This window comes from Chamaea fasciata, unplaced genomic scaffold (assembly GCF_029207755.1).
Source record: "Chamaea fasciata isolate MVZ Bird 193981 ecotype frontalis unplaced genomic scaffold, bChaFas1.0.hap1 SCAF_6, whole genome shotgun sequence".
In the NCBI taxonomy this organism is placed as follows: Eukaryota; Metazoa; Chordata; class Aves; order Passeriformes; family Sylviidae; genus Chamaea; species Chamaea fasciata.
In genome coordinates this window covers 49,699,734-49,843,912 of record NW_027094091.1, presented here as the reverse complement: position 1 = coordinate 49,843,912, position 144,179 = coordinate 49,699,734, and the positions used below count along the sequence as shown (strand labels likewise).

Sequence of the window (144,179 nt, the reverse complement as noted above, 5' to 3'; positions counted from 1 at the left end):
AGAAATTCAAGTGTTAATATCATCATAATAGCATGTGTGCAGAATATTCTGAGGAGAACTGCTGTGTTTGTCACATAGTTCACTTGCCATATGAGGACCTGCAATTTATTTGTGAGAAAAACTTACAATTCCAGTTAAATCTGGTTGTTAAGCACACATTAATCTGTGTTCTACTGTTCTCTATTATATCCACTTTAGTTTAAAGGTATAATTGCATTGACAAAGCATACAATAGCTTTAAAAATTTACAGTCCACACAGAGAAGACATTCCTACGTGGTTGAAACATAGTAATGAAATGGCAACTAAACTGACAAGTTTTTACTACATCCCAACCTGCCTCTCCCTCAAAGAATAAAAGAAACTATTCTAAAAACCTTTCAGAAATTTGTGTCTAAAAAATCCAGCCAAAATCTGCATGGAGAAAGGAAGTTGATTAAATTTACAAACCTTAGGCAAAAACTCTTTCAAAAGGCGAAAGAATCTGTGCTTGGCCAAAGCTTTTCTCCTCAAATCTTAATTATAGATGAATGTAGCAATCACATTATTGTTTCCTGCCTCTTTTCAGAAAACTTTTGTATAAGTGAAGATTACTAGTAGAAAGATTATTTCTAATAAGTCCCTCTTTATTCTTTACAGTAATGAATACAGCTCATTCATTTTTTTCTGTGTAGGAACCTTCTCTAAGTGTATCATTACTCATAATTTTCCTCTAAACTGGCTCTGATTGGCCTCCACATTTTGTATTTGAAATAAGCTAGAGGTGACATCATACTGTAGGTGGAGTTTGCTCTTTGCAGCAGCTCACAAGAATTATTCCACATCCATTGCAGCCCAAACTTCTTTGTACACATCCTAATACAGCATCTGGCCATTTTCCCTTTTTCACAACAATAACAATTTTTACATGCATAGAGCCTAAAGATTATTGTTCCTTGGCACTATTTAAAGTATTTGGAACAAAGCTACCAATAAACACATCTGTATTATGGAAAAAATGAGAAATTGGCAGCACTTCTCCAAGCTGGATGCATTTTTCATTTTACTGTAGCAGTAGCACTACCAACTGAAGGCTGGGTCTCCAGTCCTTTCCCTGAAATTATCCAAGAAAATATTACTTCGCATTTGCTGAGTGAAAGTTATTACAAGAAGTGTCTTTAAAAGCCTCATTTCCTTAAGGTAAAGTATCTTACTGATAGTAATACAAATGAAAAAAGACCCCAGTTCTATCAACTTTTCACCACAAAATGGGATGGTTTCACATTTTTTAATGTATCCAGGTGAATGCTTCACAGTTTTAGTTCAATTCTTCTTTTTTCTGAGATGGTATACGCTTTCTTCATGCTTCTTAGTAGGGAAACAGCCTACATATGCTTCTTAATTTATAAGCCATTTCATTAATTCCAAGGTGATAGTACTATATATTAAGCACATATTTAACAATACAAAAAATGGCTATAAATACATCAGGATCAACAAACTATTTACAGACTGATGCAATTCCTCACAAACACGTACATAACTCTCTCACTGCATAATAATTACTTTCTTGTAATGCAAAGGAATCAATTATACCACATAAAATACCAACATTAGTTATCTGTTGAAGTTTGATTTAGATTCTGTACACACACACCTTTTTTTTTTTTTTTTTGCCAAAGTCTACATGGAAATTCTCTAGCATAGCCAGGTTGAATGCCTCTATTCTCTCAACCCTTCACATAGTTTTAGCGTATATATTTTTAAAACTGCAAAATATACTAATGTACATGCATAAACCATTCTTTCAAAATTCAAAAGCTTTTTACTTTTTAAAAAAGTTTTTTTTGTATTGTAGATGTATCAGAGAAAGAATCTCTTGTCTGCTCTTTTTAAATACATCTGCTTTTTAAGATGTTATTGTGAGCACAGAGAGCTAAACAAAGTAAGAAAATTAATGGACAGAAGTCATTGTAAAGTGTTCTTTAGTTTGTGTTTGCCTGGTTTTATTATCCTTTCACTTTAAAACAAAATTGCAAGTCCATCCATAGTTTGAGAGATTTTTTTTTTCCAGCACTTTCAGCAAGACTGTTGTACCTCCCCAACTGTACTACTCCATTTTTCATCTGCTTTATCTAAAAGATATAACTTCTTCCCCCCCCCCCCTTCCTTAAGAAACCTTCAGGATTAGAGGAACAGGGGGACAGAAAGAAACAGTTCATAATGAAACAAAGTTATCATGCAAAGTTTTAGCTGGCAGAAATCACGTTCTAAAATCAGGGATATCCTTGTAAATTGCACTGCCTCCTTTTATTTTTTACTTGTTAAGACACTTTTAGAAATTTATTCATAAAAAAAATAAGGGGAAATTTTATATTGACCATATTAAAAAAAAAAATTAAAAATAAAAAAACCACACACACACACACACATCCCAACAACACCAAAAAACAGCACCTAAAACTCATTATACAGACATTACAGCAAAACTAAACACCGTAACCTCTGGAAATCCTAATTCATGCCCAGTTTAAAGAAAAAAGCAAATCCAAATATTTTAAGACATCAAAACCTCAATAAGGTAATTAGGGAAATCCTTGGGTTTTTTCTGATGGGACACTATGACAAATAGACATTTACAGCTGCACATTTAAACATTTGTGAATCTGAATTAGAATGAATTGAGGATTAAAATCACTGCAATTTGCAGCCTGGTCTTTAGAGGAAAAAATGGATATGACTTCAGGTTCAGCAGTCAATTCATCCTTTCTTGATAGTTTTTAACCTATTAGTCACTCTTAACCAAATTTAACTGAGAACTTGCAGACTTGTTGACATTAAATTAAAGTTTTGAGAAAAGGGCTATACTGCTCTGATTAATGGGCTGCACTGTAAGCTCAAGTCTTAGCATAAATCTGTGGATCTGCAGCAAAGTGCTATGAATGCCTTTAGAATACAAAAAGCCTCCATTAGCATGGAATATTTCCTGGGCACCAGCAAATCCAATCCCAAAGCTCAGGGTTAAGTTTGGTTCCAAGAATGAGGTTTCCAGTTCCTGCATTCAATCCCAGAGCACACGGTTGAGTTCAGCTAAGTGCTCCCATGACTATTTCCCACACACTCATTTGAACTGTGGGTCTCATTCCAGCTAAGGACAAAAAGCTGGTTTTTGCCTGGTCAGTTGTTCTTTCCATATCATGAAGAACTGAGATCTCTAAGATAATTACAACATATTGTTCATCAGCTTCAATTACTGGGATGTACTCATGGTTTTAATTCTCACTTAACATGTCTTTTCCTCATAATTTTTTTATAATAAATTTGTATGCCTTAGCACGTAACAGAACCTGAAAAGAATATTGTAATCAGACATTTTGTTTAATTTGAAAACATGAGGCAACATTTATTCATCAATTCTTTATTGAACTTTAAAGCAAGATAGGGAAAAAGAAACCACATTCTCTTCCTCTGCTAACATGCAGTAAAAGACATCTCATTTTTTATCAGTTCCTGCCTACAAAGACCAGTTTTCCCCTCCCTCCCAAATCTACCTACTTTTCTGCTTTGCTTCTTCCTTAGTAAAATGAGTTCTAGACTATCTCTCTGTATCCCTTTACATCATTCCTTGTTTTCCTCTCATGTCACAGCAGATTTACACACCCAAGGAAGACTGAAGTACTTTACTAGGAGTTAAAGAATGCTGCATAGAAGAGCCAAGAAGGTAAAATTGTACACTTAAATCCGTTAAAGCCTTTAGCTTGGCAAACATCTGATCAATGCTAAGAGAACAGCTGCCTCCCACCAGTGCTATTTTCCCACCTACATCACTGTTCAGTCCTTCAGTCTTTTTCTTTCAGTGAGACAAGGTAGTAAATTCTTCTTTATCACCTGAGAGTATTCCAAATAAGTAACCATGGTTTACAGTGTATATTCGAAAGACATCATTTGAGTTGTGAGTCATTCAGGAAGCGCGGGGTGGAGCTCCCTGCGTTGCTGAGTGGCCCATTGTAAGAGGTCTGTAGGGAGCGCGGCGAACAGGAATGGGCAAACAGGGGCGTGGCAGGTCTCTAGGGCATGGCCAAGGCAGTCTGCGCGGCAGTTCGCGCAGGCAGGGCAAGCAGGCAGGGTTGCTAGTCTCTTGCTGGCAAGGAGTACTGTGTGTTGTGCTGTTCGAGGTTTTTCTACTGGCTGTTTGGTCTTGCGGTTTCTGTTAGTAATGGTTTCAACACGGTCAAAAACTGCTGTTGGTATTAGCACATGTGACCAAGTGGAGCCCTCCAGAAAGGATGCGTCTGCACAGACCTATCCCTGCCCAGAGTGTTTGAGCTTATCAGTTGTTTCAGGGAATAATGTGAAGGAGGCGTGCCTGAGGTGTGAGCAAGTGGATGACCTTCTTTCACTGGTGGCTGAGCTTAGGGACAAAGTTGAAGGATTAAGGAGTATCAGGGAAAGTGAAAGGGAAATGGACTGGTGGAGTTCAGCCCTTCCATCTTTAAGGGATGCCCATCTGGACTCAGAGGATTTGTATACTCCTACTCCCAGGCAATAGAAGAGCACCCGGTAGATGAAGGGGAATGGAAAAGGGTTCCTGACCAGGGAGGTAATAGTAAAAACTTCTCCCAACCTCCATCTCCCAGCCAGGTGCCACTTCAGAATAGGTATGAGGCCCTGGCTCTAGAGAACCAGCTGGACGATTTAGAGGGACATTTTCTGCCCAGTGAGCCTCCCTATTTGGATTCATCTATAAGACGAACCTCCACCTCTAACATCAAGAAGAAAAGAAGGGTAATTGTAGTAGGAGACTCCCTTCTGAAGGGAACAGAGGGCCCCATATGTCACCCAGATCCATCCCACAGGGAAGTCTGCTGCCTCCCTAGGGCCTGGATAAAGGATATTACTAAGAGACTTCCTGGGTTGATTCAGCCCACTGATTATTACCCACTCCTGATACTCCAGGCTGGCAGTGATGAGATCGAAAAGAGGAGTGTCACGGCAATTAAAAGGGACTTTAGGGCATTGGGCCATGTGGTTGATAAGACAGGGACCCAGGTAGTGTTCTGCTCAGTCCCTCTGGTGGCAGAGAAAAATGATGGAAGAAATAGGAGAACTCACATCATTAACAAGTGGCTTAAAGGTTGGTGTCATTGACAAAAATTCGGATTCTTTGATCACAGCGCAACTTTCATGGCACCTGCTCTGTTGGAACCAGATGGGATACATCTCTCTGTTAAGAGTATGAGGTTCTTGGCTCAGGAGCTGACAGACCTCGTTGAGAGAGCTTTAAACTAGGTTTGAAGGGGGAAGGGGATGCAACTGATGCAACTGGGCTGCCTGGAAGCAGGGCCAAGGGTGCTAAGCCTGAGTTAGGGGTGAAATCATTAGCCCAGCTGAAGTGCATGTATACCAACGCACGCAGCATGGGAAACAAACAGGAAGAGCTGGAGGTCATGGTGCAACAGCAAAGCTATGATGTAGTCGGCATCACAGAAACGTGGTGGGATGACTCACATAGTTGGAGCACTGCACTCGATGGCTACAAGCTCTTCAGAAGAGACAGGAAAGGGAGAAGAGGTGGAGGAGTGGCCCTTTATATTAAGAAGGTTTTTGACTCCATAGATATTGAAACTAATGAAGATGGAGTTGAATGCCTATGGGTGAGAATTAAGGGGAGAGCCAACAAGGCTGACATCGTACTGGGACTCTGTTATCGCCCACCCAACCGGGAGGAAGAGGCGGACAACTTATTCTACAAGCAGCTGGAGACTGTTTCAGGATCATCAGCCCTTGCTCTTGTGGGTGACTTCAACCTGCCAGACATCTGCTGGGAACTTAATACAGCAGAAAAGAGACAGTCCAGGAAATTTTTGGAGTGCATGGATGATAACTTTTTGTCACAGCTGGTAGGTGAGCCCACCAGGGGAGAGACTATGTTAGATCTGTTGTTCACAAATAGAGATGGGCTGGTGGGAGATGTGGTGGTTGGAGGACGACTGGGACAGAGCGATCATGAAATTAGAGAGTTCTCAATACTTGGTGAAATCAGGAGGAAGATCAATAAGACTTTTACATTGGACTTCCAGAGGGCAAACTTTGGCCTTTTTAAAAGACTTATTCAGAGAGTTCCCTGGGAAGAAGCCCTTAAAAACAAAGGGGTTCAGGAAAGCTGGGTGTTCTTCAAAACAGAGTTTTTGAAGGCACAGGAACAGACTGTCCCTGTGTGCCGGAAGACCAGTCAACGAGGCAAACGCCCAGCCTGGATAAGCAAGGAGGTTTTGGATGAACTCAGGTATAAAAAGAGGATGTATTGTTTTTGGAAGGAGGGCCAGTTCCCTCGGGAAGCATTTAAAGGGGCTGCTAGAAAATGTAAGAAAAATATTAGGGAGGCCAAAGCTCAATTTGAACTCAAAATGGCGACTTCTGTAAAGGACAATAAGAAGTGTTTCTATAAATACATTAATGGTAAAAGGAAAGGTAAGGCTAACCTTTGCTCTCTGTTGGGATAAGGGTAACTGCTGATGAGAAGGCAGAGGTGCTTAATGCCTTCTTTGCCTCAGTTTTCAGTGGGAAGACAACTTGCCTACAGGACAACTGTCCTCCTGGGCTGGTAGATGGTGTCAGGGAACAGAATGATCCCCCCATTATCCAGGAGGAGACAGTCAGAGAACTGCTGAGATGCTTGGACACTCACAAATCTATGGGCCCAGATGGGATCCATCCCAGGGTTATGAGGGAGCTGGCAGATGAGCTTGCGAAGCCGCTCTCCATCATTTACAATCAGTCCTGGTGCACTGGTGAGGTCCCAGAAGATTGGAAACTGGCCAATGTGACACCCATTCACAAAAAGGGTGGGAAGGAGGATCCCAGTAATTATAGACCAGCCAGTCTGACCTCAGTACCTGGCAAGATAATGGAACAGTTTATACTGTGTCATCATGCAGCACCTACAGGATGGCCAGGGTATCAGGCCCAGCCAGCATGGGTTTAGGAGAGGTAGGTCATGGTTGACCAACCTGGTCTCCTCTTATGACCAGGTGACCCGCCTGGTGGATGCAGGAAGGGCTGTGGATGTTGTCTATTCGGACTTCAGCAAGGCTTTTGACACCGTGTCCTACAGTATACTCCTGGAAAAGCTGGCAGCCCCTAGTTTGGACAGGAGCACTCTTTGCTGGGTTAGGAGCTGGCCGGATGGCCGGGCCCAGAGAGTGGTGGTGAATGGTGCTGTATCCAGCTGGTGGCCTGTCACCACTGGTGTCCCTCAGGGGTCTGTGCTGGGACCAGCTCTGTTCAATATTTTCATTGATGACATGCATGAGGGTATCGAATCTTTCATTAGTAAATTTGCAGATGACACTAAGCTGGAAGCATGTGTCGACCACTTGGAAGACAGGATGGCGCTGCAGAGAGATCTGGATCGGTTGGGTCAATGGGCAGAGTCCAACAAAATGAAGTTTAATGAGTCCAAGTGTCAAGTCCTTCACTTTGGCCACAATGACCCCCTGCAGCGTTATAGGCTGGGGACGGTGTGTCTGGACAGTGCCCAGGAGGAAAGGGAGCTGGGGGTTCTGGTCAGCAGCCAGCTGAACATGAGCCAACAGTGTGCCCAGGTGGCCAAGAGGGCCAATGACATCCTGGCCTGTATCAGGAATGGTGTGGCCAGCAGAAGCAGGGAGGTCATTCTTCCCCTGTACTCGGCACTGGTGAGGCCACACCTTGAGTATTGTGTCCAGTTCTGGCCCCTCAGCTTAGGAAGGACGTTGAGATGCTTGAACATATCCTGAGAAGGGCAACAAAGTTGATGAAGGACTTGGAAAACAAGCCATATGAAGAACGACTGAGGGATCTGGGGTTGTTTAGCCTGGAGAAAAGGAGACTCAGAGGTGACCTTATCACTCTCTATAACTTCCTGAAGGGTGGTTGTAGACAGCTGGGGGTTGGTCTCTTTCTCCAGGCAGCAACTGACAGAACAAGAGGACACAGTCTCAAGTTGCGTCAAGGGAAATATAGGTTGGATATTAGGAAGAAGTTTTTCACAGAAAGAGTGATTAAATACTGGAATAGTCTGCCTGGGGAGGTGGTGGAGTCACCATCCCTGGATGTGTTTAAAAGGAAACTGGATGTGGCACTTGATATCATGACCTAGTTGAGGTGTTAGGGCTGGGTTGGACTCGATGATCTTGAAGGCCTCTTCCAACCTACACATTCTGTGAGTCTGTGATTCCAAGAGATCTCATCAGGCAGCTTTTGGGAGTTTATGCCATATTAATACAAGTACTTTCAGGATTCTCTGTAAGCCAATATAACAATCTTAGTTATATTAGCCTTCAGTTCCAAGGCTTGTGTGTCAGAAATAGTGATGTTTCCTCAGTTTTGCATCCACATACACAGGTTTTCAAAATTCACAAGTCCCAAAATTCACAAGACAAAGTTACTTGAATTTTAAGAACATTAACTTTATACAGGTGGAAAGTTATTTGCAAGTTTTTATCAAAACTATCAACATTTCAGTCCTTTGCACCAGTAATACTTGAAACCCTGTTGGTTACTTCTAGTGCTTAGCTTTCAAAAGCAATGCTTGGTGCTCTATCACTTCTCACTGTAAGCTGGTAGTATCTGTCCAACTTACTTTACAATTCCTTACAGTCACACTAGGTGAAAGTGGAAAAAACTGAGAATGACAATGACTAAAGTTTTATGCCCAAAACACATTTGGCAGAAGACATGGAAAACTCAGTCAAAAGAGAACATACAGGTGGATGTAGTGAAGTATTGATTTTTTAAAATTTTTTTCTAACTGCAATCACTAAAAATATAAATATATAAAGAAAATCTTATAATAAAGTACTTTTACGTAAGAAAAATAGTATAGAGAAGCTAAAGCAGTTGCCTGTAACTCAAGCCTTTCCCCTGCATGCATGCCTAAAGGCTCCAAAATTCTGCCAAGCAAGGTAAACCCTCTCCAATATTTCATTTGTTCAGTTTAAAACAAAGAAAAACAACAGCAGAGGCAATTTATTCTTGATGTATTTTTCATATCTATTTATCAAATCTTGATAAATTCCAAGAGGAATCACAAGTCATTTGATTACAATTTTGACATATTCCAAAAGTGTGTGAAAATACAGAATCACACAGTGGGTGAGGCTGGAAGGGACCACAGTGGGTGGGTGAGGTTGTGTCACCTGGTCCAACCTCCCTGTTCAAGCAGGGTCATCCCAGAGCACAGTGCACAGGATTGCATCCAGACAGTTCTTGGATAACCTGGAGACTCCACAACCCCTCTAGACAATCTGTTCCAGCCTCACCATTTCTAAACATGAAAAGCTTAGGCTGTTAAATTATTTCACAGGACTTACACCAAAGAAGGAAAGGAGGGGCAGGGAAAGAACCTTATGGATTTTCATTCTTAACTAGGTGGAGGATTTTTTCATTTTCAATATAAATTGCAGGGAGTTTTTTTTCATCCTCTTATAAAAGCCTTACACCTGGAATCTGGGTATAAATTAGTTTTCAAAGAGTAGGGAAAAGCTGAAGTGCCTTTGCCTCCTTTTCTCCCTGTAATTCTATTACTGTGGGATGAAGAGGTCATATTTTTTCTTGCCTCGTTTTTTCTTGCTGTTGACTTTTTCATAATGCAGTTTAGCTTCCCTTTAGAAAGTTAAAGGAAAGATTTATGGGTCTTCATTTCTAAATGCTTATCTAAATACATTTAGTGGAAGCTATTCTATTACAAACAGCTGCTCTTTGCAATAACTAATGAAAGCCAAGATTACTCACTAAAGGGAGGGGCCCCACAATATTGTTGTACAAATATGCAGTAAACCCAAAGATGGAACACAAGCCTTGTTCCAAAAATGGCAAAATCATGTAGTTATTATCACAAGATGATTCTAACAACCACTCAACGGAGAAAAATAAAGCTTAAAGAAAAGAAAGCATAAAATTTTTCAGCTGTTACACTAACAGGTGTCAAAAGCTTTAAGTGAGTTATGATTTTCTAACTCTAATTATGAGATTTAGCACTGTAATTAGCTAAAACAGGTCTAGCTACATCACAAATTTTTAAAACTCTCTTTATAGAAGCAATTCTCTAGAGAGCCCTTCTATTACTAATTTTAGGAAAAATCTTCAAAGGAAATCACTTTAAATACTCAAGTAGTTTTTATGACCACTTTGAATGACACTCAAATCTGGCCAAGACACTGGAAAGGATTTAAACCATGACAGATGCTTGCACAGCTAATGAAGACCAACCAGCCTACAGATAACTGAAACTGAAGTTTATTTTTAAAATTTCTTTTTCCAACTTCTAATGAATTTAGAGTTGCAGCCTGAAATCTTACCTCAAATCAGCTGCTTGGTTAAATATACCGATATAATAATCTTTCTTTTTAATTTTATTCATAAGTTCCATAGATCCAGGCCTCTGAAATACGTGTAGGAACTGCTAAGGCACAAAAATCAACATTTAATTAACATTACATTTTTTAAAAGCACCAACAAGGTGTAAAATCCTATCAAAGGAATAGACAATTCAGGCATTAAAGGTCAGAATCACACAAATGAAATCTAGCAATCCTTGGGATTTGTGCCAAAGTGCCATTTATAATAAACACAGGAGCACTGCTTACCTGCAAACACAACCAACACCAGGCAGCATATTGATCATTGTGCTGCTTAAAGCAAACAGCAGAGTCACTGAATGAGATTCTAAAATCTTGTTTGGGACAAGATGTTGTTTGTTTTCACACTAAATTCCCTTTTAGTTTGAGAACAGGATGAAAAATCTGAAACTGGACGCCTTTCTCTGTCATTGCTGCTTTAAAAGAAATTCAAGCTGGTCATTTATACTTGTAAGACACACAGAGGAGGAAGCAATGGTCATACACACATTTTCTAGTTTCTTAATGACCACTCATACAGCAGCAGAAATATATGGTCTGGAGTACCTTAATGAGCACCTCTACAGGAAGTTACAGACATAAATGAGATGCCTTCCTCTTAACACAAGGCAATAAGCTCAATGAGGAAAAATACTTCCTTACATCCTATTTAACAATGAGCCATTTGGCAGTCAAGAGAAGGGGCTAAATTAAGGATTAGTTAAATGAGGATTAATTTTACTATTTGCCTTCCCCACTTCTCTCAGGATCTTAAATTCCACCATCACTTTGACCTTCACATTCCTTAAGAATTTGTCCTTTTTTCATCAGTAACAAGCCCAGCAGGGCATCCCTCCCAGCTCTGACTCACTCAGGGATGTTTGACTCTGTCCCAGAGGGCTGAATGGCCAAGGGGCTCAGAAGAGCTGATTGATATTCAGGAACACTCTCCTCAGAGCACATTCTAATGTGCAAAAAGGCTATCAAGTGTGGCAGAAGACCAACATAGATGAGTCAAGAGCTCAAGTATGTTACTGAAAGATCATATTTTTTACAAGCCATCAAGTATAAAGTAAATTGGCTTTCAGTAAAGGAAACCTTTAAAAATGTGTTCACTGCTCTGAAACCACAGCAAAATTAATAACTATAAGGACTAGATTGCCAGTGAAATAAGGAGAAATGTCTGCACATATGAAAAGAAAGTCTTCATGAAGTATAAGAGCTCAGGAACAGCAACCGAGCCGGATTGCTGCAACCAAAAGGCTAAAAACCAGAAAACAATTAACATATATCAGTACAATGCTAATAAAACAAAAAAAAAAAATATCCCAATTTCATTCTAAAGAATAAACACCTAATTTTTGAATAAACAGATAAAGAAAATAAAATACCCTGGCTGATTATTATTTACTAAGTTACATTATATTGCCCAGACCTGGCTCATCTTGAGGTTTAAACTCACACCTTTTTCCACTAAAATGATTGAAATACATCCCTTATATTTCAGGGAAGAATAAGCAACAGAGAGAAACAGGAAGGAGAAACTTAATTTGTCAAAGAATTTTGCAGTTCCTTGGCCATGTTTGTGCCCTATCTACAAAGCACAGCTAAAACTATAAAAGCTGCCAGGCAAAATTATTGTATAAATATCACTTAGATGCTTGCAGTGCATTTTATTCATAGAACTGTTTGTTAGGGAATTTCTTTGCTAGTTATACCATAATTACAATATAAACTACACTCTAATTTTATTCCCTTCTGAAGCTCTTCGAGCAACTTTTCTCCCAATTTTCTCACTCACACATCTCCCACCCTCAACCCACCCTCAGTCTCAGTGTTCTGTGCAAACAAATAGCAATTGTTAAGCTAATAATTCTCTACTACTAACAAGTTTACTTCACTAACAGCATTGTAATGGGTACAGAGAACAGTAACTCCAGTTATTAGCTAAGAGGGCTTTGAGGATTTACAACTACAGTGGCTCTCCAGCAGGGAAGCAGCTTGTGATTCCAGACAGCTTATTTCACTTTAGAAACAAAGCTTTTAAAAAAAAATGTTCTCTTATTTAATCAAGTTAGATTTCTCATTTTAATTCCTGTTCAGAGCCACCTCTTAAGTCATACACATACCCTGAGCAGCGCAGATATGTCTCCCAGAAATGTAGTGCTGGTTGTCATAGGAAAGTCAGTACTGACTAATAATGTAGCTGCAAACTATATGGATCAGAATCCATAAAGATAGCAAGAGTAACAAAATTCAGGTTATCATTATCCACATCAAGCAGTCAGACCTCAGCACTGCAAACTTGCTCAATGGACCACTCAATTGTCCAATTACACTTTCTAGACATAGTTGCATTGTGGCATTTCAGCTGTCAAACACATCCAGCTGTGATCCATCCAACAGATGTTATGGAAGTTGGAGCAGCAGAAAAAATTCCTTTTTGTGTGAGGTATATAAAAAATTTACAAGTTTTATGTTTATGTAGAGTAATTTTGTTCTCTTACGTGCCTGTGTCATACTTTCCCCTCCCCCAGTTGGAACCTAAATTTCTGGTTTCTACATGAATACATTTAATAATAGTCATAGATTGGAAATAGCTGAAAAAAAATGCACTAAGCTGGATGGAACACATCTACCTTGAACTCACTACAAAGATCTGTACCAATATTTCCCTTTCCTTCACTATGAACTTTTTGGTTCCATGCTCAAATCTACAAATATATTTGAAATTTGGTGGCCTGTAGACAGAGTGTGTCGTTAAAGATCCGAAAACAACTAGTTCATCAAATACAACATATATCTAAAAATTCACCCACTAATGTTAAATCCATCAAAAACGATTCACAGTGAGTTTTAGGTGATTTCTAACAAATCTGATACATTGACTACAAAGAGAACATTCAGTTATATACTGGGAATAAGGGTGGTTGTCACAGAATATCATCTTTCTAGTATTGGGTGGGTGGGTGGGGGGGAACCCAAAACCACTTTGCTGTCAATAACAGAATATGCACCCAGGATCAGCATGCACATTTCTATAATTCAATAATTTTAGCATTGAAGTCAGTCCCGTTTCAGAAAAACAACTCAGTCATATTTTTCCTTCATTATTCAGGATCATGAAAATAACAGTTGGTGTCTTCCTCAATTTAGATTCCTTTTTTACAGATATATAGCATCTCTTTTTCCAGTGTATGCATTCTCACAACCTCACAATAACAAAAAAAAAAAACCCACAGGCTTACATATTTATTTCTTAACATGTCACCTTCTCCTTATAAGAAAGAAAACAGAAGAGAAAAAGAAAGAAAACCAAAAATAGTCTCCTTACTCATACAATTCCTCCTCCTATGCCATTTAAAGAAATTTAAGATGATCATTATTGTAAAGGAAGCATGATAGCTAAACTGAATTTTCAGACAAAAGGGTGACAGCACCATCAAGTGGTTCAGTGAGGCACTACCTATTACTGGTTTAATGCATGGTAAAACAAAACATACTGTTCAGCTATGTACAAAATGTTCTTTTTAGAACTAGTTTTAATTGTGACAAATTAGATCCTGTAGAAATATAATTTATTTTGAAGTCTGTAATAAGGATAAACATATTGAATTTTTTATATGGTTAATTCTGTGGAATTACTTATATTTGATTACAATACTAATAAAGGAAGAGCACAATATTATTATTAATGGAGCAGAACCTTTCTCATGGCAGGAAAAGTCTTGTACATTCTAAGCACTCTGGTGGGGGTCTCCAAGGGTTGGAGGGCCCTGATCTCCAGCACCTCCTCTATGACCAGGGAAAATGTTGGGCAGAGAGCAGCCTCACATCAGTTAGACCTCATTGCTCCAGCAGCTAAAAATGTGAAATGAACACCAACCTGAATCCCACCCAGAGGGGCATCAGCTCTTAAAGAAGAGAAGTCATTTGTGTGCCTAAAGGAATGAGATTAAATTACTAACAATAACCTGCAAAAATATACAGCCCTGCTATGGAGATTAAAAGGTGGAAATTGCCGTTTTAGTGTGAGATTTATCTATACACCCACTGTATCTGGACTTCCGGCTTCTGTCTTCTGGGGGCAGCACTTGAAAAGCAAATGAAGTTTACATAGAGCAAGAGTAGTACATTTGGAAACATATCTTAAATATGCATATCTCAATACCTATATTTAAGATATCTTTAACGCTTCTAATACATTAGTATCTGTTTCCATAATACTGAAAAGTATATATTTCCACAAGGTATAAAGCTTTCTGTGCTTTGCAAATCTAAATTTAAAAAGGGGGGGGGGGGGGGGGGGAAGCAGTCATTCTCTCATTTTATGCATATGCTGCTTTTTTGTGTATGTACCCTATTACAGAGCAGTAAACCTTACATGACTGAAAAAAGAATTGGAAATTATGAGCAATTTCAAATATCACAGCTGACTGCACTGAAGAATGAGGATTTTTCCTGAGTAAAAACTGAAATGCTAAACACTGGAAGTCACGTCTGCTTTTTAAACGCTAGTCACACTCTGCATTCTTAAGGAAATTTATTTATTTGAGTCCCCCACTAATTCAAATGAGCATGCTTCCAAATAAAAATACAGTGAAAGAAAACCTTGCCATGTAAATATGTCATCCAGTCAGATGACTGGCATTTCTAGCCATATTCTAACATCTATAGAAGAATGCTCAACACATTCTCACTCTACATTTACTCTACTTACTGCATAATTGAAAAAAATACTTTAAAAGGCATTTTTAACAGAAAGAGATAAACATCATTCGTATACTTAAGTCTATGTGTATAATTGAGTAACTTAAACTGAAATCTGAGCATGCTAGGAAGCCAGATATATTTACATACATACATATATATGTACACTCTATTATTTAACATTTAACTATTCAAAAGATCCTTGACACCTCACAATCTCTAGATTCATCAGTCCAAAGCCTCTATGATGTTTTATTAGGCATGATACAGAAACTGTGAGCAGTTTCAGAGTTAAGAAAGAAACAGGTAACACCAAATTAGATCATGTAATTTCTCAGTTTCGGTTTTGCACATAATGATGACTCAATTAAAGTAAAATTTTATGGTGTAGTAACTCAATTCCTGAAAGTAAAACAAAAAGAGTATATTGTTAAAAGATCTGCTTGAGGTAAGATGGCAGTTTGATCAGTTCTTTTTAAGTAGCACACAGTAAATCATATTTTTGCATATGCAATAATGTTCTTAACAAATAAAACGTCATCCAATTTAAATACATCAAATCACAAGATGGAATTTATGATAGAGTATTTTTTAAAATAATGACATCAAATTCTTTCTAAAGTCATTAAGGTTCTTCCCTCCACCTTGAAGACAGATATGATGTAATATGAAAATGTGAAGAACTAATGATAGTTCCCTGCAAATAATGTTCATAAATTGATAGAGTAATTATGTATGCATCTGGATTAAGAGAACATGTGACATCAGCTTCCAAAAGGACGAACATGACAAAAAACAGAAAATTGGTAAGATCGGTGATACTTTTAGTGACAAAACAGTTAATTAGCGCACTCATTTGTGCAAAACTCTGATCTAAAATGTTCAAGATAGTCCACTGTAAAACTCTTCTAAAGGTACATACATTACTTAATTTTAACTATGATGTTATAAGCATTTCTAAACTATATAAATGTAATTTTACTATTCATTTTAAATTGCCAAGAAGCATTCGTAAAGACTATCTTACTCTGTTCAGTGACACTAGTAGTGAAATACTCGTGATGATACTACATTGATACAGTACTAGTGATGTTACTACCAGTACAAGGATACCACAGTGAAAAAAATTTTACCATGATAAAGTGAAATTCAGTATCTAAGTATCCATAAGTGTATTTATATAAGTGAGTTATGGCCAACAGTAATGTCACAGTAATAAATTGAATCTCTAGTTATTAAAGCTCCTCAGTTTTAAAGATTGTCCAGTTCACTACACTTTTGTACACTCAAAAACAATAAAAGTGTTGTTTTACATATACAAATCCTTAAAATCTTCAGTAAAAACATTATAAATTGACTGTTACTTAACTTTCTAACCTGTACATTACTCAGGTAAAGTAACGTATCTGTAACGGAATTAAAAATCTTTCTAAAAAGTGACAAAGACTGAAGAATATATTGATGCACTTTTAATAACTGTAAATCATCCAGCTCTTTGTGCCAAGAAGTGTTGACAATACCAACTTCAAGGTCATTGTCAACTTGGTAAGTCATTAGCAAATAAAATATGGTTTAATTGGAGCAAACTCAGCAAGGAGCTGCATTATTTTAAGTGAACCTTGCAATATAACTTGAAGAAGAATTACTAATCGCCACTCCCGTTGACAATGAAATGGATGAAGAAGGTGCTTTGTAACTTTTTTTCTCTGACTTTCCCGTAATTAAATATGGAAATAGATTCTGTGAAGAATTAAAAGTCCCTGAGAGCATTAATTCAAGCACTAATGGACTGCCTTCCAGTGTTACAGCACACAGGTAGTGCCCAGCATGTCGCCAGCATTAGCCAATGTATCAGTGTCAGACTCCAGCAGCACCTTTTAGTTTCAATACCCAACCTTGTACAGCAGATTTAGGCTGATTATACATGCTGTTTTAAAAGGATGTGTTTTTCACATTCTCATATACTACCTGGAACTTTAAGTTTATTGATGAAACAGCTGGAGTAAGACCTGAGATACCATTGCCTGAAGATGTGTGCAGACGTATCACCGATACACAGTGATTATGTAGCCTTTACAGACACCTCAAAAACCTCTAAGCATAGCAATTGTCACTATTTCGGGTTTTAATGCTTCTTTTTATAAAATACCAGTCAAAATAACCTCATACGCATGTTGTTCATCTTTCCCAGCACAATATATCACAAACTCCCTAACACAATCACGCCATCGAGGGTTATAACACTCAAACTAAGGCAGTGCCTCTCAGCACAGACCTTTTACTGCTGCTGCTTTTTTCACACACTCCGTTTTCTCACATTATGCCACAATTATTCACTCTCTCCAGCTCTTCTTCCAAACCATATTTTATGGGCAAGCAGCTCTAGATCTGCAGAGCTCCCTGGTCCCAACCTCATACATCGGGTCCTTCCACATTTTCAAAGCAACTGCCAATCTTAGCAAAGCACAGAAATACTCCCATAAGAGCAAGTGAAAATGAACAGCTGGTTTGTTGGGGTTTTTTTAAACTAATTCTGCGATATTTATAGAGTGCATATGTTGTAACGCATATGTTTTACCTATTTAAAAACAGGAGTTCGGGTTTATTTTTTTCTAAGTGAAGGCTTTGCAGATATTTCTCTGTACCAGAGGGCCTAGCTCAGTAACACATGGCAAATTGTTTGCTCTTCCTTGGCATCGCAAGGAGGCACCAATCCACTAGAGCACTTCTGTATGTCCAGAGCTTAAAATATGTAAGCAGTCCTAGTGCAATCAAATGCAACAGCTAACTGTGTATTTAACTATTAACATCCAAGTGCTTTCCTGGACTTAGGCCTACATTTGTTTGACAGTAAAAATGTGCTTTGGGAATTCATGACTTACCAAAAATACGTATTCGCAGTAAGAAAAAAAGGAGCACTCAGGGACTTTTAGGTAGATTAGGCTTTGAAGGCACAATGAAGAATCTCTGGCATAAAAAGAATGGTTATGTAAAATAAAGGTATGGATTCAACAGTTTCAGATAGTGGCACTTCTCCAGGGAGAAGAAAGGGCCAAAACAGCTGCTGCAAGTGCTATAAAAACACTCAAAATAGTTTATGATCCACTTATGAACTTATTTATTGCATCTGCTTTTCATGTGGTTTCTTGTTGTCCTACTATATTTTAGCAGTAAAATTCCTTAAATTATTAAAGTTTACTTACTGCTTTTATTTAAGCAAATTTACAATAAACAAAACTATCAAATAGGGTGTCTTGCTTACAAGAAGGCACCATCAAAACCCCCAGAAAACAGAACTGGCTCCAGACTATTTGAAAGCTCTTTCTCTCCTTAGGATCATAACACACTACCTCTGTGTCTTCTGATACACTTGATGGCTATTATTGCTCATAAACATTTTCACAAAAAGTATTACCTGAGCCCATTGATTCTGTAATATTTTTTAAGAAAAACATGCAGATGCAGCATGTTTTCTGCTGATAAATATAACCCTGCAAAGTAGTCCTTGAAAATAATGAAAAATTATCTGATTCTAAGAGAAATAGGAAGATGACAAGACTCAGGCATGATTAGCTCTACCCACAGTAGAATCAGAAACACTAAGAAAAATAAAATATTTTATTAAAACCAACAGATACAGAACAAAAGGCTGAATATTTGAGTAGACTCCAATGAATCATTTCAATGTTTTCCCTTCTATCCTTAGTTAGGCCTCTTTAAAGTAAATCTTAAACTAGACCAGCATTTCTATCTGAAATCTGACTAAAAAAGGGCAATGAGTCTGAAATGCCAAAAAAAATTACATAATACACAACCAGAAACAAAGAGGAACTGAACAAGGAACAGAGGCATATCAAAACTGTGCAAAAGCATTTCTATAACTTATTCATAAAAAAGAAGAGTAGTTAGAGAATGGGCAATGACTGCTGAGATAATCTACAGTAAGGACTTAGAAAAGTAGTGACCCACTTAAACATTTTGGTCTGATTATGAGTCAGTTCCATAAATAGAAACTAATAATTAGCCTTGAAAGATGACCATCTTTCCCATGAAGGTGTTCATTATTTCCCTAGAAAGACAGAAACAAAACTCCTCTTTGTCCTCAAAAGTCTTACTCAAAAAAAAAAAAATTCATAACATAAATATTGTAGGTAAATTAAAATTTAAATCCTTAAAAAGCTTTATTATTATTTTATCATTTTATGTGGGATAACTACCTCAGAAGTAGCCAAACTTCTTTTAATACCACCATTCTAGAAAATAAAGCCACTGAAAGCTGTTGTGGTGAAACATTAAGATACCTTACAGTCTCTAGAAACACAGATCCAACAGAAGTTTCCTGCTGTTCTTACAGTGTTTTTCAGCTGCACTGTATGAATGTTGGACAATGTTTCTTCTATACCAATAGTAATACTTAGAAAATAATTTGTATTCGTACAGAACTCTCCACCAAAGAGTTCTGAAATTATTTTACACTCACATACACCAGAACTCAGAAGAAAATACTCCAGTTCTTAGATTTTTAACAGGGATGGAATGGTCAACTTTGCTGTTTTAATTCTCATGACAAGCTGTCTTTCAAAATCTTCAGTTAAATCTAGATTTCAACAAACTTTTTAAAATAAATTATGCAAAAGAAACACAAATTTGCAATAAAAAATTCAGTCGCACATTCTATGAGTTCCCTTTACATTTCATATCTCCCTTCCTAAAAGATGAAGCATACAGGTAGCTAAAATACTACCTGAAAGCATCCTAATCTAGAGATGGAAAGCTTACTGCAGACTGAAATTCTCATATTCCCACCCACATTTGCAGTATTCCCTTGTTTTAATCCCCAGGTCAACTGAGAACCTCAGAGCCACTCACCAACTCCCCCACCAGCAGGATCAGGGAGAGAATTGGAAAAGTGAGAAAACTCGTGGGTTGAGATGAAGACAGTTTGGTAGGGAGCGCAAACTTCAGGCACATGAGCAAAGCAAAACATGGAATTCATTCGCGGCTTCCCATGGGCAGGCAGGTGTTCAGCCATCCCGGGCAGAGCAGGCCCCATCCCACGTAACTGGGACTTGGGAAGACAAACGCCACCAGCCCAAACGTTCCCAGGCTGAATACACTGAGCATGATGCCACCTGGTGTGGGACAGCCCTTGGGTAGGGGTCAGCTCTCCCAGCTGTGTCCCTTCCCAGCTTCTTGTGCGCCTCCCAGACTCCTCTCTAGTGGTGAGTCAGAAAAGGCCTTGACATTGTGCAAGCTCTGCTCAGCAATAATGAGGATTTCTCTGATTATACATTTGATTACTCAAAAACTATTCATTTTGCTTATTCAGTGTTGAGGAAACACGATGCCTCGTATTTGGGCAACAGCATCTGCAGAAAATACAATTCTAACAAAAAAGTGGAATACAGGTCTTCGTGTGGCTCTGCTGCCCCCTAATGCATTTCTTGGAAGAATAATTACAGGGGAAAAGAGTAACCGAAAAGAAGGAAATCATTGTTCTCCTCTATATTCTGTTTAATTATGAACTGTAATCCACTGTATGCAATTATTGCTACTCAAGCACCCCCTTAGCATTTATGACAATCTACAGCTGACGTTGCTACTTCAGAATCATCTGTAATAAGGAACAGTGAACAGTAGCTATTGAGGGCTTTCAAAGGGACCCTTAATCTGTAATTTGAGAAGATGCGAGAGAAACACTAAAGAATGTGGTTTATTACAGTACTGTAAAAAATCTTACAACAGAATTTGAGAGTTATAACCCAGAGCTTACAGAATTTAAATCTGTCATGTCTCAGAATGGTTTTTTAAAGTGGAATTGCTAATCTGTGAAAGTTCTCATAATATGAGAATCTTTTTTTCCAGTGTAGATTTGACAGCAGACTTACAGCATACTAGCTCTAAAAGTGATTCAGCAATCTAAAAATTTTAAAACTTCGAAAATTAGCTTTTGCCACAGATTGATATAGACCTTCCAACTGCTCTATTAGCAGGAGTCACACAATCAAACCCCAACACCTTTTGAAAAAGACATTAATATATCACTACCACGACCTACAATGATACACTTTAACTAAAGATGAAAGCATCAAGAATTAAGAGGACATAAAGGTGTTAAACAGGCAAGAAATCACTGATAGGTTTTTGACTGTGATACTGACAACCCTGCAAGCAGATTTCTCTGCAAGATGCCTTAGATTTGGGATTTGTATTTTTAATATCAAAGTTTCCAGGCATTAGTGTAATGTCTGACACTTTTGAGAATAATAACAATTACCACAGTATATTAGCAACCTGAAAACACAACAGAACTATCAAAACTCATTACTTTATAAATCATTACTTTCCTAAAATAATCAAATTATGAAAAAATTTATTTAAATAATTCAAGAATGCCTATTATTCAACAGGTCTCACATTGAAATCTTACATGAAATGCCAGAACATCAAGAGTTTTTTGCAACAGCCCTCCTGTAGCTAAGAAAAGAGTATCGAAAGTCAACATACTGCAGGACTTTAAAAAAAGTATGAGAAAGAGATTTCATGTTTCATGTCTGTAATAATCTATTACTCCCTTTCTTATGAAGGGATTAAAGGGAGGAAAAAACTTCATTAATTAATGAGCTATTTGTTCTTTTTCCATTGTAATTTAAGGCTGAGGAGGATTCAGGAAAAAAGATGAAATATCTTCATTGCTCATCAATGTTTTTCATAGATTATGACTGATTCTATCGTAATGGCACAAAATTTAATGTAAACAGCTTTATCACTTATTCCCACTTGGGAATATGTATAGCAGTCAGCTTGTCCTAAAGGATCATACAGTAAGAAAACACATGAAATACACAACTGTAACATGGATTTTTCATTGCCACTTAGCTCCATGCTTCAGACAGTCTAATTCTTTCTCTAGTGGTATTGTTTTATGTATTTTGCAGCTGTGGGCACTGATATTACTTCAATCATGCTATGCTCTTGTTCTGTAATATTTATCCTGCATATTCAAGTTCCAAAAGCTGAATTTGCAATTTTCTTCTTGTCAGAAGAACTTAATTACGCATCTAAAATGGGTTCCATTTCAAGTTAAAAACATCACTCTTCTTTGAGAGTAATAAGAAGTACTGCCTGAGGCAAACAGCATCCCTGCTCAGCTCCCAGTAGCAAGAGACACTGTTCCATACATTTATCTTTGCTGGTAGCTAGAGAAAAAAAAAAAAAAAAAAGAGTCAAAAAGCCTCCATACAACACTTAGGGAAGACCAGACATCTGCACCACCCCTAGATCACTTAAAAGACAAGTAGATGTGGCACTTGGGGACATGGTTCAGTGGCGGACTTGGCAGTGTGGGGTTAGGGGTTGAACTCAGTGACCTTAAAGGTCTTTTCCAACATAAATGATTCTGGTTTTCCAGGAACAGGATTGCAATTGCAGCACTTTGTGGTGCAAGGATGAAAGAGAGAGAAGAACTTAAAATGCAACTCTTCCCACAGATTACTCAAGAGTCACATCCTCTTCTGATTTTTTTCACCTCATCCCCACTTCACGCTTCCCAGCCAGAATACTCCCAAGTCCACATGGTACCAACCTGGAACCTTCAGCCTTAAGACCTCACAAGATTTCCACGGGCATGTCAGGCTCCAAGGCAGGAGAGAAGAAAACATCATGCAGCAGCCAGAATTTCTGCTTTAGCCATTCTCTCCGATCTTTTCGCATAACTCTGCACCCTTTCGTTCTGAACATCTCACTGGAAAATTTCACAATAGCCCTTGGTTTTCGCATTAAGAAAAATATAAATCTTGAACAGTGACTTCCCTTCATCTGTTATATGGAACTCAATACTACATAAACTTCCATCCTGGCTGTAACTTTTTCAAAATGAGTAAACCTAATCTGTCTAATGAATCCTTTAAAAAATGTCCTTGCAGATCTGTGATCATCCTTGATATCCTTCTTTGTACATATTTAAATTTTAAGATACACTTTCAGAATACGGGTAAACAGAACTTCAGGTAACAATGATTCTGCAGGCAAATTATGGCATTTATACAAGGGCCTAATCTTTTACTGTTTGTTTTCCTTTCCTTTTCTAATACCCCTTAATAGTCTAGTTGCCTTTTCTTTTTACTGCTACTGTGCTTTGAGCTAGCATTTGTTTAGAACAAAAGTGTTAAAATTTTAAATTCTTGAGCAAAAATTAATTCAGTGTCACTAGTTTTAATGCAGAAAATCAAGATTGGATCCCAAGTGCATTTATCTGCACAAAATCTCACATACCATTTTATCACTCCATCATGCATTACCATGAAGCCTTTCTACGGCTCTTCGCAACTACATTTCATTTTTGCTACTTTGTACAAAGGAGTGTAGAGTGCAAACTTTATAACCTTGGTCATCCCCTTTTTCCAAATCACTTATGGGAATATTAAATATCAGTGAACCTAGAATAAACTCCTTGAGACTCCCTTACACAGTAAAATCAGGATTTTTTTTCTCATATTGTTCTCTATTTCATTGACAATTACTAAACCTTGATACACAAAACTTTAGTTCTGTTAAATTTCATTGGTAACACCAAAGTCTTCCTCAAAATGTTTATAGAATAGATTAATTAAATCAAATTTACTTCTTGTTTCTGTTAGAAAAATCTTCAAAAATGTGCGTCATGCACATTCTCATCTCTTCTCCTGTTATTAACTAAATTATAATAATTTGCATACCATAGTTACTCAAGTCAGTAGTTTCTTAAGAGAGATTCATGAAAACAATTTAGTTATAAGTTCTTTATTATATTGTTATTATTTTTAAGAGGTATGTGTAAAATAAAGTGGTAAAAACCTGTGTACCTTGGGAAGGTCTCCCTCAGCATCACTAGAATTCACCTCTCTTTCAGAGACAAGGATTTAACAAAATTAATGCACAATTTCTTTTTCTTTAGAAATTGTTCTCTTCTTAGTTCATTGAGCTGAAATGACGTTTTTAGCTACAGAAAAATCTGTAAATTCAGATAAGTAGCAAAAAATCATTTAGCAAATATGACATCAAAGCCATCAAAAACAACAAACAAAAAACTGATTTTTAAACATCAGATAACATTCACCTTCAGGGGCTACATTATAAGAATCTTACTACAGAAAAATAAAAGAAGAAACTAAAGGAAACAGGATACATGAGATTAATAATTGTAGCAAATGGTTCCTTCCTACATTTTTTCTATCGTTGGCCAACTTACTTGAAAGAAGAGGATATTCTAATCAAATCTGTTATAAGAGTGCTGATGACTGTTGCCACCCTAAGCACAAGGTTTTAAATTTTAAATCTCCAACTCCCCACTATTTTTTACCCCTGAAGTTGCAAGGAACTTAAACAGGTTAAACTGGGATCACTGTGATCACATACAGTACTGCAAGTAGAAAGTGTTAAATCCACCAAAATATTGAGAATTATTTTAAGATCAGATCTGTTTCTCTATGAATAAAGCAATTCCCAACTGTAAATTTATTTTCAGCTGAGATTTTGTTGTGCTCGTGCTACTATCTGGGGTAACAGTGAGAACTATTGCAGTAGTTTCAATGTATTTGTCACTTTATTTCTAAACAGCAGTAAAAATGAAAGATCAAGAGAAGAATATATTATTATAACAATTATCATTATTCAACAAGGCTAAATTATCACCTGGAATGATTTTTACTAATGGTTATAAATCATTATTATTATTATTACATGTGCTGTTTCCATGTTTGTTTCCCAAAAAGTCTGAAGTGACAAATGCTGACCACATTACATTTTCAGCTCCCACACCCCAGTGGCTGAGCTACATGGACACTTTAGGCCTGGACAGCGCTGATTTCCAGGCTGCTACAACGGCCTCAGTGTTTGCTCGCAAAATGCAGCCCCTCTCTTCAAACATGCCCTCTTTCTGTTGCACCCCAACTACTGCTAAATGAGCTGTTTCTTTGCACAAGGTCTGTCACTAAAGAGTACAGATTATTTCCTAAAGACACTTGATACCACACCCTGGAAGATCTTTTTGAACCATGGAGAAACATGGGAAGATAAACAGAGGAACACATTTTCTCCTTTGACACTAAATTCAAACTTGGAGGGACTTCATTCTGCATAGAATTGTTTTTCTGTACCATTAGGCTGGAGGTTTATCAAGAAAAAAAAAAAAAAAAAAAAAAAGGAAGCATACAAAGGTCAAAAATATTCACTGTCCTTCATCGGTACTAAGAGGTAGCATTTTTTGCCAAAGTTTTCAACAACAGATTTGTAGAAAAGACTGAAAAAGCGGCACACGAGCGCAGGAAAAGAAGTACTACAGAGGCTGCTATAGATGGCGCATTTGCCCAATTTTTCTCAGGCTACGTGGGTAAACTGAATTCTGCCCACAACTCCGTAGCAAATATGATGCAGCAGAAAGCTCTCCCCTTTACAGTATTTTCAGGGGGAAAAAAAAAAAAAAAATTATAAATAGTATCTTCATGCTACTGCAACTCCAAGCATAAACATATCCATACTGCACCCACAGGAAGACGTCACACTATCAACATCTGTTCCAGAATTACACACATTAAGGATCACTCTAAAAAGCTGCTACAAGTGGAAATCAATAATGAAAACTCTTCCCTCATAAGTGATATTCTTCCCGTTTAGGCGAAGTATTCATGATTTTTATTCAGGTTACATATGTGAAATGCTAATGGAGCTCTCACACAAAAAATAACTTGGATGCGGATCAGAGTTCAGCCACTGTGGGACTCTGACCCAGGACAGCCAGCCCCTGTGCCAGTAACTGCACTCAGGCTATGGAAGTCTCTGCTTCTCTCATCATTTCTGAAGGAGCCTTTGTGCAACAGAAACTGCAGACTTCTGCTCCTCTCTTTCTCTGGTATCGCCCTTATTTGAGTTTGATGTAGCCGTGTATATCTACCGAGGCTCAAAAGAAACTGCTGTGATATGAAAGTCTCATAAAGACAGTAAGCTAATTAAAATAGAAGCATTTTTTGTCTCCAGTGAAAATTTACACAATCCACACAGACATCCCCATAGAAAACTGATTTCATGGCATGAAACTAACAGATAAAAAGTTTGCCAAAATACCATAATAAAGAAATTAAAGTAGTTGTATTTTGGCTGGTTTACTTGAGAAGTTCCAGGCTTCAAATTCAGTATCAGACACAGAGCCATTAGACATGGAGGAAAGTCTCCTGGTTAAGAGTGTTTTATAAAACCTGTAGAAATAAAACCATGCAAATAGATATTTTTAAAATAACAACTTAAAAAATAAATCACTAAATACATTTAAATGAGGTGCACACTAAAACAAGTGTAAAAAGGTGCATTAGGAATGCTGCCTTACTATTCCTGATGCACCTAAGATCATGTAAACTCTGAATTTAATCTACTCTGAATTTCACTATACAAAGATGCTGGTTAAAGACAATGTAGCAGTGAGAGATGAGTACATTTAAAGTTAAAAAAAAAAAAAAAAAAGAAAAACAGGGAGGAGAAAGACAGGAAAAATGGCTTACTACAAAAAGAACTGTGATCAGGGAAGCTGAGGATCATCAAATCACCATGAGAATAAATTATAAGTGTTTTAAGACAATGCAGATGGAATAGTCCAGATTTCTAATCCTGAGCCAGATGTTTTTCTTTTTGTTGGGAATATTCCCAAGAGAAAAATTTCCTTACTCTAGCATTTCTTTCTACATCTTGCTGCAAATTTGGCATCTGTTTCATTTTTCAAGCTTGTCATGTGAAAATATCTAGCCATAGCTTTCCACCAGAATTCTTTCTGCAGCTCAGACCTCACTCTGCTCACATTATCTTCTTCCAATCTGCTGTGAGATTTTTTGATTCATTTTCTTTTCCCATTGCAGCTGAAACTAATGTAACCAACTGGGTTACTGAATAGATAAATTGCATGCATAGGGTTTGTCTGGAGAAAAGGAGATGCTGGTCTGGTTGAGGACAGGTCTAGTATAAAGACATACTTGTTCCAATTCTTTTCCCTAGTTCCAATACTGTCTTCTAATTTTTCATGCATCTTTTCTATTTATCTTTTTTTTTTACATACATTTCAGTTGCACCCAAAACGTCAAACTCGGGATTAAATTCTCCATGCAGTTAAGTACAGTTCATACACATGAAAAACACAAAGACTTCTGCAGATGGAGAAATGCCAATGCCATCACCAGAATAATTTTTAAAATAAGCAAGATGCTTTGATGAGTGCAGTTCCAGATTTGCACTTCATACTGCCAAAATATGTTACTAACATTTGCACAACATCTACATGCTGTGGAGGGTGTGAAAGATACCATGTTGTGTTATTTGCTGAAGCTGAATATTAAATTTCTAGAGTGGAGGAAAAAAGCTAAAAAAGTGGGATTTGGGGTTTCATTTGCTTATTTTAAAGGTTGTTTACCCAACTAATGATTCTGTGAAAGAGAAAGATGTTATAAACAAAAAGCATTATATTATATTACATTATATTATGGCTGTTGTTCAGGAGATGGTCTCAGTTTTCACACCATGTAATATAAACACATAAAATACTATAATTCTCTCCAAGGGGGTGGGTATTACATATAAATTGCTTTGGAGGTGCCTTTGACCCATTTGTATTTTCCATTAACACATGTAATGTGTGCATCTATATATCTATACCCTTTGTATTCAACCATGCATGTCAAAAAGAATTACTGGGGGTTTTGCTGTTCTTTTATCACATGAGCACTTCTAGAAATAAAAATCTATTACTATAAATCATGGAGTCTCTCATAAGGAGTACTGAAAATGGATTCATATTAGGAAGAAAAGAAATGCTTACTGGCATCCAAGACTGTCACAATCCCACTCTTCTCAAATGAAGCTGCTTAAACAGTATAATCTACACAGCTGGTTGAATTTAGGACATTCTATCATTTTCATCAGGAACCAGAAAAGCAAATACTGAAAATATAAATGTGTCACCAGAGAAACGTCATCTCACCTGTAAACTTTCCTTTGTTAATAAATTGGTGGGGGGTTTTTTTTCATCTAATAGGTGAGAAACTTCTCTTTGAAGTTAAGTTCCATAGTCTTACAAAATAGAGAAAATATATTAAAATGGTGGGGTTTAATAATCACTGTGTTCAGGATGCTGGAATTTTTCTGTATTATGTTAGAACCATAGTAATTCCAAAAGAAAAATAAAACTATTCTGGAAAATACAACTACTAATGAGTTTTATTAGGTTGAGTAAGACCCACTAAAGTATACCATGGAGACTACACAAACATGATATTGAAGGCTTTAGTAATGTTGAATAGTAGAGGGAGGAGGGGGAAGTCAGTCTTGTCTCATCCATAATGCCATGAGGTGCAAAGCAAGCACAATGAAATCAGTGCACAAATTCATACTCATAACTATGAATGAGATCAGGATCTAGCACCAGCAGTTACAGAGAACAGGTAACGGGATCCAAAGCCACTCCTGATTCAGATGCAGTCTGAAGTCTTAATAGAAGTCAGCCTCCCCTTGACAACTGCTCAGCAGCTGGTGGGAACAGAGAGCATAGTGTTCTTACTCCAGTTGCCAGTGAACAGCTGCCTGGCTTGGAAAAAAAGCAGCATCACACACTGTCAGCAAGACAAATCAGCAGACTCAGCAGTTCTGTCCTTATTTTGCAGTGGCTAAAGCCATGTGGCTGCAGTAAGCCTCACAACTGCCCTGAACTAACTAACCCTTCAAAAACTTCAGCGTCAGCCTTAGCTCAGGACCGTAGTGGTACTGTCATATAACTTCTGGTTGGCTTTAAGAGCAAGCAGTGCTTGTGCATGGCTGCCTGTAACACACCTTGTGGGTATATACGGTGCATGTCACCCCCGGACATCCCTTATCACCTTTCATCAAGAAATCAGTGAAGTAGAGTATTTTGTTCATTAAACCTTCTGCTAAATGGGCATCCATAAAATTCTGGACTAAATAAGTTAAAGAACTAAATAAATCTGTCTCCTGGGAAATCTTGAGCCTTTAATAAATCCAAAATGTGCCTTTTCCCAGTAACTTCTTACCACTGGAGAAACAAAAACCCGAGAGCAAGACAAGAGCCAGAAGGAAAATGACTCAAGCTTCCAGCTCCTCAGTGTTCTGGGCACGCAGAGGTATCGCTTCAGTGCCACCCAAGATCCCACCCACATTCAGAAGCAGCACGGATTGCTGAGCCTGAGCTTGGATGTCTGAGTTGCTGTTACATTCCCCAGCTGCAGGTTTGCTAGGCTGCAGCTTTCCTCAGGCTGTGTCTACAACTCACACCTTATGAAATCACTCACACCACCTCTATAAATTGCCACCAGTGCAGAATACCTGTGCTCAACACTCACATCACCCAGATGAAAACCATCACCCACACTTGAAAGCTGCAGGATACTTAGGATCACCTACTTCCAAAGGAAAAATTGGATTTAATCTCGGAACAGAAGCAAGCTGAATTCAATCTTTTTCACCAAGTCAAAAGACGAATGCAAAAGAGAACAAGACCTTCCCCTATTAAAATGCCATCAAACTCTACAGCACCACTAGAATTTATACTCGGATCAGTGTGTGTCCTGGACAATTAGAGTGATGTTTGTTCTCAGTCCTACACTTATTATTCTAATTTAGGAACTAAAAGGCTTATCCCTTCTCCCTTGTCTCATCAATGGCTTTCTGCAGCCCATGGCCTGTTTCCATGGTAACCATAAAGCCAGGTGGAAGGTACAGATGCCATATGGAAATGCACTTCCAGCAGCAGGCAGCAAGGGGTCAAGGTGAAAGGACTTCATGGATATATATTTCTCAAAGCCTTTAGAAGTTAGATCAACATGACAGCGGTGAAGGGAAAAGGAAAGGTCCAAAGCTAAGCAAAAAATGATTACAAGAGGAAAAAGAAGAAAAAATAATTGAAAACTAAGACCACTAAAGTGAAAAACTAATTGGAGTATAAGATGGAGAACTGTGACCCATCTCTAGGAGCAACACTTGTATCAGCAAAACCCAATATTTGTTCTTTGTTCTGCAAAGACACGCACATAACTGAAAAATGACTTGCACAATTGGGGTTTTGTTAGGTTCTTCCCCTCTACTTAGTGTTGGACATACTTTTATTTTTAAAAAAGTACTAGTTATTTTACAGAGAGGCTTTGACTAAAATCCCACTGCTAATACCCTTTGGGATATTTGATAGCATGCCAGCTGTATTGTGAGCTCAGAGGCAAGCAATGTAGGCATTTTACACGGCAGGCACTATAGGCTCTACAGCTGCATTCCATAACTTCCCCCTCTCTCCCCCCTAATACCCAAGCAGCACTTTAGGAGACTCTTTTCCCTGTGCATGAGCCCCCTTTCACCTCAATTGTAAATGAGCTTCTCATTCCCATTTGTGAAAGTATAGCACCAGTTGGTAATTCAGCTCTTAATTACAGGCCAAGTTACATCAGAAAATGCTTTTCTGGAAAAGTAACAGGAAAGAAACAGCAAGTCAGCAAAACTTGCGTGATCACTGTGGACAAGGGCTTGTGAGGCTCAAAAATCTTTCAGTGTGCTCCAGCTAGCAGCCATATGCACATCTAATGGTAAAAGAGTCTGTTAGAGCTGGCAGGAGAATAGAAACAGCATTAGGGTGAATCCAGTGGAATCGCAAAAGGCTGACTTTGTGCTTCTGAGCCCCTAGGTTTTGGCCTGCCTGCATTTATTTACTTCCATCCCTTTCCTTCCTCTGGAAAATAAAGTGTAAATCCTCCTTTTGTCTTTCAGTTTGAGTCAAGCCTCTCCCAGGCAAAACTCAATTCAGTATTAATAAATACAGAAATAAAAGTAATGCATTGTAGATCTAAGAGAACACTTGCAAAATAACATATGCTGTTATTCCACTAATATATGTACAAAAAAATATGTGGAAAGGAGGACACACCATATTAGCTCCTCTAAAAATGTAAATTTTTCAGGGAATGACAGACCTTAGCTAAGGTCTATATGTGCTGCTACAATACCTGCTTTGTAAACAATGATAAAGACACAGCAATGGCACAGAATTGAAGATCCAGCCTACATGCCTGAAGGTTACTGATGAGATTGGAAAGAAATATTTCTTTTGTTTGAAACACATTTATAAAGACAGTTCAAGTATAAAATTTGAGTAGTGACTGATAAGCCAAATCAGCACTTTACAGAAATAAAGGTCATTCTGAGAATACTAAGCAACATTGTGCACTTCTACTGTTTTACTTGGAAAAATATATTATATAAATGTTTCCTCTGACATGAGATTGAACTTTTACAAACATCTTCTGAATTACTGATGTTTTTTACAAAATGCAAATGTTTTGCCAGGTGGCTGACTTCATATGATAAAAACTTTTCTGGAAACTTCCAATTTTGATCTCAAATCGTATCTTTAACTGTTGCATTTGTTTCAGTTATTTAGTTTTCAGCAAATTCATGGATTTCTCAGACATCTTCAGAAACATATCCAACTTAGTTCCACTTCATTATATATATTTTTTAAAAACCACCAAACCCATAAAAACTTTTCAAATTCAAGAATAGAATAGAGCAATTTTAAACGTGGGGAGGAGATTAGTGTCCCAGAAATTGAATATGAATTGATGGTTAGTGCACTTTTTTCTGCTTTCTGGTTACCTTCTGTGCCTGACTTACCATGGACAACCACAGCTGCAGCTAGCCTGACCTGGAGTCTCTTTTCTTCTCCTCAAACTAAGTTTCCATTCCTTCCACATAAGCATTCACAACAGAGGATCCCAGGCAAAGACTTTTGAGGTTTTAGCCATCTTATTCAACAATGTGTTCTGACTGTCACTTCCATTTAGCTTTTAGGAAGGATGTCCATGCACTTGAATTCATCTTGAATGAAGTCCACAATTGCCTCTTAGTGCCTGCTCTGACATAATGCAGTTTCATCCCCTGCTTTCCAATTCTAGCTCACAACTAACTCAGTTTGCAGAGTACATTCTGCTTAGATTCACTGGACCTTTTGCCAGACCTCTGGAAATGGAAAGGTTAGTGTATAAACCATGTATATTGCATCACAATTCATCAAATGTTACTTACTGCTTGCCCTAAAACCACAGAAGCTGACAGGCACCCTCTCAGCAGTGTACAATGTCTGTGTTAATGATATCAACACGAACTTGCATGGGCAGTTTTAGCTGCTGAATTATCTCTCAAGTACCCAAAGGCTATTTCAGCTTTGACATTACACACAATGAATCAGTGAGTCCTCATACCCTGCAACACCTCCCAGCTTCCACCCCCACACGGCCCCTTCCTTCTCCAAATCACCAGAACAGATTAAGCTTCCAGCACTTCCCTGTGCAAGCTAGCACTACCATCTCATCAGAGAACTGAAAGCAGTCTTCAGCCTGCTCCCAAATGGAAACTGAACTCTAAGAGAAGGTGTTTTGCTGGGTTGGCATGCATTCAGCAGAACAATTATGGAATGAAAGCTCATACGTCTGGCTCTTTCCAAGCTAATTTCTTAGCATGTGCTTAAGCGGCATGTTACTTGGGGCTCTATGCTGCATCAAAGGCTTTACATATCAGGTGCAGTGCAGTGCAAAAGCCTGCAGTCACCTTAGACCCATCACTGCAACCAAGCTAATCAGGTCTTTTTAAAAATCTGATTTATAGGGAAGTCATATTTGTGCACCTTAGTTGCCTGGTGAGAGACCAGAGGAAACCTGGGCAAGGTTTCAAGCACTGGCTCTTGGCCAACTCTGCAACATTCTTTGGTCCCTACATTTCAACACTCAATACCTGAATTAGCCAGGGCTTTTTTTATTTGCAAAGATATGCTATTTCTTTGCTACTCTCAGAAGTTGAGAGCAGACTGCAAGAGATTATAGTCTGGCACACTGCTGACAGTTGAGCATGTCATCAATAGAAACAGTAGTTAACAGATTCGCATCCTTTTATTTCTCTGTTGACTTGAGGAAAGAGCTAGAATGGCTAACATTTTAATGTCTTTTTTTACCTACTTGGAATAAAATAATTGTAAATTAGAATCTCAAGTTTAATGAAGAATTTAAACAACAAAACACCCAAGGCAGCATTACAATATTTTTGACGCCTTATGGTAGAATTTCCAACTGTGTTATAAAATACTCTTCTAGCCCAGATATTAGAGAAAAGTGACTTTCAGACTTTCTGAAAGGCCATATCACATCAGTATTCATACAGACAAAACACTTCTTTTGTATTCTCACTAGAACTTGCTTTGTCTTATGCTGAGGTTCTTCGTCTTTAGCCTTAAATTCCAATGAACAAGAAATTGGCATGCTACCTATTTTGAATGCCTCATAGGGTTTTGGCTAGGTAAGGAGCAAATATCACTTCATACCTTTAACAGTTCAGATGAAGTTTCTTTTTTCTTTCTAGTTCTCAACTGTCTCTTGGCCAACAGTGACAGATGAGTGGTTCTAAGGTGCATATTACAAACTTGTTTGAGCTTTGGATAATGAGATTTCTTTTCCTGCAGGTAAACTCTACAACATCCTCAGAGGTGGGTCACTTAAGTTGTCTACCAAAATTCCACTTTTCGCCCATTACAGTAAAATAATCATCACAAGGAGTTCTCTCTTCAAAGATAAAGTCATTTAAACTGAGGCAATCCAAGTTCTTGGCTCTGTCTTCTGTACATAGGATATTTTCCCAGCCTGCTCTTATTTGACACCCTGCTTACGTAAGCCCTTTGGATACTCAGCACATCTTATGCAGAAGGCAGTCCGAAGCCTTTTTCTATGTTTGCAAGCTAATTATTTAGGTCCTGCACTACTTACAGCATCTTATCTCAGCATTTTCCAAGCTGACCGGCAGCTTCCATGTCTCCTTCATTTCCTGGACAACTTTCTGGGCCATGACAGCCAGGTCACTGAGCACCTCATCAATCTGTCTTGCTCTTACAGACAGAGAGCTCTGTGATTTGGCTTCCACATTCACTCAGACACTTTAAATTGCAGGATCAACAAAGTTTTTATCTCCCCTGACAAAGCACTGGAGGTATCCCAGAAGAGACTGGGAAAGAATATTTTAATTCATTTTTCAAAATCTCTAGTTTTCTGTGTCATTTCTTGGACTACTTTTAGCTTTTTTTTCCCTTCTTTCCCCTCTCCTCCTTTCAGTGCGTTCAGCACTGAAAGTTCTAACAGTTCCGTTTGGGCTTACTGGGAATATAACCTCAGTAACTTTCTTCCTGGAAACACTCTTACTTTGACACCAGCACACCAAAATTTAGCCTTCATCTAATGGAAAAAATTATAGGGTCTCTGTGTAGGCTGAACACCTTGGGTAGCCCTTTCATTGTTGCAGATGTTATGGCCCTTACAAATTACTGAAGAACAGGGACAGGGTTAGCAAGGCTCACTATTGTCCAGGTGGACAAGTCCATCTATCTGTCCAAAAACCTGGTTTTGTCTGTCACTAACATAGCACCCAAGCAGCAGGCTGGCTATGGAGGGCATCAGCATGCAAAGCCAGCAGCCCAAGGTTACTGGGATACAGCCACACTTTCTTTACCTGCCAATTCCCTCTCTGTTGGAGAATGTAGAAGTCATCCCATAAGCTCTGCATCGTGCCTAGGCTCTGATGCTGCTGCTAAGGCACCTGTAGGGCTGTCTCCTGTCTGGGACAAAGCAGAGACTGCTCATCTGCAGGGCACCATTTCTGTTTGGTGTCAAATAAATCTTAAATTCTGTAGCAGAATTTCTAAGAGAGTGAGGGCATGATTTATATCTAGATTGAGGTTTGAGCTACCCCAGCCCGGGCCCCAAATTTAGGCAGTTAAAAATTATGTTAAGGTGTGGACACAGGACAACGGGTTTTCTAGGTATTAGTAAGTATAGTTGTAGTGTGAATACTTTAGCCACCTTCAGAATAAGATAAACAATGTTCGTTTGCATTTTTTCCTTATGCTGTGTACCAATGAGAAAATACTTGTAACTGTAAACTATTGCAAAGTGTATATAAGCTGCCATTTTAGATAGAATAAATGGAGAACAGTTGCTCTGGTCCAGCTTCCCATATATTTTAAGGGGTTCCCTGCTTCAGAACCCCACCATCATAACCAAACAACATCAAACTAAGCATGCCCAGACAAAAAGAAGAATTGTACTAGTCAAACCTCTAAGCTGTTGTCTGGATCAGTGCCACAAGATATCAGACATCAGAAGGAACTAATTGAATTCTAATTGCTTATGATTCCTATAATGCTACAAATTCCAAAGCACTCAAAACCTGAGTACCTCACCTTTCTGATGCTGATAAATCAAGAGCTGTGTTGGCCAAATGCCATCTATTTGCAACAGCACAGGTTATACTCCACTTTTAATAGGGAGACCCCATTTTCCTGTAAAGGAAATTTGAATTTGTCTTTCCTGAACATGGGCAATCACAGTCATGTAGAGATCCTAAATAAAATCTAACCACTAAGAGACAGTTTACAGCTTGAATTTTCATGCTGGAAACTGATCAAGACATCAGTGAGATGCTAAAGAGGAGGCATTATTAAGGATCTGTACATTTGACAACCTAAGAGGAGATAAAGCCATGGATTAATGCACATGTCCCTCCTAACTCAAGTCTCTTAAGCCCCATGTTATCCACTGCAAAAGAAAAAAGCAGATCCTTGATTAGAGGCTAGACAGAAAGAAATGCAAAATGCAGCCCACATTTATTCCCTTGTTTCACCAAAGTAGAAAGACTGAAAAGACTAAAGTATTGGGTTTTTCCACTTTCTGCCGGTTTAACCCTTTGCTGGTCATGGATCAGGTTAATGCAAATAGGCTCATGAAGAACATCAAGTTGCATTTTGAAATAAATTTTTGTTGATGTTTATTTATACTTATTTGTCATTTCTGTCTTGTCCAGACAGATTTTGGTGCTGCTTTAACGAAGTACCAGATGCAGCAAAAGAGATACAAAAACACACATACAGAAGGATTCTATCTACACCAGGGCAACATCCAGTTCTAATGCCTGTAAACAAAATTAATGTTGGCAGAAAATTTACACTGAACTAGCAGATATTAAACTGGACTTGGTACTGACAAAACTGAACTGTTACACAACTCTTGAGCTTACAAGCACTGTTCCTATCAAAATACTTAATTTCAGCCATTCTTGTTCAAGTATTATGAAAATTGTCTCCATTATCATCAGTACTAGAGTGCTTGATATCTTTTAGATCCCTTTCCTGCTCAGTCTAAGATGCAGTAGTCAAAGCATTTCCCCAGTGTTGTCTGAGGGCTGTATTTATGCTCAGTCTGTGCCTAAAACCTCATGCCCAGTCCATTTAATTTCTCTGACAATCTCTCATGAGGCACAAGTCTGTGTTCCCTCACGATGCTCATTAGTATCCACTCCCACTTCAGCAGGTAGATCTCAGACTTCCAGGGTCTTTCACTTAAAAGGCTATTTTATTGACAACTATATACAAAGAAAAGGATTATTATGAATAAAAGATTAAAGGAAATCAGTGGCTATCGACCATCCAATAAAAGTAACAACAGCTATTGCCAGCAAAGAATTGTTGCGCAGGTCTGACCTAAATGACTACTTGAACCAAGTTTGAGAAAGAAAAGTGGCTTTGCATCCTAACACACAATTGATACAGTCAAACAAAACCTATTTTACTGACACACTGATGTCTGCATAAAGGTGACAGCTACTGATACATTTAAATGTATCTCTTCCTCATAAAATTCCTTCCACACTCAGGATTTTTTCAGTATGCCAGTTTTATATCTAAAGGAAAAAAAAATCGTATCTTTATTTACTAAACTCATAGCACCACACAATATTTGGATCTGCTCTTTAAAGGTTTGCATAAGATAAAATTTAAATGAAGCAATTAGAAAGACAAGGACAAACACCCTTTCCATCAGCTACAGAACACTTAACATTTTCCAAGGTTTAGTCATGCTTTGATAGCTATTCCGTCTCTCCACAGAAAAACAACATACTTTCTTCCAACAGATATATTTGCATCTCAATATATGTCCTTGGTAACAGCCAGTAAGACTTTAGTAGGTTTTTCTAAATGAAAAAATTCTCTTTATGTCTCATTGCATACTCTTGCATTTAAATGTATGTTAAGTAGTATAATATGTACAGCTCTGTCTCTGAATTGTAAATCATTTTTAAAAAATCATCTCACAGAGGACTGGTAAATTCAGATGCTGGAAGAGGTACTAATTCATATAGGAAGAATGACTCATCTTTTGTGAAAAATTATCTCAATGTATTCAGTCAGCACCAGCCTCATATCTGTCAGGCTTAGAGAATTTCTGGGAATCTAAAGAGCCTGACATTCCTGTCAGCTCCAACAACATGTACCCTTAATCAAGATACACACACATACATTGATGAGACATCATTCCTGTCAACTGATCTGAGGGTTTGCCTGCAAAGAGAAGCTATCCCAGAACTCAGAAGGGTGTGAATGTAGCCTGTCCACACCAGGAGCTTGCATTGAACTGGTATCCTGTGGCAGCTCTTTTATCCTTTTTTCCCTTTAACAAAGGACAAATATGAAAGCAATAAGTATTTTGCTGGTTTTTATCAACTTTGAGTCAAATTTGATGTCTTATTTATGTCCAGTTCTAGATTTTAATAGGGTACTTTATGTGCTACATTGGGGAAAAACACAGCACTTACGAAAAAAGAAAAAAAATTAAAATATGTTCAGATTAATTAATACTCAATAGATTCAGAACACAAACAGATACATTTAATTGAAATATATTACCCATGGTGTTAAAGATGCTTGCAGCACTACAGAAATCTCATGTTAAAATGAAAGACTAAGAAGTTTTACTGGGGATTACATGCAAAAAGTTTGCTGCATCTTTTTCTGAATATATAGGATAGGCCACAGACTCTAAGTATTTGCAAGGAGGTCATCCTTAAAACAGCTTGAGGACTAACTTCCTGTATGTCTTGTGAAACCATTTATTTTAGATTGTTTCAAATATAAATCATGTACAGAAAAAGAAAAAAAAGAGAAAAAAACAGCAGAACCACAACAATCCTTGTGCTTGCTTTCTGGAGTATTCTCCAATAAACTGAGAAGCGGAACATAAAAGATGGTAATTTGATAACCTGAATCTATAGGCCTGGATTTTCTTCCTCCAAAGAAAATTAAAAGGAGACAGGGCATTGCATACATCCCTCCTCGCCTGGATACTTCTGTGGTGCATGTTCACCCTAAAATAGAGGCAGACAGCATAAAATGCCTGGAACGCAGTCTGTCTGCTTGTCTGTCTTCATAATTACTTTCTTGCGCTATCTGTGATGAGATGCAAGTGACAGTCTCAGTTTCAATCTGGAATTTCACTTTAGAAAGCCCAAGCATGACAAGTTAATTCTGCTGTACAGAACGTCTGCTGAACACTTTGCAAACCCCTCAAAAATAACATCTTTGATGCGTGCCTTGGCAGGGCAGCCAGGCAGCAACCAAACCTCGCTAGCAGAATACAGTCAAGATCACCAAGAGTCCTACAACTGACCAAACACATACACAGGAATTACTTTGATAAGTTTTAGAAGGCAAAAAATTAGAACAATACGCGTTGGCCATCCTTCTTATCTTAATTTAGCTCTACACTACACAGTGAAATAGCATAAGTTCCCTACATATTCCAGGAGTTAAGAATAAGTTTTTTTTCTCAGACTTGTTTGTCACCACTTTGCTCATTTAACTCGCCTTAGAGAAATTTAAGCCTACATGATGAAAAATTAACACAGTTCTTATCCGACTGAACAAAACTACTATAATTCAGCAACTGCACCAAAGAGTAGGAAGTAAGATTAACTATTATTTTAACAACAAAACACAACCTCAAAGGCACAGTAGTCACAAAAAACCAAGATAGCAGGCGTACCATAATGCACGTAGCTGTCTGTATCATTATAGGGTTCCTCTCACTTAACAATTACAGGTTTCAATCTGCAGTAACTCTGTTTAAAGATCTGCTACAAGATCCAACAGCAAGTATTCAGCCCTCCCTGAGTACATTGGTTAAACCACTTAGGATCATACTGACCAGCTATACCTGGAGATTATTGTATTATGTATATATATATAAAACACCAAGCTTATTTCTGGTACATGGTTAAAGTTCAGAGTGGGGAAACAGTGGGAAGAAAAAGGATTTTGCAGTGGGGCAAGACAAAAGAGAAGGTAAGGGAATCTACAGGTGTTGACAAACTTACCAGAAGAAACAGTCCATAATTCAGTGTATCTATAATTTAAGTATAAAATATCAAGTTTAATTTATATACTTCTAGTTTCCTCCTAAGATTCTAAAAATCAATTAGCAACTTTAAGATGCCATGAATGATAAAAATAACTTAATAAAGCACCTTTTTTAAGACCAGTCATGGAGGTTTTATACACTACATGTTCGATTTCTACATTCAGGCTTTTCAAAGAATAAAAAGGGACTTTTTTTCTTGTTGTCCAAAAGCACCATATAAAGTGTAGCCTCAGTGTAAATAAAAGGTAACCTCTTCAAAATTACAATATAAACCAGCATGAAAGCAAGCTTAAGAAGCAAACTCCATTTTAATCTTAGGCACATCTTATCTATTCATATTATCTCCTTTGATTTAATTGGAATTGCATCTTTTTCACTGAAATAAGAACACTAGAAAGTGTGGTTAATTATACTTTGATTTTTCTATATTTTTATGGGGATGTCTTGTAAACACAAAAATCATGGCTACAAACATGGAAAAGATTAGAAAAGTTCATTCTCTTTCCAGAAAAGATAAATCTGAGTCAGTAAAAATGCATGGAAAGTTACAGTAGGTTATAAGGACTCTGTGAAGGGGTTATTTGAGCTCATTTTCAATATAGAAAACAATCATTTTTCACATCACTGGCCAATTAAATGAGTTCAAACAAACCTCTCATATCCTGAGGCAATGCAAATTTGCAAGTTGAAAAAAAAATAGCACTCAATCTTAGAAATCCAAAGTAGGAGATCAAAGGAAAACACATAACAATACCATAATGCAAATGAGGTTTTGCCTGGGAAATAAAAAGCTCTGCAAAAAAAGTCCACGACAGCAGAATTCCTAGAGCTCAGAGTTCTATAAAGCCAGTTAGCAGGGTTTGACTCATCTTCTTTGAGAACAAAAGCCTGACCCTGAGGAAAAGGGCTGGGCTGTCGGAATGGCAGTTTCAGCTCCCCAATGTTTGAAGCTTTGGAAATGCTTAACTTCCGCTAAAATATTATCTAAGGCTTTTTTGGTTCATTTTGAAGTGATTGTATCCTATTTGCCCTGCACAATAAGAACAACAACAAAAATCCATTAAAACAAGCAATCTCAGGAACAGTAGAATTTTTCAGTCAGAATAAAGACCTAGAGGTCCAAAAGCCTCCAAGGAACTGCAGTACATTATTCCCTTACTTTAGACTCTCTGACAACCATCTTAATAAACAACGCTTCTAATTTTGTAGAGTAAGGTATCAGGGGAAAGTGGATGAAATATTCCATTGAAACTCCGAGGCAGAAGTTACAGTTATTGAAGGCTCCAGTTATTTATGTTTGTTCCCTTCTGTAAAATTACCCAAGGACTTTCTACTTGCAAGCCTTCCAATTTATCAGGGTAATAAGCTATCACTATGCCATTCAGCCGCTATTGTTTGCTCTCCCTTCCAGATACTTTATGTAGATAAGACGTTTGCAATGCTGAATTTTGATAGCCTTGGATCCCGCAGGAGTCTGAGCCCATGCGGGCTCTAGGAGGCTCAGCTTAGATTTGGGTGAGCATTGATGTTGTCAGAATCACACACAGCTGCTTCAATCAAGGCTCAGGTCTCAATGTTAGCCCTAGAGGAGACACAGAGGTCACCTGGAGTCAGGCAAGCACAAAGAAGAGAAGAGGTTACCCTGCAAAACACGCAGCCCCTACAGTCTCTGCAGAGGAGGTGAACTAGGAAAACTACAATGTATACAAGACAGTACAAGGGGCCAGGTGGGTAGAAGAAAAGGGAACAAAAAGATGAGGTCATCTCTCTACACAGTGAGGTAGGCACAGCTCTCAAGCTATGCAATTTTAAGCCTTTTGGAACAGAGGAGTTCTCAGACCTACATCTCCATGTGATTTGCAGGTGAGATTTGCATACTTCACTTGAACGTACTTGTGAATTACACATCCAAGTCCACTCTTTTCACAGTATTGGCACAACACACAGGTGTACCCACAGGCCCAGCTCCAGCTACACCCTGAACTATTCCTGGCACATCATCAAGCAGCAGTGACTATAATGAACGACAACAGCAAAGACATGATAGCCTTATCTTTCTGGCAAGAGCTCTGAAAGCTGCAGAAACTCATCATCACTAATGCAAACCCGAGAACAGAGGGAAATATGCTTTCACTAAGCAGCAGTCTCACTGGGGCCTCCACTTACGATAACATTCACAGGAGCTTAGAAAACTTCCTCTAATGAAACAGTCAGTAAAGACTCATACAGGACAAATGCATCAAAATAAACAGAAAAGTAAATAGCCATTTTAACTACACTGGTTCATAACTTTTTTTTTCCTATTAATTTTTCATTTATTGTCTAGGCCTGTGGAAAAAATAGTTCTAGGGGCTGTTAATTAAGAGATCTTAAGCTAATTTAGAACTTAGGTAGTTACCAGATTCATACACAAAGAAAAAGGACATAACCTCAAACATAACATCAAAAAATTCTACATTCAGCAATGCAAAGCAGCAATTAAATTACTTGAAACCCCTTCTTTCACTTAAACATTCTTGCAGTTCTTGCCATCAAGAAGAGCAGCTCTAGTCAGCCCTGCAGCAAGACGTTTAAGACTTCAATGATAATTTTAAAAAGGCCTTTCAGTGTGTTGTTGAAAACAGTGGTTGTTTCAACTCCAGAGGTCCTTATAACTAAAAATACTAAGCTATGGGTACATATATGGGTGTCCCTGAACGCAGACTAAGATCAAATAAGAGACTTTTTTATACAGAAGCAATCAACAGGAAAACCACAGTACCATTTGAGGTGATTGGGAGCTCAGGGCTGCAACGCAGAGCTAGAAAAGCCAATAGCAGACAGCACTGGGAAACTGCCATTTCAATTAAAATTTTCTTTGTAAGGCTAAAACATAACACACCTCTTATAAAACTTGTGTTTTTAAATCTCCTTTATACGGTCTCCCTGACACCACCTCCCCTGCAGCGTCAGCGTGTCCCCTCGATGCGGGGGGCACTGCATTTCCTCTTACAGATTGCAGGTCCTGTGCTGCTGCAGCTCTCCTCATCATGCCAAAAACCATTCAGAGTGCACCGAGTCAGCACTGCTGACTCCTACCTCCCCCTTCTCCCCCGAGGGAAATCACTCCTAACCACAATCTCCACTGCCTGAAGATCAAGATACTTGGTAATTACCTTTGTTGCAACTTCCACCCCCACCTGCAGTGCTCCGGATAAAGTTTTCAGGCATGACAAGCACCTGCACGGTCTTGCAGGGTGTCACAATGCCTGACAGGCTAAATTAACACTGCTGGTGGGAAAAATATGCTATCAGAGATACACAGCACTAAATAGGGCAGCTTCAAATCAGCTCCAAGCTTTAAAATTAGAAAGCCTGATGAGTAAAACCAGTATATTAATACCTGTTATTAGGGCAAGGCTGTATCTAGCAGCTTTTAGAAATAAAGCCATGACTGTGAAGACAAATGTACCTGTACAATACATGGCCTACATCTATACTCTTGAAAGGTTGTCACAGCATTGCCCAGGAGTAGTCCCAAGCACACCTGTACAGTTCCTGGGAAACAAGGTCCAAGTTCCTTCACATGGAGTCAGAATACAAATCTGTCACAGACTCACATCTGTCCCACAATATTGTCCTCAGTAACAACAAGAACAATGAAACTTTCTAATCTTGCACCTTCTTACATCAACTTTAAGGCTTCTACACGAGTAACCCTAATGAGACTTTGGCCTACACCACCAATGAAAATAATTTTTAATGATTCAACAGTATGGATTTGAATTAACTGGAATTTAATTTTTTTTCTATTTTGTTTTGGCAGCTTATCTAGTAGACGATGAAGAAATGAATGGAAATTTTAAAGTTTCTGCATTTCTAATTGCACTGGCATTCACTACTGCCTATAATCTGATCATCTCTTAATGCTGTTATAGCCCGGATGTCTTCTAGATTAGCAGCTTTCCCTACATGTCAGAATACTACTGTTGACCACAAATCCTTTTCCATCTTGCTTTGTAAATGTCAGATTCTTTTACCCTCTTTACTACATTCTTTTCTCCTGATTCATCAGATCAACTTTCTCCCACAACTTGGAGTAAAATAGATAATAATCTTTTTTCTTGATCTCAAGTCTAAGTTTACACTTCAATTGTAAACTCTTCATGGTCTGTCTTACTCCCTGTCCCTTCATAGTCCAACTGCTGCATCAGCTATCAAGCCACTGTCATGTACTTGGAATCATCATCCATCAAACCCAGCCATCCTCACAGCCCTTTCAAGTCTCATCTTAAAGATTCTAGACTAAGCAACACCTCTTTCACATTCATCAGCAATCCTGATACCCTGTATTATCCTTCTGCTTGTTGTATTGAAATTTTCATCTTTCCAAGTAAGACAAAAGTCCCATGTATAACCTGAGGAACCTAGCAGCAACTGAACATGTTCCCAGACACATGATTTTTAACAATACCATTTTTGTATTTCTAGTCCCACTGGGGAAAGTAAGAATATTTTTTGACACCAGAATATCCTTATGTTTATTTTTTAACACGGACCAAACCTTAGAAGGGCAAACAAGAAGTGATAAATGTGTCTTAGTGAAGTTGGTTTAGCACATTTGAAAACTTTCGAGATGTCCTACTACTATATGCATATATGTAGATAATGCCCTTTTTGAGGAAAAGCAAACAGCATTAAGGAAGGAGAAACTGATACCAACATTTTGAGACATAAAGCCCTCTGTGGATGCAAATCTCATGAAATCTGCAGAATCAAACATCTAGATTTAACTTTTCAAGCAGTGACAGAGTGAAATGCTTCAACATCTTGAGAGTAGCTCTTGTGGGCATTTGAGAGTCTCAGAATTGCCTTTCTGAAATTCTCAGCCTCAGTGAACAGGCAAGCTTGCTAAGCACTTGCTAAAATATTCAGAGGAGATAATGGCCTCACTGCTCGCGTCTAGGTGAAGATCTTCCCTAATTCTAGTTTTGGAAGACACTGTCTTTCTTTAGAAATGCTACAGTTTATTCTTATTACTATAATGGTTGTGAGTTTATTGGTAATACAATTGTTGGTACATAGATTTCAACACTAAAAACAATTTCAAAATTCACAATCTGAGGCACTTGCCCAACCCCTCATGGAGACCAGCATCTTCACTGCCTAAAGCAGCACTTAACAGTTATAGCTCCATCATGCACATTTTACACACACACACACAAGTCCCCTCCTTTTACTGATACACATTAACCACTTTCACAAGCATAAGGTGCTTTCCCACCCCAACTTCTTCAGCAGTATGGTCTAAGGAAAAAAAAAAAAAAAAGAAACTTGAGAAAGAGCAGCTCAGGCCAGAGCTCAACATCTATCTGAAAATTCAGTCTTCTCAGATTTGCCCATCTGCATGATTTCAGCTATAGAAATGACAGATGTTATTGCAGGCTAAGTTTCTTGCGCTACCTCAAATACATTATGAATTTTGAGAACTTGCCCAGGAAAAATGACAACTGAAAAAGTTACTTCAATCACCAGGTTTTACCCAGAGTTGCCTGGTTGTAGAGGAGGCTCTATCACTGAGACCTAGAACAACCCAGAACAAACAAGATGCAACTAATTATTTACATTCTGGGATTCAGTCAAATATGACTTGCAGCAGCTCAAGGCATAGAAAGATGAAGAAAAAAAAAGAAAATGCACATAAAAACCAGAAACGAGGAAGGCATGCAGCTGCCATAAAATGCTGTCTTCAACAGGAATGTGAAGGCTGTAACATATTTGGGAAAATGACTAATTCTGTAGCATAGAAAAATGTAAGCCTAAGGATTTTGTCTGTGGTATTCAAAGTCATTATTTCAGGCTCCCACAAATGCAAAAAATCCTTTTTTTCCATTTATATGCAATTCATACTATTAAGATATCCCAGAAATAGCTATGTACAAACGCATATTTGTGCACATGGATATAGGCATACACATTAAACATATGCAAAGACAGGTAGGTAGGCAGACATATATATATTGAGTGAAAGTTATTTTAGTGAAATCTATAGCCAGTTTTACAGTTAAGGAACCACAAAACATACAGGATCCTTCACATAAAATACACTGAACAATTTTTGCTACCTTGAGACTTAGCCTGAATTCCTATACTAAGGAACCAAAAATGAAATAAACTCCAGAGTTCATATTTTATCTTCCGCGACTAAAGACAGGCTTTAAAAGGACACAGTCCAGGCAGTCAGATCTTCCTTTCTCCAGATTAACATTACCAATAATGTTGTGGGATAACAAAGCAAGTCACTACCTCAGAGTTGCAAATTCCTCTGAAGAGAATCATCTGATAAATACATTATTCACTTCCTAAATTCAGTCATCACATGTGGCAAAATTATTTCCTGACAGGGACAAAGCAAATGGAGTCAAAATAAAGAAAGAGCATCAAGGAAGGCCAAGCTCACCGAAATACAGTGCTGAAAAATGGCAAGAAGATTTAAATAAAAAAGGCTGGCATATAAATCTCTGCAACGTCTTATGTAAATTCTGAAAGCTTACTGATGTTATTAAAGCACTGCAGTATTTTGTCTGGCACTGAGGGATAGTGGGGTTTTTCTTGGACTTTTGAGAGTTTCGGCTATTTGGTTCTAGCAAAATACAGGCAGTAAACAACAGATCACTTGTTACCCATCAATTGTTGAATAGGCACGCTCATGACCATACAATCACAGACCAGAGTAACTTGCCTATACCACCATTTCCCATAGGAAGTATAAAGGTGATATTTCAAACCAGATTTTTTGTAACTCTACTCTAAAATGTGCTTTTCCTTGTATTGTAATCTTGTGGTTTAGGTATCACTAAGGGTTACGTAGCAGCATTATCTAACAACAATTTGCCATTATAATTGTTATTGCTCAGGTAGAATTCAAATTATGTTCACTGGTACTATCATGTCTAAAGTAGTTTTCACAAATTAGAAATTACTTACAAAGCTTACTTTAATTGCCTTAAATTAGAGAAATTAATGGAAACAGAGAAACAAATAAGGCATCATTATCCTAATGGAAGAGTATTATTTATGCCACACTAAAGAATATTTAAGTATAAAATGCTTCATACTACTAAAATAAAATTCAGCATAGCAAACTCTGCTGCAGATGTACTCCCTTCACTGAGTTTAGTCCAAAAACATTTATTTACAAATGAAGAAGTACTAAAGGTATACAATTTAAAATAAAGAGCACTGTATAATTGCTTTGTACATCTAAAAACCCCCAAATAAGCCTTTACATAACAACATTATTGTGTATTAACACTTACTCAGAAATAGCAGTGTGAACCAATAAAAGGGATTTTTCCAATTTATCTCACATGCCTCTGATTTAAGTGGGAAAACTATTAAAATAAGGAGATGATAACCCATATGATGAAGAATATACTTACAGAGAAACTGGAGTTATCCGCAGACAAACCCCATTTTTGGTGAATATTTTATCCCCTTTCGTTCTATAGCATTTAAATTTGCTGAGGGAAGTTAAGTTTTCACCAACCTTGAGGGGAAATATAAACTCCCCAGGACTCTTCTTCATCCTCTTCAACTTTTTGTCTCACAGCTGGGATGAATATCTTCTATAAGCACAACAACAGCAGAGGCTATTGGGCCAACAATTTAACCTAGAGGTTTCATAATTAGTCTGACTTTACTCACCTGAACCCTACTGGGATTTAGTCAGATCCAGCTGTGTGTCATCACTGAGGAACAGCAACCACCTACCAAAATTCTCCTACCCAAGACAGCTGCACACCTGGATGCTGGTTAGGTGAGATTTACAGTCAGGAGGCCAGCTGGCAAAACCACCTCCAGAGTGAAGGGAAAGGAAAATATTGGCAAAGCCCCTACCAATCTCACCTGGAAGCAAAGTCCTTCCCAAGCCCAGATCTTGTGACTAGGTCTTTCAAAGAGATATCAGACAGACAAAATAATCTTCGAACAGTTTTCCCCTCCAGCTGGTCTCCTATCTCTTCTTGAGGTTTGTAGAAAAACCATAACAAATACAAAACCATAGCAAGAAAACAAAGCCCAATACAACTGTCCAGTTAAATTTGGGGGCAAGGATGAAGAAATTCCTTTTTGAATATGCAGGAAATCTCTTTTAGCTCTAAAGCGTGAGTAAAGCCTACATCTACTGTAACTTCATGTGTTACAAATGTACTAAGTATCATATGCCATTTTTACTGCCCCCAATACATGGAGACTGGTCATTGAAAAAGCCCCAAATTTTTAGGCCAGAAAGGGTTACTGCAGTCTTGCAGCATGACACACAATACATACAAACTCATACCAATCTTTTTTTTCTTCAGACAGATTTAAGCTTTGTTTTTTGAAAGTTTGGCATTTAAAAACTAGTTAGTTTCTCAGATTTTGTTTTGCAGGATCAGCCATTCTTGTATCTAAATCGCACTCACAGATAGAAAGGGTGCCTTTGGTTGGGTACCGTTGGGTGCGGTTTGGTACCTTTTTCTAATTTCAAATTACCAGAAAGGCTTTATCATGAATACTTACACAGCAGATAAAGGAATGCGAACGAATTATCACAGAAGAAGTTACGGTGTTCACTTCTCAATCAATGACTGCTTTTATCCCATGGACCATGTGAGGCAGCTTACCTTCAGGAAGAAGGCTGCCAGCCAGTTGCCACTCATCCCTTGGCAACACTCTTTTCTCTGCACACTTTTATTGTCTCCCCATTCACACACCACAGGAAGGTTTCAAGAAGTAGCTTGTCCTATTTTCCACATTCAAGCTCACAGATAGCCCTGCAGCATTTTCACCTCTAGTTTTACAAGAACTGAGATTACTCAAGGTGCAAGGATTCAAAAGGCTGCCTGTGCCTCTAACGGGGGTAAAGTGCTACCCACACTTCTGCTTTCTTTGCCCTTCATTACTGAGCAAGTTTTGACAGCCCATTCCCATCAGATGATGTGACTTCCACTAAATTACAGTACCACATCGTATTTCCTTATGTATTTGAGTAACCCAGCACACTCCTGTTACTCGTGGCGCCTTCTAGCATTCGTACAGAGGCAATTTAAAATATATTCCTTACATGCACCTTTGTGCCAAATTAAATGATATAACGTATGTGAGAAGGTTTTCAAGGAGATGTGCTGAGAATTTGAAACTGGTGCAAGATCTGAGAAAGAAAATTCATGAAGTGGTTAGCACTGGAAGGTCATTTGGTCAAAGAAAATTTTCCATTTCCTTGCAGGACATCAGACACTGTCAATGTTTGTGAGTGCAGAGAAAGCACTTATTAATAACTTCCTAATTTCTGTAGTCTACAACTCAATTTTCACAGCTGTGTTAGAAACGCAGAAAAAAAGCAGTGATAAGCTATTCTAAAGGATATTTTTATGAATAAATTTTTCAGTCTTCCCCCACGGCTGAAATTAAACATCTTCTGAAATCCACAGAATACACTTGTACAGGTTCCTTCCCAATTTCTACTGCAAATTTCACCAGTAACTCAATACATTGCCTCTAATTGCCTGTTTTTCTCAAAAACCTGGGTTTTAATTAATTTTTTCCTTCATGAATATGTCAGAAGCACCCTAATTTCATTGTTTCTAATGAGATATTCTCACAGGTATCACTGGACCACATTTTGCAGGTGCTGATCACTTAAAAAAAAATCAGCACACTGATTTTGGATATTATTTTTATACATATGTAATCTCAGCCTAAGGGTCCAAAACTCTTCTATACAGTCTCTTGGGGATGGACCTTCCTTTCATGAAGATTCCTCTCCCTTTTGAGCTATTCCATGTGTTGGCATACATAAGGATCTTGCATTCAACTGTAAGAATGGCAGGACTTGATCTGGAGGGTTTTTTTAACAACACCCCTTTTTTCTGTTGTAATCTTGTGCCTAATTAAGGGATTGGCAAAAATCAAGTCATCAGCTTGTTTGGAGCTTTCTTTTTTCTGTTCTAGAATTAATAAGTATTCAGTCAAAAGAACAAAAGGTCTCCCTAGTTTTGCATGGTTCTTTTCGATCCACTGAAACTAATTACAATCAAAGACATTCTGTAGTCTCTTTCTGGCAGTATTTTTGAAAGCAGAACTCTTTAGAAGTCACTGCCCTCAAAATCCTTTCTTGGAGCAGGCAATGGTCCTACCTTTCTGGGTCTTGCAAAGGTATACGTGTGCATTTCAGTTAGGACGTGCACACGTACCTTTGTAAGTAAACTAGAGAAATCTGAGCATTTTACAGTTTCTCCAATTTATTCTAGGTGGGATTTATCCCACGTGAAATAATCTGTGGAATATGTCTTACATGATCACTCAAAGACAGATCAGTAAGAAAAGAACTTCACTGCTTTTTTCCCAGACAAGCAGAGGCGGCATTTGGGACATAGACATAAAGTCAACGCAAAATTTATTGCTCACTGAAAGAAATAAGGACGTAAAAACATAGGACAAAGATGAATTTCAGACAAGGTTTGAAAATAGAGGAAGGCAGAAAAAACCTACAGCTTTTCACCTTTTAGACTCTTCTAAGAAACCCTGTGTTTTTTTTAAAGTACTGAATTAGATAAACCCTGCAGTTAAAAACCCAACATGTTCTGGTTTGAATTTCCTGCAGTCTCAGTGCAATGAAAACAGTAACAAAACTGGTTGTGTTGCCTAGCATTATAAAACATACTAATTTTCAGCATCAGTTGATCATAAAATTACATATCTTCAGTGTCAAGTTCTGCATACTGGGACAGTGGTTAACCCTGCTGAATTCAACTACAAAATTCCGCTATCTCCTACGGAAAGAGGTGGTGAATTACAGGGCTACACAAAAGTAAATGGATAAACCCCAACGTGTTTAGTCTGTACTCTGCAGAAAGACTGATGAATTATTCTTTGCTTGTCACATCACACTGCCCTTTTACAGGCATGAAAGCTCCTGGGACGTGTTCCAGAGAGGAAATCCCTGGCAGCTGCTGACTGCTGTTGAGAGGGACTACTGGTGTCACTTGGGAAGCCACTGTGGGGGATGATTCAACTAAAACTTTTTTTTGCATCACTCATCAGAATTGTCCCTGGCCTATCCATTTTAACACAGCAAGTAAACCCCTCTTAACACGTTCTGTGGTCCTACTCTATTTAACCATACTTTAGGATTTACTCAGGCAAAACCATGAATACATAACCATGAGAAGATTTGGAAAATGTCACAAAAGCTACCCAATTCAACATCTCCTTCCCCCTCAAATGTTTCCCACTGAAAAGGCTATGAGGACTGTAACAGCAAACAGTTCCTCATTGTTCCAGACTCTAGATACTGAGCACTCGAGGGCAGAAAGGAATCGGGACCACTAAACACAGCCCTTCGTTTTATTGTTAAAAATGCCTTCCACGCAGAACTGCCTCGTGCCTTTCAGTTTCGGGTGTAAAACCTGTCCTGCTGGTTCAGCAAAACGTGCGGCACTTGGACATCACCCGCCGCTTCCTCCACTGATCCTTTTCCTCGCACAGACCACCTCAAAGAAACCCAAACCCTTATCCATCCAGCATAATCCCCGCCTTGGAAAAGGCTCCTCCTTTGAGTCCGTATCATTAAGCATGAACTTAAAAACGGTGAGCGCCGTGTTTAAACCACCCCACGTTCCGAGGAACAGCGCACAGCAACGGCGCTGCGGGGACGCGCGGGGCGCAGTACGGCGCGGCCGCTCTCCCTCCATCCCGGCAGCCGCCCCCAGGACCCGGCGGGCGGCCCCACCCCAGCCCCTGTAACAAAGGAGGCCCGAGGGGCGGCAGCCGGCGCTGTCAGCGGGCCCGCCCCGCCGCCGCCTCCTCCCCAGCCGGGGGCGCTGCCGCCGGCCCCGCGCCGCCTCCTCTCTCCCTGCGCGGCTCCCGCCCTTCCCCGGCGGCTCGGCTCGGCTCGGTGCGGCCGGGCGGGCGGGCTGTCGGGCGGGGTGTCTCCCGGCCGTGCCCGGATGTGCCGCCCTGACTCATAGCCCGCCGCACGCAGGCTCCGCGCCGCGCCCCGCTCCGCGCACACGCCTCCCGCGCCTCCCTCCGCGCCGGCGGAGAGGCGGCGGCTGCAGGAGCGGCAGCAGCAGCAGCAGCAGGAGGTGGAGGAGGCCGCGGCGGCGCCATGGGTAAGTCGCCCCAGCCCCGCGCTGTGCAGCCCCTGCCGCCGCCCCTCTGCCCCCGGAGGCCGCCGCTCGCTCGTCTCCGGCGGGCGGGAAGAGGTGGCTGGTGCAACTTTCCCATCGGCCGCCTCCCTCGCAGCGCCGGGGAGGAGGCTCGGGGCTCTGCCGAGCCCCCCCGGTTCCCCCGGCGCTGCCGCGGCCGCTGCCCGGCCCCTGCGGCGCAAAGTTTCCGCGGCTGCTGCTGCTGCGCTGCCGCCGCCCGCCGGCTGCGCCCAGCCCGGGGAGATCCCGCACGGTGCTCGCGGAGCCGGGGCTGCGTTCGGGGATTAGGGGAAAGATCAACTCCCCCGGGTGCCAAGGGGCGCTCAGAGCACGGAGTTATGTAAGGCACCCCCAGGACGCTTTCCCAGTTACTGTTTGCATAATGGGGATAAGTTGGGATAGTACGGTTAGATTGTTTTATAATCTCTGCTCATTGTTTGAGGAAGACAAGGGTCCTCGTCTTTCTCCGTCTTTTAGAGCGTTAATCGTGCCTAGAAATGCAGCCATGTTACCTCTCCCTTTTTTGTTAAGATTATAAATTAAGTAGTTTCACGCTGATTGACACTTGTATGGAGTGCCCAACAAATGCCACACGAGATCAGGAAGCACGGTATTTGGGTTTTCTTGACAGAGCTGCCGCTGAATTTCTTTTGCCTTCTCTACCTCTTCCTCTTGCACAAAGCTACAGCCCTTCCTGCATGAAACAGCCACCATAAAACGGATTTTCCAGAAATCTGGCTGTAATGTAGATCCTAGGGATGGGTAGGAGGTGCCCACGTTGAGCTGCCAAAGAGCCAGCCAGTCTGCCAAACGTGATGGTGGATCAAGGTTGCGCGTCCAGAGGGCAAGGAGCTGTGGTTCACAACCAGGCTAAGGAGGTGGCAGCTCCTGAATTCGGCTCGGGGATTTGACATCAGCATTTCCTGTGGCCTTAGGTATATCAGTAGTTTCTTTGCAGATCACATGCATCTTTCACTTTTAACTAGAAGTTTCCATGGAAGGAAGCTGTTGCTGTGCCTCTTTTTCTGGTTGTGAAATGAGGTTAAATACTTACTTAACTCCTTTAAAACACTGGAAAACCTTTGGAAAATTGCTCAAGCTAGAAGCTGCCAGGGTCAAACATGAGGAATAACTGTCAGATTTCATCAGAGTTAATTTAAACTCTAACAGTGTAGTGAGGATCTCTTTTTCATGAGGGTTGAAAAGGCAAAATACCAAAATTTAGTTTGCCTATGCTTCCTGCCTCCACAAAGACTATTAATCTCATCATTCTGGTCAAAGTCTAGCTATTTTGGCTTCCAAAAATAGTAACTTCAAGGCATCAGCTAAAACCTGCTCAGAAAAGCTGGTGCAGAATGAGCACATCAGTCCTTTTTCGAGGAAACTACACTTCAGTTGCAGGCAAGTTTGTAAACAGCTTGAGAATCTGCTAAAAAAAATCTTGCTGCAAAAGTAAGAGTAGTTATAATTATTTTCAGGAGGACTGAAATAACTTGCCTGTAGACTCTGTCAGCACCTGTCCATAATAGCCCAGAGAGATTGCTTGTGAAAATACTGAGGAAGGGTTTTTTGGGTTCTTTCTCTTCTTCACATACCTGTGTCTGATGCTACTGTCTCTAAAATCAAAGCAAACTGTTAGTAGCCTCTGCAGCAGCTCTTGTGAGTGGCAAAGATTGAAATCAGTTTCACCTTGGCTGACAACTGTAATGACTTTTCATGTTTAAGCTTATACAGTCAATGTAGTAGATTCCCTCATTCAGGTTATAGCTTTCTTTTTGGTAACACATACCATAAAAGCTGAAAATCCTTAGAATTAAATCAGGGATGAATTTGTTCTTCCCATGGCTTTTATATCCTCCCAGAAATCATGCTCAACAAACAAGTGTTTCTGGCAGAGAGCGCAGTGATGTCTTACATTTAAACATATGGTCTTTTCAGTATTTATGAAGGTTGGCGTAGTATTAACCGGTTTGTATACTAAAGATATAACATGGAAGCCCAAGCAGATATATTCTAAGTCAAATCAAAAGATTTCTGTAGTTAAAAATACTTGTTATGCATACATTGATCTGCCTTATCTTTACTGTATAGAAATATGTCTTCTGCTACACTGTTTCCATGTGTGTGCTCCTCTGAAGACATTACCATGGCAGTTGTCTTCTCCTGAAGGGTTGCTCTTTCCTCTCACTAACACAGGTTCTTTCCAAAATTGTAACTTCTGTTGCTTGCATTTATAGTTTTAAAGCTTGTCTGAGTTTGAACACTGTTCAGCTTCTGGCTTTGAGAGGTAGGTGGCCTTAAGTAGAGCTGGCAGTAGAGAACTTTCAATACTTCAGGTGACATGTGCACCACCGCTGCTTTATTTCTGTTGTCATGAGAACACTTCAAAGGCTTTTAGTTTTCAGTTACTAATGTAGTGCTTCAGTTTTAGAATGAACAGTCCCTTTTCTCAGTCAATTCTTGTTTTTAACCTCAAAAAACACAACTGTCAAATTTGTGCAATCACACCGTATTCCAAGAAAGTCTTTCAATTTTAGAACAGTGACCTATGGTGGTTATTGTAAGCAGACTGCAATTATTCCTCAGATGTAAATTAATGAAATAAAAATTAGGAACTCTGTTACAGTTTAACCACTCAGCAGTAATCCATTGAGCCCAAAAGATTGAAAAACATCATGTATGAGAGTTTGGATGCGGAATGCAAATAAAGGACACAGTTGTTTTCATGGCACTTATCACTTTGTTTGAAGTGTCAGTTACAGTCTGTAATAGTGAAAGCTCATAAAAATATTCTTCCATTTTGAGAGTCCTGGTCTTGTTAGCAGGAAATGGAAGGCAGCCTCTGCTCAGCCTTAGGTGTTTCGTTGGGCAACAAACTGCATAAGCAGCTTGTTAGGCTGTCTTTACAATACCTAGCATTAAAGGCTCAGTGACAAAATATGTAAGATTCCCAGTCTATAATGTAGATGGATTTGTTTTAGTACTGTCCATTTTGTTGTCAGAACAAAGATTTCTACTATTGCTCTTCTCCCAGATAGATACATTCAATTTTCTCTCCCACTTTCCTGGAAGAATTAGCATGTGCAACCAGCCTGGTGGTTGTGAAACACTGAATTCAAACTGAACCCCAGAGCAGGCTGTAACAAACCATTGCCTGTCTTCAGGATGGTGGCTCATGAAATAGAGAAGGCAGGAAGATGTAAAGCTTCAGGCATGACTATGTCCATTATTGCTTTGGGGTAGACGGAGTAGACCAACCCGCTTTTGATCAAAAAAATGCAATCAGTAGCTTCAGGTGAGACAAATGAAAATTAATGGGAAAAAGTCTTCCATCTTGAGCTGTTTTACTAGTTTTCTTACATGAAATTCAATTCTGACAAGAGTTACGTCTATTGCACAAAAAGATAATTTGTAATTCTTTTAAAGTTTTTGCTAAAACAATGAGACTTCTAACACAACCAGCATATTAGTTCTAGCCAGCCACAATACACCAGTTTAAGCCACTATAATGGGTTGTTAGCATTTTTTTAAAAATGAGGCAGCTTATGGTAAAATTCCTCCCTTTAAAACATAAACAGAGAAGAAACTGCTTTTAGACTGCATTTCTTGCTTCAGTAATGTTCATTGAAGTGTGCTTTTAAAGCAGCCAGGAAGGTTAGGTTACTTCTGACTGACCTCCCTCAGTGAGTAACTGTTCCTGTGATCAGGCGGTATTTGTGATCTTCTGTTACTATGTGAGACTGAAACCAACCAATTTTGTCTTTAGCTTCAGGTTAAAGGCTTCATTCACAAGTATGTTTCCTGAGAACAGAAGATTCAGAGTTAGTTTCAGAAGTTTGTGAGGAACGTCTGGCTCTCTGTAGCATCAAACTGAAAGAAGAAAGGGCAGAAGAACAGCTGAAACCTGAAGGAAACAAAAGCAGTAATAATGGAAATGACAAAGCTACCAAGACAATAATAGAAAGGAACAAAAATCCCTCAAGGGAAATGCATGAAGGGAGAGAAATACTAGAACTAAAGATGGATGAATTGAACAACAGAGAATAGAAATAGGAGGAAGAAGGGAGTTCTACTTTATATCCCTCCCCAAAATGTCAAGAAAATAGCCTGGATCATGTAAATAAAATCAGATAATTATTACTTTCCCTTTTTTCATAGTACCAACTGTATGCTGCTGACAGTCCTTGAGAAGACTCATTATAGTTTTCCATCTTTCTCAAGTAAAGCTGAATCATTTCTGGAAGTTCTCAGAAATTTATTTATTTATAAATATGTAAAACAAAAAAAAAGGGATTAGCATAAATAACTTTTTGTTCAAAATAAAGGGAAAATAATGTCATTACTGTTTGACAGGAGGGAAGGCTATGGAGATTCTTTGGTGGCATCTGTCAAGGCGGTTGGTTGTTATCCCTTCTTAACTCTGTCACAGGATGAAGTTCATGTTTTAGGATAACAAAGAGACATTAGATGGTGACCTAGTTACTTATGTAAGAGAAAACCCACTTTTCACTGCTGACTGGTCCACCTGGGTCTGTTCACATGCTGTGCTCGAGAAAGTGAGCATTCCTGCTGTCTTGATACTGTTGAAGGCATTACGGTTCAGATGCTAACTTGTTTGCAGATTAAAATAGATTAGGAACTACATCTAAGCTTCTGGAAATTAGGTGTCTTGAAATGTTAATACGTGTTCTCCAGCTAATGGAGAAGTTTTTCTAATGGCAGTTTGAATTTTAATTAGACAAGGAGCTTTTCCTACAAAGGGATTTTATAAGTAGCAGCTTTCACTGCAGCACCAATCTCCCAGGGTCTCTTTTTGTTAAGAATATTGTATAGAAAATTGTTTCTATTTACAGATTTTATTATAATGGCAACCAGATGAAATTTGTTGTGTTAGAGTAAAATGGTAGTTAAAAGCCATGTATTTCTCAATGTTGAAGTTCCTTTTAGTGCAAAAACGTAGCTGATGTATATTAGAATTTATGTGTGCTCCAGATATGCCTAATAGCATTTGTACACCCTCTGGAACAAGTGGCTGTGTTTCAAGGGGCCTCAAAGCTGTGCACAGAGCCTCACAACGTTTGTTCAGCCTGAGAACTGCACGGCTCTGGCTTCGGGAGCTTTGAAGTTGTGCAGAAACCCTGGTGATCTCATATGGTTCTTAAGCTATAGTTGAAGCAGATTACAAAGTTGGCAGATGCCCAGAAGAATTTGTCAAATCTATAAACTAGATAACTGCTGTTCATTTTATCTCCAGGTAGAGGACATAATTTAGTGCATGATGCTTTGGGACTTGCAAATAATTACAGCATGCCTTAACTGTACAAGTATAAGTGTGCACAGGCAAGGCATGAGTCTTAGAAATATCTCTGACCTGAAGCACTTTCAGATACAGCTCCACAAATTATGAGAAATGTCAGGGAAAAAAAAATATGCGTTTGTCTGAAGTAGTTGAAATTAACAGTATGCATAAATTGACAGCATGGATGCATGTATAAAGTTGTGTTAAACTTTGCAGTTTAAAATAAGTGAAATGCTTTCATGATTTCTATTTCTAGGTCAAATAAATGTATTATAAAAACCACATTTAAAAATCAGGGGAAATAAATTTTTTTTCAAAATCACACTCTTGCAAAGGAAATTTTTTAGTGATTCACTTAAACAGTAGGTCCCATTTCCTTCATGTTTAATAGCTCGTACAAACTTACTGCCTCCTAGTTGTGTACTATGGGAACATCTGAGGCATTTGTCAGTTCTGAGCTTTTGTCAAAACACTGAGCTATTCATTGTGTTAGTGATAACTCTGGGAAGTTCATGAAATTTAATCAGTGTTTGAATTCATCAGTCGGTTCCATCCAGTGATACTTACCAGCCTGACAGACACAATGATTTTGAAGACATACACAAAATTTATGTATAATTTAAATGTTTTGTTGACCTTTCCTATCAGTTGACTCAGGTTTGACAAGTCTTTTCAGTATCTGATTAAATCCTGTTAATCAAGTGCTTAAATTCACGTGGTGAATAGCAGCTTTTCTTTCAGATTTCCTGTCTATGCTCTGCAAATGTTTTTGGGAATAAGACTGGACAGAGAGATGGAGACTAAGAAGACTGGGATTGAAGGAGGAAAGCAGCTGAGCATTATAGGATGGATAATGTGATGAGGATTGAACAAAACCCCTTAGAAATTTGTCAGGGCTGCCAGTGAGCGTGTGGGGAGCAGACCTGTGCTTGGGAGACCTGGGGAGGTGACGGCTCAGCATCTCATGGTTGTCTTAATTTCCTTTATTTCCACTGTCAGCTGCCTGTATATTTATGGCCTTCATGATGTACCAGCATGGAGCATCAAGGCACAAAACCTGCAGTTGAAACCCCTGTCCTTATTGCCTTCTTTACCTTTTAGTAATTGCCTTTACCTCTAGAATACATCAGTCCAGAAAGAACACCATGTACAACCGAGTACTCACCTTTCTCTCATCCTGTCTTCTGTACATTGGAGGTCTGCACTTGGAAGAGAGCTCTTATACTCAGCACTTGACAAACTGTTCTACCCCTTTTGCCCTTAATTATACCTAGGGAACTAAAATTGTACTATATGGGTTAATTCTGTGAATGGAAGCTGAAAATGCTGCTAGCCTAGATCTTTTACATAAATATCAAAATCAGACAACATGAACATCTTTGAGCCTTTGTAATCTCTAGGGTGAGTGGAGTGTTTGGCTGGGGAGCTCTGCCTGTTGCTGAGGGTGCCTTGATCTCTAGCAGCTGGAAACTCCTCTTGGGAGCATGTTTAGAAATGCTTCCTGTCTTTGATGTTGGATATAACAGTCCAGTGACTATTTAGACTATTTTAACTTTCCTAGCCTTAAATGCAACCTTGCAAGTACATGCCACTATTTACAGGACCAGTAGCATACCTCTCCTTGCTTTAGCCTTGCTAAGTTCATTCCCATATCCCTTTCCTGTGGAGAAATCCCATCATGTTCACTGTCAACAGCACCCAGTACCCTGCAGGCAGAGCTTGAGTTCAGTACTGCCAAATAGCTACTTTTGCTACATGAAGGCTTTGGAACAATTCCTTAAATCAAAATGCTGTTTTATCTTGACAGCAGGAACAAAGCAGGGGAAGAGAAAAGGGTTTTAAAACCAAAGCAGGATTGTACACATCTTTCTTATCTAAATCTTCCCTGTCCACAGAATGTTTAACTTGCCCCTCCTGGGCTTTTGGAGGAACTAGCTGAAGTCAGTCTTCTGAGTCTGCTGTATTGGTGATAGCATCTTCTGTACCTGACCACTTCCTTCAGCAGTCCTTCAGTGTGCACTCTGGACATGACTGGATCGCTGGTCATGGTGGAACTCTGTTGTTTAAATACCTAAGACACTCTGCTTGGACTTCAGTGAGCAAGTTTAGAGAAAAAACAGTGAGTGAATGTGACCATCAAGAGGAGTGACAGCAGCAGTACAACAGATACGAGGCGTTTTCATACTTACTGTTCTCTCTTCTTTTCCTTCTCCCTCAAATGACTGGGAGCCACAATTTTTCCTCCTTCCACTTCCTTGCTTGTGTTGAACTGATTTTAGGATCAGGGCGTTGTTCTGTGGGAGGAAAAAAAGGACAATGAGAACAGAAAACCAGTCTGTGAACACATTTGTTGTAAAAATGTCTGGTACAATCAAATGAATTTAGAAATTGACTAATACGCTTCATACAAATTTGCTCTCATCCTCTAAAGGCTCTGTCAGGCTTTCTTACCCATTTCTCTGCGAAGCTCAGGGAGAATATATAGACGTGCTGGCTTCTGCCATATGGGATTACAGGAAAAGCAGGGAAGCATTGGTGATTGAGAGAAAGAGGAGGAACATGTATGTAAGGAATTGCTGGCAGGAATCAAGCAGGTTTGGGGGGCAAGAGGGTTGGCCCTCTTTTTTTGTTAAGCTTTTACAATGAAAATCCCATCACCCATTTACAGCAAGACAGTGCCTCAGTTGAATCAAAGATAGTAATCAGTACGTTTATGTGCCCAAAATACAGTGTACACTTTGCAGGCAAAGCCCACATATCTCTATCTGATGTTACAATGTATTTATTCAATTCTTTTCTAGTTTGCCTCATACTCTTTTTTTACTCTTCGTACTCTTTTCGCTGCTTTCCTGTTCCTTCAGACTTCTTTATTTTATTGCACAGTTTTCTACATTGTCTTTTTCCAGTTACCTATTCTTTTCCATCTTCCCTCCCACCTCACATTCTTTCCTCATCAGGTTCTTTTTTTATTAGTTAAATACATGGCAGCTTCTTTTACCATATATCCTTTTCACCATCTTTGTTACAGAAAGAATCGAAAAACTGGTGCTCAGTTTTGTAATTTCAAGAGCTTTGAAGTGTTGGATTTTGGTTTTGTTTTTGGAGGTTTTTTTATGTTCTTCTCTTTGGTTAAATATCAAGTTATTTACAACCAGCTTAAAAACATGCTTCAGTGCTGCCTGATGTACAATAGGTGACTATATATGAAAGAATGTATCTTGTAGGAAAGAAATTGTACAGAATTGAGCCCTATTTGTGTAAATCTATTTATACAGCATTCTTGTACCCCCACAAAGCCCACACTGAGCACCACTGAAGTCATTGGGCTCCTGCTTTTTTGACTTGGCTGTGCTACAGCTTAAACTCTCCTGTTTTGGTGGAAGCATGTAAAATGGCGTGGATCACTCCACCCTTCCATGGCATAGTAATATTGGCTCCCCAGTTTATGCAGCTGGGAGAGGAATGCAGACGTTGGACTAATTTTGACCATCAGAAGCACTTTTAACATGTCTTCTATTCCTAGATATGGCGCTATACTAATACATAGCCCCTGAAGGAACTTGGTAAATGAAGAAAGAGCTGTATTTGATGACAGAGAAAATGACTTGGTAAAGTTGATTTTTCTCTCAAATTGATGGAATTTTGTAGTTTATATAATTTGTTATATCAAAGAAGAAACCAATTTAACATCGAGATCATCATGTTAGAACATCCTCCTGTAAAAGGAACAGTAAGCACGGTGCCATAAGCTATTAATTTACATACACTGACCTTTGTTCTAACTTGTAGCAGCATAGAGAAAAAGGAAATACTGCATTTTCAGAATGAAATTCACTTTGTAGACCTTAGGTGATGGCTTTTGATGCTTTCTCACATTCCTAGAAATTGTTAGGAATTTCTCTTTGCAAGACTTTTACATGTTATGCTTCAAATCACACATACATTAGCCTGGACGCTTTCTTCTCTGAAGGCAAGAATGGTGGAAACAAACAAAAAGCAATTCAGTAGATTTCTTCAGAATGCAACTTCATCCCAGACGTGATCTGAAGTGTTTGCTTCTCTTTATGAAGGTCATAACATCTCCCTCTACAAAGAATCACAGTTCTTTTTCCTGCTGTTGAGAACAAGGTAGAATTTGAGACTTCTCAGGCAGCCTCTGGAAGAAACTGGTAGAGTTCTCTTGTGAACATAAAATTTGAGTTCAGTGCATGCACCCAGCTCAAAACAGATGGCTGGAGAGAGAAATGCCCTAGATAGTGCAGCACTTCAGTTAAGCAAGGGGTGGCCTGTTTAATGTTTTCTTTTTTTTTTTTTTTTCTTTAAATTGATATTAAATAGGCTTTCTGATAAAAAGCAACAGCTGTGGACTACTGGATTGTTTCTAGCCTACTTTTAGCTTTTCCACTTCTGGACAGTTTTCTGTACTTCAGTGATCACAACAGTGAGGTATCTCTTGGAAGTGAGCATACCTAGCAACTATTTAAACTGCTTTATTTCTAAAATCAGAAGTTGTTATCAACAATACAGGATAGTTGGCTGTACATAAAGAAATTACTAGATTTTTGAAAGCTGGTCAAGAGGCACATTTAAAAAATTACTTCATTTTGGCAGGTTTTTTGAAACACAAGACTTTTCTGCTTGACCCTTTCTATTTTAAAAAAATATATAGGTGAGCCTATTATGTTTTTCTTGTCACCAGAAGTTTATTTTTTACAATCCAAAATATGCTGAGGAGCCTGCTTTCAGATTAAGATTAGACTCTCTTTTGGCAGAGATGTAAATCTGAGATAAAGGAATACATATCAAACTTGAAAACTCATAAATTCTTGCAAGCTCCTGATTTTTAAATTTCTTTTAGCTCCCTGACTTCTTGCAAAAGCAGTTTTATAACAAAAAGGCCTCTTCTGAGTTTGGTCACAATTTGGAATAAAAATATTTATGTTTTAACAATATTTATTCTAACACTCACTTGTCAGTATCTCAAAGAACAACCAGAAAGGGGCTTTGATGTCCACTGTGGAGTTGTGTTTATGTAACAGATTCTGTACCACTCGGGCTTTGATCAGGTAGCATGTGTTGGACTTCAGTTACATTCTAACTTTCCAAGGCTCTATTCAAGTTTAGAAGCCCAGTTCTGCTTGTTTGGGTGAGCATACCATTCTGCTCTGTATCTGAGGAACTAATTGGTTCCCAGAATTCAGCATATTATCTAAATCTTTTCATTCTAGATGTTTCTGCTGCTTCATCTAATGTAATATAAGGCCGTCAGATAAAAAAATTGTGGTTGCTTTGACATGAGAGATCTGCATGCTCAACACAGCTATCAAGAGGCATTGAGGCATTAATTGAATGAAAGTAAAACTTATATTCAGTGCTGAGACATGACTTCTTTAAATTGAATACAGAAAACTCTGTCAGATAAATGACGGGTTTACATGTGTGTTGTAGGCTTAAGTGATGCTGTACTGCAATGCCTTAAATGACCTGGTTGCAGAGCATTTAGAAAAGGTAATCTGTTGTAACCAGCTTTGCTGCTGAAACCTCAGTGTAGTCAGATTATAGCCTCAGTTTCCCATTGCCCTGTATTATGCATAGAGACTGCAGATTTGATTTAAGATGGTATTTGGGCCCAAATTGTAGTTTTATATTCTGCTTGAGCATATATGACCATAGGATAATGGGTAAAGTGATGCATAATAAAATGATGCCCATAGTGCCTTCATATTTGAGATGATTTGTTGAAGTTTCATGTTTAAATAATCATCATGGTTTAGTAGAATTAATGGCTTTATGATCTACAGACAGAGGGTTTTTTTGCAGTGACTCACATCTGTGGAAGCCAGAAAAAGTTGCAGATGTTTAGTACAGTGGAGAATTTGCGGCACAGGAGAATTAGTTGTATTCTCAAATGACAAGTCAGTTCAGTGTATCATGTTGTCATATAAAGACAAGAAAATCTGACTTCTCGTGTTTGAGAGAAAATGTAGACATGCCAGCAAAGGGTGACAAACAGTTTCTGAAAAGATAAGAGAACTTAGCTCTGTCTTTAAAAAAAAACCTCCTCTGAAGAGGTATCTATAAACATTAATTCATCTAAATAACCTTTTAATTGCAAGAGTGAAGATATTGTTTAATTGTGTAAAAAGTGAGGCAGGTAAATAAAACCAAGCTTAAATTTAGCCCCCTCCCATTTGTTTCTTTTAAAAAGGGGGAACAACAAGACAAGACAGTGGATTGTAAAAAGTTGTCTTCCTTTCTACTCCCATTCTCATGCAGGATTTAAAGGTAACGTATTGCAAAAGGTTGTAATTGACTTAGATGGGGAAACGGAAATTAAGTGAAAACTAGATTTTTACCTTGAACTCTGAAATGTGAAAGTTAACAAGTAACATAACAAATGAAAGGCAGGCCATGCAAAAGAAATATTGGTTTGAAACATGAAAACATTGGCTCCTAAAATGTTGTTTTCTAGTGTGACATTGCATCATTAATAGATATTTCAAGGTGCAAAATATGTCACAATGACAGCTAGGGGTTAACCCGGCATTTTCAAAGGCCTGCTTTCAGACCAAAACTCCTTATTCACTACAATATAAAGTTTCTAGGTATTATTTCATTATATATGCATCACCTCCTAACAGTTAATAAGCTGTGAGGTTCCTAGCTGCTTGCTTTAATAGGAATGTGGAGAGTTAATATACTTTTGCAACTCTACTAGTAAACAGTTCACAAAATAGCCTCTGTGGTTCTTATGTTCCATTTGTGTCATGTGTACTGTCATCTCACAAATTCTGAGGGGTTTTTTTTAAACTCGAATTCACATTTTTAATGCATTCTTTTTCTCTTCAAAGATATAAATAATTAATAATCTTCCCTCAATATTAAAATTCTGTAACAGAAATCAAGCCTCATCCCAACTCCTTTTATTTTGCCTTTACAACTGAAAACGGCAGTGAAAGGGAGTCTTCAAAGTTGTGCTTAGACCATTCTGGAGTAATATGAAGGGCTTACCAAGTCGAGCTAATTTTACATCATAGTCACCAAGTTGCTTTTTCCTAGTAGTAAGACTTAGCTTGCATGGTATTTCACAATCACAGTCTATCTTCGTATATATGGGAGTTCAAGCAGTACCAAAACTGCATACACTGTTGAGTAAATATCATAATAAATGAATCATACTAAAAATCTCATACTAAAAATTAACATACCGTTAGCAAGTGAAATGAAATAATTTTAGATGTAAAAGGAGTACTTTTTACTTGTGTTTGAGACCTTTTCTTCATGAGCCCCAAACTGCTACCTGTTTTGTAGAGCAAGAGTACTTAACCTGTTTGGAAAGAAAAGGAAAAGATTTATTAAATGAAAGTTAGATGGCAGGAATAGTCAGATGAGGAATTTTCCCATCTGTGCTCTGCTAATTTTTAGAAGGACCAAGCAGTTACATTTGTGACACAGCAAGACTTAGGCATATATGCATATCCTACTTGGAGAGACTGGAGTAGAAAAAGTGAAAGTGTTTTGAGGTGAAATTTGAAACAGGCTCATGGAATTGTGGAAGAAATACAGAACCATAATTTGGAAGGATTTTGAGGCAGTTGAACCAGGTCAGCTATGACTTTGTGCAGCTACTGCTTGAAGCCTCTCTAGTTTTCTGTAACATGCCGGCAGGTAGTTCCAGGCTTCCCCCTTAACCTCCTCTTTGCCAGACTAAAGAGGCCCCCAAGCTCTTACACATCATGAGTTGTGGGAACATAACCATTTTGATAGTTATGCCCTGTTTTTCAGTGTGCTTGATCTGGAAGATACAGAACCAGACATAGAATTGTGGGAGACACAAACCCTTGCAGGCATCAAGCAGAGCCTCAATGTGCTGGTCGTGCTCCTAATGTAACCAGTGTACAGTTTCCTTTGTTTACTTTGAGAACATGCTGCTGCCTCATGTTTTACTTGGCATCCCCTGTAACCCCTGGGTCTTTACAGCAGTGTGTTCCCAGCCTGCACTGGTGCTTGGGGTTATTCTGCCATAGCTGCAGAACTTGACACTTACCCCTGTTGAACTTCAGGAGACTTCTGTTGATCCAGTCCCCAGGTTTCTGGACAGTGCCTCTGGACTCCTCTTTGGTGTGCCAGCTGTTCCTCCAAAGTCCGTGTTGTTTGCAAAGATTACAAATGTGTATCTGCCTTTAGGCTATAGTGGTTTCAAGCACAAACTGCATACTCAAAATCTGCTGTTCAGCCGGTCTGAATTGGGCTGGCAGATTTATGTTTGACTTCTTGATAATATGTAAAGCAATGATGAACCCTTCATAACAGTGACTCCAGGAAAATTAAAATTTACTTATTATCTAAAAAATATGAAAGCTATTTATTTATTAAGGATGGTTAAAGTCTGTATACTTGAAAAATTGCCTAGGAGTGTTAGTTGGTTACTACTGCAAGTAACTGTGCCTTTTACTGACCACAGTTATAAGTAAACACAAGTTACTGCAAGTGGATAGAGGATGGCAAACCTTCGACTGTACACGCCCGACAGACTTAATTTTGCAGAATCACACTGGGGATGAATGATGGATTATCAGGTGTAGTCTAAATAGGATTTCAACTCTTTCTGTGCTACATTACTTATTTAGCTGATGAGAAATGCATTCAGATTGACTTGCAGCAGCAATTAATTGAAAACCAATGGGTCCAGATGTCCCAGTCATTCTCACGAAAGCCCTACTGAGCTCCTGTCCTGTCTACATATTGTTGATCTTTTTGGATTTTAGTACAGCTTTCGGTGCTGTTTCTATAATTCTATGACATGACCATATTCCTTTCCAGCTAAGCAGGGGAGAGTTCATACCTTGAGCCTTCTCTGACGTGAAATATGACGAGCCAGAACAAGTACTTACAAGCTCTCTTGAATCCCATACTTTAGTCATGTCCACAGTCTGTCTGTGGTAAAAGTCTCTACCCAAATTAGGTTCATTTATTCCAACACATTGTGGTTTTACTTGTGTAATATTACTAATTTATTTTTTTAGCTTCAGTAATAAATTTTTGGCAACCTGGAGGAAAACAGAACTTTTCCAAGATAGATGAATCTCGCAAAGTTACTTGGTAGTATCTTCCCGCTTTTATCTTTCTACAGCACCTATGGTGTTGATCTGTAGGACTATCAAAAGTTCTGCTCAACTAGATCAGAGGATAGTTCCTTTTGACAGAGGCATTTAATACTTCTCTAGTGGGGCATAAAACTGGACTGTTTTGCAAGAGATTATCACAGAAGGCAAAATTCAGTATTAAAGGGTGGTGGTGACCAGATGTGTTTCTGTCATAGTAGAGACAGCCACGACACTCAGAGTGCTTCAGTAAAAACATCAGAAGGCTTCAAGCATCAGCACCTGGTTATCTAGAAGTCTTTCATACCTTTTCTCTTTAGTCTCCCATGGACAGCTCCACACAGCTCTGGTTCTTTCTCTCCTTCCTTTCCTTCTCTAGTTTTGACTTGCTCCTTCCTGTCCCCAACACGGCCACCTAACCTTGTCTGTCCTACATACAGCATCTTATCCTTTCTGTCTCTTCCATGGCCTCCTGTCCGTTCCTCCTCACAGCACAGCCAGCAGACTGCAGCTAACTCCCTACCAGCTAACTCGTGCTTTATCACACCCACAGCTGTGAAGGCAAGGCTGTTCCCACCCTTGGATAGTTAACACAGCTGCAATATATCGAAGGCAAGATTGCCTTCAGCACCGTCTTTATCTGTCTCCCCACAATCTGTCTCCCCACATGTTTCCTGGGATATTTTAGATTTTTAGCACTAGTAGTTTTTAGTTCCCTCTCTCTGGGCTTTCCTGTACCCATTTCTGTGAAGGAGTCTGGCTCCGGTTACACGTGAAAGTGCTGATGTAGAGTGGGGGAGTGCTTAGTCTGAGAAGGTCTGATACCTTGATGAGATACAGAAGGAGCTAAGCAAGTCCTTGTGCTGGATTTATAGCAGATTTCCAATTATCAGCAGTAACCAAACTACTATTCATTGTGCCCAGCTGGTTCAAAGGGACCTGAGGAAAAGGAAAGACTTCTTATATCTTGTCCTTATAGCCAAATTATCGATTTTCCTGATGAATACTGCTTTAGCGATCAGTTGCTTACTGCATTTATTAATGACATTCAACAACACTCCATATGATGCTTTTTATGTGTTAATAGAATGGATAGGAAGAATATTTCACCGAATAATGTTCTTTTAATTTCTTATTCTTATATGCAGCTTCTGGGAGTAATTAGGATATGGCCAGCAACAAAGCTGCTTTGCTCTGTGCCTGCTGATACAGAAACATCCTTTTCTTTTATTCATTTCATTAAAATATCAGCATATCTCCAGCAGTTAAAATTGACAACAGCTTTTGGTTTGTGCATAATCCACACATTTACTCCATGAAATGGCTCTAAGCTTTACCCTGTAAAGTGTGACAACTTCTGAACTATTGTTTTCTCTCCTTCCCCTTTCTTCCACTTCCGAAGGAATTATAATAGTGAACAAAAAGCTTCAGGAGAAAGAAAACAACCATAAAACTTACTAGAAGAGAGATTCTTTCCTCAACTATGGTCCCTTTGTGGCTGGCATCTGTGGGAGTTACATATGCTGAACTAGAGAAATTTCCGTGGCATAAACACTATAAACATAGTGTATAGAAAGGATTGTGCTGTTCCTTAATGTTGGTGCAAGATGCAAGTGGAGGATGGCCTAGAGCAGCACGTGGATGAAGTTTTTCAGACTACTGACATACCATTGCAAAGATTTTTAGTGCCTCTTGACTATTTACCAGTCCATAAATAAGTGTACTCAGTTATGCCAAAGGCTGCAACATCCTTGTTACATGCAGAAGCTGGTCAGGAATTGCCTCAAAGATCATGCTGGGTTTTGACTTCTGTTCTTTGTGTCTTCCTTCTGAAGTATCACTGCTTCTTTTTTTCCTGTTGGCAAAAGGACTGGCAGCTGATCAGTAGCTCAGTCCTCCTAAGAGTCTGTATAAAATAGATACCAGGAATATCCTGGAACACTGCAGTGGCAGTTTCTCTATAGACGCCTGGTTAGGGGCAGACTGCATTTTGCGTATGCTCTGAATTTTAGGTGCTGGTTTCCAATGTGGCATTCACATTGAGCCAAGAGTTCTGGCTGTGTAAATAAAAAGTGCTTGGAGAGTCCAGAATAGGATGAACTACCAAGCTCAGCAGGAAATCACCTTTAATTAATATGCATGCCATTTTCTGATCAGCATGATTTCTGCCTTAAGCCCAGGGCTTGAAATTATTTCTTAGAGCTGAATGCCTGCATGTTTTCTAAGGAAAGTTTGAAACCTTTTCCTTTTCAAATGCAAGAAGAGGTTCAAGTGGGTTACCAACTTTGCCTTCCTTGGGACAGGCACATGTTTGTGCAGGAAAGAGTTCCAAAAGTCCAGGCTTTTCATCTGCCTGAAACTGAAGCTGTACCCTCAAACTGACCAGGATATAAGACCCAATAGTGATATGTGTTTACAGTGTGTTAGATAAAGCGTATTTTTTAAAGGTGAAGGGTTTTAGTTCTAGCACTTTTTTCCTGTGACTAACTCATTCATTTTATGCAATGACTGTTTAATATAGAATTATAGAATTGGTTGGGTTGGAGGGGACATCAAAGGTCATCTAGTTCCAAGCCCTCTGCCATGGGCAGGGACACTTTTCACTAGAACAGGTTGCTCAAGCCCTATCCAGTATAAAATGTGTTTCAACAGAAGTAAGAGGTGTTTCAGTCCTCACATGAAAAATACAAAAATCTGATGTAAGTATGTTTTGGAGAAATTTTGTTTAAATCCTTTCAGGTAGAGGATAGAATTTGGTTTGTTTTCACGTTCACACTAATGTGCAAAAGGCCCTTTCACATTTTTGCCATGTGCTTTGTGTTAGATTCTTTCTCTCGAGAATTCCTCTGTTGCCTGTGTGTACAGGGCACGTTGGAAGCAGGACCTAGAAAAGCCATACCTCAGAGGTACCAATAAGAGTAGTATATGAATTTGGTTAATAAGCTGCCTGAGAGAACTAAGAGAGTTCTGGATTTGGGCCTAAGCTAAATGCAAAGGTAATATTTCTCCAGAATCTGGTGTCTAGTAAAAGAGTCCATGGGAGGTAGGCTTCCTACAGTCATCTCTGCATATAAACTTAATTTTTTTCCTCCCCTGTGATTTAAGGATCTCTCAAGATCTTCATGGTCATCAGAGGGATAAACATCTCTGAGTGGCATTCTTGTGTGTTGTCATCAGTCGGCATTCTTGATCTGAGGACGTAGCATGTGCAACTGTATCGAGCTGACACAGATCCTTACATCCCTTGTGAAATATATCCCAAGGACTTGTTTGTACTTCCGATCTGCCCTTCATCCTTGAGACCTGCAGACTGTGTGCAGAACCTGACCCTTTCAGGTTCTGTCATTATGACTCTTTGCCTAGTCTGAGAGATGGTTGTTAAGCAGTGAAAGCAAAGCACTCCTCCACTTTGCACGCAGTCAGATCCTGCTTGTGGGGGAAGCAAATGACTTGCAATTTAATCTAGTGTGTGGCATTTTGCAGAATTTTTTTGTCTTTAAAAGATCTATTTCTTTTAAAAAGAAATAGAAGTCCTGCTTGTCTTTTTTTATTGAGCTTCCTGTAAATATGAATCTCTTGGGAGCATTTCACTGGTTTTGGGATGTTGCCCAAACACAGTTGATTGAATGGGGGATTAATAGTTTAATTAAGAGTCCTGAGATTTAAGACATAGAAAGTAGCCCTTTCTTTTGGAGATTTTCCCCCCTGATTTGTGCGGGCAGATTTTCTCTCTTCAAAACCATATTTTCAGTGCATACCTATTGCATCATTTGACTCATTCAAATGTTCATCACAGTTTTTTGAAGTAATACTTGAGGACTGTAACAATCGGATTGTGATTTACCCAGCTGTGCCCATGTACTGTAATGTGCTGCCTCAGAACATCAGTATCATATTTACTGCATTGTCACTCTTGTACGAATTTTACTAAATAAAGCTCTTAAAGGCTGTGCAGAGGTTAATGATCACTTACAACCACAGCAGTCATGCAGAATACTAGTGAGTTTTGTGGAAATCTTTATTTAAAATAGGGTTATATTGGGCAGTTTGTGCACCATTTTAATTTGGCCATCTGATTCTGCAGTTTTATGTCAGTCTTACACAAAGACTCAGTTGAATCCTTTTCCTTTAGAGGATCTGAGCTGATCCTATCACTGCAGTGTTTTTATCGATGCTCTACATCCTATGCCTTCCTAGGTGAAAATAAGTAACTGTATTAATAGGCAACTATTTATCACTAGAGGGATTAACCACTGATGTCTGCTAATCTTAGTAATACCAGTTTAAAGCCATACATGATATCTATAAAAGCAAACTAAAGGCTCTAAAGTACATTTTGGCCCTAAAAGCTTATAGATGAATGATGCTGACAATGTAGCCTTCAATTTGAGATATGTGGGCACCACAGTCTGCCTACAAAGTGCATATTGTTGATTTCGGGCCATTTTAGTAACTTTTGCTAAACTGCTAAATTGAAGGATTAGTGGCATTTCACCAGCCAAGAAGCAGGGATTTCCAAAAGTGACTTAATTTTCTCTGTATCCTTCACTGACATTAGAGAATACTAAAAGCCTTTTTCTCCAAGGCATGAGAAGACTGTCACACATCTATTGGTCCTTCTGTGGTCAAAAGGAATTTTTTAATTACAGGTCTTAACAGTTGTGTGTTTAGATGGAAGGTGCATTTTTATTTGATAGTCTTTCCCTCTCAGATTTTCTCCTTGGGACAAAAATGCATTGATGAAATTAACATTAGGTAGGATTATACAGGCAAACAAGTACTTAAAACCATAAGAGTGTTTAATTGTAAGACATTTGTAAATAAAAGGATCTAGAAGCACTTATTAGATTTGCAACTAACCTGTTTCTAAGAAACTTTCACTGAAAACCTAACAATAACACAAATGGCAAGTCACTTCCATTAGGAACTTATTTGTACACACTCATCAAATTCAACCAGTGTATTTTCAGCGTTAAAAGCTTTCATGCATGGGTTTGTAATTATCATGCAGCTTGTAATTAAAAGTAGGGACTTTCTAGGTAATTTGGGGGAAAAATAAAACAAAATTAAGTGCAAATTTTGAAGTCCTCTGGGAACAGCATAAATCACCATTAAGACTTTGTATCTAAGGAATATGTACCTTTTGGAACATCACTGTGAAGTCCCCCAGTCTGACAAGATGCAGAGGCTGCATTCAGCCTTCTGCTGGGATAGAGAACTGGGAGAAAACTGTACGTTTCCATAAAAAGATAGCTGCGGGGATGACTGTAGTAGATCAGCTGATTTAGGATATGTGTCTTGTCAAGAAGGAAAATGGAACTTGCATGAGTGTTGTTGCATAACAGAATGCCTTATGTCTTTTTAATTAGGAACTGCTAAGCTAATTTAATTGCTACCTTTTAAATTTTGTTTTATTTTATATTTATATTTCTATGTTAAATGTAAAAGAATAGAATACAAAATGACCTTTATAAGTATATCAGGGTAAATACTTACTTTCCTTGCTGAGATTTCATTGAACTGTGTTGTGTGAGCCCCCAGGCTTTTCAATATCTGGTATCTGCTCTGTGCTGGACGTCAGAGAGGTTTCTCACAGAGCTGACATGCAAAGGGGACTCTTTCAGCACCAGACACTGTGGTAGCAGCTGCCACAGAGAAATTCAAGCTGGAAGCTGGACCAGGAGAAAATTGGTTGCTAGAGTGTTCTGATCAACCTTGAATTTAAAATGAGCTGCTTGAGGACCCAACAAACAAGACAGTCTCTTTGCCTGGAAAAGGACTGGAAAATTCAAGTTATTAACTTATAAAAATATAAGATCACAGGACCAGGTGTACAAAAGCAGATTCCATAAATTATTTATTTCAATTACATCTTCCTTTAAGGTGCCAAGATACCTTTAAAAATATAGCACTAAACAAAGCAAAAATATAGCACACAGAATATGTGTAGAAACATTATTGTGTTTTGTTACTGGATCTATAATAGTCTTACCTTAAATCTTCACAGCTTTTCCTAGATTAGTCTCTATTTGCCACTGCTCAGATCCATTTTGTTTTCTGTAGTAGATTGCTCTTTGGGTTCTAATCATATGTTATAGCTTTGAAGATTGGAGTAGCTAGTTTTAATTAACTCCAAAGTAAAGAACTGAAAGAGAATGTCAAAGCCAAGATCTTTCTACTCAGATCCTTTCCAAAACTTCATTTGGTTGAATTGCCCACAATTTAATTAAAACAACAGTAAAAATACTCTGTATTTTCATGGGTTTATTCCCTTTATTATCTCATTGTATGTCAGGACCTTAGAGTTTATGCAGATGTGTAAAACTACTCAGTTACCCATCGATAAATAGTGTCAGAATCAGACCCTTACCTATATAGCAAGTGCTTATCCAACAGAGATTTAAGATAGAAATTGGTTCCCTTAACTTACAGGTTTTATACTTGATTCAGTTAAAAGATGTTGAGGGATATGAAAGAGGAGAAAGTGTTCCTAGACCACTTCTTGTAACTGAAATAGCATTCTTCTCTGACTGGATTTCTTGCATCCCAGACAACTGATCCTCGAGCTGAGAGTGTGGTGGACTGGAGTGTTGTTTCATCTGTCCCTTTTGGCTCAGTATTATGCAGAAATGGATGACCAGCATTACCCCTGCAAGACTTGCAACATTTTGAATCCTCCCTGACAAGTTGGCTATTACAATGATTGTTGAAAGCAATAGACCAGGACAGACAAATTCACTGTTATGTGTTAATGATTTACACAGCCTCATCACATGGACTAATAGCTTCACACAAAAAATGAAGTCATTGATGGCATCACCTAATACAGCCTCCTGTGCCAAGCTGGGTGACTTTGAAGCTGATCAGATCACTCAGAAGATTTTTTTTTTTTTTTTAATGGAAGATGGGGTTTTTTTGGCCAACCAATTTTGATTTTCCAGTACAAATTTGAATATAAATTACAAAGTGAAATTTATTTTTCTGTATTAAATACACATCTTTTATCACGATGTTGAGAGAATAAATGTAGAACTGATTTTGGCACTAAAAGATATGCAGATAATATACACTGAGAATAGTCTCCATCTGCTGCTGAAGTCTCTCTCATTTCCCAGAGTGGTTCTTGGGGATTCCTTTCCCTTAGAAGATTTTTGTCAGTGAACATTTCTTTAACTTGCTGTCTACTGAGACTTCATCTCCCTGTCCCCTACTCCCATTCTGTTGGCTCTGAGCAGGTTGAGCAGATTCTTACTATGGTTGCAGTTTTAGAAAAACCAGGCAACAAGTTTTCACTTTCACTTTGTATTTGCCTAATAAGGAACTTGGAGCAGCAGTAGACTGAACAATCCTAAATGCTAGAAAAAAAATGTATAACCCAAGCAACACCCCAAAGCAAAACCTCAGCAGTTTACTTTCAAGGTTAGTGTTGAGATTGCATGTAAGTAAACTTGTTAGAACCTAGCCATCTGTATACTATTAGGTGCATATCTGACAAAAAAAAGGTAAATAAAAAAGCTGTCAAATGACTCTTGAACATTCAAACAGCTTAAAAGCTCTTTGTGTGGTAATGTTGGCACAGCTCCTAAGTGACCAGATGGAATTTTATTAACAGCCAACAGGACAAGGGCTGAGATTTTGTTTCTTAACTTACTATTTTTGAAATGCTTGTAGAGGATGTGTCAGAAAGCTTGATGTACTTTCATACTACGCAAAATTACACATATACCTTCCCTTAATGCAAAGATGAAGACTGCTTCGCAGGTTGTCATTTCTGTAAGGTAGATAAGAAGAGACTAATGAGGTATATGGTAATTTAGGTATCACTGCTCTTCAGTGAATATCGGAAAGGTGTTTTAATAGACACGATTTGTGGTCATGTTAAAAGCAGAACTTAGAAACAGGCTTTCTAATAAATAGACTTAAAGAATGAATTTTATTAAAAAGAACAAAAAATGACAAAGTATTAAAAGAGACTTGATTTCTGATATCAATAACCACTGATAATAGTGATGTCAAATTACCATGTAAGGATTCTGGTATACCTATTAAGACCATGTGAATTTATGTGACTCCTCTTTTTCTGGCATCATCATGGATTTATTTATTATCAGTAAGAAAGACCTGAAAACTGAGAATCTTCATTGTCTCCAGTAAACCACAGGATGACGATTAGTCCTGCAGGGAGTATCTGAGGAACCTGAGGTTGCTCAATCTGGAGAAAAGAATGCTAAGAGGAGACCACATCACTCTCTAAACTCCCTGAAAGGAGACTGTAGCAAGGTGGGTGTCGGCCTCTTCTCCCAAGTAACTAGGAAGAGAAAATGACCTCAAGTTGTGCTGGGGAGGCTCAGGTTGGATATTAGGAAAAATTTCTTTACTGAAAGGAGGAAAAGGCTCCCCAGAGATGTGGTAAAGTCACCATCCCTGGAAGTGTTCAAAAAATGAGTGCATGTGATGCTTTTCAATATGGTTTAGTGGGCATGGTGGTGTTCAGTCAATGATCTTGGAGGTCTTCTCCAGCCTTAAAAAGTCCGTGATTCTATGACCTTCAAACCAGACAGCTTAAAAGAAAAGAAACAGAATCTGTAACAATCTGTGGACTCATGGTTCACCCTATTCCTTTCAGGTGCTTCCTTTCCATATTTAAGGTTTTCAGGGAACTCATGATAGCTAGAAAAAGCTGTGTAGTGAGAGATTAGTATTTCATAACATCTGACAGAAGAGCACTGATGTGACATACAATTAGAGCAGGCAGTACTGACTTTGAACCTGAGTATCTTACCCAGACAAAACTGTCACTGTTTCTGGTGAAAGATTGCCTGAGGGCTTTATACAGAATCAAACCCTGATTTGTTCAGTAACTCAAGCTGGTATAAGTATAGTTATGACAGATACTGCACCGTGTACTTGTACACTTGATATGGACTTAATTGCAGAGGGTAGGCCAAAGAGCAGAACCGGAGCTTGTTGAAGTCAAAGAGAATTTTTCTTAGTTCTGGAACTTTGTATCCTCAGCTTTGTATTACCTGGTTTCTATTTGTTCGTTCGTTTGTTAATTTTTAGGCTCAGTAAGAAAGACAAGTAATTTTAACTTGTTTATTAAAAAAGCTAACAGTAGAGTAAGCTGGTTAAATTGATTAGAAATGTATACTTCAAGTCTAAATTGCTGTCCTGCATTATAACATCCTAAAGTCCACCCAGACTAACTTGTAGCATTACAGATGTGTTATTTTGTTGGTTAATAAGCCATATTTTGTACAGAACTTGGGAAAAGTACAGGTGATTGGCACTCTCATTAAATTATGCCACAAAAGAAATCAGTGTTCTAATATAGTAAGGGAAATAATTTAACAAAAAATTCAAAAGCTCTTCAGGAGAGTGGAAAATGTTTTCCTCTTATTTGTTCGTGTAATGTCGAGGTTGGCATTTGTAGTCAGCTAACTTGAGTCACGTTAGGATCAAGACTTTTAGAGTAGGAACAGTCAGAAAAGGTTAAACACACACAGTAGTGCAGGCAAAGATCATCTCAAAGAAAAGATAAAGCTGAACAAGCTTGATATGTTTCATTTTAAACGTGCTGTTTCTAGACTGTACTGTTTCAGTAGTTTAATTTTCTTCTGTTTTCTAGCACCTGTTCTCTGTTCTTGCTGTTGTGACTTGACAAAGTGACTCTTGCTTGCTAGATTAAAAGTGCTTCAGGTAGAAATCATCTGGAGGAGCAGAAAAGGAAAAGAAAGAAGACAAAAGAACATAATAAGCCACCTAAAATAAATCAAAAAAGAGCCAGTAGAGAGATGCAAGCCCTGCTGGCTGCATGTGTGTGTATGCGTATGCATAGATGCATGCAGACATGCAGCTTGTCTCTTCTATACTGCTCCATATGGTTATATGTAGTACAGCATTGTAGGGAATGATAGATTTGATTAGTATTAAGAATACTCATTTTTTGCCAAGATCCTGCTTCAGTCATTTACTGACTTCAGGAAGAGCTGTATTGTATTCCAACTGTCTGCTTTAGGCTGTCCATTTTAATTCGCTTGATGAGTTTTTGCTTTAGCATGAGCGAGAAATGGGTTTGGCCTATTGTCTGAAGTAAGAGTAGTCATTTAAGATACTATTTTGTTCCTGTTGTTTTTTCCCCCACTAAATTTTTTCATTCTATGCATAGGGTGGGCAGTAATCTGGAATAATCTGGTGGAGGAGACCTTCCCTTGCCTTTTATGTTGCAGTACTTTGAAACCATGTCATAACCTAAGGAGGGGTGGGCATGTATAGAGAAGCATTTACAGTTGAATATTCCCACAAAGAACTGGATCCCCTTCTGCCCCATGTGATACCTGACACTTTCTTGATACCTGCCCATGACATGCTGTGGTCTGCTTTATAGAAGTGCTGAGTGCAATCTGTAACTGCATCAGAAGACTCCTGAAGAGCCCAGAGTGTGCAGTAATTCTGGAACCTGAAAATCTCACGTTGAAAACCCACTTCCCACACCCTGAATTTCCAGTTCTCCCATTCACTTACACAGTGCATTGCTTCCCTCGTACTTTATAAATACCTTCTGAAAGCAAGCACATTCATAACCTTGAAGCATGATGACATAATGTAATGATAGTAACTTTATAATTGCCAGTGAGAATGGAAATGATCCTTCATCTTTTAGTAGTACCTGGTGAAAAAAAAAAAAAAAAGGAAGAACCACTTGCCAAGAAGGAGGATATGAAAAGACATTCAGCTGTTCTTTGACGGAACATTTGTCCTGAAAGAGAGAGGTGTCCCTTGGAAAAAACAGTATTCTTCATGCGTACATCTTGGCACACACTGTATTGTATGGTAAATATTTCACATGGTGAAATATATGTGGGTTGATTTAATTCTGGAACTTGGTGTGTTTAAAACCATTTTTGTAGTATGACTCAGTAAAGAGCAGGTACCTGGAGAAAAAAAAGCTATCCGAAAATACGATGTGAAAAAACAAATGCAGTCTTGTCAATTAAATTGTGATTCTTTATAAATTGGTAGCCATCTTGACAGTTTCTTAAACTACTGCTAGTAATAGAATACCAGAAAAGATCTTTCCATAAACTGAGAACCAAAGTATTTGAAATAATTACTTTTTCTATAATTAGCTGATTTTTAAATGAAATTTATCCACTACAGACTCCCTCTATCAGGCAATTTTCTATTAAATGAAGAAAATCTATTTCATTCTTCATCTAGGACTGGTTTTAAGCAAAATCTTTAGGGCTTTTTGTAAAGCAGTAGAGTCATGTTGATTCCACTGAATTTTGATCAGTTTCTTTAGACCTTAAGATAATTCCAGATCTGCAGTTTTCAATTGTGAAATACAAAGATACCTAAATCTGTACATTTTCCTAGGAAAGATTTTTTAATCTTCCAAGGTTTTGCAAAATCTTCTGAAATGTCATTCTTATAGTCTAGCCTTTGCAAGTCATGATTTAAGTAATAGAGGATCATTAATGTGCAGAAACCAATTACAGCAGCTACAGATCCACATGCCTTGGTATAGTGTAGATGTTTTTTTATATTAGAATCTATTGTTAGTCTGCGACTGCAGTAAAAATAATATGGGAAATTATTTTCAAAGACATCAAATGTCCTCCAAGGTGGAGGGGGGGACACAGGGAAAGCAAACAGAAAATTTGCATTGGCTACAGATTCCAAGTGTACTGACTGCTGGTTGACGCCACTTTTTTTTTCAGTTTCTATCCTGATTTTGAATACAGATTGACTAAGTAGCTGTTAATGTGTATAGGCTGATCTGATAATTACAAAAACTAATTAGGTAGCTTAGTGCTCAGGTGGCAGTGAGTCATGGTGTGTCAGTATTTTCAGGTAATAAAAATGAAGCCCCATGTCAGAAGAACAGATGCAGAAGCGAGTGGATAAATGAAAGAGTAACAAGTCTCTAAGACCAGATGGCATATATCTAAGATTCAGAAAGTGTTTAAGAATGAAGCAGCTGAACTGCTGTCAAAAATAGACACTCTCATTGAAATTAGTTACTATGCTAGAAAAGTAGAGCAAATGTACCTAAGTAAAAGACAGGTTGCAGAAGGAGCCCTGCAGTTAATGATCCATCATTATATCTCTGGAACTAGGAAATCTGTTGGGAAAAAAGCATTAACCCACCTCAATGAACAAGGTAGGACAGAAATAAACAGGGCTTCTGTTTTTAAAAAAAATGTTCTTTCCTGATTAAGATGTTGGTCTTGTCTGTCTGTACCAGGTCTTCTGGCATTACTAATCAAAAACTACTTCTTCACTGCTGTCCTCTGACAGCATAAAGGTACCTCCTGATTAGATGCCTGGTTTAAAAATCTCCTGGATGGGCTAGGAGCAAAGAGTTGTCTCTAATGATGGGTTTGGCAGAAGATATTGTACACTTGGGAGCGCTTGAGGGCACCTGCTACAAAGAAAGGAGGGGATGGAGTATTTTTTGGCAATGAGCTGAATGTGAGAACAAGATTCTCTGTCCTCAATAAGCTCTGTATTTGGAGTATTTTGAATGTCCATGTGAACATTTGTATGGGACTAGGTATCTTCTGAAGAATTACCCAAGAGGATGTGTCTCAGTTTATATAGGTTCAAAAAGGACTCATGCTGTACATTTCTGCAAGCTTATTCAATGTCCTGGGAGCTAAGGGGCTCTCATAACTTTGCACCAGTCTTCTGTTTTCTTTGGGGAAGTGGCATCTGGGGTCATTAAAGACCAAAGTTGTGCTACAGATCTCACCAGGTGCTGGGCTTTCTGCTGCAAAAATAATTCAGGCCAAATATATAAATCTCACCCAAACGCATTATGTGTCTGATCTTTGCATCAGGTTCTGAAATAATATCACATCAGACTACACTTTTCATCAAAAACAACTGTGGTGAGCCTGGGGTGGATTGTCTCTATGGGTTAGTTTGGACTGAAATTCTAGTAAGTTCAAGTCTGTGCAAGAAAATGAAGTAGTTTCTGCAGTCTCACCCATGTGCATGTACGCACTTACATTTTTAAGAGATTTATGCTATTATAACACAAGGAGACACATAAAATTGCATAGTTCCTCCTGCTCAGTTTGATGTCTCATTGTTTCCTGAGAGGCAGTGGAACAGACTTAAAAGGCTCTGAAATTGGTACAACCACCATACTGGGGAGACTGAGTTCTACCCGTAAGAGCCGAACTGCTCAAACTTTTTTTATCTGATCAGAATGTTTCAGTATGCCCCATTTCAATATCTATTAATTTTGAATTCCTTATCTGTTAAGTTGCATGTATAATGCAATAGTCTGTTTAATAACAACATGTCTACATCTACCAAGTGTCAATCAAAAGATACAGTCAATGTTAATGATAAGTTCAAAATCCTCATTTTGTAGAGAAAATATCTATACTGGATAAAATGTTATAAGATATATGAAAAACAAACAGTCCAGACAAAAGCTGACCATCTAAGTACTTAGCGAAGATGTTCTAAATAGTTTATTAACATCAGTCTTGGAATAGGTCTTTTCCTGTGAATTGGGTGAAGATGCTATGGACTCAGAGCAAAATTGGCAAGTTGGTTCTTACTCTCAGAAGCTACTAGAAAGACTATTGGATACCTTTTCAAACTTTTTGCAGTCTAACCAGCACTTCTGTGGCCCTGGCCCTAAACAAAGTTGATCAACTACACATTTTTACTAGATGAAAGAACAGTTCTTTTGTATAAAACAAGTCAGTGACTGCAAATAGGAATGAGTCACAGAAAAGCTCTTCGAAAAGGAGTACAGTGAAGTGAAATGGAATATTAAAACATTCACTAATGTTAGTTTCTGACTAAATCTCTCCATAAAAATGCCTGCACAAGAGATAGCAAAAGGTTGCGAGAAGTAGTAGTAATACTGTGCTACCAAAAAAAAAAAAAAAAAAGAAAAAAAAAAAGTGGGCAATCAAAGTATTTAAACTGCCTCATTTTTTACAAGTGTTTTGTGCAGGAGGAGTTACTGGGGAAAACAAAATGTAACCGTAGGTGGAATGGGCCAGACAGGTCTGACAGATCTTGGCAGACTCCACTTGCTAACTTATCAGTTTGTAACATTAGGATATTTAGGATTAAGGTGTGTGGGATTCAGAGCTTTTTGTCCAGATAAGGTAACTAATTTTTCTGAAAGCAATACAGTTAGCCAGATATGAAAGACTGCCTGTGCTTAGGGTCATCAACAAAACAGTTGACACTTTTGTTAAAGTTCAGTCTTCATGCCACACATATTCACAGTATGATACCACATTGTTGACCAACTGTACCCCAGGGAACATTACTAGCCAATTTTTACCTCTGCTGTCCTGATCTTGCACCCTTGGATCCTCCTAATGTGAGCTTCACATGACTTGCATTTTGACACAATGTACCAACTCACGTTTCTCTGATACTCAGCCAAAAAAATTCCTGATACTGCTTTTATTTGATGGGGTTTTTCTGCTGAGAATCTGATCAGCCTATGCAGCCACAAGCCTATTGGAAACAGCTTCTATAGAAGGGGAGGAGGAGACACAGAAGTAAGCAGGAGATGATCACAAGAAAACAACAGGGGTTTTGTACTTGAAAAAGAAGCATTTGCAGCTTCTTCCCTAAACAACGGGTTTAGGGCAGCTGTGAAACAGCAGGAGTCCGGAAGCCGTGTGTGATTATATGGTGAGAGCCCTCTGGAACATTGCAGCACTTCTCTCTGAATAGCCCTGTCAGTGTCATCTCGGATTATAAGGGTTTGTTCTTTTCAGGACAACAAAAGAAAAAAATAAAAAGATAACAAAACTTCTGAATCTATTGAAGATCTGTTTGCACAAATCCAAGATTCTTGGGTTTCAAAAGTAACTGTCTCTTTCAAGGTATCAACTCAGTGTAGAAAGGAGACAGACTAGGACAGAAAGAACTAAAGTAAATAAGTTCTTTCTTGAAGGATGGTTTCTTCCCTCGGTGCTCTTGGCCTCGTGACATTGTGTCAAGAGATCGGTTCTTTCTATAGTATTCCAATTACATTTTCTTCTTTAGTACAGAGTGATTAAGCTGCAAGAAGTTTAGAGTTGTAGGCTTGTTAGAAAATCAAGGATTATTGTAATTTTTTTTAGAACCACACATAATGCATATGCTTTCTAAATGAATCTCTAATGTTATGTTATTTTAAAAATACTCACAGCATCCAAGTATACCTAGTGGAAGGGCAATTTAGCACACAGTGCAACATGTTTCTTAAGATATTTTAAAAGTAGTATTCCCACAAGTACCATTGTCACAAGTGTCCATTGATAGTTGAAGTGTGTCTAAAGTTACAGTTGAATGTCCGTGTATGTCAGTGGAGTGTGCACATGCTTAGTACCATGAAAAATTGAGTTCTTTGTCCTAGGGAATGAAATATTTGGATAGTCACACTTGAACAATTTTGCCCAAAATGCATAATTTTGCTTATCATCTGTAATGGTGTAGTATTAAAATAGTGGACTTTCCCCAGAAAAACTTTACATGACACTGAGCAGTAAGGGGTGGTGGGAAAATAGACTGGGGAGACTTCTAACTCTATCTCTATTGCAGGTTCTGATGTGGCACGGAGTAAAAGAAATAACAAGTATTTTATATAAAGCACTCATCTCTGCACAGAAAAATGAAATAATAAGTGGATCTTGTGATTTATTGAGCACAAGTGAAGTAGAAGAGGCTGTGAGAAAGAAATAAAATCTGGGTGTGCTCTGTGACAATAGTCTGCAAAAACTGGTGTGGCGGTGAATTTCTTATCCTTGTGTTCTTTTCCAGGTTATAGGAGCCCTTGCTTTTCTATATATATAGAAACCTACTATATATAGTAGGTTGGGTCTTATTTAAATGTTGCTATAGCTCAAAACTAAATGTGTGAATTTACAAGGAGAGGAGATGCCTATAAGAAAGGAAGAGAATTAGTGCTATGTTAGCAGAAAACTGAAGAGAAGAATATAAGAAAGAGGCAGATGAGGAAGGTATAAGAGGAGGTAGAGTGCACACTGTTAAACTGTAGTACTGGTCATTGAGTACCCTACATCTGTGGTTTTTGACAAATTCTAGTGGCATATCCTGATTAATGTATTTAACCAATGAGACTTTGCAGTGTGTCAACTTTACTCTTGGCTAAATGTGATTCAAGAAAAGTGCTGCAGTAAGCCAGCTAGAGAGTAATGTGAGTATGAGGGGAAATAAAATTTAGGGTTTTTGTTTTTTTCCCTGATAGCTTGTTCCAGAAGGTGACAGCTCAGCGTGGTGAAGAGGTAGTAGGGAGGAAGGTTTTTAGTATCTTGAGGAGCCATAACCAAATGTGGTTGCCCAAAAGGCTTTTGCAGAGTTGCCAGCATACTGCTGGCTGTCTGCATTTAGGAATACTGACACTCTGGCCATAGTGTTGCTAAGAACGTGTTCATTACTGAATAGACAAAATAACTGCCTGGTCATAGAAACATATAAGCAATTTCATATATAAATGCTGAGCACTTCAAAAAGTTAGGTATCTCACCTTTATCTATATGGAATATTGAACTACAAAAGCATATGCTAATAAAAATTAGAAGTGGAACAAAAGCCACAGCTTTGGCTGAGAAGGGAAGCAGCTTCAGGAGTGAGATTCCACCCTCTTCATGGGATGCCTGCTGTGTCTCCACTCTTTTCCTTTGCACCATCCATACATAGGCAAGTGAAGAGGAGGCAAAGCACAGCTGGTGCCAGCTCACCTGTCAAGGAGGCTTCCTACGCTGGTGGGAAGCTCTAAGGCAGCACTGGCTGCTAGTCAGGCTCAGAAGATACCAGTGATGCATTGAAAAGAAACTGCACCTATGGCTGTGTCAAGCTTGGGTCAAGGCTCTTGATCAGCCACTGGGAACAAGAGACACTATTTAACAGTATTTGTTTTGAGTAACACTTTCTGCTTGCTGTCAGAGTTGGCATGGAAACTGAATCAGCACTCATTTTTAAAAGAATAGTCCATTCAGAGTGAGGTTAGTCATCAGTGGGCTTACCAGAGGCTCAGGCTGCAGCTGCCAGCACTTAAACCTTGCTCAAGAAGGGATAGAATCCTCAAAATGGTAACAGTCATACCACCCCAACCTTTACTGGGCAAATAGGTGTCTTTTGAGAATGATTTCATCTCTTTGCATTTGGGTGGTGGTGGGGTTTTTTTAAAGAGGGAAGAGTTAATAACCTGAAATCCACAACAGAACTTTCTTATTTCAAGAAATACGCCATCTGTTTTTATGGATCAGTGGAATTTAAAGAGTTAACACAATTCATATAAGCAATGATGCTTGTAACATTGTGGTGGTAAGTGGCATCATTCTTAAAAGGCTCTAAGCTTAGCACTAGGCATCTGTGAATAGTCAAGATGGAAGCCTACACAGCATGCAGAAATTGGCATTTTCAATTACTTTGCCTCTATTGATGAAGAAGATCAGGATATGCTTATTTCTCTTCTATTTTATTCCCACACACAAGGGAAGAAGCAAAGAAACGGCTGCTGGTTTTCTGTACTGGCAAAGCTGAGAAAATACTGATGGATAAACTGCTGTTCGATGGCATTTCATAAAGTGCCTGCTGTGACATCCTGTTCTCAGATGCAAAATGATAAATGTATATATAAATTTGAGAAGTCTAATTTCATCTATAACCTTTGACTCCTGGCTTTTTGTATCCTCAGAACACAGACCATGCATGTCTTCTTCATTGATACGGGAACTGTTTACTTTACACAAACTATTCACATTCAAGACTATAGTGCTGTTACCAAATTGTTGAGGACACTGATTTCTTTTTCCTTTGTGTTTATCAAGCAGATAATTTAAGTGAAGCCCTGAAAAAGCTGAAGATAACATCCACTGACAGCACAGCAGATAGCTTGGAGGGATGCTTGGACTGCCTGCTTCAAGCTCTGGCACAAAACAGTAAGTTGTATGGACCTTTAAAATTTTAAATCATACGAGATCAGTGAATTAAAATGTGGCAGAAAGATTGACTCAAGCAGTAGGCTGCTAGATTGTCTCTATTGAATTTTGGGAGTTTTTAACCCATAGGTCTGCAACATTCCAGTAGCAATGAAGACAGTGACCTGAATGTTTGGTACAGGTGTAGTCCATTCCTTTTTCCAAGATGAAGTAGAACACTTACTTTTTAAATTGATCATTCAGGAAAAAAAGGAACAGAGATGGAGAAATAAGCCTGATAAGATGTGGAAGAGGATAATGGAGCTGCTCGCTAATTCTGGTTGAAAGACCATAGTTTCCCATTTGTAATGCATTTCTCCTCACACTTCCGATCACAGATCTCTTAGGATATCCAAAGTTGGTCCGAGTTTGATACATAGTATGTAACAAAAATAACATCAGAATGGAACAAGATGTCATTTTCAACAAAAACTTTAGAATGCTTGTCCCCACTCCCAGTAAATAGAAAGGTAAGGTTAATGAGGATGACAGCTTATAAGACTTCTCTGAGTTTAACTTTCTTAGTGCTTCAGATTGTGGCAGAAAAAAAATACGTGTACAATTTCAGGTTGAAAAACTTCTCAGGATAGGTACAAGCCATGATTTAAAAAATTATTTTAAAAAAGAGTACTTTGGAAATATCGGTACACTCAAAAGTACAAGTTGTTAATAAGTCTTGGCTTTTTTCACATAATGGTGTTCTACAAATCAAAGCCTTTTGGATTAGTTGGTGTAAAATACTTGCTGAGGTTTTTCATGACTGAATATAGGCACCATCCAGATCAAGTGAAAAATAGATTATAACAGTGTCTGCATTTAATAGTAGTCTGTTTTTAGTTCTCAGTATTTTAGAAGGAGATTATCATCCAGAAAGTAATAAAATCTTTAAGGTTTAGATCAACCATTTTTTGAAGGTTCTGGATTTATTTATAGGGTATATCCAATACTTTAATTCAAACTCCAACTGGATTCATTTCCACTACTTTCAAGCCTAGTACTTAAACAATAAATACTAAAAAGAAGATCATATGAAAAGTGACAACTTACTTGTGTAAATAACAGAGTTTGCTATTTTGCCTATGAAGGTCACATAGCTGTGTCAGAGAACAAGTCTGGCAGATGCAAAATAATTTTACTAATGTACATCAAACTTACTGATGCTTCCTTGCATCATGACTCTCTTCTGTCTCAGTCTAGCGCTTTGCTCTTCCTTCCAAAATCTTTTCTCTTCTAGATTTGTAGCTGCCGGATCAGATAAACAGATTATTAGGATTTTGACCTCTCTTTTTGGGGTAGTTCTAGAAAATGTATTCTCTCCACAATTTCCCATGTTCTTTGTGTGTAAGTCAGTGACATGTATATAGCCCTGCTGAGCTGCCCTACAATGCATATCTCCACATGTTTACATTTGCCCAGGATTGAGGGCGACTGAAATAGTGCACTGAAAATTAGATGGGTCAGATAGGACAGGTTTTTTAAACAGCTTGCTAGTAATTTAGAAACCAGTATATCAATTCTGTTTCAAGGGAACTGGACACTTCCATACCTAAGTTTTGCCAAGTCTCTTTGGACAATGGGCTTTAGTTCTCATGGTCGTCTGATGATTTGGGGAACAGACTTCTGGCTTGAGACAATTATATGAGAACGGCAGTAAATTCAAAAGACTTCAGAGACTGAGGTAAATTGCATATAATGGATTGATTCAACAAATAGATACAGAATCAGCTTTCTAAATGCTTTCTCATAGCTCTCATCCATCCAGTTAACATCTTAATATAGATTTGACTGATTGATTTTTAATTATAGTGTATATCATCAAAAATATGATACCTAGTTATGAGAGACACACTGTACCTTTGTGTCTGTATATAAATTATCGCACAATAATAATGAGAAATCAAATTGTTTACATAAAAGTGCATGTTAATTGTAATGCAGAAATAAATAATACTTCACAAATAGTTATTCTGCTCTCTTTTAGTGTATTTCCATGTGTGTGATTAAATTAATGAAGTATACATTTATATTATAGTTCACTAAATCATCATTTAATGTGAGAGAAAAAAGCCATGCAAGGAATACTTCATTTTAAGAGAATTTTATAGGACTGTGATTTTGTTGGGAGTTCATGATGGTATTGTAAATCACAGAAGCTAAAGTTTTATTCACTGCTTTAAGACTTGGAGATAAAAATAATATTTTCTCTTATATAAAATTTAGTACATTACTAATATGGTAATGCAACCCACTCCCATCTACTGCCAGCCAAAATCAGTAGTTAAACTGAATGATATTACAGCAAATTGAGATTTTCAGTAAAGGTCAATTTCGGTTTTGCATAGTGCATGTACACATGAATGTTTTAGTGACCATTGCACTGCTTTTAATTGGTATCTGCATGCAGCATAGTTTTGTACCTGCTGCAGAATGTTCAATTCCCTAGTCTCTGAGAGTACAGTGAAAATTATACTTCCATTTATTTTGCACACAATCTTTATGTTTTCATTATGCTACAACATTACTTTCTTCTCATATTTTCTACTCTATAGAAAGAGATGACAAAGTTATGATGAATATTGTAACTTTTTATTTCTTTCTATGTAATGTCTGTGTTTTCTTTTGGTTTTCACTCTCCTTCTCAAAATGGATCTGTTGATAAGCCTAGACAGGTGTAATGCCCTGGAACATGATCCCTCCTGCCTGACTTTAGGAGCTATTCTGCCATTTGTCACACCAGTCAAATTAAGGTGCATGCACGCACACATGCTATACTACCGAAGGGTGAGTCAAATACTCAGCTGAACGTGATAACTGCTGGTAAATATTTGGCAAGCCAACTTCAAATTGTTTTAACTACAATTTGTCTAGGAGAAACTTGAATAGCTCTTCACGTCTGAGACCTGGGTCTGAAAATCCTGCACAGATGGTTTCCTTAGGAGACATTGTTTGGAAATATATATATTCCTATTTATTCAGATATTTTAGTTCTTGTCTGTCACCAGCACTTCTGTCTGAGGCCAGTCATATATGGTCTGGTTTGTGGCACTAGAGAAAACTGAGGAGGTTAAGATGAAAGATGCAACAGTGGCAGAAGAATAAGATATAAACATGTATTAGAAATGCTTTAGAATAAGGACATACCTCATTTTGTGTGGAGTTCCTTCAGCATTTCCAGTGAAGTTAACTAGCAAATCTGGGGACTTCGCAGCCATAAAGTTGCAGTAACATTAGTAGAGATTCATAGGTAGTGTAAGAGCTCCTTTCACCTCTGTGGATCTACCTCATTGGCATAAGCTGAGGTTCTGTCCACCTTGCTTCTGAAAGAAAAACACGAATATTTGATCTCTGTCCACCTGTAAGCACTCACCATCTGCTAAACTTCCCATAATTCAGATTTTTTAAGGAAAGGCTCGGGTACATGATCCATAAGCATTATTAGCAGTAAAAAAACAGAGCCAGCCATGCACAAAATGAATTACTGGCTTATATTCAATCAAGAGGTGAAAGTCATGTATTATGTGTGTTTTCTTTTAACAACTATACATTAAAACAAATTACTCCATTGTCTGCTCCATATAATCTGGATTAGTGCTATACAGACATGGCTTGATGTGTTATTGTCTAGAAAGAATTTTGCTGATCTTGAAGCAGACTGGTTTACAGTGACATGGAGTGTAGAATGATTGTAACAATTAGAAAAGGCTCAAGCCTCCTCAAAAGTATGAGCAAGACACATACTGAAGAAAAGTTATTTGAAAGATCAAATGCTTACACTTCTGTAATGTAATTAATTTCTGTAATTTCTGTAATGTAATGTACATTTCTGGAATGAAGTGAGGTATAATTGCTTTATTTTGTATCCCACACCCAAAGAAAAATATGGGTATGTAGTGCTATTGGATATTGGGAAAATCAGTTAATTTTCTTGTATGAGAAATTACAAGAGAAAACAATATTGGCCATTATTTTCAATCAACATAGACGAATTTATACTTGTTAAAAGCCATTTCATAAATACTATGCCTATCAAAAAAGCGCATTTATCGTAAGATCCCTAAATAAATGTCCACAAGAAAGGACTGCCTGACAGAAAGAAAGCAAAAGGGAAATAGAGGTTTTCTTTTAAACAGCAGGCTCTCTGGGACATAATTATTGCAGTAACAACAAAAAAAGTTACTGCTAGTCCAGACCTGCTGTGTTTCAGATACAAGAAGTTACAGCAGACTTCTTAAATAACCCAGTTTGATAAATGAGAAATCTGAAAAATCTGCTGAGAATGTTATTTTTGGCTCTGCTGTACTCAGCGTAAGAGGCTGAAAATGCCCACTAATCCCAGCTTTCAGCACCTGGCTCTGAAAATGTCTGACATGTAGCTGAAGTGCAAAGGCTGGCACATGCATTTGAAATATTTTTTACATACACTTTTTAGGAGACTAAGAATGTGGTTTTCATGTTTGTTTGAAGAAATGGTTAAGCAAAATCACAGCAGTAAAGATGAGCTTACATGAGAGGGCAAGGCCTCAGTTTTGAAAAGGATTTAGAAACATTGGAAATATTTGAAATAATGCACTTAGCCTTAAAGATGTGGGTGACTAAGATGCCCTGTTTTCTACTTGTTGAGCTTTGCTGATGCCTGGTAACTCAAAGAACCATCACATGATACATGAAAATTTTAAATTCATGCTTGAAACTGGAAATCTCAGCATTATTTAAAGGCTACTTTAGAGTGCCATTTTTCTTCCCATAATAGCATTTTGCTTTGCCCCAGAATGCATATGCTGGAGCCACGCTTGTTTAGAATATACTGACTGTGCTGTATCAGTGAAAATAACATTGTTACAAATTACCTAAACAATTTCTAGTAAACTTTTGCCATCAGTTTCTGCTGTTCCAGCGACACCGTGGGTTTATCCCTCCTACCTAAAGCTTCTTGTTCAGGTTTTCTCTTGGGAGTCACCAGTGAGTTTTCTGAAGTGTGGTTGTTCCTATATGATGGCACCTCACAGGAGGATGTGTTAGTATCTGGAGTGCTTAAGAAAAACTCTGATATCTGGAGACACAGCAGAATTCTCACATTCCTTTGTCAGTGGTGAAACTTTCCATTGAAAGCCCTAAAACTTTGGTAGGCACCTGCTTTAACAGGCATCTAGTTTTCTCTCTTTAATTATTTTGGTGGATTTCCAGTTCTAACAACCATATGTTTACACAGAGGTTATATTTCAGTTGGAAATTCATTTTATTCTGTTCTTCATAGCCCTGGCTTCCATATGTTGTTGCATTTAGTTAGTACTTGTGCTTCGTATACTTGATGTTCCTTTTTCTGATCTTCACTGGCCGTAGAAGGTGGAACCATTTCTCTACTGGAGTGGAAAAAATCACGAAGAATTGAGAATTTTATAATTCTGTAATTCAGGGCTCAACTAAAAAAAACCCTGAAATTTTAAAATATATTACTGTTGCTATTAACCTGTGATTTGTAAAAGAAAAAAGCAAGATTTACCTATTTTTATCTATTTACCTTTTTTTTGGACATTCTTGATAGTTCTGTGTACACACTCTTATTTATGCATTCCAGAGTCAAGTAGGCAGCTGTCTGTTTAACTTGTAACACTAAGTGCCATCTGATTTCAGTGAAGCCTTGTACCTCTGTAATACACAGAGGATTAAGAAACACTCATTTCATCCTTTGTTTCCACAGCCCTCTCACATTAGGATGAAAAAAATCTATCCCCCTGTCCCAAACATAGAAAAAATTAAATTGTAGAACCTTTTGTCATAGCAGAGTTGTTCTAAGGCACAGACCACTGAAATTACTTTCATTTTTTCCTATTGGCTAGACATCTTAAGCTTTCTCTGTTCCCTTTTGTGGAATGGAGCATGGAGAAAAAGCTCCACATTTCAGAGCTTGCCCAAACAAACATATTCTTAAACATCAGCATACTAACCTTTATCTATTTTGAAGAAATTGTATGAGCAGAATAAGAGTAAAATGATGCAACTGTTGTTTCATGCAGATTGTGGGCAACGAACGATGCTTTCCCGAGCGTGAATGCTTGCACAGTGTTAAAGCTTAAACCAATAACTCTCTATCGGCCCTATTCTGTCCCTCTAACTTCTGACCACAGTTGTTTTGGATGAATGAAAAAGAGCTTTCAGTATCCTTGTAGAGGCAGCACACTTAACAAACATGTAAGCTGTGACAAGGCTGTGCATAAGCACATCAAGGGAGCTTAGCACTACCAAGGGGGTAGGCAGTGGTACTAATTGGATCAGTGGCCTATTAAAACAACTGATAACTAGTCGAATTAAGTTCACTGACAAATAGCATTTCCATGCTTTCTTATTCCTCTTTGATCTTTAGCATCTCCCTTTCTTCTTAGCAGCAGTCTCCCTTCCTGGAGGATTTTTGATCCTCCATGGGTGTGCCCTCCAGTGATCCCCAGTATATGTCTCCCACCTGTGATCTTGGAAGGAAAAGGAGGCCACACATGGATGTATATTCAGACCCAGTAGGCACAGACCTGCACGTCAGTCCTGACATGTAAATGTCTCAGTGTGAACGTTCAAACAAGCAACAGACATTTATGGTGTTATCTATGAAAAGGAAATACACAGATGAAAGCTAGAACGGCCTCCTCCAATAAGATAAAAACTAAACAGTATGATTGTTAACTGTCTACTGAAATTTATAGTTATCTGCTGAGATTAAAGTATTCTTTAGATAGATGGTGTCCTTAGCCTATGACAAAGATTTTAGGACTTAATTACTATTCCTGGTTTCTCTTGGAAACTACAAAAATATTAAGAGTAGCACTAAGGCATCATAGTACCTTGTAGGACTTGTTTACTTTATGTATTGAAGACATGAACTAGTGTCTGTTTAGCTACTACTAAACCTTGATTCAGCATCTTTGGAATTCATTGGAGTGGGCATAATGCACTTAATGTCTATTCAAACCAAAGGAGGGAGAGGGAGTAGAAATGAAAAAGGAAGAAATGAAACTAAATGGATGAGTAACAAAGAATACGTTGGAATACAAGATTTTTATTTTAGAGGAAGAAGAGAAATTGCAGAAGGGAGAAACAGATATAAAGATAAAATTTTTGAAAATAAAAACAAACAAGGTAAATGCACATACCTGAGTGGCTGGTAGGAAGCAGTCAGTCCAAAACCCCACATCTCAGACCAGCAAGAATTTCTAGTCTGTTTCCGACACAGATGATCTCTTATAACAGAAGCAGGGGTTCAAATTTAATTGGGCCAGCACAGCCAATCAAGCCATTAAGCTTACCTGCAAAAATTTCTAGTCAAATGCCCTGCTAGAAGGGAGTTGGGGATCCTGATGAATATTTTTAAAAGAGAGTTTTGGCTCAAACACTGTGGAATAGATTGTTCCTTCTTTTTGCTGAAGAAGGATGTTTGTTGCATCTTAGCTCATGGGCTATTGCCTTGTCATGATATTGTACACACATAATCCAGAAATGTTTCCTCATTAAGAGCTGTATATAATATATATTTTACAGTATAACTATACTAAATCAAGGTGACTGCTTTTTATTGGACTGTCTCCCAGTAAACTGGCTTACACTAATGATACTGAACGGTAATCACTGCTGCTTAGTGGGATTATATTTTACATAAATTCCCCTTAATAGTGATGTATTTAGTTAGTGCCAGATAGTTAAATGTTTATCCAAGTGTTAAATTCCAAGTGCTATTCATTGAATACACAATGTGCCAAATAAAGATTAACTATTACATTTTTTTCTTTGCAGAAGGCATCAGTGAATAGAGGTTCCAGAGAATAGAATTGACACATCTTTTTTTTTTTTTTCAGATTGCCTCTGTGTTGCATTTTCAAAAGGCAGGCCTTTTGCTTCTATATTGCATTTCAAAAGTGCAAAGGAAAACGCCTACCTTTTACCAAAAAAATTATATTTAGAGATCATGTAATTCACATTTTCAGGTCTGCAGTTTCATTCTTAGCTTTGCCCCAGTCCTTTCTAACTTGAAAATGTGGTCTTTTTTAGATTAGGTTTTCTTTAAGCTACTCTGATAGCATAGCTCACTAAAAATACCACCAGATTAAAAAATTCCTTTATGTGTAGGTGCACCTTTTCAATAAGGAAAGGGTGGAATATCAGAGAGGCATTTCAGCTCACTTAAGAGCACTCTTAAGAGATTGCTTAAAAGAACATGAAACATTTCCTGCATATAAAATTATCAGCTTTCAAATTTAATTTGATGGTAATAAACTAAATCAAGTTTGGGGAAAGGATTTTACTCCATAGGACTAGCATTTATTATACATTTTAAAGAACTAAAGCATGAGAATACCCTTTACCCTGGGACCTGTACTAATTTCAGTCAGTACAAGTAAGGGAGGAGCCAGGGGAAAATGTCCACGGAGACTGAGTACAAAACACAAAGATGTGAGTGTATGACATTTGTACTAAGATGCCAGACAACAAACTTGGCTGCTGAGGCAGTGACATCAAACTCTTTCAGCAACCTTGCTACTGAAGTTGTTACATCCTGGAGCGGGTGAGTCAGAAAGGGGGAACAGCTCAGATAAATCCACCAGCTATGTGCCAGGGCTTGATACTGGATCCAGTTCAGGAACTCAGGGGTGCCAAGCTGCCTAACTTTATTATTCTGCCTTGTGCTGTGACCTATTCATGGAAGTATATGTGTGTTTTTCTTCACTGAAGGCAAAGATGTCACGTATTTTTTACTTCATTGGTACCTGCAACAGGCTATTCAACGGGTAGAATCTAATCCTGAAATTCACTTTTATACTTTGGATGTAGCTTTTGGAGAATTTAATCATCAGGACTCATGCAGCTAGTTGATTGATAAATCTGTCTCTCCATCTGTCCTTCCTTCCTTGTTAGAGCTGAGATTTTAATTACAAACATCTGTGTACTGTCTCTTTCTTCGTTAAAAATAGGAATTGAAGTTGCCCTGTAGCTGCTGACAGAGACAAAACAGAGCAAACACCATGATGGAAACATTTGTGCGGCTAAGGGAGAATCCTCCCTCTTTGCCTGATAGGTGTCTAATTTCAAGGATAAATGAACAGACAGATTTTGGGGATTTCCCCATGTGAGGAGGAGCATGCCAAAAAGAAATCAAATATCTACAGTTATTTTTATACATTAATTATTATTATTAAATGACTTTTTTTTTTCCCCTGTTAAAATAACTCTTGATAATTGGAGCAGACTCTTTGGTTAAGGTTTGTTAAGCAAAACCTCCTTATCAGTGGTGCATTCTTTGTTTCCTGAGAGCATAGAATTTGTTTTTCTGAGGTTCTTTTACAACTCACTTTTTGTTCTTTTGTAGCCAGACTAAAATCTCCCTTTTGTGGTTTGAAAAATGCAGTGGGAGGCTGTGGAGAGAGGGAGAATGTTTCTTGAGGGAGGCTGGAGAGATCATCAGTGCTTACACTTGGTCACATGAACCTTCTTACTGTGGTGGTTAGGAGCATGTGCCAGTTTGAAAGATATCCCTTGTTCCCTTCATTCTCTTCCCTTCTGCCTTCTGAAAGAGCAGATGGAAGGTTCCTTTCATGATATATGTGGTTCATCATTATTTATTCATGTGCTCATCTTTCTCTTTCTGATGGGAGTACATGTAGGAAGAACATTATCAAGCCAAGGGAAATCTCTGCAGTAGTTCCAGTAGGTTTATAAAACGTCTTTGCAGCTAGAAAGACATGCATTTTTCAAAAGAGTACCTGGCAAACACAGTCTGCTTAATAAAGAAGACCCTTTCAAAGCTGTTTATTTTTAATTCTGTGGTGTGAAGCTCCACAACATGGGAATTATTGCAGTGCTCGCCACCCCAACTGTAGGATTACTAGTAATAGTGTAACTTAAACTCATTGTTCATAGGGGGTAAGGAATGGTGAGTCTACAGCTTTCTTCTGCTGGCAGGGCACTGCTGAGAGATATGCCTTGCCTTTCCTTTCCCCCTTTCTGCCTTTTATTTCACTTGAAGGTGAACAAAATTAAACGGAGAGGAGAAAAAAGTGAATAGAGGGAAGTGAAATTTCAGAGGAAAGAGAGCTGAGAGAGAGTGTAGAATTTTAATTTGAAACACATTAGATATTTTTCCTGTGATTTCTGCTACTTAATTAGCCAGTCTGATAGCCACGGTGCTCAGCTCTCCAGCTCTGATCTGTGGCATTAAAGATTTTCCTGCCCACCCCCTTAACTATTCTGACTTCAGGCACTGCAAAACCCCAAAAAGCAAGCATATTGACATTTAAATCACTCAGCTATGACATTAATAAGATTTTGACACTACGTGATCTAACATACCCTTTGTCTTGATATCAAGTGATACAAGGAGGCATCTAAAGCAGCAGGCAACCTTAGAGGGTTCTTCCCTCCAATTATGCTGTATTAGACTGTGTGCAAAAGGGCTGCTTTTAATGCAGCATTATTACAGTCCTATAGTTTCTTTGCTTTAAGATGGGACAGCTCTAGGGGTGGGCTGGTGTAAGCAGACTGAAAACCAGCCTTTAAAAGAAAGCATTTGAAATCACAGATACATCACAGATACATCACAGATAGCAAATGGATTATGATGTATGGCACCCTAATGTCAGGCTATCTACATGGCTAGGTTTCTTTCAGATGCAAATTTAATGGATTTTAAAGGGGATGTAACTCTGCTAAAGGAATGTTGGCTGTGGTTTCCCTTTTGGCTAGTATAGAAAGCACAGGAGGAGAATATGTGGTAGAGATTTGCCTAGGTCTTTCTTGCTCCTAGAGAAATTTTTTGGGTTTACATGCTCCAACTACAATTGAAATAGCAGTTTAAAAGAGGACAACTGATGTAAGTTTTCAAAATAATTTACCCTCTAATAATTTACTAGGAAGCCCAGAATGAAGCCAGCATGCAGAAGATTAATATCCTCAATAAAGAGTACCTCTTTAGTGCATACACACAGAGAGACAGGAAGCCAGGTGGGCATTCTCCAGCCTCTGAAGAAAACAAATAAAGGCAGGAGTTGAGGGTTGCCTATGCTAAAGCCACTAGCAGTTTCTAATTCTTAGCAAACCCTACCTTATTTCTCCTAGAGCCAGCCAGTGGTAGGGGTACCAGCCCTTTGGCAGCATCGGTGTGTGGTCTCCCAGTCTCAGGTTCTGCAGAATCAAAAACAACTGATGGTTTTTACAATCATAGTGAAAATACTGCTGCATAAACATGACAGTCTATTGTACACTCCAAAGAACACCACCACACACACTTCCCTTCATTCTGTTCCTATGTCCGTGTATGTTTTATGTATTTATACAGGACACGTGTTATGTGAAGCTGAGCACAAAGGAGAGTCACACACAGGACTCTTCACTCAGGTTTTGTAAGTGAAGCAATTGTCCCATTTGGGCACTATAAGAAATGCTTATATACCTACAGCTGTGCTGAAATCATCTTCAAGACCTCCAGCTTGGTATTCTCTTCTACAGACATGCATTTTAACACTTAGCACCTGAACTGAGTGTACTGTTGACTCTGCAGACAAGTAAAGGGTAGTTGAAGATCTTCATTTGGACTTTGCAGGGCAGCCCTGTGTATCATTTGCCTGTTAAGTCTTCCTCCTTTAAAAGAATATAAAAAATACGGAGCAAAAATGCTATATTTAACAAGGCAATTTTAGGTTTATAAATAAGACATCTCGTTCCAATTAAAATACCCTTCCTTGTTTAAGCATTTCAAAACTCCAGAAAGATTGGTTTCCTATAACAAAAATATCTGCTAATTACATGCAACTTATGAAATTAATTTGTATATTACAGCACATTATTTTTTTTCCACCTTCTTTATTAGAACTTTATTATGATGAACACAGAATCCCTGAAAAACAGATTTTTTTTGCAGATACAAAACAGAGTAATGTGCATGAGGATGAAAGAGTAATTTTCCTGGCACATGCTCTTAGGATGCCTTATATGGAGGATCTACTATAAACTACTTGCAAAGATTTAGTGTCATACTGTCATCTCTCTGTTTTGAAACTGAATTAATTTGTACATTACACCAAGTGTAAATTGTATGTGTTCTGGAGAGGAAGAGCAGTGCTTACTTAGACTTGGAGTAGACAAGCTGAAGCACCCTGTGGCATTTTTTACACCTAAGGCAATTCCTGGCAAAGATGCCTCAGTGGGCTTATAGTAGTAATTCTTCTGCCTGATGCCAGACAAACGTGCTTTTCCCCAAAATAATGATGCTCGAGCACTCGCCCAGGGTAGAGTAGAGGTAGGGGTGTTCTGCACTCACTGATTGTCAAATTAATCCATCTTCGCTCTTTTATGATTAGCAAAAGTTTGACATTGATACCCAACTGGCTAAGAAGAAACATGGATTTTGGTTTGAAGAGATGAGTATATGCAGGTGTGCCTCCTCTACTGCTTCAGAGCAGGGAAAAGTCATTGGTCAGTTTTCATCTGTGTGATCCCAGGTAGCTGATTTCCCAGTTTCTGAGAGATCTATTCGGCCTGTGCTTTTATTGGTGCTCACTTTTCTTAGTAATATAAATCAGGGTGTATCTGCTGCACACAACTTGCCTGGAGAAGCATTTAATTTTATTTTCCCACTTCTTGCAGGATATATTTAGTTCTACTTATGTAATTTATGCTTTGCACAGTAATGAGTCCATCAAACTACAGACTAAAAAAATATGACTGGATACTGTATATCTCAGCAGCGTGACAGGAGAAAATGCATTAATGTCTTCTGCCTACTAATGCAGGTTCACATATATCCACATTTTGCATTTTGAATTCTGTACTTTGAGTTTTGAACTTAAGGCAGAGAGAAGCTCTTCCTTAACAGATGTCTAAGATTTCTGGACTAGTCTTTAGTCCTGATAAGATTTTGTCTAAATTCAGACTTTCACTTTGCATGTCTATATCCACTGGAAAATATCGCTACTAAGTATATGCTATGTATCAGAGTTTAAAAAAGCTTTCAAATAAGCCATAAGCTCCTTTATTTTGTATCCTTTGAGAGGGTTTTTCAGTGTATTTCAAAAATTGCTGTTAACTAGATTGCAAACAGGTTAATAATAATTAGCATTTATATTATACATGAGATGTTGAGATTACTCTTTACTGATGCCTAATCTGTTTGTAATCAGATGTCATCACTGACATATTGTAGCTGAGTGGTCCTAGCCAAACGCCAACATCCCAAGTTGGAATTATATACAGAAATGGGAGGCATAACTGCAATACAGACTTGAAGTTCTTTTTTTTTCAGTCTGTTTTCTATCATGTAGACGTAACCAGCTTCCAGACACTGAAGCATGTACATACTCTGTGTGAGCCACAAAACCCATGGGAGTCACCTCTGCCAGGCTTGTGCTGGCTTCTGTTCAGGGGCAGCTTGAGTGGATCTCTCACACTCTCGGAGGCAGCAGAGTGGGGCTGCCACAAATCAAATTCAGTTGCAGCCATGAAAGTGGGGAAAGGAAGGAGGAAGAGGAGAGAGAGGGTGGTATGTTATTATCAATTTACAGGTGAAGCGCAGCCAAAGAGTGGTTGAAAACTGCATTCAGATGGATTTGTTTTGCTTTGCAAAAGTCGATTGGAGCATCTCACAGTAAGCTCTGAAGAATGCAAATAACTTCCCTTATAAATGGCTTAAGAAGTCATGCTGCTTTCTAAAATGATAGCTGCCATTTAGTTGTACTGTGTGTCACACTAATATTCATCTCAAATATGCCATTTTTAAAGGCATTAGCAAAATATGTCATAGCATCTAGTACCTTGTCTTTAACTGCAATTGAATCAATGTTGGTTTTCAGTTTGTTACAGAGCTTTGCAATGTTAGGTGGGGCCCTGTTAGGGAGCAGCTGCACATTTCCTTTTACTACATACAGAAAGGGGAAAGCTTTTGTCATAAATCTTTGATATCTACTACAGGAAATACAGTGTTTTCCTCTTTCCCTTCTGCTGAGTCTATACTGGAGCTACTCAGTAGCAGAGTAACATAGAAGATATTTAAGTGAGTCTAAGAGGAGTCTATAACCAGGATCATCTTAGCTCTCCCTCTTCTCCAGTTTCTGATTCCTGCACTGCCTTAAGCTGTACCCTAAACTGTAAGAACTTTCCCCATCATTCCTTGAACATTTCCAATAATTCACCTCTTCAAAGTGTCATTCCTTGACTTTATATAATACCTTTATCTGCTGCATATCACTTTATGACCTTTAGTCTTACAGTCTCTCCAGTATTTTCCCCATGTAAGCATGAGTATATATCTGTATATACTTATATAGCTGTCACCTTATAAAGGTCAATTGATTAGAAATGGCAAAGTATTAAGTTCTATGAATACATCAGATAAAATAGGTATGGTTACTGAACTAACAGTTAACTTCTGCTATAGGAAATAATGATTATCATAATTACTTTTGAGAAGACTTCCCTTCTGCTTTTCTTTCTGTTCTTCCCCAAAGCAATTTGATGCACAAGTCATTTTTGTGTGATGTGTTTTTCAGATATGGAGACAAGTGAAAAAATCCAGAAAAGTGGAGTTCTTCAGGTGTTCGCAAGTCTGTTGACGCCTCAATCTTCCTGCACAGCAAAAGTAGCTAACGTCATAGCAGAAGTAGCCAGAAATGGTGAGGTTTTCTACAAGAACTTTTCTGCTGGAACATCTTCAGTTTTTCACCTCACTTGTCAGTATGTTTTACTTCATTTATGTTTTCATTTTATAGATTAGACACCTTTCATGTCCCTCCCTTTCACGCTTTTTGTTTTGTCTAATTTTTTTTCTGTACTTTTTAATACAATCAAAACAGCAGTTGGCTGCTGGAATTTACTTTACTCTTACTTTCATTCTGTTTAGTTTTTAAGACAGTAATGTAATTTATTGGGCAGAAATAGCTCACCACTGATGAAATGCATTTCTATATGAAAAGCATGTAGAAAAACAGACATGCACAATGTGTGCAGCCAGTTATGCATAATGCCCATAGTTACAGCAGTAGCATTACACCTTAACAGGTGGTTAAGGGATAGTAGATCATTTCTTTGGTCTGAGATTTATCCTAAGGTTATAATCATTATGAGTCCTGTGATACCACATTAAAACAAATTAGTCCTACCTAGAGAGCATTATATGTGTTAAGACTAAGAACCCAAAGTTCCAAATAAGAATCAGGTCCATTTTGGTTTGTATTATATACATACAGTATATGACATAACATCAGAGGTAATCAAAAAACTATTTAAAATTTTCTTTAGACAGGATTATCTTAAAGATCGTCCAATACCTGCATATCTTTAACCCAGAAGAATAGCCTCATACCTGCAAGCAGACACTATGGGCAGACCCTTTGATGAGGGCAGAGGACATTTGTGGCTGACTTCTCTCACTCCTGGACTTGCTGCTGTCACAGCTGAAGAGGCACAGATTCTGTTTTGGACTTCCCCTTCCCAACAGGCCAGACAAAGAAAAGTAGAATGTTTCTTAACTGCTCTCCTTGCAGCCTTATCCCTCTCCCTTTGTAAATTCTCATGCTGATGCCTCTTCAGGGAAAGGGCCATGTCCTTACTGACTCCTTTAACATTCTATTCCCACCTTTTCTGAGGAATCATAAACTACAGCTTCTTACTGATACCTCCATGACCTCCACCCAATTTACTGGTTTTAAGACAGAGCTATATATGATTATTCAGAAACAACACTAATGAGAAAAGAAAAGAGATATGTTTAGTTTTTAAGTGTTTAAATAATTTAGATAAAGAGCCAATAAAAGATGTATACACAATAATTTAAATTTAGAAATGTTTCAGAATGATAGAGATTTAGGCAAATATATCATGGGGCTTTTCTGTACTTAATGAATTCATGATAAGTATTTTTAGAACAACACTGTCTACCATGTGTCCTCACAGTTGGTCCTTTTAGCTCCTATCTGAGAAGGGAAAAGTTAAGAATAAAATCAATGTTCACAATAGCTAAAATGATTACTATGTATCATTTCCTCAAAGATTCCCTTACAGACCATCTTAGCCAGTATCTGAAACCACGTATGAAATGTCTGAATAGTTTCTAATGTGTCCTTTTTCCTGAAAACTTTTAAACTGATGCTTTATGTATACTCTCAGAAAAGTTGGCATTTTACCTGGTTCATCATACAAAAAAGCTTTTGTCTTTTCCTTAGAGTTATTAGCAGGTGTAACTGGGACCTCTGTCAGCCAAGGTTAAAATGAAGGTATTCAGAAATTATTTAAGGTCCCGGTTGAGATCATCTGAGTATTTCTCATTGGAGTCTTAACTCCATTGAAATAGTTGCTTAAGCAGGATAGCAGAGAATAAGTCATTTGAATTCTATTCTTTTCTTTGTTTTATTTCATAAAAATACAAGAGTTTAATGCTTATATTGTACCTGTTTTCAACAAACTTCAGGGCACTGTGAGAAATTTGTGTAATCAACATTCAGTGTATAGTAAGATAGATGGATTAAACCCATTCCCTGAGTGGTCATGCCATGCAGTACTGCCAGAGCTGGGAGCAGAGACTGTGGGTTTGGGTGTTACTGATACAAGAGCATCTTTTCCTTCCCCACTTGTTGTTTTCCTCTTATGTTCCCCTCATCTGATCATACGCATACACACATCTGATCACATCAAATCTCTCTACTTGCCTTGGTGGCTTTGTCGTGTTTCATCTTTTCACCTCTTCATGCTCTTGCTCTTTCACTCTTCTGCTCACATGACTCTTCCTCCTCCCAGCTTGAGCTTATATTTGTTTCTCCTATTTTAAACACCCAAACATACAAAACTCCCTAGAGTCACTCATGTCTCTCTGTCTAGAGCCGTTTGCCTTTCAACTGTGAGCATCATGAGGGCTCAGATGAACTTGTTACATGGAATTTCTCTCTTCACTGTGGACCTTTTAAACCCGGACCTTTTCAACCCTCTTCCAAGGTTTTTAGTCTTGTCTTCTTTGCCAGGTGTAGGAATGAGAGAACATCATCTTCACAGTCTGTAATACTATAACACAATTGCATTTCACTTTCAAAATCTTGTCCTTCTTTTGGTTTATGTTACTCTGTCCTCAATGGTTCTCCTCCTTAAGCGATTCTTCACTGTTTCCTCAAAGGATCTGCTTCATTTCTCTCCCAGGTTAGTGGAAACCTTTTCAGGACCCTGTTCTCAATTGCTTTCTCATTCTTCTATTACTTCTGTGTAGTATCAGCTGCAAAAGTAGTTGCAGTAACTCATCTTTGTTCCTGTTTCACAGATCTATTTTGATACATATGGCACCGTTTCTTTCACTTCTTGTTCTTACGTGACCTTGATAAATACAAGTTTGCTCAGCATACTGACCAATGATTTTGTTGCTGAAAAAGCTTCTGCCCACTCCAAATGGAGGGAGGGTGGAGGAAGGGTTTCTTACTCCTTTTCACCACGTGAGGAAGAACCTAAACAAACAGCAGAACAGATTGAGACCTCTCAGACTTTTAGGAGAGAACAAGTTTCATTTCCTGATACAGACTAGGAGAAAAGAAACCACCTGACTCTGATGATGTAGATACTATGGTAAGTTAGTGGATGCAAAGGAAAGTGATGAAGGGATAGCTGAGGAACAGGGAAGAGTTTTTAAAGGCAATTGAGAGGAAGAGGCTGAGGGGACAGAGAAGACAGAGGAAGAAACTAAATGCATCCAATAAATAAACATAAACAATGAAGTTGAAAGTGGGCGATAAATATATTGAATGTTACAAGGACATGGCAAGACCAATTTTAAAGACCAGATGTATCTGATACTTGTTATATTCATTACAATGGATACTATCACCATCTATCACACTATAGCATCTAGCCACAGTTCTAAAATGTTACAGTACCTTAGGAGGGTGGGTAAATTTTGCTCACAACTATCTTCTCTTGGACCTGTGCAAGTGTATAGACATTGCTGATTCTTCTTAATCTGCGTGTTGGTGGATCAGAGTTATATCATCACATGAGAATTGCTTACCTCTGACAATTCTTTAGCTAAAATAACACTGCAGGATTAAATACAAAAGAGACTAAATTTTGTCGCCACCAAAACATCAAAGAACATTGTAATAGGTGCAACAAAGGGAGTATTTGAGAAGATGTATTTGTACTTCAAGCATTGTATGAAATCTTTGAGTTATTGGCAAGAGGAGTTCTGTTGATCCAGAATCAGAAAAATTTTCTCATCTGTATTTAGGGAGATTGTACACCCTGGTTCATTCTGTCTCATAGATGATGAAGTAACACAAAGGTAAACTGACTTGGAATGATGCAATGTTGTTTAGGATCAGGAAGAGACATAACTGGCCCCTCCACTCAGCCCTGGTGAGGCTGCATCCTGATTACTGTGTCCCCTTCTGGGCTCCTCTGTACAAGAGAGATGTGGAACTCCTGGAGCAGGTCCAGCAGAGGCCACAAGCATCTGTTAACAAGGAAAGGCTGAGGGAGCTGGGCCTGTTCAACTTTGAGAAGAGATGACAAAGAGGGGACCTTACCAATGTATGAGGAAGAACTTCTTTATTGTATGGGTGACCAAGCACTGCAACAGATTGCCCAGAAGGATTGTGGAGTCTCTTTCACTGCAGATATCCAAGAACCATCTGGATGCAATCCTGTGCTCTGTGCTCTAGGATGACCCTGCTCAAGCAGGCAGGTTGGACCAGATTGTGGTCCCTTCCAATCTAACCTACTCTGTGATTCTGTGATAATTTGCAGTTCAGAACAAATAAAAAACATATTGACCATTTGCCTTACAATACTACATCTCTAAAGGGTGCTCTGTAGTAAACTGAAATAACACTGATGTTATCAGGTGGTTCCTTCTGTAAACCACCTTTTTAAAATGTGCAGCACAGTGCCTGCCTAGCTGTATCTCCTTCTGAAGAACAGCCCTTTATGTCTCTCGCACCAGGATAGTTCCCTATGACATGCACAGATGTAAAATAATTCTTTGGCTCTCTGTGGTATAGCAGGAAGGAAGGGCAGAGAGCTTCCCAGTGGATGGATCCTCTACTCTTCCTCCCATGGTGGGCATCCGTTAGATTGTGGAAAGCTAGAGGCCTTTGGGCTCACATAAACTCTTGTATTTCTCATTCTCTTCTTCTGTTCTTTTCTTCACCTTCCAAATAAAAGCCTCTTACTGAGCTTTAATTTTTTTTTTAATTCTCTTAAAGGAAAAGCTTTCCCAGAATTCTAATTAAGGCAATAGAGAGTAAAAAATGCTGCTTTAGAATACTAGTTTTAAGTCAACTTATGAACAAGTTTTAAGTTCATGATGAATTTGTTGTGAATTCACTGTTCTTTTCAGCCCTTCTTTGTGATGCTAAAAATATGCTTAGTCTGAACTTTATTAAATTAGTTTCCATGGAAGTCAATTAAATACCCTTAATTCCTTCTGAATTAGCAAATAATGGAAAGAATTAAGCCCAAATCCTGACTTGGGCTTATTGTCTAGAAACTTGAATGAGAATTTACAGTTTGTCTGTGCACGTATTTAGGGCACACAAAAGGCCCAGTTGCCAGGCCAGTGTAAGTGGATTTGATGAAACTGGGAATAGCTGGTCTGGCATTAACAGGCTTTGCTTTATTTGCAGAATTCATGCGGAACCCTTGTGTGGATGCTGGGTTGATCCCTCCCTTGGTGCAGCTGTTAAACTGCAAAGACCAGGAAGTATTGCTGCAAACAGGACGTGCCCTGGGCAATATATGCTACGATAGCCGTGAGTGTTGACATCTGCTGTATTTTGTACTTGTTCTTGTGGAAGGGAGGGGAGTGTTTTGGTCTTCTGTACATTGTGTGCTGGGGGGTCATTTTCCTCTTTTCTTGGTTTTTATTTACCCCACAGTTCTTCTAAATGGATAAGAAAATTGGACATCACATTTGCAATAATGCTTTTATGACAAAAAATTAAAACACGTTTTCAATATTGTGATACAAATGGATATAAGAATAGAAAGGTTTTCTGATCCTGGGTTTGGCTTTTTGGGGGTTTTTTTCAAACATAATAAACTAGGTTTTCAAGGAGCAGATGCTATATATGCAGAGGCACTGAAAAGTTAATTTTTCCTCAAACAGAATGTGTTGGAAAGGAACATAGTCAGGAGGGAACACTCATATTCTAACCAGTCTCAAATCTGTACAGAGCTGCATGTATGGCTGAAATGATGCCTGAGTTATGTTGCTGATTCTCAAAATTCTTTGTGGCCCATCAGTTGCTCTGGGATTACATATTGGTATTTTTGATAGTCAAGGGTGGTGGTGGGGAGATGTTGGTGAGGTTTTTTAGCTTTTTATGGCCACAAGAAGTTTTTACAATGACAAGCAATTGAGTTTTGAAATGCAATTCTGTCTCCATGTGCTGATCACATGCCTGGCTGTGTCATCTGCAAAACCAAACCAGTGGTTGGAGTGTTTTGAAAATGCAGCCTCATTATGCCTTACTTCAAAATTTTGAAAAAAGCCAGTGCACAATAAATATGGTGCAGAAGCAGAGACACCAGGAACATGTTGCACATGAAGGAATTATGGATGTCTGCAGACGGAAAGTGAGATGAAATTGTAAAATCATTTTGTTATCCTGAGAGTTAGTGACTTATTTTACATGGTGAGAAATTTTCTACATACTGTGTTGCATTTACCAAAAGTTCTGCTGTATGAATACTGACTGTAGTTTTTTTTCATCTGAGATCAAAAGTTTACATTTTATGTTGTTTTAAATTACCTTGCCTTTGGCCTCAGGGAAGTTAATCATATATTGGCATTTCCAGTTACAGACAACTACTGCTTGAGGATGTTAATGTATAATTCTTTCATTTAGGATTTTCTTTAAGGTGACCAATCAACTGAACAGCTGCTTCCCCATGGAAACTTCTCATAGAAGCTATTAAGCTTCCTATAACATAATTTATTTACTATGTTCTGTTTCAGGATTATGTATGAGATCAAGGTCACTCTCAGGTGCACTGGTATATTTCATATAAGTAAAATCTATGTAACTGTTCATGTCATTATTGTTCATCCCACTTTTTTTTTCATAAAATACAATGAGGACACACAGAAATTATTTTTTACTGTGAGGCTTGGTGGACTACTGCTGGTTTTTACAGTGCAGAATTTATCCTGTACAGAAAACTGTATTACTCACCTTGTGTTGTCCTTCTGTGGAGCAAAGCTGGCACTAATGAAATCTACAGTAGGCTGTGATGTGTTGCGTGCCATGTGTTGTCATGCTCCTGTGGGAGGACAGTCACTATCTTCCCTGTGTATTTGAATAGAATCACTGAGTAAAGTGTAATAAAATGTGACAAAAATCAAGGTTAGCATATTTGATTTAAGTGGAAGAGGCTATTTACAGTGCCTAGATGTCACATCCACCCTATCTGACATTTTCTGTTAACTTAATGTGTAATTATTAAATCGTTATGTACTCTATCCTAAATTCTTATTTAGGACAAATACTTTCACTATGCTTATTACTAGAAAATTTAATGTATTTCAGGTTTTTTTTACTATTGGTTTTCCCTAACAAGGAGATACAAAGTATAACAAAGACAAGATATGGAAGCCAGTAATTCTAATTTAAAATGTTACATATCGATAGTATTTTTTTTCTAATTGAGACAAAAGCATCTGTTACCCTTCTGGTTATTGTAATTTGTATAAGAACTAGAAATACATCAGTAACTATATTTCTCCAAATACGTGAGCTTCTTTTGCACTTCTACTGCCCATATAACTTTAACATGCAGCAATGAGAAATGTCTCTAAGTCCTAAAGCAATGTTAGGCTGAGCCTATGCAATAAAGCCCATATTGGATGGCTCACAGCAATATTACTTTATACTGAAAGCCCAGTTGTCCTGTACTTCATCCCAGCAAGCGTGCATCACTTTGTTTAGTGACAACTTGTGCCAAAATGAGTTAATCAGGTCTCTGTTTTCTGAGAGAAGTTGGCATGGTGCAGGGTGAAAGTTGTGGGACAAACAGCTGCTTCTGCAGAGAAAGCCCCTTAAAACTGGCCTTGAAGAGGAGAAGGATTTCCTGAATTGTTTTTCCAAAGGAAAACAGCAGTGGTTCCTCAGTGTTCACAGATCCCAGAGTTGCTGCATGAAGGAAAGACCATTTCCCTGTAAGTTCAGGAGTGGCTACTCCTGGAACACAGCTACTATGGAAAGGTAATTCATGACTAAGTCCCAATGCTGAAAGAGATTTAGTACCTTCCACAAGTTAAAGGGGAATTTTATCAGAACTATAATTATTAGGTGCAAATCTCCTAGCCCATTCTTTCCTTTTAATCACCAGTTATGTGGTTTTGCTTATAATCAAAGCTCAATTCTTAGTAATTGTCCAGCCAGAGCATAACAGCTATCCTAGCTGCTTCACCACTCTTTATCCATGAGTCAAACTATAGGTACCTTTCTACTGTCTGTCTGTCCATCCCCTCCTATCATTCTTCCCGGTGCTGTTTCTTTAGTAAGTTTGTTCTTTAAGGGATGTTACAGAGGTACAGATGTTGCAAATAAGGGATACCTCCCAAACTCTTCTATGTTCTCCCTGCACTTTGGCTCCTACATGCAACGTAAAGATCTCATCTCCATTTTTTTGGAAAAGGTTATGTTTGATATGGTTCTTGCTGAAAAAAGAAATGTCTTAAATCAGTGCAGAATGGCTAATTCTGCCGTAGATAAAGCCTAAGGATTATTTGCTACCATCGTCTCCGGCCATTGGGGTTAAAGAAAAGCATTATCCAAATTGCATCTCGTGATCACGCAATGAGCACCCTGGTGAGGGTACACCCCTCGGCTCTCTCTGGTGGCTTTTTTCACAGACGGGGAAGAGTCTGGTGACTGGGCTTATGTGGCTGATCAAGTGCATGGGAGACAGGGAAACTGAGACTACAGTTTTCAACTTAGGCCTGCTTTCTTGCAAGACCAACAAGACGATGTCGGAGAAAGACAAAACCTGTCTGTAGGCAGGTCTCTCTCCTACTCTGACACCAGTGCAGTTTGTCTAGATGAAAGATCAGGCCAATCAAATAAAATTTATCAAGAATTTTAATGGACAATGATACTATATTAAATCAGTATTATTTTCTTAGCAAATAATAGCCTCACAATAATTTTCATCAAGAATTTTGTGATGCACATGCTATCTTAATCTCAGTGATCTTTCTACAGGTAACTTGTAAATACTTTAGTTCTGAACTGATTGAGAAACTGCTTTCCTGTGTTTTTATACAGCATTGTACACATGATAGAGGCTGCCATACTATGCTATAAAAGTGATAATTCTAAGAGGAAATGAAAGGCTGGGATATTTAGAGCCTGATTTAGAAGCCATACAAACTAGAGGGAGGCATTCTGATTGACTTCAGATGAGATTAGATTAGGCACTTGCCTATTATAAAATACTTCCTTCTTGCTGTTTTGAGCATTCACATATTCTGAAAGCTAGCAAAGGGAAGTAAGCTCTCCATATATCTTGTAGTAGAAGTGAAAATTTTCCCATTCTGCCCTTCCATAATATACATATTAATGGTAGTGCTTAGAGACCTCCCTGTGCAATCCAGAAGTTACTTCTTTTTGTGCCACAGCCTTGTTTCTTCATGAAACTGCCAGCTTGGGTACATGTTCTTAGCAACCATACTTGGTGTATAAGCATCTTATAGAGCTGGAAAGAAGCTAAAAATACCAGCTCATTCTATAAAGGCTCTTCTCTGACAGCTGCTTATCTACCTTTCTCAGCAGGAGATTTATTGGATCCTTTTCTCATTTCCCAAGCTGTACATGTCTTTGTTATCTATGCAGTCTTACTTGTGTTGATGGCAAGACTCCTAGCCGAATTTCAGCTGTGTGGCCTTTCACATAAAAGCAGATCCCTCTTCATCTCAGCCTCGACTCCACAACATGAACATTTTATCACTTTTTGTTAAAAATATCTTATACATGCTATAATTCTGTAAACTCAGCTGCCTATCTTATAAGAACGTACAGATCTATTGCAGGGATCTGCTAAGAAAGGCTAAGTACAAAAATAAGAAACAGCTCAATTGTACAGTTATGTTCTCTCAGGAGATACAATTAATTTCAGCTCTACAGGAGACAATCAGACACTTTAAAATGAAACATACTGGAAAGAAGTCAGTATCAGTTTTCTTCAAAAAATGGTGTAACCTTTTTCATTACCATATGAAAAACCAGCAGAATCCTAGAACACAACTGATGTTGATAATGGCACACTACTGGCTAATCATTTTTATGAAGGTCACCCTGATTCATGCAGCTAGGCAGCATCTTACCACGATTTTTCACTTATCATTGTACTAGATCCTACCCAATGCAAATGCCACCTACTAAGCTGTTTCCTAAGAAGTACCATGAAATCAGACCAGAGTCCATAAATTGTTGCTTGAAAAGTGTTTTGATTGCAGAGAATTCAAATCCAAGGTTTTGATTGTATAGTAATAGTGCTTTTCCTTTAGATCTGTCCTCTCTGAGGCATGCCACAGTCTTAGAAAAGTATAGCATTTTTACTTTAGAAGTCCTTGATAGTGCAGGTTTTTCTCCAAGGCTCTGCACACAAGTATTGCATCAGCTAGAAACTAGTGTGTATGTATGCCAACATAGACATCCTCTGTAATATTGAGTTCTTAGTAGCAATTAATCATGAATGTTCTTAGGAAGCTGTTAAACAATATTATTCTAACTTCTTATTTTACAGCTGGCCTGAATGGAATCAGAATGATGAGGAAATCTTTCTAGATCATCCAAAAAAAGATATTTGAGAGGTGATGCAAAACCTGAGTTCTCAGGCTAGGCTTCATGATTTGGGACAAGTAACACTGACCCCAAACCCAGGACTTACCTCAGCTGTTTGTAGACCCCAGGTCCACTTACTACTTTTTCAATTCTTGGAATAATTCTCTTTCTTTTTCTAGCAGGGAAAGGAAAGTACCCTGGTAGAGGCCACAAATATGCTTTATGGTGAATTCTTTTAGTTTTGTTTTACTTCTTCCTTCTTGGGCTTTTCACAAGTCCCTATCCTACTCCAAATCCCCATGGGTTTCACACTTTCTGGGACTACTCCTATGGCTGCTTTAGTGGAGACCCACAGCTCATTCAGGCTCCTTTCAGCAGCAGCCATCAGCACACCTCTGTTCTGCACCAGACTGCGACCATGCCATGCTCACTTCACACCCTTCCTCTTGGAGACTTTGAAGCTGAGAGACAACATTGCACTGCAGGCCTGGGAGTAGGAATTCTAAATTAATTGTGGTGTGCAGGTCTATTCTGTTAATAGCATGAGATGCTATAAATGCCTATTTACAAGTGTAGAAAAACTGCCTGCTCTTTTACTGTGTAATTGGGTTCCATGATTTATTTCATGCTGTATGAAATACTAAGCTGGCTTCAGCTCTGACTTACACTCTCATAAACCTAGAGTAATTTATTTGACTGCAATGGAATTACTAAGGAGTTTCATAGCGTTTTAAAATCAACTGAAGAGTCTGTTGTAAGCATATTCCATATGAAAAGGAAGACAAAGCTACATTCAGCTTTGGGGACCTTTACCTGGCTTCAGTATATCTAAGTAGAACATTCTCTTCTTCTCTAGGTTGGCTGCTTTAATTTCAAACGGAATTTGGTAGCAGTAATTACTACCTTTTAATTACACACTGAAGTATCCTTGGAATCCAGAACAAATTACTTGCCAATCCTGAGTCTAGTAGTGTTGTATGTCTGGTTGCTGATAAAAACATTTCTGCTGCTATATTAGCATCCCAGATCCACTAGCAGCATTTCATTGGAAGTGAAGTATTGAAGTCTTGAGCAGTAAATTCATCACTGTTCTTTTGTCTGAAATCAGAAACACATGATTTTTCTTGTATTAATATGACATAAGGGGAATATGACTAATAAGCAAATGTTATGGAAATTAAATTGTGGTGTTGACTGCAGCTTACATTTGACTGTTACTTCAGCATAGCATTAGGGAGATTGCAATACCTGCATACTTCCCTTTCCCTTCAAATGTTCTGCCAAACTCCTGGCTCTGTAGACGAAAAAGTCATGAAAGAGATTAGGGCTTGTTGACATTGGTATCCTGTGGTACACACATTGAACATACTATGAAGAAGCTACCAAAAATACCCCTAGATCTCTGTTAGGCTACATTTAAAAATTGTAGTTGTTTGTTAGAATAAACTAGTTGCATAAGAGGACCAATACACTGCTGCATCAGTTGTCATTAGACAAAAAAATTGCTGGCAACAGTTTTATCCAAAAAGAGGAACTCTACCTATCTTCAGTTCTTGAAGGGGCTGTATTAAAAGATAGTGTACTGTTTACATATTTATTATTTTAGCAATTATTCTAAAGGAATACCTTATGCAACAGTACCCTCAATGCTTACCATTAGGGCTAAGGATAGCTGCCAGCATTTTAAGACTAACTGACTACAGGACAATTCTGTTTATCTCTGAAGCAAGCATAACTAATTCAAGATTGTTTTTTTCTTTATAAAGCAAAACTTGTAAGATTATATTGATTAATTTTCACGAGTAAGGTAATAAAACAAAACTGTACTTCTGGTAATCAGCCTTATAATTCCTAAGGGAATTAATAAAGGAAAGAGAAGTTTCAGTACAAGACAGAGCAATCCCAACAATTATCTTTCAAATTACTAAAAAATGAGTCTCAAAATACAGTGTTGCTGTGTAATGTCCCTTTCAGATAAGTGCACAGAAGACATGGAAAAAGCAGCAAACAATAGTAGTGCAATATAATCACATGAAGCTTACTTTCCTTGAAAAATAAAATTAATGAAATACTGCTATGTGTTGTGTAACCAGGGTTATGGTCTGTAGTCATGCAGTCAGAGCTCTGACGGGGCAGTGACTAAAAAGCATCCACAAACCAGATAGAGGATAAAAAGTAGAGTCAAGTGTTAAAACTGAATGACGGCATTGCATGGAAAGTTTTAAACTTACAGTGTTCAGACAGGAAAAGAAAAGGTAAAATCCTGGGTTATATAAGTGGCAGTATTTTTCCTAGTGTCTAGATAGATAATGTCATTTACAGTAGCTCAGGGTTTGCCATTGCTATTTGAATATTTTCTTTCTTTTTTTTTCCACATGTGAACAGGATATTTCCTTTGGAGTCCTACTCCTGCAGTTATTTCCTTAAATGTTCATAATATTCTGTCATATCATAATTTCCATGCAACGGCCAGTTTGCTATCACAGACCATTGTGGTTTCAGGTGAAAGAATAAGCAGCACGAGCAAATGAGTGCCTCACCACAGAAGTCTTGCAAAATTAAAAAAAATGGGATAATAGAAATAGAACACGTAGAAAGAACTGTCTCTCCCACCCTCCAACTTGGGCTAATGTAGATTAGTTCATCTTTTTTTTAATTAAGAAAATCAAGAAAGAGTAATCTGTAAAGCACTGTCTAATCTAAGCAATATTTTCGTCAAAAAAATGCAGGATTGTAGCCAAATGCCAAATAACGATGAATTAATTAAAGTAAAATGGCCCTATGTCACTTAAATTATTTGATCATTACACAAGTAAAAAGAATTTTAATATAAATATTATGTTTTTCCCATGTCAGCCAAATTTGCTGTCTTGGCAATTTGGTTTATGCAAATCAGGGACCTTGATCCTTTCCCTCCCTGACTTGCACCATTTATATCAATGCAACTATATACACCAGTAAACTTTTGCAGAATGTGAATTGGGGAAAGGATAATTCAGGTATCCAGTTGCAAGACAAAACTAGAACATTTCAAAGTATAAATTTGATACTTAAATCCCAAAAGCTTATTTTTAAGAAATGCTGTCATATTGTTTTCTAGCTGACCATCTGAGAAATGGATGTATTTTTTAAGTCTAAATATTTTCTGATATCTCTTGCTATTATGTCACAGCCCTTTTGTCCTGACTTAGATTTTTGTCTTGTTACCATTTTGTGACTTAATGATTTGTTTTAAGGCTCGGTGAATTAGGGACAAAAACTCAAGGGAAAGCGATGCAAACATCTTGGGAAAAGCAAATTCAAGCTACTCTTAAGTGCTACATTATAAAGAATTAACAGTCCTGCACATTAAAAAAAGTTTGGTTGTTGACTTTGGGCATGGTTGAGCAACAGGAAGATTTGACAGGACTGTTCATAGAGGGAGTGTGAGCAGTCACAGTAATTTGATAATTCACTTAAAACCCTTTTTTTTGCATAAAACTCCTCTGAGCAACTCAGGATAGAAAAGGGGACTGTACTAATTCTTAGAGACAATGGTGTTGAATTGGGCTAAAGAACATTGTGAAGTAATAACTCATTCTGTAATAAATCTTACTGTACATTTTACAGGGGAAAAATCCATCTGGTTTCTTAGGTTATCATTCTGGCATCTTTAGACAGTATTACGTGCTATACAAGAGTATTGCCCTTTGTGAGCTGCAGTGAAGCATTTTTAAGCAGAAATGTGAATGCTCTCATTAAACTGTTCAATCATTGTTCTCTTAGGAATAGCAAATGTTTATTTAAAAAGGTCACAGCAACACAGCTTCTGGGAGGCTTGGAAGCACGTTAAGTGTGGGAGTTCATAGAGCTGCTGAACTGCAAGGTAATAGTTGGATTGAGAACAAGATGCAGCAACATGCTGTGGGCTTGTTTTGACTGTAAATGATTTGGAGTTCCATGAGTTTTCTTGTGTGCAAAATCTGTTCCTTAGCGACAGAGGAGTAGTGAGAACCAAGTTGGTGAAACGCACACGAAGCATTCTGAGTCAGGACTATGCTTTCTGCTTGGGGATGCAGCCGCGTGTCACAGCAGTGCTGGCAGTGGGTAGGCAGGACCTTCAGGGCTTTCCTCCTACATATGGCACAGGATTCTTTGAGGCCCCGCACTAATGAGCTGAGTTAATCCTCTTGGGCAAAGAAGGCAGCACCAGGAGATCCTAATTCTAGCACTCACCCAGGTCTGTTATTCACTCAGCTGCCTGGGGCAGAGAAGCAGCCAAGCAGGGTGAGCTCCAGCACAGGAAAGAGGGAGAACAACAAACTCAGCTATGGCATCTCCTTCACAAGTCTACTAGCATATATAGTCCTGTCAAAGGCTAGCTCTTACAGCCTGCCACCTTCTGAGGTTCATTTGTACCTACCTTTTTGAGTATACCATAAAGACAGACGTTGTGTGGAGTGAGATTTGTTTCTGAATCTCCCTGCTTTACTTTCACTGTCACTACAGAAGAAGCTGGTTATCTGTTTACCTAAAAAAAACCCATGGTGTGGATAAGAGATTAATCATGTATTCAAAGTGAGAGACTGTACAGCAGTTTTTAACAAATCAGAGATATTTGAATTTAAAGGATATATTACTTAGACTTTTTGTAAAATATTTTCACACAGTAATTTTCAGTAGAGTTCTGCCAAATTCTGTCCAGGTAAGGAACTTAGCTTGTAACTATTCTTTTTTGTGTTTTAACACTTGCTTCCAAACTCTCACCCAACTCTACCTTTCTATTATACTTTGCTTACATATTTTACCTGTTGTTTACAGAACACAGGGTTGAGCTTGACATGCAGTTCTTCTCCGAATTTATCATCTTTGTTTGTTGATTTAAGTTGCATTATAGTAATTTGAGGACCACAGTCAGTCCATCTGATCCAGTATCAGTAATTCAGTTTCATTTTGCGCACCTGTTTTGAGTCAGAACAGATGAGTTAAATAGAAAATCATGTATTTGCATAAATTTTCTAGTAAAAAATACCAGAAGAGGATATATAAAGCAGAATATTTGAAAATTCTTACCCAATTACATTTTATTCTCTGCTGATTTGGTAAATGTAAGCACCAAGTCTAAACACCTGACTATATTGTTTCACTATATTTTGATGTAGGACTTCCTTTTGTTTCAGCATTAGAGCTATGTTTGTTATGACATCAAGGATCTAAGAATTTTTTTTTATGTTTGTCCTTTTTTTAATCGTTGTTCCTTGACACAGAGTTCTACTATGAACTTAACTTTTTAATAGATTACAATTTCTCCTTTTTCAAAATGAAATAGACATGCCTGCAGCAAAACACAGTTTTCTGATGTCCAGGTCCTGTCTAAGGTGGAAACAGTCATGGCAGTGAATTTATTCTGCAAAACTCTTACTACTTTGGTAATAATTTTAAGTTAAAACCTGCCAAGAATTACCATTCCTTCAGCTCCATTTGGCAAATTTTCTCAAGTTCCGATATGCAATATTTAGAATCCTGGTTTTTATACATATAGTATAAGGGGTGTGTGTATATATATATATATATATATATATATATATATAATTAACAAGAATCGGAAGATTTAGAAGCTTCTTTTTGCAGAGGTCTGGAACACTTTACAGTGGAAGATCATATTGTAAATGTGTCCAGCCTTGCGTTTCACACTCAATATGTTGCAGAATGATGAAAACTTGGTAGCTTGACCTGCACATATGATGGGGAGAGAGAGGAGGAACGGTAGAGTGGTGAATAACAAAGAACAGAGGAGATTTGCTTTGGGGCCATGAAAAAATTGAGGAGAGGGTTGGGTTGTTTTTTTTCTTCTTATATTGAAAAACTTTAGTGATTCCCTCCTCATTTCCCCCCAAGGTTTTGTTTTCATCCAGATTTTCCAGCTGATACCAGTGGTAGCTCACATGGAAATCTCTCTTTTTGGAACCCTGGAATTTAGTTTATTGACTGTTGTCTATTGCTTATTGCTTGCAGCTGGGGAAGGAAGCAGTATTGATGATTACTGTAATAGAAGGCCTGTTTTTCCTTTATTCCTACACTGTTGCATCAAATCTGATTTGTTATATAGGAAGAGTTCCATACAAAGATTAAGATACGTTATTTACAACCCTTCAGAATGTTGTAGTCTTTTACAGATGCGGAGTAAATTTTTCTGTTAGCCATACGAAAAGTATCTGATAGTGGTATTAAATTTCAGCGATAGAAGTGCAGAGAACATGCTGTGTGGCAGAGTGAGTGCATGAACAGTTGCCACTGGGAACTAGCGCCTCTGTCTGCTTTGTACATTTTATTCCCCTTTTTTTAAAGTAATCAAAGAAATTTATTTTCTGTATTTCAACTTCTTGATCTGCGTAACAGCAAGAGTAATTTACCTGTATATGGACTAAGCTGTGTCAAGCGCTCAGAACCTCCCTCTGGCAAAACTCAGTGCATCTTCAGAATATTATTTATCAGCTCCAGCAGCTCTGCCTCAAACACTGAACTTCTTTACGAAGGTATTAGTGCCAGGTGGTTAATCCTTTTTGTTGTAGGTGTTTTCACTTTCCTAGCTCTGTTGCACTAAAGGTTGGCCCTCAAGCATCTCTCTAGATGAATTTGACAACACTGGAGGAATGACTTCACTCTGTTTAAAAGCTTCATTTTGTATGATTACTGTTACGTTCGGGATTCGACGGTGGGATTTGGTTTCATTTTTTTTTTTTAATGTAACTCTTTGTTTTACAGATGAGGGCAGGAACGCAGTTGACCATGCAGGTGGTGCACATATTGTAGTAGACCATTTAAGGTCACTGTGCAGTAAAACAGATCCAGCCAGTGAGAAGCTCTTGACTGTCTTTTGTGGCATGCTGATGAACTATAGCAATGAGAATGGTAAACAACACCGAAAATTTGCTTTATGTCTACCAGGAGAACAACCCCAACAAAAAAAAAGATAAAAAGTTAAAATGATCATCTATCTATAGGTTTACATTGTGGATGTTTAACACTAAGTTATTCTGAAGAGATCAGGGACCTCAATTCACATATACAATTTTCTGTTTCAGTAAAATTATGTTCCCAAAAATACTAGATATATTCCTGACAAAATTCCATATAAAATAAATTGTGTAAAGTTTTAAGATCAGCAACTGAAATTTACTTCTTTGTCTAAAAGCAAAGCATAAAGATATATCATACAGATTTACAGAAGTTAATTAGAAGGCTACATTAAGTCCTCTCTGTCTTATTAGTATCAAATAACTAATTATAAGACTAATTAGTTGCAGGCATGCAGTGTTGTTAAGTATTTAAGGGTATGTATGCCAAACACTTAATGATTTTTCTCCTTGTGAAACATATATAAAGCCATATGTTACATTGTTTGAAGATAAATGGAGAATCATTTATAGGTATGTTCAAATACTGTTCTGCGTCTACAAATTATTAGTTTATGTTCATTATCCCGTTAATTGGAGATGTTTAGGAACTGGGACAAAAACATGAGAGTATATTAAATAAGAAACCCTTGACCACTGAGAGTAACACAGTAGCATTTTACATTAGTAGTACAAACTAGTACCTAGCTTGCTACTGCACGCAAGTGTTTTAATGTGCCAAAATATATTTACAGCATTCACACATTTTCAAGTTTTCAAAATGTGAAGAAAATTGGAATACATTAGGAAGGCCACAGAGAGACTGTTCTCCTGACTTGCAGTGGCACAGATTACAAATACAGTTAGTAATTACATTGTCTTCAATCATACCCATTTCCTGAATTGCAGTGTTTCATCTTAGGAAGAAATATCTTCTTTATTAGTTACTCACCATTTCCTGAAAGACAGCACTTGCTGTAACTCACTTTCCAATCCTATGTCCCCAAAATGTCTGCTTTTCAGGATGCTCCATAGGCTTTATTGTATACATTTTAAATCTGCTTTATCATCTCTTCTAGCATAGCTTCCGTGTGTGTTTTCTGTGCCATCTCTCTGGAGATCTCAACTCTTTGTGTTACTCATCCAGCTCCAAATATAACTGTTGTATGTGTCTCAACTCTTTTGCTTGTTCTTACATTGAGTTTTTTTCTCCTCCTTTCTTTGTATTATCTAATAATTCTTGTTTACAGTACTTCCTTCTTCCATCTTCTCTAAATAGTAACTTTTTAGTTCCTTCATTTCATACAGTACCAGGAACTGTTTTGCTTTACCACTTTGCATGAGTATCACATTTATTGTATTTCATAGTGTTAACTCAGTCCTTTTCTTTGTTACAATATTTGGAGCAAATAGATATTCTCACCTCTAAGCTACCAGAATGCTCTGCATTAATTAAAACTAATGAGTATGCAGTATACTTAGTAGCTCAAGACAGAGGAATCCAAAAACGATGTGTAGAGATACTGTTACCAGTTTTGCTTCAGTGACCAAGCTCCCAGCAGATCTTCTGTAGGAAAACTAATTATGAGATAAATCTCCCAAACAAGCTGCTTCTGAACAATTTAACTGTTAGGAACATTGAATAAATGACTCATTCCATCTAGTAAGATAGCTTATTCTGATGCAATCAATAAAGCAGTTGTGTGGTTCAGTGACAGCCAGAGGATTCACTAGCTGCTCTCTTCTCTGCTAAACATCTTTCATCTCCCACACACTATTCACAGAAGCCACTGATGCAGTGTCAGAAGTGAGAAATGCAGGAGTATTCCAAGCTCTTGGATCAGGGTCACCAGCCCTGTGTTCTACCATCACATCAGGGAGGAGTGCTGGGGGTTATCAAACCTCCATCTTACCCCACATACTTGGTTGTCTCCCTGAGGAAGGGTCCCTTTTGTAGGAATCCAGCTCTTGTTTGGCCCAGCGTTCATGGATAGGCTGTGTAAGATTTTTGTCCTCTAGTTCTATTGTGAATTTGCTCACTGACTGGGGCAACCATTGAATTAAACCCCAAATAATATGCTATAATATGCTAAATCAGTATTTTTAAAAAGTGATTTAGAGAATTGAATTTTTAGAAAAAAATTCAGTGACCATACCTGTAGCATGTGAATGGAGAAATGGGTAGTTGACCTGTCTTGCCAGTTTGAAGAGTCACAAGTGCAATTAGACTGTAATTGTGAGCTGATCTAAAAATATCACCTGTGGGCCATTGTAAATTTTCAGGACAGTAGTCAAACTCAACTAGGAGCCCGAGACAACCACTTGCTTCCATGCATTGCAACAGCAGGTGAATAATATTCTGACTAAATGCAGTTCTTTGCTGACCTGTTAAACATCAAAACTGAGATTGCCCTGACAGTTAATTGTCCTCGCAGCTTAGTGAATACCATTTTTGGGATTTACTTGCAAAGGTTTGAACCCAGCCACTTAAAAAGAAGATAAAATACTGCATTGGTTTTGCTGAAGGATGAGCAGTATAGGATTGCAGCCTAGAGTCACAGATGTCTTTGTCCATAGTTATGGAAACCAATTGGACAAAAAATAAAGGAAAAAATATTAGGTATGGAGGAAGTGTTTCAGTCTTTGAAATAGCACTTCTGCATTCTCTTTTCATTTTTCTATAATCTTTTCCAGCTTGGCATGCTGTGTTAAAAAGTTACAGGAGGGGGCTTGGAAGATTTCTTTAACTGCTCCTAATGACTTGCACTCTTTTAATTTGTACTAGCTGTCTAGATAAGGACCATTACAGCACAGTTGGTTCTTAGTTGCATCTAATTATCTGTGAACACCCTAAGATTTCCTAATCATCAGCATTTTATGAGCAAAAGGGTATATAAATTGGTTTTGATCCGTTTGTCATTCCCAGTCAGCTAATTGCCCTCTTTTTCCAATAGCTACTACTTTATTATTAGTAACTATCAACTGCCTTATTTTTTTTAACATGAGAAACTCGTCTTGAGTACTTTAAGGGATTTATCACACATGAGTTTTACAAAAAAGGCAACTAAGGAGCAGCTACAAGTAAGATTTCCTTTTCCTTAACAGAGCAAATTAATGGAGTATTCTTGTATCTCATCCTGATTCTGGACACTCAGCTTGCAATTGTAACTCCAGTCATAACAGTGTTGTCTAAGCTTTAAAAATAGGATTCCTTTTATAAAGTTCTTGTGTCATCTGCTTGTGTTCAGGAATTATTTTTGCTTACTGTCTCTCAATTCTTTCTTTGCTTCCTTGGTATCTTATCATTTCATTGGTAACTACGATTGTTAAGACAACAAACTCAAACTTTGGGATTTCTTGCAGTTCTTTTAAGCTTTAAAAAAAAGGTGTTGATATTTAATTGCACTGCTAGAAATAAGAGGGGCTTTTTCCTAATGGAAATCATCCCTTTGCCTTCAGCCCAGGTTATCTCAACCCTCTTGTCATAATTGTATTTTACTACCCAAATTCAATCAGACACAAATAGCTCATCCCTGCTTTCAGTTATTAGCTTCTATCTAGCCATTAGTCTGCTTGAGAGCAAGAAGCAAAGCAAGCTTGGATAAAGAGGGGAAAACTAATAACTAATCTAATAAAACTAACAATCATATGCAAACACTCACGTAAAAGAGTTAGAAATATGAGTGGTTATTCTGCAGATCCCATAATCCTGTGAGCCAAGACTATTTGCAAATTAATGGAATCAGTCCATAAGGTAATGAATTGTCTCTTGAGGATCTCTAAAACAAACCATGAAGGCTTTTTAAAGACATGCAGAAATTATGGAAGAATTAGGCCAATTGGCTTATTAGATGGTCAAATTGGAGATCAGAAGTTAACTGGATACAGTCTGCATGTGTGAAAGTATACATACATTTATATTTTTATATATATATATAAGCATATATATTTATAGACTGCTGCCTCATTTCATTTCATAGCAAACTTCAGTCTGTCAAGATTGTCTTTCCTTCAGCACCTTTGTAAAATGTGAAATCTTGATGTTAAATCATACAACCGCTGAGCCTTTCTTATTCTCACAAAACTCTTAGCACCTGGAATGGATGTTGGGATCTGATGTGCACTGTTGACCATCTGCAGAGGCTATGTAAATATACAAGAAATGAAAGGGAGATTTATGGCACCATTACTATGGTCTGACAGCAATATTTCAGTAATGCTTCCTAAGACTTACCTTTGCTAATTTTCATGCTTGTCATGGGTTTTGTTTCATTTACATCACAGCTAGAGATGCCTAGCATGCTTTCGAGACCAAAGTACACTTAATTGCAAAGTAACCTGAAGTATGTAAAAGCAGATATAAAGTATGTTCCTTACCATAGTGAGATAATCAATACAATCACTTTTTTGTTTTGTCATGATTTAACATATCTGTGGGGACTGCAAGCAGGTTTCTCTAGGGTATGAAATAATGCCATCAATTTGTACAAAACTTTTCCTTCAGCATTATAATCACAGTTATTGATGGGACACAAATGATGAGTTGTTTTCTGAAATTCTTTTCAAAATCATGAATTAGCCTAAATCAGCATTTTTAATTAAAATTCCCCCAAATAAAGTTCTCAATTTGGGATATTCTCCTCAGATCTTACTCTTTGGAGTTTCCATGTGTGTCACCGAAGGACATGGAGCCATTGAAATTCAAGTTTTAGGTAGGTAATTCTTTGTGCTGGCGCATGTATTGATTGCCTTTTATCTACCTGTATATGCATCTGTACAGCATTACTGTCAGTGCTTTTCACCCCAAAAAGGACACACAGGCATAGTGCAACATGTGGTAGCAGTGTAAATTGTGGTATTAAGTCATAAATTCAGAAGAGGCATTCAGTTTTTCATGCTTCCTGCTCACTGTGCATAAAGTTCTGCTTAGGAAGTGGACAGAAGTGCTGTTTCATCCTGAAACACAACGTTGCCTGGTTTTACAACTTGCTTTAGTCCTGTGTCAGGCAACTGATTGTAGGATGGATGCATATTTCCCAAAATTGTCTCCTGCTCTAGTAGGGCATTAACACTTCCTGGAGTGAAAGGCCAAGATACGCAGTTAGTCCAAGTTACCCAGTCTGAGGTTTTGCTAGGGCAGCATCTCCAGCTGAGACTGAGCCACTTAGATATGTGCTGAAGATCTCCATACCAGTGAGATGCCTGATACTTTTCTCTTAAAATGCTTAACAGGCTTTGCTAGAGAAAGAGCCTCCTGTTCGTGATAATGACGGATGTAAATGTCAGGTCCAGAATTTGTATGGCAAGGCCAGGCTTAAGTATAAACATAGCAAATAGCTGCTGGCAGCCTTTTATTTTCAAAGGTCTTGCTTCCTGTGCAGCTTTGTGACTCATAGGATTGTCCTGTCTTTGTCAAAGGAGAAAATATATAAATTTTAAATTATAACTCACTGCTGTTAAGGCAATGTTGACCTTATTGTCAATTCTTGTAATGCCGTTCTTACCACTGTAGATATTTCCTGTACTCAGGTGCCATCCTTCTACTCTGGGAAAATCAAACTGGTATGGAGTCTGGTGTAATACCTGACTTTTGACCCAATACAATTGTTCATTCTTAGTATATGGGGTTTTTTTTTTAGTTCGGAAATTCTAGAGGTACTTTAGTCAGTGCACTCCGTGCTCTCAACAATATATCTTTCTATCTGGCTCTTAAGATTCCTATTCCCTTTCAAAGATTATGTGGTTTCCCTCCATGTTTTTTATATATTTTGTATTAAAAAAGAGAAAGCAGAAAAAAAAACCTGCTCAAAATGGAGAGTTAATACTTCTCATGTTGGAATGGAGTCCATAGAGATTGTCTCTTTATCCATTACAGTTGGATAAAGTGATTTTTAGACTGACTAAAGGTATAGTCTAGTAACAAACCAATTTCTTTCCAAGTAATTTTCTATGGCATTTGTGGTTTGTGTCTTTGTTCACCCACTCTCCATGACGACCAGTTTTCCTTCAGAATTTTTAAGTGTTTGCAGGGGACAATCACAAACCAAGGACAAAAACAGATTATTTACCAGTAACTTGAGTTCTCCTACACAACAATTTTCTCTGTAGAACCATTCCATCTCCCTCTCTGCCCAGTTTTCCTATTGAAAGACAGATTTTTCCAGTCAGTTTGGAATGAAGTAGGAGGGTGTAGTAGTGACTCACACATCTGCCAGAGGTAAAATGGCATTCAATGCATGCGCTAGTACAATTTGTACTTACCTGAAATTTGACAACTTCAACAGCTCTTTGGTGTCTGACATGGCATTCTCATTAATTTCACTAAAGACTACGAATCTGTGGAAGAGGTAATCCCTCCCCCCAAAAAAGGAAATTCAGTTACTGGTAAGTAATACAGTTTTATTAAAGATGTCAAGCCATAAGGATTCATGCTCATCCCCAATAACCTGTAATAACCATGCCATTTACTTACTTGGTATACCAAATCCATAATTATTATCAACATATTTTATACTCAATACAAATGAGCTAACCATTCTGGAATCATATCATAATTTTCAGTATATGAAAATTTCAAACACGCTTGGCAGAATTTTGAGGGCAAAGAGTTTTTTGAGAGCATGAGATGAATATAAATTTGCTAAACTTCAGATATCATGTATTTTTATCTCCCTGTAAAAATCTGTAAATTTTTATGGCTCTGATGCCACAGATACAGGAACTCCAACTGATTGCAGTTGCCTAGAATTAATTCCTTAACAAGAAAACCACACTAAAAACAACAAACAAACCAAAACCAAAACAACTCCACCACCCCAGAATTCCCCAGTAGGGCTTGACCAAAAGCTAAATGAAGTAATACAATTCTCTTGACTTCACTGGGCTTTGAATCCTTGTCTTTTGAGTCTGTAACATTTAAACATAGTTCAAGTGTGTCACAAACAAAGGAAAAAAGATGCTTAGGAAGATCACTAAAAAACATCTGGTGTGTTTATGTCTGCTTCATTCTATTCAACTATGAAACAATGTTTTTCTTCTTTGCTATTTTATAGGTAAAATGTGTAAGAGGAAATACTGTTATAAATAATCTTTTAAACCAATCATGTTTCTGCCTAACCATCAAAGCATCTTTCTATTTGCAGACACCTAGGAGCAATACTTTTCTTACTTGTAAATACTATAAACTTTCATCCTATGCAAGAAATTATCAGAATGGCTTCTAAGGACTTTCCTTAAACCTTCCATTTTTTTGTCTTTATTAAACTTCCTTTTTTCTCAAGCTCTTCATAATCTACATTGTGACTTCCTGTGTTTATAAAACTTTTCATGTTTATTTCAGTGCCAGTTTATATTCATTCTAATTTTAATTTTCCAGTTTTGATCTTTAATTTAAAAAAGAGTATCTAGAAAAAGCTCTCAGATAAATCATTGTTTCACTGACCTAGTTCAGGTCAATTTCAGTCAGCTAGTCTCAGTGAGCCCAGAATCAAACCTGACATGTATTAGGAACCTGAAAACCACAAAATTGTCAGTAGCTGCATAACTCACTATACCCTATGACCAGATCAGGAAGGAATATTTCTGGGAATACATTCTATTGCCAGGGACAAGGAGAATTAAGAGTCCATATCTCAAATCCAGACCAAATCCTAGTCTGAAGAGTAGAGGAGACAGGCATTTAAATACTGCTTATCTAGAAGTTGCTTTGTGTGAAAAATGCTTTTTTGGTTAAAAGAACAGTACTATGAAAAGAAATGCTAACTCACTGTTGTACTCTCTTTTTATGTAGATACCTTGCAGTCACAGCTTATCAATATGGGTGTTATTCCTACGTTAGTGAAATTGTTGGGTATTCATTGCCAAAATGCAGCTCTGACAGAAATGTGCCTTGTTGCATTTGGCAATTTAGCAGAACTCGGTAAGTCCATGATACTAATCTCAAAGTTATGTACACTTTTCATAATGCTAAGTCTTAGTTAAAGACTAACAAAAGCTCATTCAAGTCCTTTTGGTACATTCAACAATAATAGACAAGAAATTTTTGTTTATTTTCTCTAGAATATTGAGTTGTCTTTTTTTTTTCCCCCTTCAGTAACCGAAATTTACTGAAATTTTGGATGCTTAATTCAACCTTATGTTTTATGTTAGTGTGCTTCAGTGCAACTAAGCACATTTTAAATCATCTAAACAGTATTTCCATAGCACTGCTACTTAATGTGAATTATTTATTAAAAATATAAATATTGTATCCTGGTGTAGCTCCACAGAGTTTTAATGATATTAAATTTGGCTCATGAAAATCTCTGAATGAAACTGAGACAGGCACAGTTTGCTAATCTGCATATACAGTATTATTTTAGGTGCAGAATTTTAACGTATTCTAATCTAAATACCTCAATGTATAAATCATGAATAGATGTTAATTTTAGTTACGACTTCATTTAAATTGAAGTTTCTGGCCCTGCTGTGATCTGATGTCTTTGCAAGGGGATCAGTTTTCATTGGAATTCAACCATGTGTAAATCAATGGGTTGTTAAGGCCTTTGTTTTATTAACATTTGTGGTTTATATTGTTGTTCTTTTGCTAACCTAGTTGGTGAAATTCTAGTTTTATGAGTTGGAGGTTTTTTGCACTGGAGTAAATAATACACAGCACTTATGATATCATCTAAGAACATTCAGCAGTTCAAAATATGAAAAATATATCTCTGAGTTTGTAGTATTTGGTGGCCTGAGTTCATAGATTTCAAGGCCAGAGAAAGTATGTTACCTAGTTTAGTCTGTTCATACACATAATACATTTATTTACAGCACACAATTCTTCTTGACAAATCAACAATAGAAAAAGCCATCAAGGTAGCACTAAAGAAATTTAAGAGATCAGAGGTCTTCAAGATGGGCACTAAGTACTGTGTCTGCACAGCAGAAAGTATACATACACTGAAAGTTCTTGTGCTTAAATGCAACCAAAACCATAATGATATTAAATATAATAAATGGTAGCCTCACTGAGAACTCATTGAGAATTTCCTTTCCCACTTTGGGAAGATCCAGCTCTGTCTTGTTAAGTAATGAGAACCATGGGAAAGAAACTTCACAGCAGCTGCTTCCCTTCCATTTCATACACACTGAGAAGGTGCTCATTCTTAAAGACTGGCACAAAATCAATTTACTTTGCAATACTTTATTCTCCCTTAAGCAATAGTCAGTCACATTGTATCTGTATTATTTTATTTTTGCCTTGTAACTTCAGGGAATTTTTTTGTGAAGTTGCCATTTTTCATCATTTAGGAGACAAGAGCATTGCACAGAGCCCTTGAAAAGCATTATATGACTTTTATTCTGTGTCAAAGCAGGGCACAAACCAGTGATGGATCTGCTAAAATACTGGAAAGATCAAAAAATCCACATAGAATATACTATGCAACCATGCATAGTGGGAGAAAATAATGAGATGTGCCCAGAAGTGTCTAGGACTGCAGTTCATGCTATTCCCAAGTCCCTGGGGTCAATTCTATAGTAAAGTAAATCCCTAACATCCATCAGAGCAATAGCAAAGGTGCTGGAAGGTTTTCTAACTACAGATGGCCCTCAGGAGGTGGCAACTGGAGAATGCAGAACACCAGCCCTACCACCTGCATCCCTTGTAATGCTGCCAGTGAGGAGGAATATGATACAGGCAATGGAATAAGAGATGCTTTTGTTGAATGTACATTTGAAGATCTGCTGGCTAATCTGGTAGGAATCTCGCTCATCTGTAAAACTGCTTTACACTGTATCTGTGCAGTATGAGATGGTCCAGCAACAACCACACACAGATTTCAAAAGAAATGTCACCATCGTGCAACCATGTAAATATTAAAGCATTCATGCAAATATTCATCTCTACCATAGAAAATGCTGTATGTAACCTGCTCTTCTTTCTGTTAAGATGAGGGAAATCAAAGACTTCTTATTTTTGTACTATTACTGTTTCTATAGCTACCTTACATTTTGTTGGGCAAAAGCAGACCCAGCAGCCTTGAATCATATATTTTTATATTTTTAACAGCCTTAACCATAACTAATTCAGGTCAGCACATTCAAAGTGTTAGACATTTATCTTTTCATTTTGTGACAAGCATGAATCTATTGCTCTTGTCTGTGAAGAGCAGTTAGTCATCTTACTGAATAAACCTGGTAACAAAGAAAAAAAAGTAGTTCTGCCTTTTGTTGTGGTTTGTTTACTTTATACTGAATTTCTCCTTTTGCTTCACAGAATCAAGTAAGGAACAGTTTGCCTACACAAACATTGCTGAAGAGCTTGTAAAACTGTTCAAGAAGCAAATAGAGCACGATAAGAAAGAGATGATTTTTGAAGTTTTGGCCCCCCTGGCAGAAAATGGTGAGATTTTTTTTTTTCTTACTCTGTCTTTTACTCATTGTCTTATGTATATTTCTTATTTCAGTATATCGGTGTCTTTTTCAGGCACTAAATGCAGAGTGCTGAAACCCATTGGCTGCCCCCTTCTGAAGCCACCACGGCTGATCCTTGTGATTTTAGTTTCATGAAAAGTGAAAAGGTCTTAATTGTTGAGCACATGACAAGAGCTAGCACATGGTTGATGCTAATTCCATCGCTGCTTCACTTTGCATACAATTATGATATATTTTATTGCCCTGTGCCCACAGTGCGAATATCAAAAGCTACTTTTTAGAGAGCTTCACAACATTTGTCTGCAAACACTGGCTCAAGTGTTCACAGACGACCAGAGCACCAGGACATCATTTCCTGGAATTGCAGAGCCGCTGGCAGTTCCATTTCCTATAACATTATTTTTGCTAGGGGCATGTCAATTGAAGAGCTAAGGGCTGCACACTCTGCCCTTACTGTTCATTGAGAGATCATATGAATTTAATTTGGGGTGTTTGGTGGCGTATCTTCCACAGCCCCAGGCAGCCCCTGGGAGTTTGACTCACTGCTCAAGCCGGAGCAAGAATTGATATGCACCCCTGGTCACCCCTACAGGATGTTCCTCCCAGAGAAACAAAGGATCAGACAAAGGTAGCTTGTACAATGTATCATTTGCCCTTAGTGGAAATAAAGAAATTAGTTAAGAGGTGGAAGTGGACTGATGTGGGAAGCAGTTCTGTGTAGGAAAGACATCACAGTATTTGATGGCTCTCTAACCTTGTTTTAACCACCTCAGCATTAAAGGTTTTTTAATTGAACAGACTGTTACATAGAACTGCAAACTCGGATTTATGGTTCATTCTACTCTGTTGTGCATACACACTCTGCGTGTGTCTGTTTTATGAAGTACAAGTCAGGATAAATTTTCACTTCAATTTAAAAAGTTATTCTGACTTTTAGTTTAAGTGGCATGAAAAATCAATTCCTTTTTTCAGTTCTAAAAATACACATTTTTTCAAATTATTTAATTTATTATATAATAATTTACAGTTTGCGCTAAGATAGTTCCATCCTCAGAGACTGGCACAAAATAGGATTGAACTTTTTGTGTATTTGACATATGTCAGTTCAAATGCCTAATTTTTCTTCGAGTATGTTTTTTAGTTGCAATAGGATTTGAGAAATTCATTGCTGCTGACCCTAACTCACATGCTCACATGTTGAGAGGTAGTCAGAAAAACATTTCCACTATGAATTCAGGGCATACATAAATGAGTTCACTTTGCTGGTACTGTTTAGGTGCTTTTGATTGTAGGTAATAAGCAATAGGTCAGAAAGGAAAAACACCTCAATGATGTATTTGCAGAGTCTGGATTTTGGTGTTTGGGGTGTTTCAAGCTTTTTTCCTAATTTACTTGTTGATTACGCGTACTGCTGTAGCAATTTTAATTTCAAATCACGGAACATCTGCAACCCAGTATTCTATAGCTAAGGGAATTCTCTATTCTTAAAGCACCTCAGTCCAAAAGTGCCTATTTTAAAAAAAAAACCCAACTGGAGATTTTGCATTTCCTTACAAAGTTCATGAGGAGGTCAGCTGCTCTTAGAGGAACAATGAATTTCACTGAGGTAAAAAGCCTAGTGACACCAGGAAACTGAGAGTCAGACACATCCTTCACCAGAGGTAGAACACACTTCCTCTCCCACATGTGGCTTGTAAACTGTATGAAAAAATATTTCCAAAGCCCTGGCCTAAAAATATTTTAACTTGGGTTAAACACCTTTTTGTTAAAATACCATTTCATGTGGAAAACTGAAAGAAATCCACTTCTTTTGCACACTTCTGCCGAGCTTTGTGACTATTTTTCAAAATCGGCATGCAAAAACTACCAGAATCACTTCCATGTAAGGAAAGACCTAACATAGCATAAGACACCCTGCCATTCCCTCTTAACAGAACGGGAGTTTAGGGAAGATTCCAAGGGAAATATCTGTAAAATATTTTGTTATTTTAGAAACAAGAGAAAAAATATTGTTCCCAGATTCTATGTCACCTGAAAAAAAAAATATTGCCTTCTCAAGCCTTGTTTTGAACAACCACCAAGAAATAAGCTTGCCTCATCAGTTTCCAGAACAAGCCCAAGCTTTTGGATTTGGCCTTTCTGCACTCCTCCTGCAGCCCTTTCAACAAATGGCAGATATACTGTCTGTGAAAAGTGTGAACACAGCACGGTCCTCGTGAGTCTGCTGTGCCATCACTGAGGTGCCAAAAGCTTGCTGTAAATATCCACATTTTCAGAAGGGAAGAGCTCCATACACCTTCAGCTTATGACTGTGCTCTGAAGGCAGTCCAGAGCCAGGGAGAGCCTGTTAGATGAACAATAACAGAAGTTGGCCATAAGAATTTCAAATATAGAAGTTGCAGGTTTATGTACATAAGTTGTCAGTGAAAACACTGACATCACTGTTTCTTACAGTCCATCCTGCATATGTGTGTATGATAGATGCATTTAAAATCCTGATTCTGACTCCTATTTTCCGTGCTGTTTTCCAGATGTCATTAAACTGCAGCTGGTTGAAGCAGGTTTGGTGGAGTGCTTACTTGAGATCGTCCAGAAGACTGTGGACAGTGACAAAGAAGATGATATTGCAGAGCTTAAAACAGCTTCTGATCTTATGGTTCTGTTATTGCTTGGAGGTAAGTATGGGCTGTCACTATGTTCTGCCAAGCAGCAGCAGATACTTGTAATGCTGTTTGGCTGCTGAATTCACTATTTATTGATTTTCTAAATAACCGAGATGGCCTACTACCCACCATGCAAACATTTAACAGGTTGGATTTTGTCCCTCATTGCATGACTGGATTAACTGTAGTGGAACCAGCAGAGCTTCAAAAATATAAAGAGAAGTTTCCCTAACAAACACTTCGGCTTGCTGACTCTCTGTGCTTTTTACCCCAGATGAATCCATGCAAAAGTTATTTGAAGGAGGAAAAGGCAGTGTGTTCCAAAGAGTACTTTCATGGATTCCTTCCAATAGTCATCAGCTACAGCTTGCAGGAGCACTGGCTATTGCAAATTTTGCCAGAAATGGTAAGAACATGCCATAATAGCTTATGTAAATTTATGTATGTCCCTCTATCATGCTCTGTCTGTACAGCTACAAACAAGAACTGTGTTGCAGTAAAGCTGCTGTTGAGTTACACTGCAGCATTACTAGTTTTAAACTTTACAATCCTCAAAAGCATTAAGCCTACTTTAGAAATATAATTTTGCATTTGTAGAGAGGTATAGGGGGTTTCTGCCTTCTTCAATATTTCTTCTATCACTCTTGGAAGTTTGTCGTAAGCACTGCAATTCTAACAGATGATGGTGGTCAAATTCTCAACAATGAAATCTAGAAAGGAGCAAGGAAGTTACCCTTCTATTCTTAAGCTATTGTAAAAATCTTAGTCATCTTTCCTTCACAAGTGACTTGTTACATCTCGCACAGACGGAAACTGCATCCATATGGTGGATAATGGCATAGTTCAAAAGCTGATGGATCTGCTAGACAGACATGTGGAGGATGGAAATGTAACTGTGCAGCACGCTGCACTGAGTGCTCTCAGAAACCTGGCTATTCCTGGTAAGCCTCTCTTTGCATTGCTAACTACGCAAAGGTGAAATTCTGTTCTCTCACTGTACCCCCCAGGGAATGTGGGTGGTAGCACTGACTGGCAGTCCTAGAGGCAGGTCAGACTGCTGCTTTTCATTCTGGCCCATCGCTGCTTTTGTGTCTGTTGCACAGCAGTTGAGACAAGCAGTTCTGAATACATCACGGGCACAGTGACTGTTCCTTGCCACTTTGATCCCATAGTATCCCCCACCCCCAAAGAAAGGGCAGCCTTGTAATTGACGAGGAGCTCTGAGGAGGCTTTGAATATGATTCCTCAATCCTTTTTGTCCAGAGCACTGCATATTTATTTTTCTTTTTGCTTGCTTCATTTTTGCAACCTGTCTCACAGCTGAGGGTGCCCACCAGAGAACGGTACCCACTTTGTTAAAACACTGCATCTTACTTAAGACTTTGAAAATTGCCAAATTAGAGCTGGAAGTAGACTGACAGAATAGCTAGCCTATTGCAATTAGTTACTGTTCGTTGGCAGTAAGCTGAATGCTAATTTTGTCATTTTTAGTAACTTAATTTGTATGAGTTTTGACTACCCAAGCATAAAGGTAGAGCACGCACACGAAACAAAGCAAATCTGTAACACTTCTGTTTGATTTCTTGTGCCAAGCCAAAAATAAGTCTTTCATCAATTTAACCTTATTTTACTGTTTTCAGTTTTAACAAGTCATAACTTTTAGAAATGATCATGGATACATAACTAAACCCACTGAGGTCTAGCAGTATTCCATTTGCTTACCTTTCTCAGGTGAGTTATTCTTTTCACTTCCATCAGTCAGCTTCCGTGTAGCCTATGCTGAAGGGTGTCTGCCAGAGACCTACATAACCATCCCTGCATATTGTTAGAAAGAAACGAGCAAGTAATAACTGACCTCAGTGATGAGCTCTGTGTCAAAACACTATTTCAAATACCTAATAGATACTTCTTTCCAAGTACACTACTGGGCAATATTTGCACCTTAAATGCATTTCAAAGAGCTCTGAAAGTGGGGAACATGGACTAGTGGAAGGGATGAAAGAGAGGTTGGAGAGGGGAAGAAGGCGACAAAAGACAACTGACTCAGGCCACAGTGTTGTTTGTATGAAGCACTGGAACTGGGTAAGAGGTTATTCTGCTAATTAGATGCTTTAGTTCCTTTGCCTATGAGAAATAGAAGAGCGTGGTTGGGACTCAGAGAAGTTTCCTCATATTTGAGCGGAAGTATTAGCCTGGGCTTCTGCCTGATGCATTTTGTGGAAGATGCCTTTCCTAGACCAAAGGGAGGAGTCTTCCACTTTAGGTGGTGCTCAAGCTGAACACAGAAAGGTAGATGTGCATACTAGGAAAAAGCACTTTATTTCACAGGAACCGTGACATTTTTCCACGGCACAGTATCACCAACGCATACTGTTCCTGAAGTCTGTGCTCACAACCTTTTTTTCAAGTCGTGTCTGAAAATTTGCTTCAAGACCAGCACTGAAATAAACTGCATCTTCCAGAAATGTTTTTGAGATCAAACCCTGTTCTTTATTCATGCAGTTGTAAATAAGGCTAAGATGCTATCAGCTGGCGTTGCAGAAGCTGTATTGAAATTTCTCAGATCGGAGATGCCCCCCGTTCAGTTCAAGCTGCTGGGAACATTAAGAATGTTAATAGATGCACAAGGTAAAAATAAACTGTTCTCTATGTATAAAGTGATTCTCTTTGGTTCAGTCTGTGATATGCTGCCAAGATTCTTAAAAGAGAGAAGCAGAGTTTTTCTAAATTTCATTCCTGAAGTCATGGAATAAATCTAATATATATGCAAAAGGAGAGGAATATGGGTTGATTTTTTTTCAGAACTCCTAAACTGACTACCAGGGACCCTCCAAATTGGTGTCAAATGCTTATTTACTTTCGAATTCTTTACACTGTCACAAGTGTGTATTGAGGTCTGAGTGTTTGGAGCTACCACTCCTATTTTGCTGTTTACTTACTGTGTTCTGTGGCTGTACCTCAGTCCTTGGAACAGGATAATACTCTATTAATTGATAGACTGCAATTCCAAAAAGAAAAAGCAACTTGTTCCAGGATGAGGATTTATAAAATCAGAAGTCTGTTAAAACCCAGAAATAGTTCTTGAGGAAATTAGCTGTGTATTTATTTTTGACTCAGTCCTACAGATTTTTTCAAAAGATCCATTCTAGTTCTAGCAAAGCTACTGGATGTGAAATAGAAATATTTTGAAGAAACCTACTTGACTTACAGTCTATCATCAAACCTGATCTAACTGACCACAGTGCTCCCCTCTGGCAGCAGTCCCTCCTGGTTTTTAATTCTTGAGCTGGCTCACAGCTCAGTTGGGGGTGTGATATTACCTGTATTTTCCCTGCTTTTAATCAGTGCACAAGCTTCATTAACGGGGCTGGTAAGCTGTTTCAAAAACTGGATTATGAATGTTTTTCTGGTGTTTGTTTTGTTTTGTTTTTTTTTTTTTTTTAATTTTGACTGGCTTTACTTGCTTCAATGCAAATTAGACTTCCCACTGGTAGTGCAGGCTGGTGAAGTTCTTCTAACTCCTCCAAGTTAGTAACTTTCAGCTTGTTTTTCTAGCACTTGCTTAAAAAAAGTGACAACCTTTTTGTTGTGTTGTTGGCTCCGGCATCATGTAGCAGAGGCAGCTGAACAGCTGGGCAAAAACGTAAAACTGGTGGAACGATTGGTGGAGTGGTGTGAAGCCAAGGATCACGCAGGTGTGATGGGAGAGTCCAACAGACTACTTTCTGCTCTTATACGACACAGCAAATCAAAAGTAAGTGAGTGGACAAAGAGGTCAGCTTGTCAGAACCAAGAGTTACCTGTGCACTTGCTGTTGGTAACCAACCCTCCAGCTTGCAATCCTTCTAGCGAGCCAGCTTGGGTATTCACGTGTTACATCTCCTCTGCCCAAGGCTTGACTCATTTTTATTTTTAATGTATCCTGCAAAAATTCAGCATGCTGTATTCTCTATGTTATAATGATGCTATATATGAAGAATCAGTGAACTCAGTTGTTAGGATCTTGCTATATGTTTATATAAAACTGAGATCCAGAAATAGTCTGTCTCCCTACTCTTCATACAGCATATTTCAGAGTTTTAAGATTCAGATGCACCATTAGAAATGATAATTTATTCCAAATTCTAACAAAAGCTTGCTTGTATATGGCAAAAAGTATAACATTAGGAAAAATTCATTTGCCCCTCCCATCACCTTCACCTCAATCAAATATCTTTACCTAAGCAGTCCAAGTCCACTATTCTTGTTCAGCTGAGTATTAGACAAAGCAGCCTTATAGAGGACAAACACACCTCCTCTGGAGACAGGCTGTTTCAGGCTTGGACTTCCTTTAGCAGGGTCATGGATGTGAACACAGGCTATATTACTGAGCTTAAATAGAAAGTGTGATTTGGAGAGCTCGGACTGTAACAGTGACCTCTTAATTCATCCATGGCATTTATGAAGTGAAAAATATAGGAGGGGCCTGCTGTGTACTGAGCGTCTCCAAGAACAAATCAACAGGCCTTCCAGGGATTTAAATCTTTGCTGATTTCTAATATCACTGTCTTTGTCTAATAACCATTCTCTATCTTATGTTCAGCCTCTAAAACTGATCAGGGTTCATCTTCCTGGTTCTCAGTTTTTCTGGCCCCACAGTCCCCAACATGCACGCATAGATGGCAAACACCACCACAGATGTGAGACTTAAATATTCTCTATAGGACAACAGAATTCTAACTCTAAATATGGAAACACTACTGATGACATCAAATAGATATTAAGGCAGAAATTAACAGCAGTATCACAGGTGAAATAATTTTTGTGGGGTGCATGTACTCAATAGAGGAAATTTGATGTGAAGAAGGTAACAGAGCTCAGAGGGTGGGGTTTTTTTAGCTTTTGCTGCCCTCTAGGTTTGAATATTAGTACAGCTGTATAGTTCTTCACAACATCAGGTTTGAATTTGGCTTTTAATTTTAAATGCTTTGGGGTAACATTTACAAAGGCAACAGTCAATTTTAGTCATTCTAAAAAACTGGAGTAGGTACCTGTGATTTTAGCCACACTAGCACCAAACCTGCCATTTATTCAGTACTGCCTTTTAAAGGGCAATGTTCACCTACAAAATAAAAAATTTTGATGTCAAAGATGCTGATGGGTTTGTAAGACTTATATAGTCAAAATTACACACCAATTCAAATAGAAATTAGCAGTTCCCAGATTGTCTCAGTCTGAAAACTACTTTGGAGTTCCAGAAGAAAATCACAAATAATAAAATCATTTCAAGTACAGAAAAATAAAAAAATACTAAAATACATGCATACATTATGTCATTTAAGAAGAAAAAAAGGTTTTAAATGTGATATTCTTGGGTCATTAGGCTGTAATTTGGGCTGCTAGTATCTTCAGGATGATTAAAAATATTTTAGTTTTCAAGGAATATGATTATATTATGTCTGTTTCCTTGCATAAACAACACCACTGCAAAACCTGTGCAAGGACTGAATAAAGAGTTCATTCTCAACACATGTCAGTTTATCGGTTTTGGCCTGTGTCTGGTGTAAGAAAGGGGGATGTGTTTTAAATGGAAATTTAAGATATAGATAAAAAATTTAAATCCTATTCTTGTTTCAAGAAATAAATGCTACTTCAAACCCTTGTGCACTCATAGAACAAATAGAAATTAATAAAACCCAATCCACATTTCCTCAAACAGTTTCCTTTCAGCGTGCCAAGTGACCTGAATTTTCAGGCAAACATATTGCAAGTATTTTTTGGATATAAGATGGTGAAAACATGGAGTGCATAACCACCCTTGAACTTATAACTAACAAATACCTGTAGAGACCATAAATCCTTATTTATCTCTTGTCACGTAAATTGGATCAAATTCTGGACTTGAAAACAAAATTCTGTGTATTTTTGATCTGCTTTAGACACATTTTAACCCAGTTAAATGACATTTTAAGTTCCTAGATACTGGGCAGCAGTACTGCACAACAGTTCATTTTAACAGCTGGCTTTGGAACAGAAACCAACACATTGGTGTCCCGTACCTACCTTTTCCTTACCTGCTTTGTATTTGAAGAAAAAATCCATAATAAGAGACCACCGCTCATTTTTCGATTCATGTCTAAAGAGCTTTTCAACTACACCATTTCTGTTACATAGTAAGGTGTAATATTTGTGATATCACCCCTCTAAATATTTTGAAGAAACTCTGAAAATTCATGGAGATGAAGCATTTAATTTTATTATAACTGTATTTGTGTGTTTTCTTACTGCAAGTATAAAGTTTGTTGGATACACTGAACCCCTAAGTATTTGATGATTGATGGCACAGCATGAGAACTTGAGTTACACCATATAACCTGGAAAAGAATTCATTATGTGTGTCTTAACTTAGTTACAGGGTTACCTGCCTTGGTTTAATACCCTGTACCTTACAATTGCAGAGCAGTAACAGATAATATGTAGGCCTGCATGTGTGTACATTGATGTGTGAAGTAACTCTATGTGCATAAAGGCAACAAGTACCCTTACCCAAAGATAATACAGCTTCCCTGACAATTCCCTTATTTCATACAGTTTGTATGCAATGCAAAGTTTTTTCATCTTTGCGTTATTTATTTTAGGATGTAATTAGGACCATTGTACAGAGCGGTGGCATCAAGCATTTAGTAACCATGGCGACCAGCGAACATGTAATTATGCAAAACGAAGCTCTTGTTGCACTGGCATTGATAGCGGCTCTAGAGTTAGGTGAGTATCCCAGCAGTTCACTCCACCTGTTTCCTTTCCAGTCTGTGCCCAAGAGAAGTTATAGAGGGAGAATGCAATGTAGAATAGCCTCCTCCTTCCATCTGCCTTTCAGTATTTCCATGCAGACACAGGCAAGCCATCTCGTTATGCAGGAAACTGGAGAGTGCTGGTTATATGGGATCTACTCCATCATTCTGGTAGGTGGTGGTGTGATCTAGAAAGGCCCTCCAGCTTAACTTTCAGATTTGGGGTAAAACCCAGAAGGGAAACATACCTTAGACTAGAGACTGTATGACCTGACCCCATTCCTACACTGGAATGTTAGTCTGCTTCTGAGAGAGCTTATCAAAGTGAAGCATCCACTTACCTAATAAGAACGAGCTAGAGAACACACACAGATATGGTTAATGCTGCTAACATGTCTTCATTAAACTACCCAGAAATAAATGCAAGAATTGCCATGGGAAGGCAGACATGACTGCATGTCTTGACCTGCATGTGTAGTACCTAAGCTTTTCTAACAGGAAAGTAAATGCTCAACAGAGGTTTTGTTTATCGTATTTGCTTACTTATTAATTAACTAAACAAACAACCTTAAATATTTTTGTTCTTGATTTCATCTCTTGCCATTGTGTACTACAGGAATGCTCTGTTCAACTTTCAAATCACTGCCAATACATCAAGGAATTGTTTTAAATAAAAGATGTTCCTATTCACATGAATCATCTCTTTTGTCTTCAGGCATTTAAAGGTTGAGCCCAAATTCAATACATGTATCTTAGAAAGCTACAGAGGCAGTAATTCAAATGGAGATCTTGAAAAGTTTTCCACAGGCTTTATAATGGACCCTGAGCATCCTCTACCATGGAATCAAGAACTACACAATCTGTATTTACTCAGACAGAATTTCCACAAGCGAATTCAGGCAATGGAAGTCTTGAAAGCTGAAATATTCCAGGTGTTGGCCTAAATGGCTAGAAAGCCTCACGGCTTTTCCATGAGCTTACTGCACATTAAGACTGGATTTCATCATTAAACTCTGTGACTGTCCTTTCAAGCAGTTAGACAACTTCACATTTTTATAGCAAGAGCTGTGATTCTTGTCATCATACCATCAAATATGTGCTCAAGTTTTATACCGATGAGTTATGTACCACAGCCTCACTTTCACTCTGGTGAGAGATCATGTGTCAATGAAAGGATAACACATGGAAGTGTCAAAGTAAGTGGCACTTCCAGGCTTATAAATTTTCACTTGTATTTCAGTCACTGCTGAAAAGGATCTTGAAAATGCTCAGCTTGTTCAGATTCTACACAGACTGCTCTCAGATGACAGGAGTGCTCCAGAAATAAAATATAACTCCATGGTGCTGATCTGTGCTCTTATAGGATCTGGTGAGTATTCAGGAGAGGCTGCTTCCCAAGATGTATGTATGCAATATAGTTCTTTCCTACACAGAGCATGTGCAAACACACTGACTGGTTCTCTGTTCACAATGGGTATAGACACAAAGGTTCAGTTTACTATAACTCAGTAGGGTCTCTCTATAGGGTCAAGGATGAAGTTGTTAAGTCAGTTTTGGATATTAACTGCAGAAACTTCACCCTGGCTTTTGCAGGATGCAGCCAGCTCAAACTTTGACAGGAAAGAAACAAAAAGCATTTAAAACTGTACAATATCAAGTTGTCTTTGCAAATATGGAGATCACAAGAACTTAATTTTCATTTCTAGCTGCAAGTTCCCTGTAATTGATGTGTGATGGTGCTTTAGGAAGGATCCTTACATTTATGTCACTAGGAAGACTCCTTCCCTCAACAGCCCTCGTATGCTCAGCCTAGCAGGCACAACATGTACTAACACACATCCGTGCTGGACACTGTAAACTCTCATCTCTCTGAGCTTGCCTACTGCTAAGGGTCAGGCTGTTTACAGGCTGTTGGAGCAGGCTGTGGTTTGATATTGCAACTTTCCATCTGTGTGTGGACAAATAAACCACAAAACAAAAAAGAGCAAGGTGTCATGGGGAAATTACATTCAAGGTTTCAAGAAGTTGTTACATTTCTTTCATTCAGTTCCTTAAGAAAGATTGAATCTGTGGAGGGAGAACAAATTTCATTCCATAAAGGTTTACACATTTATAGACAACTAAGATGACAGAGAACTGGAATAATTACAGAAAGGTGGAAAGTCAGAGCCTGTCTGTGCAATTTGCCAAGTGTGAAACATATGAAGGTTCTCTAGAGATTTGTTTACAGCAATTCAATTAACAGATTAAAAGTTACCACAGTTAAACATGTGCTGCCTCTGCAAACAAAGATGACTTTTTTACTTAAACAGAGTTCACCAGGCCTATTGCAAGTGTAATTTTGGAGACCTGTGCACCCATGCAAGTGAATATTGTATTCCTGCCATCTTATACAAATACTCCGTTTTAGAGAGTATACACATCTCAGTGTGTAAAGATTGTGCTCAAAAATTGCTAACAAGCCTCAGCTCGTAGTCAGCATGCACTTCAATGTTAAGACATGTAAACTTAGTTGTTACTCACAACCTTCTTGAGCCATTTCATGCTTGGGAGTATCCATGCATTTTAGAGCAGAAGCCTTTTGCCAAAGGTTCACAGTCAGCCTCACTGTCTTGATCTTTATTTCCATTGCTTCCAACTAAAATAATCATCTTCAGAAAATCTGCCTGACGGTTGCATTTTCCCTTCCTGAATCTTGTCACCTGCAATACTGACAGAGTTATTTAAAGTCAAATACATGTCTCTTGTCCACCAGAGTACAGACCAGTGTTATCTTAGGGGAGTATTTTAGAGTTATCTGAGTGGCAGAGTTCAGTCTGCCACTGCATTGCAAGCTGTGCCTAGGCGTAAGGCTCCTTACCCTGCTCCCAGAGAACAGACAGCAACATGTCACTGCAGTATGCAGCTGTGAAGTTAAGGCCTGCCATTTGACTGACCCAGTGTTCTGCCCTGCCCCCTGATGGACAGACCTGTGTAAAATCAGTAAGGACGCAAGAGTAACAACTGAGCAACCCTGGTATTAACTTTTAAGTTGGGGGGGATTTACTGTTTTAGCCAAGGAGAGGAGGATCAGGGAGCTGATTGGTCTTTACATGTTCTTTACATGGGAAAATACCGAAGTACACTTCTTACAGCTCTGTTGCCTCTAAACTGTTTTCATTACCATCCTCACATTGTGAGCCATATTTCCTTATTTTACTGTGAACAGACCTGTGTAGTTATTTTTAAAGTAACTGACCCCAGTAGAGTTCCATAAAGACTAAAAGCAGTTCCACTGGTTTAGCTAATGGTTTAGGTTAATTCTTCAGTGACCTGCTGTTGTTACTATGCTTTGTTATGGGGTATCTGGCACCACAGTTAACTTGATGTTGCCAACATCTGCGTGTTCACAGAATCATAGAATGGGTCAAGTTGGAAGGAACCACAGTGGTCCAACCTCCCTGCTCAAGCAGAGCCATCCTAGAGCACTTGGCACAGGACTGCATCCAGAAAGTTCCAGTGAGGGAAACTCCAGAACCTCCCCAGGCAATCTCTTTCAGTGCTGTCACCTGCACAGTAAAACAGTCCTTCCTCATGCTCAGGTGGAACTTCCTGTGCATCAGTTTGTGCCTGTTGCCTCTTGTTCTATTGCTTGGCATCACCAAGCAGAGCCTGGTTCTGTCCTCTTCACACCCTCCCTTCAGATACTCACAGACACTGATGAAGTTTCCTTCTCTGTCATCTCTTCTCGAGGCTGAACTGGCCCACCTCTCTCAGCCTTTCCTTCTGAGAGATGTTCCAGTCCCTTAATCATCTTTGCTGCCCTCCACTGGATGCACTCCCGGAGCTCCATGTCTCTCTTGTACTGAAGAGTCCAGAAGTGGACAAAAGCACTCCAGATGCTGATTTATCAGGACTAAGAATTGACCTACTGTCCATGTTCTTCCTAATGCACCCCAGGATACCAATGGCCTTCTTGGCTACAAGGACACACTGTTGGCTCATGGACAGCTTTTCATCTACCAGAACACCCAGGTCATTCTCCACAGAGCTACGTTCCCCAGATCAGCCCCCAGCCTGTGCTGGTGCTTGGGGTTATTCTTCCCTAGGTGAAGAACTCTGCATTTTAGCCTTTGTTGAACTTCAGATGGTGTTAAGCAGTAGATACCTATTTTTACGTGATTCTTTTCATCTGGAAGTTCCTCTTGCAATGGATAGGGAAAGAAAAATGAGGACAATGGAAAATGGAAGAATCATCCAAAGCAGAGCATTGTTAGCTAGCACAGTCTTCTGTAGGCAAGAGTCTCCATGAAACTGGATGTTAACAGCCATGGTAAAAGCACAGTGAAAAGCACTTTTCCTGGAGAAAGCAGGAAGTGCACTCATAGCATAAACACCCCAACAGCTTCACTGACATCAGTCTCCACTTACACGTTCCCAGGTGCACAGAAGCACGAGAGGGTCCAGCTCTTACATGGTAGGGGAAAACTGCATGAGAACTAAAAACATGTGAACAACAAAGTAGGTAGGGATGGGAACACGTGCCAAAGCTTGCTTTAAAAACAAATAAATAAATAGCACAGCGTAAAGCATAGCTATCTGAAGCAGGTGGTTGGGTTTTCTCCTGGGAAATTCAGAGATTAGGCCCCGAGCAATATGTGGAAAGCAAAATTATATGTATTTGTTGCTGAGTGGGATTTCACTAGAGAGGCATGAAAAAACCAAACCATTTTAGATCAAAATTGTGAGATTTTCAGAGTACAGGGCTTTGACAAAACCCATCAAATTTCTTACAAAACTGCTTAATCTTATGAGTTGCTCCCAAACTCAATTAATACAATAAGTAAGTAACATGCAATCCAGGATCAGAATCATCAGACAGTGTGTCCTAGTTTTGAGTAGAACATAAACACTGCATCCATATGCACAGCACTGGGCAACGCTCTGTGTGTTGTGTTTGCATTAACTTCAGGGCTGAGCTGTAAAGGGACAGCAATGACCAGGTGGTGACACATCCATTAAGGACCCATTTCACACCTCCACACAACCAGTAAGAGTTGACACACACCGATGATGCAGTGAGCCTGTCATGGCCAGCTCACTTGGTCAGGCTAGTTTAAAGAATAAACAAAAAAAATGTTTTCACTAAAAATACTTCGTAAGTATCTGTTTTGGAAGGCAATCCGGGCAGATATTCTTAAATGCTACGCAGCAGGTTCATCATTCATCATTACCTGAAATCCATGGAGTTTGTGTGTGCTGGAGGCCTCAAAAAGTTGTCTCTCCATCCTCAAAGGCAATTCAAAAAAGTAAATAACCAGGTTACACATACTCACAGCTGCGTGCTTGTGTGTACAGAGTTTAGTAGAAAAGTTTCTCACAGTTTCCTTCTGCCTGTCTCTGTATACAAAGAACTGTTTCTTTTAATATTTCCTTTTCCAGAACCTCTTCAAAAGGAAGTGCAGAGCATGGCGTTTCTAGAAGTCATATCAAAACTCCGGAGCCATGAGAACAAAACTGTTGCCCAGCAGGCCTCGCTAACAGAGCAGAGACTTGCTGTAGAAAGCTGAGGAAGGTCTTGTTTCCAGTGCATCCCATCACAGATCTCACCTTTGTCCTCCGTCCTGCTGCCGCTCCTGCTATGTTTTCCACTGTATCACTTGTGCATGCGTGTAACGTCCCCACACAAATTGATGAACTGCTGTAGGTACCCATCCAAAAAGGTTTCTACAAATTCATAGGTGGTGTTAACATGAACCTGTCTCCACCCGTAACTGTTCTACTTGTATTCTTGTTGCTTGGGCCACATAGTAGAATGTGCATGTTGTAGTCCTATGATGATGTAGAAGTGGTACTACACAACTGACTCTTTCCTCATGCCCCCTAACTGCATAAAAATGTACTACTAAATTAGGGACAATACACGATGCAGCAAGTCCAGACTAGTGTGCTGACTATAGAATTAAGAAGAAAATCTAGCTCAATTTTTGGTGCTTTGGAGATTCAGGTTTGAATGCAATGTACTGCTGCTCATTCACTGGTCTTGCCTATTAATGTCAAATTCGTGGTACCTAGAGGTAACAAATAAAAATTTCAGTGCTCTCACTTTACCCTGTGGTTTGTCCTTTTTTCTAATCCCACGCAGAAGCCGTGACTGCACCACCATGCACTGGTGAGTTCTTTTTGTTCCTGGCTCTGGCCCGATGCAATCACTGCCTTTCAGCTGAGCAGATACAAAGGAAGCTATTCCAACCACTCTCACTGTGGGTGCTCACACAGAGGCACTGTGTGGCATAACAATCATGCATTTTAGCAGCAATGCATGATACAATCCTTATCCTATAAAGCCATGTGCGTATGAGTGCTCTTGGGCTTGCTTGGGATTGCTTCTTTGTTTACTGGGGGTTTTTTAGATGGAAGATGGATTTTTAGAGAAGTATCTTGCAGCAGCTGTTAAACAGAAGCCCATCGAGTAAGAAATGGAAGATGCAAGAGACTTGCTTTTTCTTCTTTCCTAGGTAAGGGAGATGGAAAACTGCCAGTCTGAGCATCTTACTCACAACTGCTCTTTTGTAGGTCTATAACATGCCAGTGAGCAAACCAGCAGACAGCACTTTGGCAAAACAAGGAGCCAGTTGGGATAGTTTCCAACAAGCCAGCAGATGTTATTTTGGACTGTGTAATACCATTGCCTAGCTTGATCAAGCCCACCATGCAAGAAGGTCATAAGATCTAGAACATTTTAAAGTGAATTCAGCATTGCCAGAGCTGAAGTGCCAGCCCCAGAAGTTTCAAGTTCCTTTTCTTACCAGCAGAGGCAGCAAACCCAAAGTCCAAGCACCTATGAGATCCCATGCCAGGTAATTGCAAACCACTGCTTTTGACCTTCACAAATTCACTCCCCAGCTCCATGAGACCACTGCCTATCCCTCAGATACTGGAATGGGAAGATGCCAGTCATGAGGGTAAGGGATTGTTTACACAAGCTGGGTATGAAAAGAAACATGCCTTCTATAGTCAGCTTAAGCTCTTAGATTGTAACAAAAGACAGCAGATGCTACTAGAGGTTTTACCCTGCAGAGATTCCACATCCATTTAATCCAGTGCCAGAAACATGCAGAAAAAGACTCCAATACCAAACTGCACAACAGGAAAAAAAACCAAGACAACAAAACACGCATTCAAAAAGGCATTTGCTAGTAATAGTGCAATAAAGTCACTGACAGATGGCAGAGCTGTCAACACAGGCCAGGACCTCATGACATCAGGCTCCAAATAACACAGAACCTCTGCACTGCTGCTGAACATAACTAGCATATTTACAATCACAGCTCACAGGCCCTCACAAGCCCAAGTTTTCTCAGGAACAGAAACTATTTATTGACTTAAACAGAACCCAAAATAACATTTGAAAGGCCAGTTATCAACAACCTGCGTGGTTCTAGAATGAGACTATTCCTTTTGACATTGGTATAAATTGCAAGTGCTCACACAAACTGATTGTGACATTGACAGAATTCCCATTTGGTTGTCTAACTAGAGCTGTGGTTAAGCATTAGCTCTATTCTCATCACCAAATGTTTATCAGGAATACCACTGTCACAGTAAGCATAAACACAGGCCAATGGTGACACCCTACTTTCAGATGGTTTCCCTGGATGGAGTACCAAATTACTTACATTCCTAGATAAAGTCTGTTGTGAGCCTAGGAAGGAAAGCCCACATAAGGGCAAAGATGGATGTATGTCACAGTAGAAGGAGGTAACTAAAGAGACTATCTAGCCACACAAATGCTGTGTTGTCCTGAGGCATGCTGCAGCCTGCAGGTCACTTCTGTGTAGTTGGTAAATCATTTATCCTCTGAACACCTTTAAAAACAAATGGGATTTAAGGATGTTACTATCACATGCATTTCACTACTCACTGGACTGAAGTCAAGTGAAGCGAAACTGCTGATGGTAATTCCAATTAAATGTTTACTAGCTACATTACATCTAAGCAAAGCTTGACATCTGCTGCTCAGACTATTTCTATGATGGCCATGCCAGACATGGGGGCTTTATCTTTGTCTTAGTCCCACCACAGCCAGGCCAGAAAGATCCCTACGGCCACACCACAGGGCAGGCAGCACCTGCCTTGAGTGTCACACTCATTGGCATCTGTACAAACTTTGCAAGGCCCAGCCATCTCACTGTCAGGAAGGTGAACACATCCACTTGTTTTTACATTTCAGTGTCAGTATTACAAGGAGAAGCTTCACTGTGGGTAAGGCACAAACCCCAACAATACTGGCCTTGCGTCCAGAGCACCCATTGGAAAAGGTCATTTGTTTCAAAATGGTAACTAGCCTCAACTTCAATCAGTGCACAAGTCTGTTAGAAGTTTGACAGATGGCAGGTAGCCACTCCTAGTCTCCCTCTCCATCACAGAATCACATCTATTAGGCAATGCCGTTGGTTTTTCTTCTTTTTTGTAAACTTCTGGTCATTCCTGTGTTTGTGTGTCATCTGTCCCCAATTTAGATGCTTATTTTGCCAAATCATTTCCATACCTACAGATAAATATCATACGCGTGAAATACGCAAAAGGCATTAGACTTCAGTCTGGGTATAGACATGATTTTAAACTGATCACAGTGCCGTTTTATGAACAAAACCTAGAGGTTTTGAAATACTTCTAAAAAGAAGTCTGCTTCCTCTTCTATCCAAAGTAGCACAAGACATCATTACCCATTTTTACCTGCACAATAATGTAAGTCAGTTCTCAATATTTCTGTT

General features: G+C 38.4%; 1 protein-coding gene across 5 annotated transcripts; it reads left to right on the top strand.

The window, feature by feature from the left end:
* The first annotated feature begins 51,309 nt into the window (after window positions 1–51,309).
* On the top strand, window positions 51,310–141,507 carry RAP1GDS1 (Rap1 GTPase-GDP dissociation stimulator 1). 5 transcript variants are annotated; one of them, XM_066186339.1, is made up of 15 exons: window positions 51,310–51,497; window positions 83,768–83,875; window positions 98,431–98,553; window positions 103,537–103,662; window positions 115,444–115,590; window positions 123,364–123,492; window positions 125,833–125,958; window positions 128,522–128,665; window positions 128,928–129,059; window positions 129,460–129,594; window positions 131,156–131,281; window positions 132,268–132,407; window positions 135,271–135,397; window positions 136,664–136,792; window positions 140,845–141,507. In XM_066186339.1, exons 1-15 carry the CDS (start codon window positions 51,494–51,496, stop codon window positions 140,970–140,972), a joined length of 1,824 nt encoding a protein of 607 aa, XP_066042436.1. In that variant the 5' UTR covers window positions 51,310–51,493; the 3' UTR covers window positions 140,973–141,507. The 5 variants fall into 5 exon arrangements, with proteins under 5 accessions (XP_066042436.1, XP_066042435.1, XP_066042438.1 ...); XM_066186338.1 differs by having other exon boundaries at window positions 83,765–83,875; XM_066186341.1 differs by lacking the exon at window positions 115,444–115,590 and having other exon boundaries at window positions 51,313–51,497; window positions 83,765–83,875.
* The last annotated feature ends 2,672 nt before the right edge of the window (window positions 141,508–144,179 follow it).

Coding starts and splice junctions, on each gene's coding strand:
- RAP1GDS1 (XM_066186338.1), top strand. Junction 115,591..123,363: donor GAACTATAGCAATGAGAATG/GTAAACAACACC, acceptor CTTTTTATGTAG/ATACCTTGCAGTCACAGCTT. Junction 129,060..129,459: donor TGCAAATTTTGCCAGAAATG/GTAAGAACATGC, acceptor CATCTCGCACAG/ACGGAAACTGCATCCATATG.